Source organism: Rhinopithecus roxellana, chromosome 4 (assembly GCF_007565055.1).
Source record: "Rhinopithecus roxellana isolate Shanxi Qingling chromosome 4, ASM756505v1, whole genome shotgun sequence".
Taxonomy (NCBI): Eukaryota; Metazoa; Chordata; class Mammalia; order Primates; family Cercopithecidae; genus Rhinopithecus; species Rhinopithecus roxellana.
The window spans coordinates 31,075,151-31,216,440 of NC_044552.1; the positions used below are offsets into that span (position 1 = coordinate 31,075,151).

Genomic DNA, 141,290 nt, shown 5'->3' on the forward strand with positions numbered 1-141,290 from the left:
AGTGCAGTGGCCAGATCTCAGCTCACTGCAAGCTCCGCCTCCCGGGTTCACACCATTCTCCCGCCTCAGCCTCCTGAGTAGCTAGGACTACAGGCGCCCGCCACCTCGCCTGGCTAGTTTTTTGTATTTTTTAGTAGAGACGGGGTTTCACCGTGTTAGCCAGGATGGTCTCGATCTCCTGACCTTGTGATCCACCCGTCTCGGCCTCCCAAAGTGCTGGGATTACAGGCTTGAGCCACCGCGCCCGGCCCCCTAAGTATTTTCTAATTTCATTTATTTTTCTTCTTCGTCCATTAGTTGTTTAAGAGTCTGTTGTTTAATATCCACAAATTTGTGAAATTTCCAGTTTTACTTCTGTTATTGATTTCTGACTCCATCCCACTGTGACTGGAGAAGATACTTTGTGTGATCCCCATCTTTAAAATCTATTGGTACTTAATTTGTGGCCTAACATATGGTCTATCCTGGAGAATGTTTCATGTGCATTTGAGAAGAATGTGCATTATGTCATTGTTGAGTACAGTGTTCTGAACATGTCTGTTTGACCTGATTGGTTTATTATACTGTTTAATTCCTGCATTTTCTTACCTATCTTTCATCTGGTTGTTATATCCATCATTGCAAGTGGGGGTATTGAGACCTCCAACTATAGTTGTAAAACTGCCTATTTCTCCCTTCAATTCTGTCCGTTTTTGCATCATATATGTGTATATACATATATATTAATATATATACATATATTATATATATATATTTTTGGAGATGGAGTCTTGCTCTGTCACCCAGGCTGGAGTGCAGTGGTGCAATCTTGGTTCATTTGCAACCTCTGCCTTCTGGGTTCAATGGGTTCAAGTGATTCTCCTGCCTCAGCCTCCTGAGGAGCTGGGACTACAGGTGCATGCCACCACACCCAGCTATTGTATTTTTAGTGGACATGGGGTTTTGCCATGTTGGCCAGTCTGGTCTTGAACTCCTGACCTCAGGTGATCTGCCCACCTCGGCCTCCCAAAGTGCTGGGATTATAGGCGTGAGCCACTGTGCCTGGCCTGCATCATGTATTTTGATGACCTGTCATTAGGTATGTAAATGTTTACTATTCTTTTATCTTCTTGCTGTATTGAACCTTCAATATGTAATATCATTCTTTGTCTCTTACAACCCTTTTTGATTTAAAATCTATTTTGTCTGATATTAGTCTAGCCACTCTACTCTTTTTTGGTTACTATTTGCATGGAATATCTTTTTCCATCTTTTCACTTTCAATCTATTTGTGTTTTTGGATCTAAAATGGGTCGCTTGTAGACAGCATATAAAGGATCATGTGGTTTTTTTTTTTTTTTTTTTCATTCTGCCAATCTTCGTCTTTTTATTGGGAAATTTAATTTCTTTATACTTAAAGTAATTATTGATAAGGAGGGACTTCTGTCATTTTTTGTATGTTTTCATTTTTATTAAATTCAATTCAATTAATTAATTTTTTTTTGAGACAGAGTCTTGCTGTGTCACGCAGGCTGGAATGCAGTGGCATGCTCTGGGCTCGCTGCAACTTCCACCTCCTGGGTTCAAGCAGTCCTCCCACCTCAGCCTCCTGAGTAGCTGGGACCACAGGCACGTGCCACCATGCCTGGCTAATTTTTGTATTTTTAGTAGAGACAGAGTTTTACCATGTTGGCCAAACTGGTCTCAAACTCCTGATCTTAAGTGACCTACTCACTTCAGCCTCCCAAAATGTTGGGATTACAGGCATGAGCCACCATGCCCAGCCCATTATATGTTTTTATATGCCTTATAGCTTTTCTGTCCCTCATTCTTGCATTACTGTCCTTTTTTATGCTTTATGTATTTTGGGGTAGTAAAATGTTTAAATTCCTTTCTCATTTCTTTCTGTGTATATTCTCTTTTGTTTTTTGAGACGGAGTCTTGCTCTGTCGCCGGGGCTGGAGTGCAGTGGCCGGATCTCAGCTCACTGCAAGCTCCGCCTCCCGGGTTTACGCCATTCTCCCGCCTCAGCCTCCCAAGTAGCTGGGACTACAGGCGCCCGCCACCTCGCCCGGCTAGTTTTTTGTATTTTTTAGTAGAGACGGGGTTTCACAGTGTTAGCCAGGATTCTCCTGACCTCGTGATCCGCCCGTCTCGGCCTCCCAAAGTGCTGGGATTACAGGCTTGAGCCACCGCGCCCGGCATCTGTGTATATTCTCTAGCTGTTTTCTTTATGGTTACCATCAGGATTACATTTAATATGATAATCCTGTGTTAGTACTGTAATTTGAATTTACACCAGCGTAACTTCAATAACATACGAAAACTGCTTCATTACATGCAACACTGAATTCACCTCTTTTCATTGTAGATGTCACAAAATTACATATCTTTATACATTGTGTGTCCCTAAACATAAACTAATGAAGCAGCCTCGTAGTCTGGGGTAAATACCTGGGTAGGGTTCGTCGTCTCACGCTGAGAAGATTAACAACACTGTCACACACTCATGGAGTGGGTTAAGGAGTGTAAAGTTTAATAGGCAGAAGAAAGGAGAGAGGAGAGCAGGTCTGTCTTTTGTGAGAGAGAGGTGTGCAAAAGGTAAAAGGTGGCCTGCGGCAGACTACAGCAGATTTTATAGGCACGCTAGACGAGGCGGTGTCTGATTTACATAGGGCTCACAGATTGGTTCAACCGGTGTGACATTTACATAGCACATGGGGAAGGCTGGTTGCCCCACACTAATCTTATTATGTAAATGGACTTTCCACTTGGACAGTGCCATCTTGTCTGTTCCTTACTGTACACTGTCTGTTCTTACATTGCTGGCAAAGAGAAGAGAAGATGGACCCAACATTTTGATCATGCCTAGTCACAGGTAGCCTTTTTTTTATTGGCACAACTGCCAGCATTCACCTGTGCAAGCTTCTAGCTTGGTTGTCTATGTCTGCAGCTTGATTTTACAGGCTGCTCTTTGTTAGAAAAGAAAATGATTTGGAGGCTGCTTTTAATTAAAAGGAAAACCTTACTGAGGACTCCCTTACCCTCACTATCTGCCTAGGTACCTTTTTCTTACTTCCTGTATCACTAACATTTTAAAAAATGCATTAGTCTCCTAAATTATACAGAAAACAAAATATAGAGTTGCAAACCAAAGTTAAAATAATACTGGGTTTTAGGCTAATAACTGTTTTTTAATGTATTCATCTCTCACATCATATAAAAAATAAAAAGTGGATTACAAACCTTTGTTGCAATAATGCTAGCTTTTATAGTCATCCGTGTATTTGCCTGTATTATTATCTTTATTTTTTTCATATGGCTTCAAGTTATGGTCTGGTGTCCTTTCATTTCACCCTGCAGGACTTCCTGGAGCATTTCTTGAAGGGCAGATTCAGTGGTAACAAAAACTGTCTCAGCTTTTGTTTATCTGGGAATGTCTTAATTTTTCCCTCACTTTTTTTTTTTTTTTTTTGAGATGGAGTTTTGCTCTTGTTGCCCAGGCTGGAGTGCAGTGGTGCAATCTCAGCTCACTGCAACCTCTGCCTCCCAGGTTCAAGCAATTCTCCTGCCTCCCCTTCCAGAGTAGCTGGGATTACAGGCACCAACTGCCCAGCTAATTTTTGTATTTTTACTAGAGATGGGGTTTCACCATGTTGGCCAGGCTGGTCTTGAACTCCTGACTTCGCGATCTGCCCGCCTTGGCCTCCCAAAGTGCTGGGAAATTTTTCCCTCACTTTTGAGGGACAGTTTTTCTGGATATAGAATTCTTGATTTTTTTTTTTTCTTTTAGCAAGTTTTGCTCTGTCACCCAGGCTGGAGTGCAGTAGTGCGATCTCAGCCCACTGTAACCTCCACCTCCCGAGTTCAAGCAGTTCTTGTGCCTCAGCCTCCTGAGTAGCTGGGATTATAGGCGTGTGCCACCACACCTGGCTAATTTTTTTGTATTTTTAGTGGAGATGGGGTTGTACCATGTTGGCCAGGCTGTTCTTGAACTCCTGACTTCATGATCTGCCTTGGGCTCCCAAAGTGCTGGGATTACAGGTGTGAGCCACCACGTTTTAGCAATATATTCTTGAATATATTGGCGCACTGCTTTCTGGCCTCCAGAGTTTTTGATGAAAACTCTGCTGTTAATTTATTGGTGATCATTTGTATGTGAAGAGTTGCTTCTTTCTTGCTGCTTTCAAGATTCTCTCTGTCTTTCTAAACTTGATTGTAATGTGTCTCAATATGCATATCTTTGAGTTTATTTTATTTGGAGTTTGTTAAGCTTCTTGAATATATTCATCAAATTTGAATCTTTATATTCATCAATTTTGGGAAGTTTTCAGTCATTATTTCTTCAAACATTCTCTCTGCCCCTCTGACACTCCGCAATGCATATGTTGGTCTGCTCCATGGTGTCCCAGAGGCCCCTTAGACTCTGTTTGTTTTGTTGTCTTTTTTATTTTTGTTCCTTAGACTCAATGATTAACATTGTCCTATCTTCAGGTTCACTACTTCTTGCTTTTTTTTTTCTTTTTTCTTTTTTTTTTTTTTTTTGAGATGGAGTCTCGCTCCTTTGCCCAGGCTGGAGTGCAGTGTGGCACGATCTCAGCTCACCGCAACCTCCGCCTCCCGGGTTCAAGCAATTCTCCTGTCTCAGCCTCCCAACTAGCTGGGACTACAGGCACCTGCCACCATGCCCAGATAATTTTTTGTATTTTTAGTAGAACGGGAGTTTTACCTTGTTGGTGAGGTTGGTCTCGAACTCCTGACCTCAGGTGATCCACCTGCCTTGGCCTCCTAAAGTGCTGGGATTACAGGCATGAGCCACCACGCCCGGCCCACTACTTCTTTCTTCTACCTGCTCAAATCTGACTTTGAATCTTTCTAGTGAGTATATTTTATTTTGATTATTGTACTTTTCAGCTCCAGAAATTTTTCTTGTTTCTTTTTAGGGTTTCATTTCTTTGTTGATATTTCCAGTTTGTTTATACATTGTTGTCTTGACTTTCTCCGCATCTTCCTTTAGTTCTTTGAGCATCTTAAGACTTTTTTTTTAGTCTTTGTCTAGTAGATCTGCCATCAGGTCTTTTACAGGGACATTTTCTGTTGATTTATTTTTTCTTTTGAATGTGACACACTTTTTTGTTTTCTTTGTATGCCTTGTGAATTTTTGTTGAAAATTGGACATATGCATCTAATAAGATGGTAACTCTGGAAAGCCAGTTCCTCACCTTCCCCAGGACTTGCTGTTTTTTGTATTTGTTTTTATTTTTCAATTTTTATTTTTTGATTAGTGCAGGTTGTCTCTGTGCCAAGGATGAGCCTGAGGTATAGAGTTAAGGTCTCCTCAGGTCTTTTTTTTTTTTTTTTTTTTTTTTTTCCTGAGATGCAGTCTCATTCTGTTACCCAGGCTGGAGTGCAGTAGCACAGTCTTGGCTCACTGCAACCTCTGTCTCCCAGGTTCAAGCAATCCTCCCACCTCAGCCTTCCAAGTAGCTGGGATTACAAGCGCGCACCACCACACCTGGCCAATTTTCCTCAGATCTTTTTGGAAACTTTCCCTGGGCCAGCTCAGTCACTTTCTAATTTGCTCCATATATGTAGTCATTTTTTAATGTCTTAGTCTTTAATGTCTGGCTCCCAAAAGGAGAAAAAGCAAAAATGAAAGGGGGAAATAGAAGTCACCAGCCCTTTAAATCTCCAGAAGTCACTTCAGCCAGAGGGCAAGAGGCTTGCAACAAATAGGGAAAATTGCAACAACAATGGCTTTCCCTGCTTTGTTTATACCTCTGTGATAAGAAGCAGCAATGAGAGATCAGGGCATGGATCCCCCATAATAAGAGGACAAAGTCCTCTTTGCCTACCCTGGCTCCCACAAGTTGTTTGTAAGCTGCTCCAGGAACATGTGCACAGCTGTCTGCCATATGACTGAGTGGTGGTGGATGAGTGGCTGCTGCTGTGCTAAGAGCTGAAATGAACCAAAATTAACCACAATTTACCATCCTTGCCTTCCTCTGGATGTTGCAAGCCCTTATTAGACTCCGGAGTCCCATAATAGTTACATCAGACAGATTCTGCCAGCACAATGTTTGTCTAGGTGAGAAGCCATATTCCTGGTGCTTCCTACTCTGTCATCTTCCCAGAATCCTCTCCTCCCAATTTTGACAATTTTGCTGGTATTCTCTTTGTTTTTATGGAAGATTATATTTCAGAGGTCCTTACTTTGCCTTTCCAAAAAGGGCAACTCCAGAAGAACTTTTACAGTGTATTTAGAATTAATATTTTACCACTTTCAGTGGAATGTAGAAACCTTACTGCTTTATAGATCCCTTCACCCTCCCCCATTTATGTGGTAGTTATCATACCTGTTACATTTATACACACTGGCAACTTTATCAGACAATGTTATATGTTTTGCTTTCTTTTTTTTTGAGACGGAGTCTTGCTCTGTTGCCCAGGCTGGATGGAGTGCAGGGGCACGATCTCGGCTTACTAGAGGCTTCGCCTTCTGGTTTCACCCCATTCTCCTGCCTCAGCCTCCCAAGTAGTTGAGACTACAGGTGCTCGCCACCACGCCCAGCTAATTTTTTGTATTTTTAGTAGAGATGGGGTTTCACCATGTTAACCAGGATGGTCTCGATCTCCTGACCTTGAGATCTGCCCACCTCGGGCCCCCCAAAGTGCTGGGATTACAGGTGTGAGCCACCGTGCCCAGCCATGTTTTGCTTTTAATCATCAGGTATATTTGTGAGAACTTAAAAGGAGAAAAATAGCCTATTATATATCTACCTAGCTATTTATCATTTTTATTGCTTTTCCTTCATTCCTGACATTTCTAGTTTTACTCTGTTATCATTTCTTTTCAGCCTGAATAACTTCCTTTAGGCTTTATTTTACAAAGTGTGGCTGGTGATGAATTCTCTTAGTTTTTCTTCCTCTGAGAATCACTTTAGTTTGCTTTCATTCTTGAAGGATATTTCTACTGGATATAGAATTCCAGGTGGACTGTTCTTTTCTTTCTGGACTTGAAATTTTTTGTGTCACTACTTTTTTGGCCTCCATGCTTTCTGATGTAAGATCCATAGTCATTCTAATTGTTTTTCCCCTAAGTGGGATACATAGTTTTGTCAACTTAAATAACAGAGAGAGAGAGAGAGAGAGAGAGAGAGAGAGAGAGAGAGAAACTCTCTAAAAAAGAAGCTGATGTTTATTCAGGAATAAGCATTGCAACGGGAATGCAGATGCCACAGTAAATAACGTGTGTATTCAGACAGGTAAGGGAAGACCAAAAATTTTTGAGGAAAAATGAGGAGGATTACATAAATGTTTCAAGACAATGATCCCTCACTACAAGGATCCTTAATAACAAGAGTGGTGTCACTGCAAGTTTGGACAGGCAGTTGCTAGGAGATGTCCTTGCAGAAGTATGTTGTTGCTGTTGTTAGGTTGTGATGACTTTTGTGGAAGATTGTGATTTTTGCAGAGTCTTTTGTGATAGTTCTTGTTATCAAACATTTATGCACGAGAACCCTCCCTTCGTGGGCTTCCCTGGCTCTGTTTGTCAGAGTTTTGTTTTTCTGTTTTGTTTTGTTTTGTTTTTTTGAGATGGAGTCCCACTCCGTCACCCAGACTGGAGTGCAGTGGTGTGATCTCAGCCTACTCCAACCTCCACCTCTCGGATTCAAGTGATTCTCCTGCCTCAGCCTCCTGAGTAGCTGGGATTACAGATGTGCGCCACTGCACCTGGCTAATTTTTTGTATTTTTAGTAGAGATGGGGTTTCACCATGTTGGCCAGGCATGTCTTGAGCTCCCAACCTCAGGTAATCCACCTGCCTCAGCCTCCCAAAGTGCTGGGATTACAGGCGTGAGCCACTGCGCCCGGCCTGTCAGAGTTTTAAACATTAGTGACTCCATTTTGATTCTGACAACTTTCTCTGACTGTTTTTATTTGGCTTCAGTTTCCAGCAGTTTGGTTATGATGCATTTGGGAGTGGATTTCTTTGGGCATTTACTGTTTTGGAAATTCTGAGCTTTTTGAGTCTGAAAATTTATGCCTTTTGCCATTGTTTGGAAGTGTTTAACCATTATTTCTTTTTTTCTTTTTTCTTTTTTTTTTTTTTTTTGAGATAGAGTTTCACTCTTGTTGCCCAATGTGGAGTGCAATGGCGCCATCTCGGCTCACTGCAACCTCCGCCTCCCGGGTTCAAGTGATTCTCCTGCCTCAGCCTCCCAAGCAGTTGGGATTACAGGTGCATGCCCCCCACACCTGGCTAATTTTTCATATTTTTAGTAGAGACGGGGTTTCACCATGTTGGTCAGGCTGGTCTTGAACTCAGGTGATCTGCCCACCTTGGCCTCCCAAAGTGCTGGGGTTATAGGCATGAGTCACTGCACCCAGCCCCGTTATTTCTTCAAATATTTTTTAGCGCCAAATTTTTTTCTACCTCCTTTTCTTTGTAGCACTCTGATGACATAAGTATTGGATCATTTGGTATTGTTCCCTGGGTCCCTGAGGGTATATTCACTCTTTTGTTTTCAATTTGCTTTTCACATTTGATACTTTTCATTGATCTGTCTTCAAGTTAGTGACTCCCCCAACCCCCAGCATCATCATTCTGCTATTGAACCCATCTAGTGAAATTTTTGTTTTTGTTACTGTACTTTTTAATTCTAAAATTTCCATTTGGTTCTTTCTGCAGAGACTCACTATATTCTATTAATTTTTTAAGAGTCTTCACTCCTGTGTTTTAGGTTATGGTTATAATAGCTATTCTTTAAATTATGGTGAAAAAAACAACATAAAATTTACCATCTTAACCATTTTTAAGTGTTGTTGAAAGAAAAACTTTACATAAATAGAGTTTAGCAGAGATTATTTGAGAAAAGAAACAATTCATGAATTGAGAAGCATCCCAAAGCAGTAAAAGTTCAGAGAGCTTTACCTACCAATGGAGGCACACAGTACTCGTAGACAGAAAAAGGAAGTGACATATAAAAATAACCTGATTGTTACAGTTTGGCATTTGCCTTATTTGGATATATTTTGGCAGTTTGCATCCCCATGACTGACTGAAAGTTTACCTGCTATGATTAGCCTAGACTCAGCTACTTGTTACAAGAATATACTCTGGGGAGGCCAAGGCAGGCAGATCACGAGGTCAGGAGTTCGAGACCAGCCTGGTCAATATGGTGAAACCCCCGTCTCTACTAAAAATACATAAATTAGCTGGCCGTGGTGGCATGTGCCTGTAGTCCCAGCTACTCAGGAGGCTGAGGCAGGAGAATCACTTGAACCCAGGAGGTGGAGGTTGCAGTGAGCTGAGATTGTGCCACTGCACTCCGGCATGAACCACAGATCAAGACTCCGCCTCAAAAAAAAAAAAAAAGAATATACTCTCAAGTTAGGTTACAGTTTGTCTACATACTGTTAGATTACATTATGTATGGAGGCACATTTAAGCCAAATGTAATTTAACAGTGTACAGTTCAGCAGTGTTAACTATATTCACATTGTTGTGTAAAATATGTGCATTTTAGGTTGCCTTTTAGTACAAGCTGGGAGAAAATGAAGGGGAGAAAAATTGAGAAACTCGCTCTTGATTTGACAGTTCTTTGACTTTTCTGGTTTCCTTTCTCCATATTTCAGCCATTTACTTTATGCTTTACCATTTACTTTTCAGAATCCTCAGATAGTTGTTCCATGCATTCTAAGGTTTTAAATTACATTCAGTGGGAGAAATAGAATGAAATGTGCTGTTTCCATTTTGACAAGAATTGAAAATTTCTGTTTTTCTTTTTATTCTTGGGTATTTTATATATATACATATGCACATATATATGTGCATATATATATATTACAGATAAGTCATTTGTCAGATTTATGTATTGTGAATGTTTTCCTCTCATTCTGTGGTTTGATTATTCAATGTCTTAATGGTGTCTTTTGTTGAGTAGAAGCCTTTTATTTTGATGGACTCCATTTTATCATTATTCTTCTTTCTGATTAATGTTCCCTGGGTCTACCCGAAGTCTGCAAAAATATTTTCCTATGTTTTCTGTTATAAGTTTTATCATTTTAGATTTTATGTTTATCCTTTTATGTTTAGATTTTATGTTTATAATTTTATGCTTTATCATTTTAGATTTTATGTTTAGGTCTATGATCTATCTTAACTTAATTTGCATTTGGCATAAAGTAAGAATCAAAGTGGGCCTGGAGCAGTGGCTCATGCCTGTAATCCCAGCACTTTGGGAGGCTGAGGCAGGCGGATCACAAGGTCAGGAGATTGTGACCATCTTGGCTAACACGGTGAAACCCCATCTCTACTAAAAATACAAAAAAATTAGCTGGGCGTGGTGGCGGGCGCCTGTAGTCCCAGCTACTCCAGAGGCTGAGGCAAGAGAATGGTGTGAACCTGGGAGGCAGAGATTGCAGTGAGCCGAGATTGCGCCACTGCACTCCAGCCTGGGCGACAGAGCAAGACTCCGTCTCAAAAAAAAAAAAAAAAAAAAAGAATCAAAGTTCATGTTTCTCTATATATTTATCTGGTTTTTCCAGCACTATTCATTTGGTATACTCATATATATTAAAAAATAAAATTTAACTTTAACTTGACTATATTTTGAATGCATGCTCTCATTATTTAATGCTTTACATAAAAATTAAATCATTAAATTTGCTAAATATGTTAACTTTTTCAATATAACTCATTTCCTATACCTTATTTTATACCCTTCAAATTATTCTGAGAACAGGTCCATAAGCTCCACAAGATTACCAAAAGTGTTCATGTTGCAGAGCATGTTAAGAAGCCTTAGTGAGGTGGAAGGAAGTACACTAAGCTTTAGAACATAGAGAACTAGGTAAATACCTGTTTGCTGCTTCCTAGCTCTGTAACCTTGAACATATTACTCAACCTTCATTCATATTCCACACTTCCACAGATTCAGTAAATATCTATTGAGCACTGACCACCAGCCTCTTAAATCTTGTGAATTTAATACAGACAGACAATCTTTCCTGCACAGAGTTTGCAGCTGCGTCGGGGAGGCAGATGAGTCCGCAGGCCATTATACAACACTGTGGTAAGTGCTTTGATAGTGGAGGGACAGAATGCTTTAGGAGCTCACAGGTGGGGCTCCCAACCTAGACTTGTGACATCAGGAAATATTTCGAGATAAGGACACTAAAGTGAGTCCTGAGGGATAAATGGACATTAGCCCAGCAAAGAGGAGAAGCATGATCCAGGCAGGGGGCTGAACTCTTAAGAGACATGGCATGTTTTGTTCTGTTCTGTTCTGTTTTTGAGATGGAGCCTCGCCCTGTTGCCCAGGCTGGAGTGCAGTAGTGCAATCTCTGCTCACTGCAACCTCCGCTTCCCAGGTTCAAGCGAGTCTCCTGACTCAGCCTACTGAGTAACTGAGACTACAGGCGCGCACCACCACGCCCAGTTACTTTTTTTGTATCTTCAGTAGAGACGGGGTTTCATCATGTTGGCCGGGCTGGTTCTCGAACTCCTGACCTCAGGTGATTCGTCCGCCTCAGCCTCCCAGCGTGCTGGGATTACAGGCGTGAGCCACCGCGCCTGGCCGAGACATGGCATGTTTGATAAATTCAGGAGTCAGCATGGGGAGAACTAAGGGATAGCAGTACAAGGCATACCTGAAGAAGGCGTCATGCTGGAGGGTATCGGAGGCCATTTTAAAGACATTAGCTTTATTCTAAGAGCAATAGGACATCATTGATGGATTTTAATCATTGATGGGTTGTGACAGGATCAGGTTTAATTAATTTTAAATTCCCTTTTCATAGATGTTGAAAATTTAAAAAATCACTTTGGTTTTGTGAAGAACGCATTAGAGGGATCACAACTGGAGACAGTCACGGGGGTTTGGAGATTACTGGAGAAATTCTGCTGAGTCGGGGTGAGTGCATGAATTGTGGCAATGGGGATGGGGGTGAATGGATGGATTTGAAAGACAATTAGGAGGTAAACTCAATTAAGTGTATGAGAAGCTTTGGCGTATGAAGAAGAGGGAGACTCCTCAGATTTCTAGCTGGCTCAACAGGATGGATGGCAGCGCCCTTCCCCAGGAAAAAAGTGAGCTGATAGGAGAACATAAGGTGAAATTTGAATTCATGGGGTTTGAGGTGACTGAGTGAGGATGTCCAACAGACGTTTGGCCATAATGGCCTGAAAATCAGAAGAGAGGTTTGGGATGGAGAGCCATCTGTGTCCATATGGTAAGATGCTATGGGCGGCATTCCTTCTTTCCTCCCGTCCTTAGTTCAAAATCTGTTGAGATGTCCCATAGGCTGGATGTTGGGGATACAGCAGGGAATAAGAACACTGGGTTCTTGCCCTCAACCAGGTTACCATCTGCCTCTCGGAACTTGTTCTTAGTCTGTAAAATGAAGGTAATGATAAGATTAAGTAAGACGAGGTCGTGTGAGGGCACCTAGCACTTACAATTTTTGTATTGGTTTCTCTTCCTCAGAGCCGGAGGACGTGCTACTCACTGACTTTTGCTTTTGCAGCCTTTTCCCGGCGACTTTTCCGCGCAGGCGCCCCTGGACCTCCCAGGCTAAAGGGCGGAGCGGGCCAGAACCCCAGCGGCCTTTCCGGGGGCCAGGACCCGGCCGGGGGAGGAGCGGGGCGCGGCGCTGTCCGTGACGTCATCAGGCTGCGCTGCCCGCAGTACTGGACCCGAGCGCGACGGCGCGGCTGGCGGACCTGGGCTGGCTTGTGGGGAAACGAAACTGAGGGAGGAGGCGGCGGCTCTGGCAGCGGCGGCGACAGTGTCGGCCTGACCACCCCCCTCCGCTCCCCGGCAGCTCGCTCTTTCCCCTCAGCGTGAGTGCCGACGCGCGGCCCGGGGGGAGCGAGCGGGCGGGCGCGCGGGCTCAGCATCCTTCTCCCCTCCACCGCCGCCTGGGCCCCCCACCCGCGGTCGTGACTCTCCTCGCCTTCTGGCCCCTTATGTCTTCCCTCCTCCTCCCACCCCCAACGCCGGCTCCCTGGAGCCCGAGCTGCCGCTGACACACGTCTCCGCGCACACATTCACATGCTCACGTTATCTTCAAATGAAGGGACTGGCCGGGGGACATGGGAGCTTATCTCTCCTCTCTGTGATTAGGGGTGGCAGTGCCAAACCGAGGCCCAGGGAGAGAAGACTGCAGAGGGGATTTGAACCCCTTCTGTGCGGAAGCAGCAGGTAGAACCAGGCCACTTGCCTTCCGCTTAGAAGTTCCCTGCCAGATCATTCTTCTGGCTTGTGTGGGTCACTTGAGCTTGGCACTGGTTAGCTGTGTGGCCTTCCCCTCTGCGGCTGCAGTCTTTTCCAGTGGAAGATGATAGGGTTTGATGAGATGATTTGGAAGGCCCAAATCTAAGGTGATGTGATTTGAGGAGGAGCATCCGCCTCTCCTGCCTTTCACACAACTATGCAACACAATCCGCTTTGAGTTTGCTGTACTTCCAAGTCTCCCCCCCGAGTTACTTAAGAATTAAAAGCTTTTGGTGCTTGCAATGGCTAGAAGCAAGTTCTGTGATGAGCCTTCCTTTAGCTCACCCTGGGGGCCTTTTGCGGGTATTTAAGACTACCGGCTTAAAGTGAAATGTGGCTTAGCTTGGTCTCGCTTTCTGTTTGCTCAGTGTCTCCGGTTCTTCCCTGGGACACCCCCTGCCTGTGTCTAGTAAGAGGCTGCTTTCTCAGGAAGGTGGCGATTGTGCATTGGATTAATTGGCTCTTCCTTGAGATGGAGAGAACTGAAACATGTAATCCAGGGTTTTATGAGGTTGGGGGGATCAGTGACATTTTTGGGTTTCAATAGTTTCTTGCTGCACCTCGCCTTCCCTATGGATTGTTTCCCAGCTGGTTGCCCACCCTGTATCGAGTCCTCTTTTCTGAGTTCTCTACAGCCAATCATTTGTGTGTAAGCCACAGTGTATTCACTACTCTTGCTTGCTCTTTAACTTGATCATTGCTTAAGATTTCAGGGTTTCATAATCACTTCATTCCATCTCTTTTTTCTTGTGCTTACCTCTCATGTACCTAACCATGAGGATGGATGATTGATGGTGGCATGGTGCCTGTTTCCTTTCTTTCTTTCTTCTTTTTTTGAGACAGAGTCTTGCTCTGTCGCCCAGGCTGGAGTGCAGTGGCATGATCTCGGCTTGCTGCAACCTCCGCCTCAGCCATTCAAGCCGTTCTCCTGAGTAGCTGGGACTACAGGCATGTGCCACCACCTGGCTAATTTTTGTGTTTTTTTGGTAGAGATGGGATTTCACCATGTTGGCCAGGCTAGTCTTGAACTCCTTACCTCAGGTGATCAGCCCACCTCTTCTCCCAAAGTGCTGGGATTGTAGGGGTGAGCCACCACTCCCAACCGGTTTCCATCCTTTTTTGTGGAGGTGGATTTCTGTCCTTAAAATTGTTGTTTTTGTAACTCAGTTCTATGGGATAACTACCTCCAGTCCCAATAACTTTCCCACTCTTGTGTTTCCTCAGTCTTAAGCCATTCACTGCTTCCGTTCCTTACTCTGCTTAAAAACTTTCCCAATTCTTTGATGTTTTCAAATGTTATGAAGTAAACTAAAACGAGTATTTTTATGATATGTAATTTCTTAATTGTTCTGGTAAAATAATGCTGATGAAACAGTCATTCTGGGATGGTCCCTTCACCTTGGAAATATTGGTTAATATTTATTAGGTTTTATAGTTCATTTTCAGTGTACATTGTCATGCATGGCCAATATTGCATCAAAAGTATAGAATAACTACAAGTACCAAGCCTTTTCCCCCAGTGGCTTGTGGAGTTGATCCATGACTTTCTGTTATGTGACACCAGTGGCCCCAGAGCTGTCTCAGTCTGTGAGCACCACATTTTCCAGTAAAACAGCTATTATTGAAAACCAGCACCTGACCAGCATCCTTCCTAGACCTCATTCTGAGGAAGAGGCTATTCAAGTGCTGGCACTGGAAGATGTGTAGAGTTGCCAAATCTCATCCCATTGATGATTTACACTTTGGAATCCCTGCTCCGATCCCAGTGGCTCTGACCCAGGGGCAGCTGACTCTCTGGATTTATGGTTACAGTTAATGATGAAGAGGAGAACTGACCCAGAATGCACTGCCCCCATCAAGAAACAGAAAAAAAGAGTTGCAGAGCTTGCCCTGAGCCTCAGCTCCACTTCCGACGATGAACCTCCCTCCTCTGTCAGTCATGGAGCAAAAGGTACGTGTGCTTGTGTGGTCTGAGGCCACTGGCCATCTGGTTATTTGAACACACAGTGTCTGGTTGGAGCAGACTATAGTCCTTTGCCCCTTGGTCCCTTGAGGAAAATTAAGAATACTCTACAGAGAGATGTTGGCTATAGACTCTTTTCCCTTCCGCCATTCTCCTACTAAGAGTGGGGAAACTTGTTTTAAATAAAAAATGGTAATTTTTCCAGAAGTTGCTTTCTGTTGGTTGTCCTTCAGTAGGTGGCACTCTTGCTGCCTTAAACCAGTTAGAAGAAGTAGTGGTGAGCATTGAGTGCTCTGTGCCCTGAATAGCTGTTAATGATCCTGGGGCTCTTTTGTAAGGGAGGGCCTCTTGCTGCAGCCATCGAGCTAATTTTCACTTTTTTGCATGCATACTGTTTTCTCAATTCCTTCAGCAGTCGTGGTCAGAAACATCCAACTGTACTGGAGCATTGCTGTGTTCACTGTTTGCATTAAGCATCGAAGGATTTCACTAATCTGGTTGAAACTAGCATTTCGCTTTGCCTGCCTTTTAGGGTTCTTCACAGTTTCCATAGATGCTTTCTGAAAAATGATAAAATTTCTGGGAGCTTGCCTCAAATACCTCAAGGTAAATTTGCGTTTACCTTGACTTGCCAGCTGTATTAGTTTCCTAGGGTTGCTGTAACGAATTACTACAAACTGGGTGACCTAAAACAACAGACATTTATTCTCTCACAGTTCTGGAGGCTAATAGTCCAAAATCAAAGTATTGGTGGGGCCATGTTCCCTCAGAGGCTCTTGGGAAGACCTTCCTTACCACTTCTAGCTTCTGCTGGCTGCTGGCATTCCTTGGTGTTCCTTGGCTTGTGGTAGCATAACTCCAATCTCTGCCTCTATCTTTCCTCTGTGTGTGTCTGTATCCAAATTTCCCTCTTCTTATAAGGACATCAGTCATTGGATAGGGCCCACTGTAATCTAGTATTGCATTTGATGTAATCTGGAAAGATCCTATTTCTAAATTAGGTCACGTTTACAGGCTTTGGGGAGGATACCATATTCAACCCAGCACACCAGCAGGCTTGCATATTGGATCCTCTGTTGGATCACTGGGAAACTGGAATGAAATTTCGTAACAGATTGGTGACTGAAAAGGTGTGAAGCACCCTTCGAAGGTAGTAGGAAATACAGTTTATTCACAAGTGATAAGCTTATTGAAGGGCAGTTACTCATCAGCTGCTACTGAGAAGCTGGTCCAGAGAGAAGAAGCTTGACAGGTGGTACAGTGAGTGGAGCACTGGTGTGGCTGTAGTCCAGGCTGGATAAGAGACTCACTTGCAACTTTATGTGTGGAGGTATTCACACCTTTAAAGCAAGCTTGTCCAACCTGCGACCCGTGGGCTGATGTGGCCCCGAATGGCTTTGAATGGGACCCAACACAAATTTGTAAACTTTACATTATGATATTTTTTGGGGATTTTATTTATTTATTTATTTATTTATTTATTTTTAAGCTCATCAACTGCTGTTAGTGTATTTTATGTGTGGCCCAAGACAATTCTTCTTCCAGTGTGGCCCAGGGAAGCCAAAAGATTGGACGCGTCTGCTTTAAAGTCACCGTAGATTCCAGGGTAGGTAGGAATTGAAGTTCCTGAGTAGGAAGGCAAGAACTTATTGGACGCAATGGTTCTGGAGATTCTTGAGGAAAGGGAATTTTACCTCTCACCTGGAATTTGAGCAACTTGGTGAAGATAGAATCTCCTTGGATAGGGGTATTGGGAGAAATGGCCTGTAAGGGAAAAAGAGCATGTCTGGGGAACAAGTGATACCTGGTTCTAAGTGGATCTTGGGGGACATTTGCTCTCAAATAACATCTCTTTGAAGTAAGGAAAGGCCAACTCCCAGGTAAAAGAAGGTAAGTGTTTAAGGGTAAGGATCCTTCAAGGAAACCATTCTGATTTGAACTTCAAACTTTTGTGGCTGAATTGAGATGACTCTTCTTCCTTCTCTGGAAGTGGTACTATATGACTCAGTCAGGCTTGACTATTGCTGTTGTGTGTGTAGAATGGAAATCCAGGCTGGACATGATGGCGCATGCCTGTAATTCTAATACTTTCGGGGGTCGAGGTGGGTGGATTGCTTGAACCCAGGAGTTTGAGACCAGCCTGGGGAACATGGTGAAAACCCATCTCTACAAAAAATGCAGATATTAGCTGGGCATGGTGGCATGCGCCTGTAGAGCCAGCTACTCGGGAGGCTGAGGTGGAAGGGATACTTGAACCCAAGAGGTAGAGGTTGCACTGAGCCAAGATTGTGCCACTACACTCCAGCCTGGGCATCAGAGCAAGATCTTGTTTCAAAAAGAAAAAAAATGGAAATCCAGGGGTGTCCAGTTCCTTATATGTGCCACTTGGTCCTTTCATTTGCAGAAAATAAGATGGGAGGCAGAGGCAAACCAACATTTATAGATTTCCCTAGGTTAATTTATTTTAGGAAGGGGCAGCTCTGCATTGACACAGAAACTGAGGGCAGTATCTTTATCAGCAGAACTGCTCCCTGTGCCTTTTTTCCCACCATGCCTAGCCTGGAGCAAAAGCTCAGTAAATAGTTACTGAATAGAACTGATAAAAGGCAACAATACTATCTTTTCCAAGAAGCTTAACTTGCATCACAGTTTTCATTTTGCCAGTCTCCTCCAGTCTGCAGAAGATCATTTCATTAAGTACTTAGCATTTATATCATCTGTGTTCTGTATCAAATTCTCTTAGGTGTCCCCTGGACAGTATACCCTGGTGATTTGCTGTCTACATATCCCCTGAAATGTGTATGCAGCTTTCATATTCAAATCATTCTATTAAAGCAGGGGTGTTCCTATTTACTGCAGTCACTTCTACCTGAACATAATGTTCAAGTAGATGATTGAAAAATACTCTTTAGGGAGGACAATTAGAAAAACAAAATAGTAGTTACTATTTCTGTCTGTGTCTGCTAAATCAGTGTGATGACTCATTATTAGATCTATTTAGTTTAATCAGTGTGTTTATTTTACATTATTCACATGGCAGCTACATTGCCAGGTCAAAGACTGACATCTGGCCAGAGTAAAGAGGAAAAGGGATGTTGTTGTCAGGGCCACTGTTGCATCATGTGATCTTTTGAGTATTTTCAAAGGAGTTTGAAGGCATTTTCAAGTGTAAATACATTCTTGCACATTTGCTGTCAAATAACTTTTTGAAGGAAGGAGAGGCAGATGAGGTCATTTTGTTCTTTTTGGTGGTTTTTCACAGGGAAACTATGGTCTAGACCCTAAGAAAACTCCTTCTCTCCTTAGCTGTGCATCTGGTGTGGGCTCCTGGCCCTGCTGCAGTGAGTTCCTTTGGAAGTTGCCGGGCTCCTTCACCAGTATCACATTAAAGGCGCCTTCCTCTCCACGAGGTTTAATTCTTTCCTAAATAGGCTATTTGCCCTGAAACACCATCGCTTTCCTGTCAGCCCAGATTCATGACCTTAATCAAAAGCTTCCTTTATCGGTATCTGTTTAAATTGCTTTAACAAGTTACCATTTGTCTGGCATGAAGGAGAAATTGAGTCTTTAAGCAGGAATGAGTTTATTTCACAACGGTTGTTAAGCAGCATGTGATGTTTATTAAAATTCATAATTTATTTTTCTGTATCTGTGTGCTGCTCACCTTGGCCACTAGTGGTTGGAGCCGCCCCCTTTGTTGTCACTGTCATTTTTTAAACATAGTATATGTATTCTTTTTCTGTTTTTAGAGACAGGGTTTCACTATGTTGCCCACACTGACCATGAACTCTTGAGCTCAGGTGGTCTTCCTACCTCAGCCTCCCAAGTAGCTGGGACTACAGGCACATACCACTGTGCCCAGCTTGTCACTGCCATTTTTAATTTTGGCATGTTTGTCCCATTGCTGTATTGCCATGTGAAAAATTTTGCCAACAGCCAGGAGACCTCTGTTCCCTCTGTAAAGTTGAATCTTTCTTCCTTGTAATGACTTAATAGTGATTTCTATCAGGTGGAGAAGAAATCTTAAAACTCTAAATACTGTTTTGGGCTCTCTGGTAGGTTTTAGGAGGGGAGTTCCCCGGGAGGTAAATGGGAATGCTGTCCAGCTTTGGCAAATTCTTTTTTTTTTTTTTTTTTTGAGACGGAGTCTCGCTCTGTCGCCCAGGCTGGAGTGCAGTGGCCGGATCTCAGCTCACTGCAAGCTCCGCCTCCCGGGTTCACGCCATTCTCCTGCCTCAGCCTCCCAAGTAGCTGGGACTACAATCGCCTGCCACCAAGCTCGGCTAATTTTTGTATTTTTAGTAGAGACGGGGTTTCACCGTGTTAGCCAGGATGGTCTCGATCTCCTGACCTCGTGATCCGCCCGTCTCGGCCTCCCAAAGTGCTGGGATTACAGGCTTGAGCCACCGCGCCCGGCCGCTTTGGCAAATTCTTAATGAAACTAATGAGTTTAATAGACTGACCTTATTACTCCTATTAATTTATGACCTCATTGCAAAATTATCTGCTCATTGTTTGCTAAATTCTTTTTTTTTTTTTTTTTTTGAGACAGAGTCTAGCTCTGTCGCCCAGGCTGGAGTGCAGTGGCGCGATCTCGGCTCACTGCAAGCTCCGCCTCCCGGGTTTACGCCATTCTCCTGCCTCAGCCTCCCGAGTAGCTGGGACTACAGGCGCCCGCCTCGTCGCCCGGCTAGTTTTTTGTATTTTTTAGTAGAGACGGGGTTTCACCGTGTAGACCAGAATGGTCTCGATCTCCTGACCTCGTGATCCACCCGTCTCGGCCTCCCAAAGTGCTGGGATTACAGGCTTGAGCCACCGTGCCCGGCCCTTGCTAAATTCTTTATCAGTCTTGAGAAGCTAAGTCTCCTCTTTAGTTCCTGCTGCAGCAGTGACAGTTGTCTCCCTTTCATATGAAAAGAGTAGCCTCAAAGGCCCCTGAGTAAGAATGAGTAGTGGCTGTGGCAGTCTGTGGACATCAGGAATAATCTAGGGAACTTTGGCCTAAAGCATGTCAAGCTAAGAAGTGGCCTCCTATATCACGTGAATAAAATAAAAAAATAAGACTTATTTGCTTATCTAGCACACTTCTTGATCTTACAAGGAATTGCCTACTAGGGTGATATTTTACTCACATTAACCTCACTCTTAGAACCTGCAAACGACAATGTACATTAGGTAACACCTTGGGAGGAAGAGTAGGAGGGAAAAATCTTTGTGCCAAAGTCTGGTACTGGAATTTTACACCAGAGTCACCACTGATTTGCTTAGTGAGCCTTCCACTCAAATTTGGTTCTCCCTTTCGTTTTTGCCCAGAGATATGCTGAAGACAGAAGGAAACAAAAGATCTCCCTTTGAGATCTTAGGGTGGCAGGAACCCTGTGTGCCCAGGAATGTTATTTGCACTATTTCTGTGCTCATTGTTGGGGCCTCAGGCAAGTCTAACAGCGTGACAACTCTCTAGAGCTGGAGCAAGGCCACAGTCTCCTTTGAGGAGGATACCAGGTTTTCAGACTTTTTTTTTTTTTTTGAGATGGAGTCTCGCTCTGTTGCCCAGGCTGGAGTGCAGTGGCCGGATCTCAGCTCACTGCAAGCTCCGCCTCCCGGGTTTACGCCATTCTCTCGCCTCAGCCTCCCGAGTAGCTGGGACTACAGGCACCTCCCCCGGCTAATTTTTTGTATTTTTTTAGTAGAGACGGGGTTTCACCATGTTAGCTAGGACGGTCTCCATCTCCTGACCTCGTGATCCGCCCGTCTCGGCCTCCCAAAGTGCTGGGATTACAGGCTTGAGCCACCGCGCCCGGCAGACTTTTTCATAGGTAGACCTATGAATGTCCAGATTGCTGGTGAAAGGAATAGCAACTGATTTAGCATTGTAGCTTGTGATTAGTTAGGGCCCTGGATCCCTGGGTTGCCCAAGAGGAACTTTAGGGCTGTGCTTAGGGAGCTGCCCACATTCCTGGTACCACCTGTTTCTGTATTAAGCAGTACAGGTTGAAGGCATGAAAGCAACTGGTGAAGAGAATCTACACCTTTGGAAGTGCAGTTCTTTAGCATGTGGGCACTCTGTTGCAGAGTGCATCTCTCTCCTCTGCGTGGGAGAATAGACGAGAGGCCCTAGAACAGTCTTGAGCCATTTAGAAGGCCTTTCCACTCAGATTTGCTGCTCTTGGAAGATTTCTCTGGAAAGGAACCAACCTCTTCCCAAGGCTTGGAATGGTAATGTATTTATTTATAGCTTTCTTTTACCCTAAATTTTTTTCTTTTTTTTTTTTTTGAGACAGAGGTTAGCTCTTGTTGCCCAGGCTGGAGTGCAATGGCTCGGTCTCTGCTTACCACAATCTCCACCTCCTGTGTTCAAGTGAATCTCCTACCTCAGCCTCCCGAGTAGCTGGGATTACAGGCATGTGCCACCACGCCTGGCTAATTTTGTATTTTAAGTAGAGATGGGGTTTCTCTGTTTTGGTCAGGCTGGTCTTGAACTCCTGACCTCAGGTGACCCTCCCACCTTGGCCTCCCAAAGTGTTGGGATTACAGGCGTGAGCCACCGTGCCTGGCCCCTAATTTTCAAACTAATACATTCTTGTGTCTCACAAATGCAGAAAATGCAGGAAAATGCAAAACAAAAGAAATACGAGTTCACCTCTCGGTTTCCATGGTTACTCATTCTTAATGGTCTGGGTTTTCTGAGTGGCACACTCTGGCACTCTGTGGCGTTTGCCAGATTGGTTCATGTAAGCAAGTCAACTCGATTAAGAGAATTGGACAGCCACCTTAAAGGGAAGGGCAGAATTTTGTGCCTCTCATACAGGGACATTCTCAACCAAAATTTCTCCTTGCTAACTTATTAGGAGCCAGAATTTTGGTTTTAAGTTTATTATTTCACGCATGTTCACCTGTCTTTTCTTTCTTTTGTAAAATGTTGTATCCTTGAAAATGCATGTTTATCTTACCTATTAGATTTTAAGCTCTCTGAGGGTTGTTACTTTTGCACAGTACCCCATTATATGTAGCATGATCTTTTATAGAATAGGTGCTGAACCAGTATAGTAGTCTGATCTTTTAAACAGTATCAGTGTTCTGAACTATGACAGATGTCCTAATTCCCTACTGGTGGAGAAGCTAAATCATAACCCCAGGAGGGCTCCATTCTCTGTTAAGATACAGAGATCCCATTCTCATCCTTAAACTTTTAATACCTGAACAGCTTGCACTATTTGTAAGAGAAAATGTCTTAAGGAGTCATATACTCTGTAGGTCCTTAGGAAAGTGACACTTGGCTGGCACATCTTTACATTTACTACGGTAATCATTTAATTAATTTCTATTAAATGGAAAACCTCAGTCCAGGTGTTGGGTACAGACTGTGACACAGTTCCTGCCCTCCAGGAGTGACCCTGTCCAGTGGGGACAGCAGGTGGCAAACAATAACTGGCTCTAACGCAATATGATGAGTGCTGTGCCAATGGCACTGGTACTACTGGATGGAGCACAGTGGAGGGGATAATCAGTTAGGCCTAGAGTGCTGGGGAAAGCTTTGTTCTTCTTGAATGTCAACCCTTAACAGGTTTTGGTTCTGATAGGGAAATGGATGGATCAGTGAAGATTGGCTTCAGAATTATAATGTATTCTTCAAGTTAGAAATACCTGAATAGGGACCACCTCGGGTCTATTAAAAAATGTTTTACACACGGCCTTCTGTGACTGTCCCTCACTACTTCTCACAAGTAGCCAAGTTTTGAATCAACACCCTTTCTGAGTGGTGTCCCTTCTTCAAAGAAATTATGCCACATTGCTAAGTTGGTATTTTCATGTTTATTTTAAATTTTAATAGATAATGTGTTCACATGGTTCGTAAGTCAAAAAATATAAAAAGATAGCCAGTGTAAACTTTCGTGGTATAAAAATGTAAGTCAAGTTTCACTTTCGCTTTCACTAGTTCCAAGTAATTGTTTTGGTATTCTGCCTCCAAGTGCTAAACCCTGAATGTGTGAATAATCACTTTTATTGGTCTTCTTGTATATCGCTCCTTCCAAAAGTTCTTTTTGCAATTATAAGAAATAAAAATGTTAGCCTTATAATGGAATTGTTGAAAATGGAATCAGGCATCAATGTTTGGATACTGATGTTCAAATAATAACCACCAGCAGCAGAAATAACAATCATATCTTCAGTAAATACACTTTATATTTGACAATGTACTTTTTTTTTTTTTTTTTTTTTTTTTTGAGATGGAGTCTCACTGTTTTTGCCCAGACTGGAGTACAGTGGCACAATTTCGGCTCACTGCAGCCTCTGCCTCTTGGGTTCAAGCAATTCTCCTGCCTCAGCCTCCCAAGTAGCTTGGATTATAGGCACGCACTACCACACCCGGCTAATTTTTGTATTTTCAGTAGAGATAGGGTTTCACCATGTTAACCAGGCTGATCTTGAACTCTTGACCTCATGTCATCTGCCCACCTCAGCCTCCTGGAGTGCTGTGATTATGCGTGAGCCACCATGCCTAGCCAACAACGTGTTTGCAAATACATTATTTCATTTAATCTTTAAACAATCCTGTGAAGCAGGTATTACCATCCCAGTTTTGTAGTGGAGGAAATTGAAAGGGTGGGGAAGGAAAACTGTTATTTTTGAGCCCCCATTGTGTCAAGTCCATTAGGAACTTTCAGTAGTGACTTGCCCAAGATTACCTGGCTAGTAAGAGGTAGAGAATAGATTTGACCGTAGGTCATTTAATGAACTTTATGCGTGCGTTGTGTATACTGAACAGTAATTGAATAAATGAAACTTGGACTTCTGGAGGCTATTTTGTGCCATAAACCTACCTAAACATTTTCCTTTTTCTTTTTCAGCATCTACTACAAGCCTTAGTGGGTCTGATAGTGAGACCGAGGGGAAACAACACAGCTCTGACTCTTTTGATGATGCATTCAAAGCAGACTCCCTTGTGGAGGGAACTTCTTCTCGCTATTCCATGTATAATAGCGTCTCCCAGAAGCTTATGGTACGTCAGCAGTTGGTTTGGGTTTCTCAAGCCCCACCAGCAGAGTGAAAGAAGGGCAGTTTGTATTGGTATGAAAAGAAGAAAAATTTGGCCATAGGTTTTTCCTTTGCTTATCAGCTACTGAAATTTAGCAGAGTGTGACCCACTTCTTGATAGAAGTATCTGTCATGTTTGTATCATCTATGGGCAGTGATTGCTTAGGCCTGTTTCTGCTGTCCTGTCTGGACTGGATCACCTTTTCATATCCATAGTAATGAATTCTTGTTATTAGCATGTGAATATACTTCCCTAAACATGGATGTTTGTCAGTGGGTGAAGAAGCTTCATGCTGTGAATATTTGCTCTAGTGAGTGGTGTCAAAAGAAATGACTAAAATCCTGTTCACTCCCAGATGCCTAAAATAAATGGAAGTATTCCATTTATTCTTTTTCTGAAAGAAGGCCCAATTATTTTTCCCAGCTTTCATACCTAATTGATATATCACAAGGAGAATGTGACTAGGAAGACCTGCTCATATTCCTTAGTGTATGTGCAAACGTTAGAGAAATCCAAGTTTACCTTCTGTCTAGCTTTAGAAATATTATAATTGGGCCAGGCGCAGTGGCTCACGTCTATAATCCCAGCACTTTGGGAGGCTGAGGCAGGCGGATCAGGAGTTGAGGTCAGGAGTTCGAGACCAGCCTGGCCAACATGGTGAAACCCCGTCTCTACTAAAAATACAGAAAAATTAGCCAGGCATGGTGGCAGGTGCCTGTAATCCTAGCTCCTCAGGAGGCTGAGTCAGGAGAATCGCTTGAACCCGAAAGGTGGAGGTTGCAGTGAGCTGAGATCGCGCTGCTGCAGTCCAGCCTGATTAACAAAGTGAGACTCCGTCTCAAAAAAAAAAAAGAAAGAAATACTATAGTTGACCCCTCCATTTTCTCTTGGATTCATTTAAGAATGAGAATTGTCACTGCTAAAGCCATAGGTCAGGATTCTAGTTTGCAAGGCACAAGATTTGGGGAAGTTAAAGATGGAAAGGCTTGTGACTCAGTTAGCCTGTTTGACCTGAGAGAAATATTTGTGGCTACCATAGGAATTCCATTCAGCTCTTTAGCTGGTAATGCCCCTTTCAGAGGGAATACAGACCCTCCAGGGAAATTTAGATCTTGTTAGGATTGGAGTTTTTTTTTATTAGGCAGGAGTCTGTGGGGTTTGGGATTCAAGTCTCTAATCTTTGGGTATATACCTGGGCCCAGTAACTCTAAAGTTTAGTAAGAACTTATAGATAATTGTGGCATTTAAATAACTGTTTCTGTCCCAGGGTATTATAACACCTCCCATACCTCACTTTTATATAAGGCCAGTTTTTAATCTCTTAAGTGGGCTCCTGCAAAGCCAGTTATCCTTGCCTAGTAAGGCGGTTTGACTGGATAAGGGTAAGGTACAAGTTACTTGAAGTGGTTCCATTTTAAATTATGTTCTCTTTATCACCTCTACTCTAGATCTATTTCTCACTTAATCAGACAAATTAGCAGATGTCCAATAAGATTCATTAACTACTCTGGGTGCTTTTAATTATGGCTATGAGGTCCCTTCTCATTTATCCAGTTTCTGGTTGCCATAGACTTTAACCTCCAGAACAGCCAGCCACTGGGCCCACAGTTATACTGTAGTTATTTATTTATGCTTCTTTTCTTCATTAGGCTAAGACAAACTTTAGACCTTACTCATCTTTATTTCTTAGGATTTAGCACACTGTCTGGCATGTGATGGGGTTAAATAAATGTCTGTTGGGGCCGGGCACCGTGGCTCACTCCAGTAATCCCAGCACTTTGGGAGGCCGAGGCGGGTGGTTCACGAGGTCAGGAGATCGAGACCATCCTGGCTAACACAGTGAAACCCCGTCTCTACTGAAAATACAAAAAAACTAGTCGGGTGTGGTTGTGGGCGCCTGTAGTCCCAGCTACTCAGGAGGTTGAGGCAGGAGGATGGTGTGAACCCAGGAGGTGGAGCTTGCAGTGAGCCGAGATCACGCCAGTGCACTCCAGCCTGGGGGACAGAGCCAGACTCCGTCTCAAAAAAAAAAAAAAAAAAAAATGTCTGTTGGACTTAATTAATTGTGCCCCCTTACTTTTTCAGGCCAAGATGGGCTTCAGGGAAGGTGAAGGATTGGGTAAATACAGCCAGGGTCGGAAGGACATCGTTGAGGCTTCCAGTCAGAAAGGTCGAAGAGGCTTGGGTCTGACACTCCGGGGCTTTGACCAGGAACTGAACGTGGACTGGCGAGATGAGCCAGAGGTAAGTGTTAAAGGGAGGAGGAGATGGAAAAGCCACTTGTGTTTTTGGATGCATGGCTTTAAGAAGCCATATAAACAAACTAGAAATCTCCAGAGGCAGTACGAGCAAAGTGGAATTAGTTTTTTACATGGAAAGTACTGGGAATATCCAGAATGGAAAACAGAAGGCTGGGGGAGATATGGTGGGATGTGGATTTCCTGTTGCATTATAGGACTGTCTAAGACCAATGGGTAGAAGATGCTTGAAAGGCAGAGTTTGGCTCCATAAAAACTTTAGTTATAGCTCTCCACTAGTGGACTAGGATACCTTGTGAGGCAGTGTGCTCTCTCTGCTGAAAGTGTTCAAGCAGGCCGAGGGAGCACCTACTCTCTCACTGTGTGAGTGACCGGAGTAGGTGCCTTCTAAGAAGATCCTTGTACCTCCACAGGTTTATGCCATCCAGGTTCCAAATGGGTGCTTTTTTATGCCACATTGCTTTTCTACTGTGGGTGTAGTCTGTTTACTTGGGTACCAGTTTGTTTTCACCCTGAAGATCCAAAGAAACTCTCATTATCCCTTTTCATGGCACAGATAATGTGAGATTTTATTTTATTCATTTATTTATGTCCTGTCTTACTCCACAAAGGATCTGTAGTGGGTACAGTAAAAACACCTAAAAATAACATTGAGATATTACCATTACAGAGTTGAAACTAGAGAAAATGGAACTCAAACATCTAGCTTTCTGCATAGTTGCTGTAGTTCAGCTTCAAATGTGGCTCTGAACTCTGGAAAATTGATATTTTATTTGTCTCCCTAATGTTCCAGTTCAGGAAAGAAGTTACGTGAATCTGCACGTGATAAAAGCCTAATAAGTCTTCTGAGTAAGATTCTGACGAGTGAGGAGCTCTTGGGTTCTGGGGCCAGTCTCGCTGTTTGTTGACTTGTAGTTGTGGGCATTGAGACCAGTAGACTGGCAATGCGGAATAGTGTAGATACCTGCTGCTGGTTGCTGGTTGTGGGCTTTCATCTCAGAAGTACCTGGTGGTTTCTATGTCTTCATTCGTGTTAAAACAAGAATCACATCCTTTCAGTTGGGGCAGATGTTGAACTAACTTTGCTAAACTCAAAATCTGAAATCACCCTATAGGCCAGGCATGGTGGCTTACGCCTGTAATCCCAGCACTTTGGGAGGCCGAGGCGAGTGGATCACTTGAGGTCAGGAGTTCAATACCAGCCTGACCAACATGACGAAACCCCATCTCTGCTAAAAATACAAAAACTAGCTGGGCGTGGTGACTCACACCTGTAATCCCACCTACTTGGGAGGCTAAAGCAGGAGGATCATTTGAACCTGGGAAGCAGAGGTTGCAGTGAGCAGAGATTGCACCACTGCACTCTAGCCTTCCAGCCTGGGCAACAGGGCGAGACTTTGTCTTTAAAAAAAAAAAAAAAAGCCCCAAAGTAAGTAAAAGTTTGTAAGTAAAAGTTAGGTCAAGTGGGGCTGGGTACGGTGGCTCACGCCTGTAATCCCAGCACTTTGGGAGGCCGAGGCTAGCGGATCTCAAGGTCGGGAGATCAAGACCATCCTGGGTAACACGGTGAAACCCCGTCTCTACTAAAAATACAAAAAATTAGCTGGGCATGGTGGCGGGCACCTGTAGTCCCAGCTACTCCGGAGGCTGAGGCAGGAGAATGGTGTGAACCCAGGAGGCGGGGCTTGCAGTGAGCCGAGATTACGCCACTGCACTCCAGCCTGGCGACAGAGCAAGATTCCATCTAAAAAAAAAAAAAAAAAAAAAGAGAGAGATCAAGTGTCAGTTGGCAGCCACTTCTTTACAACAGGTGAGTCTGGGTGTCCAGGGTGGATATCCAATCCTGCAGTTACCACAGGATATGTGCTCAGTGGCTACTGCAGCCTAGGAATGTAGAGGACAGGGTATGACCCTCTGCACAAAGTCCACTCTGTAGGTAGTTATAATAGTCAGACTTCCATTGGGACATTGATTGAGTCTGCTTTTTCTTTCCAAGTTTATGAGCTTCTTGTTCTCTAGAGTTTATAATTTATAACCAACTCTGTCACCTTTATGCTTAAATGTGATAGATTTGACCAGGAGAAGAAGCCATGATTCACTGCCAGATTCATGGACAAAAGGCTTCAGTAATTTTTCTTTTCAACTTTTTCTCTGTTGATGCTGGTTGGCTTGCCCTCAAGACCTTGCATTGTGATACCATTTTATGCCTTTCAGAGCATGTAATATTACTTTTAATCACATTGCTTCAATTTGCAATGGTGAATCTCTTCTCCACACTTGCTCGGGAGCTAATATGTGAAGCTGCCATGCAGGTTAGCCATCTGTTTAGGTTTTATATTTCATGTTTCTCTATCGTGGTGGCACTTAGCACTGCCTGCACAGTAGAATCATCTGGGGACTTCTGAAAATTTATCCCCAGGCCTCACCTCAGACCAGCAGAATCTTATACTCTGGAGGTGGGTCTCAGGCATCAGTACTTTTTTTTAGTTTTTATTTTATTTGAGACAAGGTCTTGCACTGTTGCCCAGGCTGGAATGCAGTGGCATAAACACAGTTAACTGCAACTTCGAAATCCTGGGCCCAAGATATCCTCCCACCTCAGCCTTCTGAGTATCTGCAACTACAGGCCTGTGCCACCATGCCTGGCTAATTTTTTAGACTTTTTTTGGTAGAGACAGGGTCTTGCTGTGTTGCCCAGACTGGTCTTAAACTCCTGGCCTCAAGCAGTCCTTCTACCTTGGCCTCCCAAAGCGTTGGAATTACAGGCCTGAGCTACTGTGCCCAGCCCCAGGCATCAGTACTATTTATTTTATTTTATTTTATTTATTTTATTTTATTATTTTGTTTTGTTTTGTTACGTTACGTTACGTTACGTTACGTTACGTTACGTTACGTTATTTTCGAGACAGAGTCTCGTTCTGTCATCCAGGCTGGAGTGCGGTGGTGCAATCTTGGCTCACTGCAACCTCCACGTTCCGGATTCAAGGGATTCTCCTACCTCAGCCTCCCAAGTAGCTGGGATTACAGATGTGCACCAGCACGCCCAGCTAATTTTTGTATTTTTAGTAGAGACGGGGTTTCACTGTGTTGGCCAGGCTTGTCTTGAACTCCTGACCTCAAGTGATCTGCCCACCTCAGCCTCCCAAAGTGCTGGGATTACAGGCATGAGAGCCACCACACCCAGCTGCATCAGTACTCTTTAGAAGCACTGCAGATGATCCTAATGCACTGTTTTGGCCTGATAGGAAAGTAATTGAAAAATTAAGAGGAAGCAGCCATTAGAGATGTCAGTTTTTGTTCTGTCTTAGAATGAATGGGCTAGGAATCCTATTTACCAGTTTCTGGATTGTTTTGTGAATAACACTTTGAAAGGAATCAGGAGATGAGACTCATTGCCATTAAGTCTGATATACTTATCTTGTCATAGACCTACATCATACGTGATAACTGCCTGTTTACTTCTCTGTGTCTTCACTGCTCTGATTGCAAACCCCTTTTGCCAAGTACCATGTCCTATTTAACTCTGCATTCTGAGTGCTTAACACATAGTAGGTATTCATTAAATAATGGGGGCACAAATGAAAGAAGCCTTAGGTTTGAGAGATTTGTAAGGATTCTAAGCAGAATTGGAGCTGGCCTTTAGAAGTTAAACTTTAGAATTGTGGCTCTCACTTCTCATGTCTGACCACTGCATTTGGCTGCAGCAACCTGCACCCTTTTCGGTCTGTCTCAGTCCCTTTTGATTGTTTTGGGGAAGTCCTGATGAGTTGGGGTTTAGCTTTGAGGGTCTGTCATACCTGTCTTACTAGCCTCTCTTTTGTTTGCAGCCCAGTGCCTGTGAGCAGGTGTCATGGTTTCCAGAATGTACTACTGAAATTCCTGACACTCAGGAAATGAGCGATTGGATGGTCGTGGGAAAGGTAGGCTTTCAGGAAGACGTACCCTGACTTTTTGGCACTCTCTTGACTTCACTTGCTCGAGTCTGGTATGTACATATACTTGCAGTTTAAGAAAAATGTGAATCTGACCATTCACGTTGGTAGGAATAAAGCTGTGTCAGGAGGGAGTGTCATGAGCTTTGCAAGTATGCCCCTTGGAGATATGGCAGGGCTTTTTCTTTTCTCCGAGTCATTTAAATTGTAAGGCAGACAAAATGTGTAACCTCTATCTTCTTCGTGGATGCCTTTTGAAGTGGCTTACCATACATATCTGTGTATATTCTGATCACTGCTAGATGAAAGGACATTGTCCTCAGAAAGTAATGAGGGAATTGTTACAGAGGGAATTTGTTTAATCTTCTTCTGGAAAATTGTGAGAATAAAGTAGATGGCCACCAAATCAATAGGTCTAGAGGGCAGTTCTCAAAGTATATGTGCTCCCGGGGATCTCTAAGACCCTTTCAGGGAGTCCACAAGGGCAAAACTGTTTTCATAATGATATTGAAAAGTTATTTGCACTTTTCACCCTCATTCTGTCACAAGTATCCAGTGGAATTTTCCAGAGGCTATGATGTGATATTACAACAGATTGAATGAAAAAGCAGAAAGGAAACGCTGTCCTTGTTAAGCCAGATGCTGAAGAAATTTGCAAAAATGGAAAACAGTACCACTGTCCTCACTAATTTTTTTCTTTTTTGAAATATGGTTATTTTTCTGAAAATATATTTCTGAAAAGCATTTATGTTAACAGTCTTTTCAACTGAATTGAAAAATATTTTTAAAATCTCAGTTTTAATTTCAAATATAATTATTTGAATTCTAGATAATAGATTATCTGTCTATTATCTATCCCGCATAAACAAAAATTCTTCAGGATCCTCAATAATTTTTAAGAGTGTAAAACCTGAGACCAAAGAGATTGAGTTTCACTGGTTTAGAGGTGGCTTCACTCATATGGGGGTTGCACTTGATATCCCTGTGAGACCCCTTAATGTCCCTGTTTTCTGAAATGCTACCAGGTCAGTGCCTAGTATCATGCATTTGTACTCATCACAGAGTGAGAGGCTTCCTGGTGGAAGGACAAGCTTTTGTCATTTGAGGCATTCCCCATCCTTCTGCCTCCATGCTCCAGGGTTAGATAGCTTGAATATCTCCTTCCTGTTTGGTGTTCCCAGCCTCAGCATTCATGAGTCTTGTGTCCATATGGTGCTCTACTCAGAGCTCCCGGGGTGGGGGTGAGGGGGTGCTTCATCTCATAGCCATCTGGAGAATAGCCAGAGGGGTTTAGGATTTTCTCTTTCCCACCCTTCAGGGATTAATGTTTCTTGGCAGAGAACCAAGTCCCTTCTTGCTCTACTTACTTGGAACCCTAATTTCTTCTTTCATCCCTGACAATTGGAGTCATATGTGGTCATTACTTACTGCTTTTTTCTCCCTGTAGAGAAAGATGATTATTGAAGATGAAACAGAGTTTTGTGGGGAAGAGCTGCTTCATAGTGTGTTGCAGTGTAAGGTAAGGCCTTGTGGCTAGAACCAGATATGAAAACCTTGTGGGAGGTGATTTGCTGGACTTTTCCATTTCTCCTTTGAGTTGGTTGTGGGAAGGCTAAAGTTAAGATTTTTACTGGAGATCAGATGCATAGCTTGATTCATATCTGCAAATTATCCTTTTCCTGGGTGACTGTTCTGCCCTGTGGGTGTTGTGCTGTCCCTGTGGTCAGCAGCCAAGAATGGATCCGCCTAACCTCAGTGGGTCTTTTCATTGTAATCCTGGGAGGGCCTGGTGTAGCAAAAGGTTTGGAGTCATTCTTCAGCATCAGATAGACCGGGATTCAAATCCAAGATCTGCAACTTTTTGCTGTGTGAACTTGGCCCAGTTGCTTTATCTTCTCTGAGTTTGAGTTTCCTCATCTATAAAATGAGGAGAAAATACTCATTTATTGGGGTTGTTGTGAGAACTAAATGAAATAGTGGGTGTGAAGTACCTGGGTAAATGTTAGCCTCCCCTTGATACTTTTTGGCCTAATTGAGAATCACATTATCTGTGGGCAGAATGAGTCAGGGGAACTCTGAGGAGGAAATGGGTTGGTGAAGAAGGCAGGCCTCAGACTAGCCTCACAGATTTTATTTTTTGGCAGTCATAGGGTTGGGAATATCCATAAGGTGACTGGAACTCAGGTAATGTGAGGATTTCTTTAGAGAGGAAATTGGTCAGGGAAGTTTGAGAGAAGGGATCGCTACTGTGTGGTAGATGCCATCAGAAAATGTTGGTCTTGTTTGTTTGTTTCTCCTCTCTCTAAGTGAGCTCTAGTCAGGTAAGCCTTCATACCAGAACTTTGATCCCTTGGAGAGTAGCTGCTGGTATGGAATGGAGAAACAGATTTACTATGAGGATTAGCAATTCCCAGAGGTGGCTCTGTGTGTAGCAGCGGGTGCTGTTTTTTAACCATTTGCCATGTGCCAGGCACCTGCTTACATTGTTTTGTTTTTGTTTTTGTTTTTGTTTTTGTTTTTGTTTTTTGTTGTTTTTTTTCACCAATTTACCAGCAAGGTAGTTGAGCAAGTGATTAAGCAACCTGTCTGGGGTCACACAGTGAGACATTTCAGAGCTGAGATGCCACAGGAACCTTGTTCCTTGGAGGGCTGTGAGTTGGGCACTGCATGCTCTTAAGATCCCTTTCCTATCCTGGAGCTCACCTTGAGGTTCTGATTCTCTGGGCAGAGCGTGTTTGATGTCCTGGATGGGGAAGAGATGCGGCGAGCTCGGACTCGGGCCAATCCCTACGAGATGATCCGAGGAGTCTTCTTTCTAAACAGGTTTGCTGACATTTCCCTCCCCTCCCCTGGTGCTCCCTGCTCTACCTTTTCAGTTGAGCCTAGTACATCCAGTACTTTTCTGTCTTGCTTTATTGCAGGGCAGCAATGAAGATGGCTAACATGGATTTTGTGTTTGATCGCATGTTCACAAATCCGCGGGACTCTTATGGGGTGAGAACAAGATTCTGCTTCTGAATTCATGGTGCTAAGTGGGTTTAAGCTTCAGTGGCTCAGCCATTGCCATTTGTTCAATGCTAGGAGAGTATTCTGACTGTGTGATGGAGATATTTTCCTTTGAGCTCCTCAGATAGGGTCCCACAGTGCTTCTGTGGTCCCAGGAGTGAAGCAGTTGTCTCCAGGGCTTCAGTCCTGGAATCCGAGCCCCTAACCCTACAGAAGGTAGAGTGAAAAGGTGAATATTGTTTTTATATAGCAAGCTATTTTCCAGATTGAAACTTGGTGACATCACCTGATTTGGGTGCTGTTTCTGGTATGAGAGGGGGTACTGGGAAATATGGTTTGAGTGTTGGATGAAATGTGGGCATTTTAGTGGGCCTTTTCACTGATCTATTTAAAATCAGTGTTGTATCTGAAAATCTAGCCTCTGTTGTTGGAATGTGGTGAGGAGGGACATAGCATTTATGAAGCAGGAGGGATTACTTAAGTTTATACCTTCTTTGGGCCTCAGCTGCCTCGTTCTGAAATGAGCTGTACTGACCTGCCAGAGGGCTGGGGTAGAACCAAAAGGCTCTTAAGAGTTGTCCCAGCACTGAGACTGTAATTTTAGACTGAGCCACTTTCCTTCTCGGCCTCTTTGAACAAGCTTTGTGTGGGATCGTAATTAAAAGGCCTTGGCCCTTTCAAGAAATGGTAAAGCAAAATGATTTTCTACTCTGCTGCATCTCATTTCTCTGAACATAGACTCTCCATAGTGATAGAGAAAGAAAAAAAGGAAATTTCATTCTAGAATACCCTTCAGGGTTTCAAAGCATTTTTACCTGGTCCTAGAAAGTTACTTTTCTTTGACCGTGACAGGGCCAGGAGCCAGCTATCCCAAAACCTGTTTCTGCTTCACTCACCATCATTCCACTAGACCCCCTGATTATCCACTGGCTAAAGAAACTTATTTTCCAAGTTCTTTAATGTTTCAGCTCCACCTACGTAACTGCTTCCTCCTTGCTGGCAAAACTGGCATGTAGCCCCTCCAGCCACTACTCATTTTTCGCTCCCAGGTCTCCCTCCTCGTTCCCCAGTACCAGCAGGCAGCACAAAAGGGCTCTTGGAATTAGCATCTTGAGAAAATTAGGTTGATATGATGTTGATTTAATTTTCTGAGCTCCAAATGATTTCCTTTAAACCCCTGCCTGGCAGAGGAGCTCTGTCAAGCTGATGGGAAGTCACAGTGTCTTTTTTGGCTTTTGAATATAAATGCCTCCAGCAGCTGGTATCTGGTTATTGCCTTTTGCTGTCATGAAAATGAAGTAGGCATCAGGATTGTACCATTCAGGTCGAGGGTAGAGACGTCAGTTACATAGGAAAAGGCAGCCGTGTTCGTAATGCTTCAGGCAGCTTCTTGACCTGAATTGATTGTTAGTGGCCACGGAGAACTGCCCTTTCAGAGATGTTTCTCTACGTTCCACTATAAAAAAAGTGATTTCTCATGAGCCCCTAGTGTTTTATTCTCTCTTTTCATTTCCGTTTTCCCCTGAGGACCAGAGATACAGCCAAGCCCAACAGGTTTGGTGTGGTTTTCAGGCAAGCAGAGACACTAGAACAGTCCCCAGCAGAAGAGGGAGTGGCTGAAGGCCCAGGCACACACCCACATTTGGTAGGGTCACAGTGGCTCTTGGATCAGGCAAATTGTAGACTAAGAGCAGGAGAATTTGAAGCTTGGAATGTGGAGAGGTTAGGAGGTGATAACAGGTGATGGAGAGAGCAGACTCTGAAGTTGTTTTTTTTTTTCTTTTTTTTTTTTTTGAGACGGAGTTTTGCTGTTGTTACCCAGGCTGGACTGCAATGGTGCGATCTCAGCTCACTGCAACCTCTGGCCTCCTGGGTTCAAGGGATTCTCCTGCCTCAGCCTCCCAAGTAGCTGGGATTACAGGCATGCGCCACCACGTCCGGCTAATTTTGTATTTTTAGTGGAGACAGCGTTTTTCCATTTTGGTCAGGCTGGCCTTAAACTCCCAACCTCAGGTGATCCGCCTGCCTTGACCTCCCAGTGTTGGGATTACAGGCGTGAACTCCCACGCCTAGCCAACTGTGAAGTTTTTAAGTAGGTCTGTGGTGCTGCAGGTTATGGTAAAGGAGAAAGGGGGTGAGGGGCAGAAAATAAAGAAGCTGTAAGCAAGAACTGAAGAGACAAAGGAAGGAGGGAAATTTAGATCCTTGGAGTATATGGAAGCATATTATAAACTGTTACATTATATCAAGGGTTTGTGTGCCTGGGGATGTTGTTGAGACAAGAATACATTGTATGTGAAGCACTGCAGAAGACAAAGGAATGTAGACATCATTTGTCTAATTTCCATTGAGTGTACTCGGAGTGCTGCTGTACTCACCACTGGAAAGAGAAAAATGTGGAAAGGGATGAGAGTTTTGACTCTGAGGAAGTTGATCTGATTGAGTACAATATCATCTTGCATTAATTTGTTTAATACTTCACAGTTTGTAAAGCTTTTCAATATAGGATACTTTATTTAGTCCTACGACAGCCTGGAGAAATACCTGCATCAGTCCCAATTTATAACTGAGCAAGCTCAAGCTTAATGACTTATATTGTGTACTTGTCCTTGACTGCACAGGCAGTAAGTAGCAGGGCTGAGAACCCCAGCTGTCCTTCCTGTGAAAAGACTTCCTGGCCATGACCTATAACGACCATACGTCTTGAAATCACAGAATGAGGTCATATTCATGCCCCCTTTTCAGGGGTGAGGTGCTCGCATCGATCATTCTGCATCCTTCTCCCAGTCTTCCTTTGGACCAGTGGTTCACTCAGAGGGCACGGCCGGTGGCAAGGAACCTTGTTTTCCCTCTTTGCAGTATGTGTAGGGCTTAAACTTGTGACCCCTGCCTCATTACCACCACGCTGACTCGAAGATGCTACATAGTGTTCTTGGTGAATACCATTAGGTCTTTTTTGTGTGCAAATGAATATAATCCAAAAGATGAATAATTGATGGCTCAGGAACCAAGAATGCTGGGGTGGCTTAGTAGGGAAGTGGAGAAAGAATGATTAAGACCCAGCATGCCTGGAGTGGGCTTATCGCAGGATGATGACATTTATTTTTAGCTAAAGTCCCTACTTTCTCCAGAGACTTTTTCACTATTTTGATAAAGCTAGATAGCTATCATCAGAAGAAAGGCCCATCTCACCAAGAAGTGATTGGGTTGTAAACGTTAGTATTTCTATTTCTTTCTTGGGACTATTTCCCCTAAAGCTTTCTAATCGTTATCTAGCAGCTGCAGAACTTCAGACCAGTACTCAGCCATGCCGAACCTGTAGAGAGGGAAGACTGAGGTCCCTGAACCTCTTCTGGCTGAGTGTTCATCATGGTCTGAGGCAAACTCTAGTCTTTTGCAGTTACCCACTTGTATAACTCAACCTTTTGTTGTCACCAGTGCAAATGGTTCATCCTCTCTGCTGTGGAGGGTGGGTAGAATTTCACTGTCTAGGGCTCAGGTGTGGGTAAGAGCATACCTAGCATTTGCGTAAAAGAGAAGTATAAACATACAATATGGGCCAGTACTGGGTTCAGCATAAATGTGAGGTTAAGAGATAAAGCTAGGCTGGGCATGGTGACTTCCACTTGTAATTCCAACACTGTGGGAGGCTGAAGTGGGAGGATTGCTTGAGTCCAGGAGTTTGAGGCCAGCCTGGGCAATAAACCAAGATCCTGTCTCTAAAAAAAAAAAAAAAAAAAAAAAATGTGCTGAACGTGGTAATGTGTGCCTGCCGGTTCCAGCTACTCAGGAGGCTGAAGAAAGAAGATTGCCTGAGCTCAGGAGTTCAAGGTTTCAGTGAGTTATTACTGCACCATTGCACCCCAGCATGGGCTGAGTGAGACCTCATTGCTACAAAAAAAAAAAAAAAAAAAAAAAAAATGCTGGGGAGAGAGAGCGAAAGCTATTCAAGGGGCCACAAATGTAATTATGCCAAAATTCAAATGATTGTTAGTCAGTCCTGAATTTGCTGGGTGCTCTGATGGTTGCCTGGAAGCTGCTGTTGCTGCACACCAGTATTTCCTTCCCTCTCTGTCTTGTCAGCTTCTGACTGTGCCCTGCCCCAGCCCCACACCCAGCACTGGGCAGGAGAAGAAGAAAGGGAGTGCAAAAAAGGAGAAAGACCAAATGCAATGTGGTGTCCAGGATTGGATCCCAAACAGAAAAAGAACATTAGTGAAATCTAAATGAAGTCTGGAGTTTAGTTAATAGTAAGGTACCAATGTTCTTAGTTTTGCTAAACATACCATGGTGTAAGGTGTTAACAAAACTGGAAACTGGCTGAGGGGTACAGGAACTCTGTACTATCTTGGCACCTTTTCTGTAAATCTAAAATTATTCCAAAATAAAAAGTTATTTGGGATTTTTTTAAAAGGTGGTTGGGAGAGCCAAGGAGGAAGGGGAGAAGGGAAGACAGAGGCTATGATGGGAAAAGGGAGGTTCCTGTGGCTGGGAGAGGGTGATGTTAGAGCCCCTCAGGCTTTGGTTGGACAGGAAGACGTGAGTCTAGTGGTTAGGCCAACTGGACCCTAATTTAGCTTTGTTGCAGACTGGCTGTGAACAGATTACTTTGTGACTTTGTATCTTGGTGCCTCTTTTTCCTTATCTGTAATGTGGGGCATATTCTGTTCAGTAGGACTCTTGAAAGGCAGTATATGGTGAGGAAAACACTCTGAGAAATAAAAAATGTACAGTCAGATACCCATAAAGATTTTTGTTGTTGTTGAGACAACCCTGGCGACAGGGTCTCGCTCTGTCGCCCAGGCTCAAGTGCAGTGACACGATCTCAGCTCACTGCAACCTGTGCCTCTCAGGTTCAAGCAATTCTCATGCCTCAGCCTCCCGAGTAGCTGGGTTTACAGGTGTGCGCCACCACGCCTGGCTAATGTTTAGTATTTTTAGTAGAGACAGGGTTTTACCATGTTGACCAGGCTGGTGTCAAACCCCTGACCTCAGACTATCCGCCTCTCTGGCCTCCCAAAGTGCTGGGATTACAGGCGTGAGCCACCACGCCCGGCTCCATGAAGATGTTTTTATGAGGAGTCTGAGCTAGGCCTGGTGATGTGATAGGTGTTGTGGGTATTTTGAGAGTGGATGAGGCAACACTAAAGGGTGTTGATCACCAGAAGATACATTTCCTGGGTGCTGTGGCCCTGGTGGGAGCTCTGGATTGTACTTGCCGAAAGGCTTATTTTACTCTCCCTGCATTCTCCTTCCTGTTCCCCATTGAGCTGTCTTGTTTTCCTTCCTCTCCTGTCCTTCATTTCCCTTTGCAGAAGCCACTGGTGAAGGACCGGGAAGCTGAGCTTCTTTACTTTGCCGACGTCTGTGCAGGCCCAGGTGGCTTCTCAGAGTATGTGCTGTGGAGGAAGAAGTGGCATGCAAAGGGCTTTGGAATGACTTTGAAGGGCCCTAATGACTTCAAGCTGGAGGACTTCTACTCTGCTTCCAGTGAACTCTTCGAACCCTATTATGGTAGGGACACTGAGGAGGGTACTAGGAGATATGAGGGACAGCCCCTCTATGGGGACTTCAGGTCAGAAGCAGTTGTTATCCACATACCATGTTTTCTTTCCTGTCTCTTACCCTGGGCTTCACAGTTCTTGTCAGAATCTTGGTTTCCTCTGGACTATACCTTTTTACCCTGGGCGTGTAGAATACGGGTCAAACACTTCCCTCAGCAGATTCTCATCAAGGCTCTATTAATTCCTCCTTTCAGGAGCACTCTGCTTTTGTGGTGGCAGGAGATAGTGAAGCTGCCTGATCTCTGGCTGAGAACTGGCAGGGTTATTAACAACTACAAACCCATGCCCATCTCTAGTCCTCTGTGCCAGGTGTGGAATGCACTGAGTTGCAGAAAGCTCGGCAACCCACAGCAGTCCCTCTGCTCTATGTTGATTGTAATTTGGCAGCAAATCCTAAGTCCTTTCTAAACAGTCCTTATTAAAAAATTGATGCCTAGATGTTGGTGCCTTAAACACAATTTGGGTCTTGAAGAGAAAGTTCCAAGAGTTGATGATTTTTGGCTGGTCAACTCCTTTGGGACTGTGTTTCATTATAACAGGGTACTATTCTTCCTCCTGGTCCATCACTGTAAGGGAGCCTTGCAGGATGGGCCCTAGTTCTCGAGACACCTGATGCCTGTGTTCTCTGTCCCAGAGCACTCGTGTCCCAGCTCCTGACATGTATAGGGCAGATGAACTCACTATGACTCTTGTATTCTGACAGGTGAGGGTGGGATTGATGGAGATGGAGATATCACCCGCCCAGAGAACATCTCTGCTTTTCGGAATTTTGTCCTGGATAACACAGATCGCAAGGGTGTCCACTTTCTGATGGCTGATGGGGTAGGTTACCTTTTTTCCATAGACTGATGCATTAAGGATTTGTTATTTTAGAGGTTTGAGAATTGTTTGTTTTGTCTGGTTCTTTAGCTGCCCCCAAAGGTGGTATTTCACAATTCAGATTGTAGGGGATGCATTTTTATTCTTTCTGTACATTTTTTAAATGATACTTTCGTAGAGACTGATGTTGTGGATACCTTTGCCTGGAGTAGGGTGATCTTGGTGTTGCTCCTGGTGGAGGCTATCTATACATGGTCACCTGTAAGCCTCTCATAGGCTGACAGATGGCCACCTAACCAAAGACGACAGCACGGGAATCCATGGGAGGCTCTTGTCAGGGCTGGGCTAAAGTGAAAGTTCAAGAGGCCTTGTCTACAGGCAGCTGCTTGAGGCACAGAGGGAAGCCCATTGCAGCTTTGTTCAGCAGAAGCTCTCACCCATTAATCTGACAATGCAGGCATTCCTTTCTGGAGTGAGCCACCACTTACTCTAGAGGAAGGACAGACAATGTGGCAGCTGCTTCAGGGTCATATAGCTAGAGTTGAGAAAAGCCTCTGGGGCTCTTAGGGTGGCCTCTCAAGCAGTAGCTATGTGGCTACTGAAGGAAGGTGGGCAGGATGTCAGCGTGATATCCAAAGATGCCCAGGCTCACTGAAGCACTGTGCACAGCAGGGAACGACAGATGACAGGCTTGGGGCTGGCTGTGAGGGAGGGGCTGCTCTAGCTGAGCAGATGTGGGAGTCTGATAGCGCTTATGAGGCAGCTGTTGCAGTGTGGCAGCTATAGAGTTGCGAACTCAAGGGCTTTCTGCTTCAGCACTTCAGCAGTGTAGAGGGGTGACCTAGGCTTTTTTTTTTTTTTTTAATTGACTCCATAATTAGACATGCATTTTGAGAAGCATCTTTAAGTCTGGAAGACACTGCTAAACATTTTTTATTCTGAGTCCTTTAGCTATCACTTTTGTAGAACTGAGTCAGGGAGACCTGGCCTGGTTGGGGCCTGTTTAATAGAGATCAGCGTCCTTTTTATTTTTATATTTTATTGTAAAAAACACAAATTTGATCATCTTAATCATTTTTAAGTGTTAACAGCAGTGTTAAGTCTATTCACAGTGTTGTGCAACAGATTTTCAGAAGTTTTCATTTTGCAAAACAGAAACTATACCCATTTAACAACACTCTGCCACCCGATGTCCCCTGGCCTCCTTTACTTTTATGTAAGCCTGACTCTCTGTCTCCTGCTGGGATCTCACAAGGAGGGAGACCACTCTAGAAATAGCATTACACATTCTTTCGGTAAATACCCTGGCCAGAGAGTCTGCCAGCTGGAGAGAAGAGGCACTGTGGTCTTAGGATGGGAAAGGGGGTATTATAAGTAAAACCTGAGTCAACAGAGAAAGATTACTATAACTAGGAAGGTTAACTTTTCTCCTGTCACCAGAATGGGAAGCCGAAGCAAGTTTTCTCACTGCACTCACTCCCTGGTCTTGTTAGGACTCACCAGAGCATTCTGTTTCTTATGTTGTAGTTGACCTCTGACTAGCCAATACTTTGACTCTGTTCTGCCTTACTCTTCCCGGGATTCCCGTGAGTTAAAACACTTTCTAGACCATCTCCTTGGAAAAGTAGGCTTGGTTCCATCCCCTGGGAATGATAGAGCAGGAAAGTGGAGCTGGTCCAGTGGTAGGTCTGAGTCCTGTGCTTACTCCATCTAACAAGCCCAGTGACCTTCTAAAATAACTCAACACTAAGCTGCTTCTTCATCAGTCAGATGGTGATCAATGAAAATACTTCAAGAACTCTTGATGAAGATAAGGTAGTGATGTTATTCTCAGTCCCTCTCCTTTCTCTTTCCAACCCCATTCCTTGTGCTCTCATTTCAGGGTTTCTCGGTGGAGGGGCAGGAGAACCTGCAGGAGATCCTCAGCAAGCAGCTGCTTCTGTGTCAGTTCCTCATGGCGCTGTCCATTGTCCGGACAGGTGACACTTCCTCAGCTGTCTCCTCACCCCAGGACCCACTAGAGGCCCTATTGGACAAGAGCATGTATAAGGGGTTGGAGGGGAAGTTAAAAAATCTGCTTGTGTTAGCTGACAGGTAGCTAAATGAGTAATTTAGGGAGAAAGAACCCTCAAAGTCCCCTCCAAAACTGGTTCTCCCCCTTAAATTGTCTCTGACTTTTAACGGACCCAGGTGCTGGTTCCTTGACTTTGTCATATTTACTCCCAAGACTACTTCACCCATCTCTTGGAATAGACCCATTGGCTGCTTTTGGTGTTTTCTCTCTAATCTAGGAGGCCACTTCATCTGTAAAACCTTTGACCTGTTCACACCGTTTAGTGTGGGGCTTGTCTACCTGCTGTACTGCTGCTTTGAACGAGTTTGTCTCTTCAAGCCTATTACCAGCCGTCCTGCCAACTCAGAGAGGTGAAGCCTTTCTCTCTGTATTAGCCAGATTCGTTGGCTAAATGTGAGAACAGCAAATCATGGTGCATCTCTCTGGCATGACCTCTTAAGCTACATTTAAAACCTTGACTTTAAAGAAGTGATGAGAGCCAACAGGATTCAGGATTCCTGGATCTTTTGGTCTTGTGATGTGCCAGTTCAGCTTCTGCCTCCTTCTCCTAAGCCTTATTCTCCATGCTTATGTGAGGGACTCTCAGCTTGGTCCAGGAGAAGGTGACCAATAGCAGGGACACTTCGGGGGGCATGGGCTGGGAAGGGGCAAGGAGCTGCTATCCAGAGGCACTGCTGGGGTCCTAGTGTGACACTGCCCACACACAAGGTGAGAGAAAACGCAACTAATCAGAATTGCCAGGTGGCTTGTTACAAACACATATTTCTGGACCTTCTCCTGGGAGAGTTTGATTCATTAGGTCTGTAATTTGACAGACTCCCCAGGTGATTGTGACGCAGCCCGTCTGTCACAGGGAAGTTAGGAACTACTGCCATAGAGAGTAGAAATAGAGCTTAACAGGGAAGGATTTGAGGGGAACTTTAGCGCGCAAAGGGTCTGTGTTGTTCTTTGTGCATAGGCCTAAGGTTGAATAGGGAAGTTGTGAAGCTTTGTGATTCCACAAGGGGTTGGGGGAAAGGAATGTATGGGGAGGAAGCCCTTGCTCGGTGGAGTGACAGAGTATCTCCTGCCAGGTATGTGGTGTGCAAGGGCCTGAAGGTGGGCATAGATGACGTTCGGGATTACCTCTTCGCAGTGAATATTAAACTCAATCAGCTGCGGAACACTGATTCCGACGTCAACTTGGTGGTCCCCCTGGAGGTGATCAAGGGAGACCATGAATTTACTGACTACATGATACGGTCCAATGAGAGGTAAGCCAACGGGCTGGTTTTTGCTGGTACCACTGAGGTCCTAAGGAAGACCAGAGAGTGAAAGACTGAATGGTTGGCTCTTGGTATCACTTTGTCAATCCTGACAAATTGGCAACTGAGTATGGTCTGCTGGTTCCAGGGCTGCCTGGGACTTTGGTTAGTTACCCTCAGGGACCCCCATCCTGCTGCCAGGCCCTATCCCAAGGGTGGCAGGTAGGTGCCTGGCTAGTATAGGCCTGCCCACAGGTGCCTGTGTATACGCAGGAGCCTGTGTATAGCTGACAGAGAGCAGCCTGTGTCCCTGGAGGCAGGAGTAATTTCCCTTTAATTGCTGCTGTTTGTAGAAGGCCATCATGCTTATTGCCTAGAGAAGTCCCTGTTTGGAGGCAGGAGATGGATGGAAAGCATGTGTATAACATGCTTTGGAAGTGCCCAAACTTTTGCCAGCTCATGAGTTTCCCAGCTGGTGATCCAAATGCTGTTTTCTGTATCTTCTTTGTTTTCCCCACTCCCTGTTAGTGGTAATAATTTGAAGTTGTGATATTTGGCTTAGTTTTCTCAGTGGGCAGGCCTTAGAAAAAAGTGCTTGGAGATAGGTTGGTGGGTTGTATAGTAGCAGTTCATCAACAGAAAGTGCTCTCTTAGGGGGCCAAACAGGTGTTGGAAAGGCCTTAGTTAAGGGTCCAACCTTAAGTCCCCCAGAGAAGTTTGAAGATATAGGTGGCCCTGGAGAATCACAGAAGGGGAGGAAGTCTTTGTCCTATTCTCTTCTATTTTTCCAGTATCGCCTTGTGTTTTGACTTTCCACAGTACTACCATATAAGCTCCCTCATTTTGATAGCAATGGTAGGCACCAAAGTGGAGCAGACAGTAAACTTCAGCATGTTATAGATGAGGAAGCAAACAGGCCCAGGGATCAGACTGGCTAGGGCTTTATAACACTTCTGGGTTATGGAACATGTCTTTTGGCTGAACAAGTGTGCGTAGAAGCATGGCAGAACTGGACTTCTTTTCAATGGTTCCAATAGCACAGAGTATTTAAGCAACTCTATAACCATCCACTTTTCTTTTTCTAAAAAAGTGGAAGTATAATTCTGTAAGTGAAATGTAAATCTTAAGTGTATACTTTAATCAGTTTTGACAAATGCATATAGCCTTGTAGCCTACCATCCCTATTAAGATAAAAAACGTGACTGGGCGTAGTGGCTCATGCCTGTAATCCCAGCACTTTGGGAGGCCGAGGCGGGCAGATCACGAGGTCAGGAGATCGAGACCATCCTGGCTAACATGGTGAAACTTTGTCTCTACTACAAATACAAAAAATAAGCCGGGCGTGGTGGCAGGTGCCTGTAGTCCCAGCTACTTGGGAGGCTGAGGCAGGAGAATGGCGTGAACCCAGGAGGCGGAGCTTGCAGTGAGCCGAGATTGTGCCACTGCACTCCAGCCTGGGCAACAGAGAAAAAAAAAAAAAAAGATAAAAAACGTTTCCATCACCTAAGGAAATTTCCTTGTGCCGCTACTCAGGCAACCCCAAAGTAACCCCTCTTCTGATTTTTATCACCACCGGTTAGTTTTGCTTGTTCTAGAACTTTGTATTTTGTGTCTGGGATTTTTTCCTCATCATGTTTTTGAGATTCATTCATATTGTGTTAGTTGGTTTGGTTTTCTTGCTGACTAGTATTCCATTCCATTGTATAGGGATTCTTTTGTCAATGGCCACTTGACAGTTTGGGGCTGTTACAAATAAAGCTGATAAAAACATTCTTATACAAAGCTTGGGTGGACAAATGTTGTAATTTCCCTTGGGTAAATACCTGAGTGGGAAATTCTGGATCATAGAGGAGATGTATGTTTATTTTAAAATACCACATAGTTTTCTAAAACACTGTGTGTGTGTATCATATATATATATACACACACACACACAATAAAACAATGTATATGTATATAGTATATATATAATATGTATATTATGGCTGGGCGCCGTGGCTCATGCCTGTAATCCCAGCACTTTGGGAGGCCGAGGTGGGTGGATCACCTGAGGTCGGGAGTTCGAGACTAGCCTGGCCAATATGGTGAAACCCTATCTCTACTAAAAATATAAAATTAGCTGGGCGTGGTGGCACATGCCTGTAATCCCAGCTACTGGGGAGGCTGAGGCAGGAGAATCGCTTGAACCTGGGAGGTGGAGGTTGCAGTGAACTGAGATCGCGCCATTGCACTCCAGCCTGGGCAATGAGCAAGACTCTGTCTCAAAAAAAAAATTGTATATTATATATAAAAACAATAAAACAATTTATATACATTGTTTTATTCTCCTTCCAGCAAAATATGAAGTTCTGATTACATCTTTGTCAGCACTTGGTATTATCAGTCTTTTATTTTAATCATTTGGTGGGGTATAGCGTTATATCATTGTGGTTTCAATATGTATTTCTGTGACAACTGATTATATTGAACCCCTTTGTGTGTGCTTATTGGCTACTTGTATATCTTCTTTTATGAAGTGTTTCTTCAAGTCTTTTGAACATTTAAAAAAATTGATTTGCCTTTTTATCAAGTTGCAGGAATTATTTTACATTCTGGATACAAGTCCTGTGAGTAGCTGGGATTACAGGCACCTGCCACCATGCCCAGCTAATTTTTGTGTTTTTAGTAGAGACAGGTTACAACATGTTGGCCAGGCTGGTCTTGAACTGACCTCAGGTGATCCGCCCACCTAGGCCTCCCAAAGTGCTGGGATTTCAGGCACGAGCCACCATGTCTGGCTGACCTTTGGCTATTTTTAATTGTTTTTTTTTTTTGTTGTTGTTGTTGAATTGTAGGAGTTCTTTAAATATTCTGGATATTAATCACTTGTCAGATATGTGATTTGAAAATATCTGCGATTCTGTAGGGGTTTTTTTTCCCACTGCATTGATTGGGTCCTTTGATGCACTTAAGTTTAAAATTTTGATGTAATCCAATTTACCTATTTTTTTCTTTTATTCCTTGTGCTTTTGGTGTTATATGCAGGAAATCATTGTTAAATTCAATGTCATTAATCTTTCCTCTATGTTTTTAAAGAGTTTTACAGTTTCTTTTTTTTTTTTTCTTTTTTTTTTGAGACGGAGTCTTGCTCTGTTGCCAGGCTGGAATACAGTGGTGCAATCTCAGCTCACTGCAATCTGTGCCTCCCAGGTTCAAGCAATTCTCCGGTCTCAACCTCCCGAGTAGCTGGGATTACAGGTGTGTGCCACCATGCTCAGCTAATTTTTGTATTTTTAGTAGAGACAGAGTTTCACCATGTTGGCCAGGATGGTCTCCATCTCTTGGCCAGGATGGTCTCGATCTTTTGACCTCGTGATCCTCCCGCCTCGGCCTCCCAAAGTGCTGGAATTACAGGCATGAGCCACTGCGCCTGGCCAAGTTTTACAGTTTTATGTGTTACATTTAGATCTTTGATTCATTTTAAGTTAATTTTTGTGTATAGTATTAGGTGAGAGTCAGTTTGCATGTGAATATCTAGTTTTCCCAGCACCATTAGTTGAAAACACTGCCCTTTCCCCATTGATTGGTCTTGGCATCTATCATTTGATCATATATATAAGAGTTTATTTCTGGGCTATCTCTTCCGTTGGTTTATGTGTCTGTCTCTATGCCAGTAGTAGACAGTTTTTATTACTGTAGCTTTGTAGGAAGTTTTAATATCAGGAAGTGTGAGTTCTCTAACTTTGCTCATCATTTTCAAGATTATTCTGGCTATTTGGTGTCCCTTGAGATTCCTTATAAATTTTAGGATGGGCTTTTCTATTTCTGCACATATATATGTGTATATATATAATTTTTTTAATGTTATGAATTTCCCTTCAAGGATCCTTTAGGGCCAGGCACGGTGACTCACACCTGTAATCCCAGCACTTTGGGAGACCAAGGCAGTTGATTACTTATGCTCAGGAGTTTGAAACCAGCCTGGGCAACATGGTTGAAGCCCTATCTCTACAAAACGTATAAAAATTAGCTGGGCATGGTGGCTTATACCTGTGGTACCAGCTACTCAGGAGGCTGAGGCAAGAGGATTGCTTGAGCCGAGAAGGTGGAGGTTGCAGTGAGCCAAGATTGCACCACTGCCCTCCAGCCCGGATGACAGAATGAGACCCTGTCTCAAAAAAAAAAAAAGGATGCTTTAGCCGAATCTCCTACATTTTGATATGTGTCTTTTAATTATCCTATGGCTCATATATTTTAAATTTTTTCCTTATGATTTGTTCTTTGATTCATAGATTATGTGTATGTCGTATTTAATGTTCAGATAATTTAGGATTTTTAAGATACCTGTTAGATTTAGTCACACCATTCTCAGAGAATGTATTCTGTATGATTTTGATCCTTTGAAACTTAATGAGGCTTATTTTATGGCCCATCATATGCTCTATCTTGGTGTTGCTTGGTATAATGTTCTATAAATGTTAATTTGGTCAAGTTAGTTCATAGTGTTTTTCAGATCTTCTAAATCTTCACTGATATTTTGAGTACTTATTCTGTCAGTTGCTAAGAGGGTTGTTAAAGTCTTTATGATTATTGAGCTGTCTGTGTCTCCCATTAGTTTTGTCAGTTCTTCAGTTATTTGGGATCTTTGTTATTAGGCACATGCACGTTTAAAAAAGACAGTTTTGTTTTCTTGATGAATTGACCTTTTGTCGTTATGAAATACCCTATTTCCAGTAATACTCCTTGTCTGAAAGTCTGCTTTATCTGACATTAATATAGCCACTTAAGCTTTCTTTAGCTTAGTGTTTGTGTGGTCTTTTTTTGTCCTTCTACCTTTGTCTTTATGATTAAATGTGTTTCTTATAGACAACATGTGGGTAAGTCTTACCTTTTTGTCCAGTCTGACCTGTATAGAAGTCTCAGCATTTTAATTGGGGTGATTGGTACATTTACATTGAGTGTAATTATTAATGTTTGGCTCTAAATCCTCTGTCTTGGTTGATTTCTGTTTATCCTGTCTGTTCTTTGTTCTTCTCTTCCTTTCTTCCCTCCATTTTTGGTGGGACTAATTCAGTATTTTTTAATAACTAATTCAGTATTTTTTAATAACTAATTCAGTATTTTTTAAATAATTCAGTATTTTTTAGTATTCTTTTTATCTCCTTGGGGTTTTTTACATGACTTTATTTTGTTTTGTTTTAGTTGTTGCTCTAGAGATTACAATATGCACCTTTAATTAATCAGTCTGCCTTCCAAAACTATTTCGTTGCTTTATGAACAGTGTAAGAACCTTACAACACGACATATGCTATTCTTTTGTCTTTGTGTTTTTGTTTTTATATAAACCCTAGTTTATATAATTACTATTTTTACTTTAAACTGCTTATAGTCTTTTAAAGATGCACACGCATGCACATATATATCTAATTTTTTTTAAAAAGGTGTTTGGTATTTACTGACATACTTACCCTTTCTGGTGTTCTTCATTCCTTCCTGTAGAACCAGATTTCCATTTGGAATCATTTCGCTTCAGCCTAAAGAATTTCTTTTAGCCTATCTTTGTAGTACAAGTCTGCTGGAGACTAATTCCCTGCTTTTGTGTATTTAAAAATATATTTAGGCCAGGTGTGGTGGCTCATGCCTATAATCCCAGGACTTTGGGAGGCTTAGGCAGGTGGATCACCTGAGGTCAGGAGTTCGAGACCAGCCTGACCAACATGGTGAAACCTCGTCTCTACAAAAGTACAAAAATTAGCCCGGCATGATGGCGGGTACCTGTAATCCCAGCTACTCGGGAGGCTGAGGCAGAAGAAGCACTTGAACCTGGGAGGCGGAGGTTGCATTGAGCTGGGATTGTGCCATTGCACTCTAGCCTAGGTGAGAGAGCAAGACTTCATCTTAAATAAATAAATAAATAAAAATAATGTATTTAGACCAGGCATGGTGGCTCATGCCTGTAATTCCAGCACTTTGGGAGGCCGAGGCAGGTGGATCACTTCAGGCCAGGAGCTTGAGACTGGCCTGCCCAACATGGTGAAACTGTCTGGCAAGAGAATTGCTTGAACCCAGGGGGCGGAGGTTGCAGTGAGCCAAGATCGTGCCACTGCACTCCAGCCTGGGTGATAGAGTGAGACTCTGTCTCAAAAAAAAAAAAGGCCGGGCGCGGTGGCTCAAGCCTGTAATCCCAGCACTTTGGGAGGCCGATACGGGTGGATCACAAGGTCAGGAGATCGAGACCATCCTGGCTAACATGGTGAAACCCCATCTCTACTAAAAAAAAAAATACAAAAAACTAGCCAGGCGAGGTGGCGGGCGCCTGTAGTCCCAGCTACTCGGGAGGCTGAGGCAGGAGAATGGTGTGAACCTGGGAGGCGGAGCTTGCAGTGAGCTGAGATCTGGCCACTGCACTCCAGCCTGGGCGACAGAGCAAGACTCTGTCTCAAAAAAAAAAATATATATATATATGTATGTATGTATGTATGTATATTTCCCTTTCATTTTTGAAGGATATTTTCACTGGGTATAGAATTTGAGGTTGATGTTTTTTGCACTTTAAAGATATGATTCCATGGTTCTCTGCCTCCCTTGTTTCTGATGAAAAGTCAGCCATTATTCCTGTTGTTTTCCTGTATGTCATGTGTCTTTTTCCCTTCCGGCTGCTTTTAATATTTTATCTGTTATTTTTAGTATATCAACCTTGATACATTTATATGTAGTTTTCTTTGTATTTATTCTGCTTGGGGTTCACTGACCTTGGATCTGTGGATTGATTTCATTCAACACTTCAGGAAATTTCTTGGCCATTAGTTTGTCAATATGTTGTTTTATTGGTGTTTTTTTTTTGTTTTTGTTTTTTTTTGAGATGGAGTCTCACTCTGTTGCCCAGGCTGGAGTGCAGTGGTGCAATCTCAGCTCACTGCAGCCTCCTCCTCTGGGGTTCAAGTGATTCACCTGCTTCAGCCTCCCGAGTAGTTGGGATTACAGGCGCCCACCACCATGCCTGGCTAGTTTTTGTGTTTTTAGTAGAGACAGAATTTCACCATGTTGGTCAGGCTGGTCTCAAACTCCTGACCTCAGATGATCCGCCAGCCTTAGCCTCCCAGAGTGCTGGGATTACAGGCGTGAGCCACCACACCCAGCCTAATATATTGTTTTATTCTTTCCTCTGCTTCTGGAACTCCAATTATGTTTATGTTAAGCAGTTTGCTATTGTCCCCAATACCTAGATGATCCGTTTTTGGTTTTTTTTTCACTTTTTTTCCTCTTTTATGTTTCAGTTTGGGTTTCTATTGACATGTCTGTCCTCAAGTTCACTGGTTCTTTCCTCTACTATGTTCAGTCTGCCAATCCCAGCAAAATAATTTCTCATCTCGAACATATTTTCATTTCTAGAATTTCTATTTGCCTTTAAAAAATAGTTTCTATATCTCTGCTGAAAATCTTCACCTTTTTATATATGTCATTCACCCTTTCCAGTAGATCTTTTAACATGTTTATTACAGTTATCTTAAAGGCCCCATCTGAGAATTCCAACATTTGGGCCATCTCTGGGTCTTATTCTGTTGGCTTGTTTTCCCTCTTGCCAATGGGTAGCATTTTCTTGCTTCATCATATGCCTCATAATTTTTTATTAAATGCCAGGCATTGTATGTAAAGAACAGTGAAGACTAAAGTAGAAAGGGTAGCTGTTACTATACATGGGTCGAGTAAGCTTAGTCTATAGTTGAACCGAGTCTGGGCTTTGAATGAGCTCACCTCTACTCTCAGATGATTTAAGGGTGGGATTAGAAGCTTCCTTTTAGTAGGACTTGGGATCTAAGAACTGAGTGACTTGGTTTTCCTGTTCTACCCTCATCCTTCAGTAAGCCCCACATAACTGCACTGTGGGGTGGGGTGTGGGTTTCTTTCTCAACTCTCCAGCTCCTTCACCAAACGTAGATGGCCACTGCTCCAGTTTAACCTCTCTGTCCTGATGTCAGTTACCTGTCTTTTTTGGTAATCATGAGATCAAACAATTTTTTTTTTCTTCTAGCCACTGTGGTCTGCAGATCAAAGCTCTGGCAAAAATCCATGCCTTTGTTCAAGACACGTGAGTGTTGCCCACTTTTCAGAAACCACCTATTTCAAGGGAAGATCTTGCTTTGCTCCTCCCCCCAAGCTGGTTGTTTTTTTCATTTCAAGAAACATTTTAAAACACCTACTCTTATCTCATACTCTGCTGTGGTCTCTGAAGGATGCCAGAGAAGCATATGACGTGAACCTTGTCCCCAAATACTTTACACTGTCTTTGGGCAGATAATAGTAACCCAGGAAACGGATACAGGAAAGTTTATTAACAGTGCATCAGAGGGTTATACAGTGGCATAGCACAAGTAGAATACATAATGTTCAGGGGACACAGAGTAAAGAGTGATCAAGAGAGGAGAGGTAGGACTGATCAGAGAAACCTCTGGTAGGGGGTGAACATAAGCTAATTCAGCCTTGTGGGGCATGGTGACATCTGCTGAGACAGGTTTAGTATGGCCTGTGTCAGCAGAAGAGGAGCTAGAACATGTTGATGGGTGATTGAAAAGGGGTGTCAGAGAGGACCCTGGCATCCAGGTGGTCTGGAGGGCACTTTCTCCTTTCCCACTGTGGTGAGAAGGGCAGGTAATCCCATTTCATGTATGTTTGAGCTCATCTTCAAAAGGAGAGCCTTGCATGTGTTGTAATCACGCTGGGCCAGTGGCAGCATAGTGTCTGTGTGTACACTCACATGTTCATTCATTCAGGCCTCCTCTCTATGGGATGTGAGGGGTGCACTGGGGGCACTCCTGTGTCTCGTAGAGATTTTAATCACTGACTGGCTTCATACTCCCAGGACACTGAGTGAGCCTCGACAGGCAGAGATCCGGAAGGAGTGCCTCCGACTCTGGGGGGTGAGTGTCTCCCCCAGCCCATTGCTGCTTCAGGGCAGGGAAGCCGTAGAGAAGAATGGGGTTAATTCCCAATCCTGTCACCTTAGGGTCTCTCTGCATCCAAAAATATATGCTACCCTCACAGCATCCCAGAGGTTGACTTTTCGGCATTGCTGGTAGTTACCTCCTTGGCCCTTTCACTGCAGGTTTGACCCTGCAGCTGGGTCAGAAAGGACTAAGGGGTGGGGTGTGGGGAGGTGGACTGGCATCAGTTTTGCAACTGGTGGCCCCATGTAGCAGCACTGACCACAGAGAGCCCCAGAGAAAGGGAAGTAGCCTTTGGGGTGCATTGCCACAGGGTCTGAAAGGGAGCAGTGAGTGAATTATCCACCTCCATCCCTGTCAGCCTAGCCTCCTTTGTTGTGTGCCATTCCTCCTCCCCAGTCTGACCCTATCCTCCACCTGCGTACACTCATACACGGCCTCGGTCAAACGGGCATTTGAAAGTCAAGGCTCTTTGCTGTCTTATTTCAGATCCCAGACCAGGCTCGTGTGGCTCCTTCTTCCTCTGACCCCAAATCAAAGTTCTTTGAGCTAATCCAGGTAAGACTGGTATCTGTGGTGGAAATAAAAAGTTAGAGATCCGTCTCTAGATGTGGATAGTATCACTGAGGCCCCAAATGCATGGCCTCCAGAGGGTTTGTGCAGATGCCCCTCATGGATTCTAAGGGGCAGAGCTAAGGCTGCCACAGTGGGAAACCTTTGGTATAGGGTGTTGAATTCCCCAAGAGCAGTCAGGCCAACGGAAGATTCTCATCTTCAGTGCCTGTGCTCAGCATTCCTGCCACCCAAAGGGTGGTTCTGGCTCTGTCACCCTGGCAAGTTCAGGGTCCTGTGGGATTTGCCTACAAAAGAGACACAGAGTATAGGATGATCTTAGACAAGGGAGCTGGGCATAGGGTGAAGGGAGCTGCCAGGGAAGCCCACAGCAGGGTTGGCCTAAACCCCAGCTTCTTTGTCTTATTTCTGGTGACCTGGTCCTCAGAGTTCTTTTGCCCTGTTTCTTCCTACCACTCAACCTCCAGCTTTTACTTGGGTCTCATTTAAATCTGGCCCAGATCATGGGCAATTGTGCTGGTTTTGTGGGGGTCAGGGAGTAGAGACTGAGGTTCAAGATGCCCTCCAAAGAATTGTATGTGTACAATTTTCTAAATGGGGTAAAGAGATCACTAAACTGTTCTCACACCAACTGCTGGAGAATCCTTGCTTTTACTTTTATCGAAGGGGCAGCTTTTATATTCTGGTGACATTTTCTTATAGGTCTGGTAAATTGATCTGTACTTGGGGACTCAGTGTTCTTTACTTTTCCAGCCTCTCCTAATAGGTCCTACAGGAACATTCCAAGTAGATGGAAATAGATCCCATTTAGTGCACAGTTAGGTAGAGAAGGGGGTGCAGGTGAGCGTATTTCAGAGAGCCAATGCTTCCTGTCCCTTGCCTTGTCGAGCCTGCCCCCAGCCCATATAGGCACCCATACTGTCCCTTCCCCCAACCTGACAGTGTTTTCTCTGACTCGTGGCTGCAGGGCACTGAGATTGACATCTTCAGCTACAAGCCCACACTGCTCACCTCTAAAACCCTGGAGAAGATCCGCCCTGTGTTTGACTACCGCTGCATGGTGTCTGGCAGTGAGCAGAAGTTCCTCATCGGCCTGGGGGTAAGTCTGCACCTGGCTTCCTGCCCTGCTTGGGATGGTGGATTTGCCCTTTGTGGGAATCTGGACTGCTGCCTGCCACACTTGGTACATGTTCTCTTGGCACTAAGTAGCTGTTGCTTTAACTCTAGTGAAGGTATTTCTTGAAACTTTATTTCCTTTCTTCCTCTGAGTTTGCCAAGTGTCATTCATTCATTCTTTCATTTGTTGCTTCAACTCTGTGCATTGCTAAAGGGAACACTGCCACTTTTCTTGTGATATAGAGCTTCCCAGGCTAGCAGCGTGGTCAGCAGGCTAATCTGGCTTGAGCCCATGCAGCCATTCCTTTGCAACACCACCACCACCCCATGCCATCCCCCGTCTTGCAAAGATACTCCCTGTCCTTACCCTGGGCCCCCTGGAGTCTAAAATGAGGTGAGGGAGAGCCTTGGCAAGCTCTTTATCTTACTTAACTGGGTAAAGTCATTGCTTTTTCTTTCAACTCTTGACTTGTGTTTCTATATAATTTGATCCTGTCTTCCTCAGTTACATCTTTTGTGTCCTCTCACACTGTCTTTTTCTCATTTTACTTACTCTCTCCTTCTCTGCTCTCTGGACTCTTCACCAAACCCACCTTAGACATACACGAAATTGGATCTTTTTTTGAGGGCCACTAATTATGGACTTAGGTCTTTTGAGTGGTGCCCTGCGCCTGTTCCAAGGCTGAGCCAGATCTCTGCTTCTCTTCTGCAGAGGCACTGGAGAACACTACTATCATTATCACTAAAGTATAATGGATTTAATTTCTCATAGACATTTTCTTCTGACATTTCCCAGTCCTATCAGTTTGCAGCTGCCAACTAAAAGCTCTTTTGAGAAGTAAGCCTTTTATCCTTCGATGTCCATGCCTTCCTTACCCGACTGTTTCTCTCTGCCTATAGAAATCCCAGATCTACACGTGGGATGGCCGCCAGTCAGACCGCTGGATCAAGCTAGACCTGAAGACAGAGCTGCCTCGGGACACTCTGCTATCTGTGGAAATTGTGCATGAGCTGAAAGGGGAGGTCAGAGATGGTTCTGCTCAAGTGTTGGCCTTGCAGCTAGGGGACTAGGGAGCTGCTGAACCTGGCCTTTTGCACTGAGTTAACTTGGTTACATTGTGTGGTGGCTGACAGGGCCGAAGGCTGGGCTAAGGGTTTATAATGACTCTTCTCCCGGAGCCGTTGCTCTAAGCCACAGTGGTTCAGGTAAGGAGGAGCACAGTCTCTGTGCGTCAGAGGAGACCTTGATTGTCTCTGTGCACTGAGGGCCCTACTGAGTCTACTGGGTATTTTTTAGCAGCTGATTTAGCTTTTGACCAGAGATCCCTTGGGAAAGAAGAGACTTGTTATTTCTCAGGAGCCATGAGTATGAAATCTGTATGGTAACATTAAGAACAGTCAGTAGGAACAGTTTGCAAGGGGTGTAAGCCAGATCCTGGCTGGAGTGCCATGGCAGCAACCTCACTGGGTTTGAGGTTCAAGGGGCCTCATCACCAATGCCTTGGATCTTACCCTGCTCAGAAGCCCAGGCCAGTCGTTCTGAGAAGCAGCTGGGAGGGAGACAAGAGAAATATCCCGCTAATATTTAGAGCCCTACCTTTCCCCTGGCTATAGGCGGAATGGAGCCAGCATGCCATGTTGGGGGTTAGTGGGGCCTGAAGGCTGACGCCTGGCAGATTGGGCAGTGTACTTACTTATCCTTCTAGGGGAAGGCCCAGCGGAAGATCAGTGCCATCCACATCCTCGATGTCCTTGTGCTGAATGGCACCGATGTTCGGGAGCAGCACTTTAACCAGCGGTCTGACCTGGGCCCCAGGGTAGGGAGGGTGGGGGTAGGCCAGGGCAGCTTGGGAGGACAGCAGCCTCCTGAGGTGTGGCCCCTCACCCAGGGCTTCTCTGCTTGTCCACATCCTGAGTTTCCCTCTCCCACCCACTGGGTGGTCCCAAAGTCAGGGTGATAATTGGTGTTGCCACTTCAGAGTTGGCTAGGGCTTGGGCCCTGGTTATCAGAGATACCAGCACACTCCATTTTGCCACAGCTGCTCAGGTTGAGGTATTTAAGGTTGAGCAAGAGGGTGACCTTGTGGAAAGAGGGGTACTCCTTGGAAGAAATATCCTGTGCTTGAGTGGTCCCATTTAAGTTGCTTCATCTGAGTGGGTGCACTGTGGTGTCCATGCTTTGGGGTGACAGGGCAGACACAATAAAGATGATACTTGAAGTTCTAGTGGAGGTGACTGAGCACAGCTGAAGGCACACTTCAGGAAAACCAACCGACATAGTGAAATTAGAGGTCAGAATCCACAGGGGTGGGGCATGAATAAAGACGTCGGTGGAGAAGGGCAGGGCGGGCATCCTGGGGGACGTGGGTGCTGCCTCTTGGAGCAGTCTTGCCGCAGATTCAGAAGGTTCTCTGACTGGAGCTGTGAAAATGCCCTGGGGGTAGGGGTGCTGGTGGAGGCATCCTTGGCTTGCCTCTGAGAGAGACTGTTTGGATTGTAGAATTCAGCTTGCCGAGAAATTTGTGAAAGCCGTTTCCAAGCCCAGTCGGCCTGACATGAATCCCATCAGGTGAGCGTGTGGTCCCTCCCCTCCATGCTTCTTTCTGGCCAGTACCTGCTGCTCCCGTCCAGTGAGGGATGGGAGGGCTCAGTGGAGGGCACTAGGCGAGTTGGTGTTAGAGACAAGACCATTCTTGCTGAGAAGTTTGTTTGAGGGTGCTAGGTAGGTGACTTGCCCCAGAGCATCTCCCCATCCTGCCTGGCAGTGGGTGAACTTCATTCTGAGGGGTTAAGGCATCCTTGTTGTTAAGATGCATGTGCTTCTGAAAGTGCCAACCCACCTCATGAATCACCCGTTCCCACTTGAGCATTGTTAGCACATCACCTGGCCTTTTTATTTTTTTTTTTCAGGTAAGAAATGGGTGCTGAGGGAATGGGAATTTTGAACATGAAAAATAGAAGAATGGTTTGAGGGAATGGGACCCCCAGTGCTGAGGGAGAAGGCCAGGGGTGTTGTAATGTTAGATAGTGGGAAAGTTCCAGGACCCTGAGAGGGAAAGGAGGAAGAGAACAGAGTCAGGAGGAGACAGATGGAGGACACACTTTTCCAGGGTAGGCTGAGGTCTGAGGTTATTGTCAAAGGGTACTGTTTAGCCCTGCTCTTGGGGGCTTCATGTGGCTGGAGACTGAGGTATCTAGTTACACTTTATCTACATTGTTTTTGTTCTTTTTAATATAAATTTACTTAGTTAAAATTAAATTCAGTATTGAGAATGCACTTTATAGGTGGCATGCGAAAGTCTCAAAGGAATTTCTGTCTGCACTTTAAAATGTCCTGTCTGCTAGGTCCTGAAAGACAGCTCCCAGGGGGAACCTTGCTTTCATTGCTTGTGGTTTGGTTGCTGGATTTCTGGGAACCTTCCCCACTAGCAGTTCCAAAGACATGTTCAGGGCCCCCAAGAGCTGAGCGTGGGCATCAAACAGGAGCCCTGCATCCTTGTTAGGGTTTCCCCACCCACTGTGGATAATAGGACTATTAGGACTGTTTAGCAGTAACGTGTTATGGAAGGCCTAAAATCCACATGGACAGACCTGGGCAAGAGCCTACTCCTTGGTTTTCTCCCCTCTGGTGATGGTGAAGATGGCTTGGGGGTGAGAATGCTGACAGAGACATCTTTGTCTGCCAGACTTTTCTTCCTCTTTCTCCCTCCTGTCTTCCAGCATCTGTAGTTTCACTCCCAAGTTGCCCTGACACAGGCCTGAGGAGCTGCTTGGCAGCTCTGAAACCCAGGGCTTGTCTGTGTAGAACAGCCACAGGGCAGGCTCGGTGTCCTTGCTGCCAGTGGGCTGGGTGGTTTCAGGGAGGGCCTGGGGCAGAAGCCAAGGTCAGGTGCAGTCTCCTGCCTCCCAGCTGCCTCCTGGACGAGAATGTCCCCCAGGAAGCCTTTGTCTCTGTCCCTCTACCCGCAGGGTGAAGGAGGTGTACAGACTGGAAGAGATGGAGAAGATTTTTGTCAGGTGAGTGACTTGACCGGTGAAACTCAGATTCAAGAGGAGGTGGGGGTGCAGCCGTGTCCTGGAGTCATCCTCTGTTTCGTAGAGACTGGTCAGGGGTGGGGTGGTGCGCTGGCTCCAGTGGTCCCCTCACCTCACCTGCCTCTCTGCAGCACCGCTGCAGTCAAGAGCCCCCCGGCTGAGAGCTGCTTCAGCATCCTATCAGGAGGGAGCCGGGTGGGCTGTGTCAGGCAGAAATACGGGCTCATTGATGCTGTCACAGTTACGATGGGCCCTGCAAGGGGCAGAGCAGCAAGCTGCTTGAAATACCATAAATCCCAGCTCCCGATGCTGAGAGAAATTAAGCCTGGAGGGGTAGAAGGGGCATAAATGCGTCCTCATGTTCTTAGTGGTGTGCGGGTGCTCACAGATCTCAGTCTCCTGGGTGTGCTTATGTGGAGGTTACATTAACGCTTTAGTGGCTGCATTGCCATGGGCACCCATGGTATCAGATCTCACCCTTACTGGTGTTACCCTGAAATCCTCCAAGCAGCAGTGACACAGCAGGGTCATTTGTTACTCCCCTGCCTCCACTGCCTGAGTAGGAATTCAGGACCTGAATTCTAAACTCAGCATGGCCACCCACTCACTCGGCTCTGTGCCTTAGTTTCGTCTTAAGGCAAACCAGGATCAGATACTACAGTTGGGGTGATTTTATTAGTCAGAGACTAATTTTATCAGCCAGGGCCTTTTCTCTCGCTCATGTACATACCTTCTTGGGGAAGTCAGGTTGGAGATGAAGATCATCAAGGGCTCCAGTGGCACCCCAAAGCTCAGCTACACAGGGCGTGATGACCGGCACTTTGTACCCATGGGCCTCTACATCGTCAGGACAGTGAATGGTGGGTGAGGAGGGACTGTTCCCGCCATCCCCTCCCCTCTCCCCTCTCCCCACCAGGTGATGGGCCCAGACCCTACCCGAGCCAGAGCGAAGGGCTCCCAACTAAGGTGGGTAGCAGCTAGGCTGGCGTTTCTCTGAGGTGTATGTTAGGGGACAGTGTTCCCTGAGCCTCTTCTGTTCTTCCATGGGCCCTGGGAGTTGGTTAGGGAATAGAGAGAGGAGCTCAACTTGTACACAAGCACGTGTTGTTCTCATGGCAGGAAAGGGGCCTTCTCAGTAGACAGCGCAGATCCAGAAAGTCAAGCTTGGCTTCTTCCATTTTGCATCCCCCTTTCTTCAGAGCCCTCTGGCTAACAGAGTCCTATATCTGTCAGAGTCCTAGAGATGTTACCCTGATGGCAGGTTGGCAAGACTGGGGTGGGGTCGTTGAGAAGTCACGGCTTAGTCATTCTCCTGGAGCCCCTTTGGGCTGGTGATGAAGGCTGCTGCCTCACGGGCTGTTCCCTACTTGCTTTTGGGGAGAGGCAGGAATAGGACCACCAGGAGTGGAGGAAGGCACGCACCTGTCCTCCACAAGTGCTTTGTGTCCCCTTCTGGGCTTCATCCCCTCTTCCTCCTGTCAGAGCCCTGGACTATGGGATTCAGCAAAAGCTTCAAGAAGAAATTCTTCTACAACAAGAAAACCAAGGACTCTACTTTTGACCTCCCCGCAGACTCCATTGCCCCATTTCAGTAAGTAGCTCTCCTCCAAGCCTGCCCTCCTTAGCAGCCTCAAGTACTCCTGCAGGATGTCAGCCAGCTGTCCTGGGGCACACCCTGGTTCCTGAGACTGTTGCCCATGTAGGGGTTCCCCTGAGCACAGGCCTGAGAACACCTTTGTGGGGATGGCAGCCCCCTGCAGGTGTGGCTGGGCCTAGGTAGAGCTGGTGAGGGAAGCATGATGCCTGGACCTGCCATAATGGTTACGGACCTGGCTGTGAAGGCCCATCTGGGCAGCGTATCCACCCCATGGAGCAGCCACATTTCGGTGACATTCCAACACTGGCCTGATGGTGGGAACATGCTGAGGGCCCACAGCCCTGCCCCTTGGCACTCAAGGTCCCAGCTGTCCCTCTTTAGGACCCGGTGTCCATTAGACTGTTGGTCATAGGCTTCCCCAGCAGCCCTAATGTGCCTGTAATTAGCCACTGACATTTTCTGTCACCACACTACTAATACTGTTCTATTAGAGAAGCACAGACAGATAAGCCAGGAATATCAGTCATTGTAGGAATCCAGTTGGATGCAATTAGCAGCAACAGCTGTTTGTTGGGAAAAGTTGGTGCTGGGAGTCAGGGCAGAGCTAGGGCCTACTGGGTACCCTTTGCCTGCCAGGGGGAAGACCCTCAACTAAAGTCATTGACAGATCCCTGCGCCCGACACCCTTAAGAACACTTGACCCGATGCCATCTGGGTGCAGTCTCCTAACCTCTTTCCCCTCCCTCTCCTCCCAGCATCTGCTACTATGGCCGGCTCTTCTGGGAGTGGGGGGATGGCATTCGTGTGCATGACTCCCAGAAGCCCCAGGACCAGGACAAGCTGTCCAAGGAGGATGTCCTCTCCTTCATCCAGATGCACAGGGCCTAAGAGCCTCAGGATGCGCCACCCCTGCAGAATGCCCTGTTATTCCTGAGACGGGGCCACTTGGGGCCCATAGTGCTGGCTTCTTCCCCCTCTGGAAGGGACTGGGGAGCACTGTACCTGGCATGAGGAGTGGGTGGCCTCCTCCCCATCCCCCTGAAGAGCTCAGGCAGGGCCCTGCAGAGAACACTCCCACGTTCCTTCTGGGACACCTGCCTGGGAACTTCCACCTGCCAGGACTCAGCCTGAAGGAAGCTGCTCCTGAGGCAGGTATGAGGTCAGTGCCTAGGGCACGTGGGGCCGATGGAGGACGTGTCAGAGTGGCAGAGCTGTGGGCTCTGCTGTTCTCTCCTGCATCCTGTAGACTCACTTTTCTGAGTTCCATGCACTGCCCTGAGGGTAGCCATGCCCTTGCTTTGCCCAACTTTTTATTGGGCCATCCCTGAGTGGGTGGAGACCTGCTGTCGTGAGCTGGCCAGGAGAACCTGCTATAAAAAATCACGGTTTTGTTTCTTTGAACTTACTGTTTTGAGGCCAAGTTGGAGACTGATTTTCTTGTCTCCTTCCCCCATTCATCCTGGCCTTGCCTGAAGTTCTTCCTAGCTCAGAGGTCTGACAGTCCAGCAGGGTGGGAAGGAGGGAGTGTGGGCCATCCGTCCCCTGATACCACATTGAGATCCTGGGAGCCCTCTCTTTCGTACTGAGTATGGAGTTGTAGAGCCATCCTAGGTCCCATCCCCTCTTGGTCCAAACACTGGGCAGCGCTAGATGGCAGGAAGCAGCCTCCAAGACCTCTCTTTCTCTCCCCCACAGCAGCAGTGGCCCCACCAGTAACCAAGGGTACCTCCAGGGGTTTGGGTAGCGCTGCCCTCTGGCAGTCATGCACCACTGTCTGCCATAGCCGCTCTAGGGTCTTGACAGAATTCTGAGCTGGAAGTGCAGCTCCCTTGCTACCCCTTCCCTTCCTTTTTCTTCCCTGATAGGAGGTACAATCTGCTTTTGTTTGTCATTATGTGGTCACTCCCATTTCCTTTATCTTGTCCGACAACGCTGAGAGGAGGGGGAGCTGGGCCATAGCTTGGGGTGGGGGAGGGCACCTGTGGTTGTTTTTAATGGGAAATACCTCTCAGAGATGTTCATGCAGGCTCCCTAGGGCCCCATCCCAGTGCCAGGCTGGTTTCCATGGAGATAGGGCACTGAGGCTCCCGTGAGGTTGGAATCGACTTCACCATGGGGGTCCTTCAGCCAGCATCCAGCTCCCCACCCCCAGGCTGGCAGCAGCACAGCTGAGATGCTATATTTCCACCCAATTCTGGGTATATCAGTGTGTCTTGCAGAATCTTGGATCATTAAAGATAAACATATTTTTAATGCCTGTGTGGCTCTGTGTTGGGGCTGCTGCTGTTTGTCCTCAGTGCTTTGTGGTCTGAGACTGGCTTGGATGAAACAGCTTGGGTCAGAAGTGAAGGGGAGGCAGCGCTACTCAAAGCAGAAGAGAGACAAGAGGGTTTGTTTAATCGGAGCCTGTCCAAGCTCTTGGGCCCCTGCAGGGCTCCCAGGGCTGCTGCTTGCTGCTCAAGAGGGGGCCCAAAGAAGAGTTGGGGGAAATTACGCAGCTCCTGTTAGAAGCAGGGACTGCAGAATGAATGAACCCACAGCCCCGGGAGGGCAGAGAGGCACCTTCCCCCCTTACATAAATCACACATCTCACTCCATGGTGGCACTGTGACAATCCAAGATCAGTCTGTGTGACTAAAATAACAGAGGCGTCAGACCAATTAGTGTCACTAGACTTGGGGGAAAGAGGGAGGGAGAGATGGTTTCACTGACCCTAGCCTGCCTTCCCTCCAAGGATAGCTGGTTCTGCCTGCAGGGGGCTGTGCCTGGGGGCGGGGGATGCAGATGCTGCAGGCACCTCCTTTCTCTGTTCCCAGCTGATTTCTCCACCAGTTAGTCATCGCCCTGGTGCTGGTTCCTCCCAAAGTCCTCCTTCACTTTGCTAGACTTCCTCACTTTAGCCCCAAGAGTCCTTCGTGGATGACCTTAGCTCCCTGGGCAACTCTGTCCCTTGTTTTTCCTACTTAATTGGTTTCATCTCAGCTATCCACGCCCTTCCTCTGTTCTGCCTTGCTGCAGCCTCCTACCTGCTCCCCTCCTTATTCCTAAGGTAGGAGTTAGAGTTGGGGGGTGGAAGGGTAAAAGGGGATATCTGAGTTTGCTGCTCCTGCCACAGCTCCTCCTCTGATCAGCCCCACCCCTCCTTCTCACTACAAACCCTACCTGATTTACTGGCCACTGTCACCGTAAGTCTGTCTGATCATTACCATGACTCTTGCTGCCCGCTCGCAGCCTCTCCAGCCTTGCCTGCCTGTCGAAGATGGATTAACTCCGCACTCCCCCAGGATTGCCACATGACCACTTCAAGTCCCCAAGCCACCCTTCACTGCACAGACTGCACTTTTTCTCCCATAATTACAAGCAATGGCACTGGCTGGATGGCATGACAGTGTGTAGTGGGGGGATGGACAGGTGGCACAATGTCTGCTGCTCAGCCCCAGCAGTGCCCGAGCCCTGGAAGTAACTCCCACTATTAGGCTTGGGGAAGTGCTTCCCACTGTCTCCTTACTTCCCACTCGAGCTAGGGGCCTTCTCCTCTATTCTGAATTGTAAGCCAGAGCTTTCCCTTGAACATCTCTTCTTCCTTGATTCTTGAGTGCGGCCCCTGCTGCTGCCCCTTCCTGCCCCCGGCCCCCACCCTCTGCTAGTCAGACCATGACATGTACTCAGCAGATGGGAATAGCTTTGTGTTCTTTATTGCTTCTCCCTTGGGCTAAGGGAGGGGCCAGCACCATGTCCTTCTGGAGACCTGGAACCCCCCAGCAGGCCAGGGAGGCAAGGCCTGGGCCGCCAGGAAGCCATGCTTGAACACTAGGTTGGGAGGGGAACACCCCAGCACCTTGGTCCTGTTGAGGCTTGAAGTGCCTGCTTGGTCCTGATCAAGGGGCCAAGTGGAAGCCTGTGCTGGTTGTGGGGAAGTGCCAGGCTCACATAGTCCAGTAGGCATAGACGAGGGTCAGGAGGATGAAGATGGCCACAGAGAGCAGCATGTTCTTCCGGTTCTCTTGCCGAAGAAACTTCAGTTCCTTCTCTGGGAGGAAAGAGGGTGATAGGGATGGGACAGGCAGTTTAGGCCCATCTATTGTTCTGCTCTGCCTCTCCAGTGAGTGGGTACACACTGCTGAGGGCAGAGATGCACCCAGCCACCTCCTTACCCATAAAAATGTCCGTGCCCTTCTTAATCTGTCCAAATCCTGACACCCTTTTGGCTACAGACCCAGCCTAATAAAGTCCCAATGCCGCTCAACTATTGCTCCTTAAATGTGGTTGAGGTCAAGGATGAGGTGGGTGAGGAGTCACCAAAAATGCCACACCTGAAAGCCCGGCTAGGAGGTGGCGTGACATCACCAGGTGAGTCCACTAGCCTGTCATGGGGTTGGCTGTGTGGTGCTCAGCCTTTCAGGTATCTCATCCACCTCAGAAACTGAGGGCACCTGGGGCCTTGTTGGGCCCGACAGTGGAGGAGGTGCCAGGTGGGGCCACTTGTTTCCTGAGTCCCTGCCCTCTGCCGGGTGCCTGGTTGAGCAGAATCTAGGGATGCTAAGATGCAGTTTTTGTCCGTGAGGCAGCTGGTCTTGACTCGAGAGGAAATCAGTCCTGCTGCTCTGTGGCCACACTTATGTATATAAGTATCCCCTCCAGGTGACACGCAGGTAGAGGGTACTCTCTGAGGGCTAAATTGAGTGGTGGTGTGGTTTTGTGTGAAAACCGCTGAACTTGAAGGGAAACAGATGTCCCATCCCTGTCTGTGCTGGGCAGTGGGAGGAGACACCTGCAAAGCTACTCTGGGCAGGCCAGACTGAGTCCAGGGCCCAGGCTGCACCGGGCCAGACATGCTGAACTCCAGGCAGGGCAGGTACGTGTGGACTGTGCCTACGGCATTCATCAGACCAGCAGGCTCCCTGCCATTAGCGCCTTCCTGGGGCTGATGCTTGGCCAGGCCTGGTCCCCCAGGGGAGAATAGAACAGACAAGTCTGAGGAGCACCTGTAGACCGTGGTCCTTCCCAGCCTTCAGCAGGGAGCCCACCAGCCTGCCAGCCACCCTCTAGTGCCCCGCCACGCCTGGCCTCTACCTGCCTCTGCCCCCAGCGCCCAGAAGGTGGCGGCATCGCTCCACCCACAGGAGCCCTTGCCGTACCCAAATGGGAGGTTCGGCTTCCTTTACCCCTCACTTCCACTGCACGGTTTTCCTGGGAGGGTGTGGTGGGCTGGGCTGGGCTGGGGTGAGAGCAGACTTCCGATGTCTGGGTCAATGAGTGTCTTCTAGACCTGGCCACGGCCACATCCCTTCATCCCAAAGAGCAGACAGACCCACAGGCCGTCTCATCCTCCCTTAGAACAAAGCAACAACCCTGCTCTCTCGCAGGCTGCTGGGCCTAGCAGGGGTGTCTGCAGCCTCTGGGGGCTGGCTCCCTCCCAAAGAACCCCCTTGCTCCCTGCTGCCTTGTCAGGCCCCTTGGGCTTCTGACCCTTTTTGGCTCTGGGGACTGGAGGCTGGGGCTGGTAACTGAAAGGAACTTTCTTACCGTAGTTGGAGGCTTTGCTCATTAGGCTGTTTTTCTCCTTCTCCAGGGACCTCCTGTGAGGGGGAAGGAGTTTCATGGCCCAAATCCTTTTCCTTTTTCCCACTTGAGGGGCAGCTGGCATGCCAGGTTGGCAGGGCTTGGGTCTTGTTTGGGGGAGGGGGGTACATTGAAGCTAAGATGTCAGGGATCTAAACCCTCTGCCTCAGGTCTACTTTGGGGGACCCAGGATAGATACAAGGGGTGGGGGCCCGATGGGGAAGGGTGGGGTAGCTGGGCAGGAGCATTACCTGGCCTCTGGGCTCAGCTCCTGGCTGTGGAGCCTGGAGTTCACGGCCTCCAGGTCTTTCCGACACTGGGACAGCTTCTCCTCTAGCCCATCAATCTGAAACAAAGGCCACAGAGAGGTGCGCTGCTGAGGCTTCTAGCTCTCAAAACACTGGGACCGGGAAGCAGGGCCTCCGGGAGTCTTCTTGGACAGGTGTTGCCTCCATTCATTTTCACAGGGGCAGGGCACCCAGGCCTATCTTCCCTGGAGTATCTTTGTTTTGCTGTCCTTTGCTTCCACGTAGTTCAGCTCTGAGCTGCATAGGACAGTGGCCTGAGCCACGCTGGAAACAGCAGTGGGTGTTGCCCAGGGTCTCACAGCTGGCCCAGCCCTCTGGGCCAAGCACAGGTTGGGGGCGGAGAGAAGCAGCCCCTTGATCTGTTGTCTCCCCAGCATGATGCCCCAGTTGGGCCCGCAACAGAAGCAACCAGAACCCTGAACACGGCACGCACCTTCCCCACAGGTGTATCCTAAAGTGGCGGAGACGCTGTGAAGAAACTCTGGCTTCCAAACACTCCACACATGTGGGGCCAGGTGATTAGACATCTAGGGGCAATGCAAAGGTGTTTTTCTCATTGACATATTTCATCTTAATAACTTAGTAGTTCAAGTTGTAAAAATAAACATTTTTCTGTGAGAATCAAGAAAAATTACTGAGAAAAATCCTCAAAAACACCTTTCTTCCTTTCTGACTTGGTTCTTAAGCAAAAACTTTACCTACCATCAAGGTAGCAAAATAGTTAAGGTATCTGTTTTTTCCATTTGTTTGATTAGAGTTTCAGAGAAGTGTTCTTGGGGAAATATTTGAGTTGTGGAGAAATGTTTAATAACATACTGGACTGGGTTGTCCAAACCTGGGTCCTGGCACCATGCATTTGGCATTGAAAGTCCATCTTCCTGTGTCTGACTCAGTCTCCAGGTGTTTAGCTGGCCACCTCTCTGGCTGGCGCGAGCCTGGGTGTCAGTGGGTGGAAGGGTTCGGGGGGCTCTGTGACCCTCCCAGCAGCTGACTGAATAGTGCTTCGGAGCCCCATAATGCTCCATTTCCCATCTCTGACTTCACTCATTCTCATCACTTCCCTAGGAGACATGGCAAATAAGACCTCTATTTCATGAATGGAAGAATGGGGGTCCCCCAAATGGAATGACTTTCTGAGGAGTCAGGGTGGGACACTCCTCTCCTTATCAGTCTCAGCCAGTTCTCTGCCCCATTTGCTTCTGGAGTTAGCCCCTGCAGGGTTAGTAATAAATGACTGCAGGTAAGATCCCTGCCTCCCAGGATGGCTGGTCAGAGGGTGGCAGGCATTCTGGGGCTGGGTGTCAGGGGAGTCACATTCCAAGTCTCTGGACCTCTGCCTCTCTCTCTGGCCAACACCCATCTCAGCCACTTCCATGTCAGCCACTTTTCCTTCTTCCCGAGGAAGGCCTGGCAATGACACACCATCCACTCCCTGCCCTGCAGCGCCACCACTGCCACCCCCAGCCCCATAGGCAGGGCCCTATGAGAGAGAGAGCAACTGCAGAGCCTTGAGTTAATTGCCTGGTTAATTGTGTCATTTATCTGCTAATGGGCACCCCAAAGGAGGGCAGTCCTGGGAAACAGACCCAGCCAGGAGATGGGACTGTCCCTGGGGAGGCCAAAGGCCTACCTGGAACCTGCGCAGCAGGGAAATGAACACTGGGAAGCCAGGCTCAGGGAAGAGTGGCAGCCCCATGCCAGTGTCTCAGGCCACCATGCGGCCTCCCCTTTACAGCAGTACCCCCAGCACACAGCCCAGCCCCACAATACCCTGAGACTCAGTTTCCTATGGTGTAGAAACCACAATCAGGGAACCAGATTCTACTGGAGCACAAATAAAGCTTGATTCTTGATGCCCTACCTCCTCCACCAGGCTTCCCTGCTGCCCTTGGCTGTGGCAGGGGAGGGAGTGCATTCCACCCTCCTCCTTCTGGCAGATTAACCAGTCCTTCCTTCATGAGGCTGAGTGCATTCTTTGTTGCCCTCCTGTTTGTGTCCAAACCCTATCTTCCCAAACTCTAAGGGTCTCTAGATGGTGCCAACTGGCAGCCCGTAGGTCAGGTCTAGCCCACAGATTGGCCCATTCCACTTATATATGTGACCTGCCTGGTCCTGGCAGAGGCCTGAGTCTAAAGCTTCTGTCCTAGAAGTAACAGTGACCATCTGTCTCCTCTTTGTGCCCACCACAAGGCCTAGCCTGCTGCAGTCTTTGTATTTTTAGCCACAATGAGTGGAGTTGAGCTTGGGTGGAACTGAGGGGCTAGGACAGACGGTTTAGGTCTCATGTAGCAAGAGTCTGAAACCCTCCCTCCTCATGTCCACAGAAGCTAGAAAAAGCTAGGAGAAGGAGAAACAACTAGACATGCACATAAATTATGCACTCTGCAGATTGCCCAGTGCAAGTCTTAGTTCTAGGTGAGATTTCTCCTTACAGCCTTTGAGCCAGGCCTTGGTTTGCATGTCATTCTGGGGAGGGAGCAGGTTGGGGACTTCCATCCCTCATCACCTCTGGAAGGCTACCAAGTGCCCAAACAAGTGGTAATTGCCCCCAGAGCAAGGCCAGGAACTCATGCTAAGCAAAATCTTAAAATTGAGGTTGGCAAACCACAAGTGGCCAAGCCAATCTGCTATCATGCTCTGGGCAGAGCCTGCAGAGCTGGCAGTCGGGGGCCTTTATCTGAACAAGCCCAATTTATCTGCAGTTCCACTGAATATTCCACTTTCATTTGCCACTTTTTAATGAGGCTTAAACGGTCGAACACAAATCAAGGTTTTAGGGACTCAAGTTCTAACCTCCCTCTATGAATATTTATGTCCTGCTGACAGCTCTCTCTGATTCCCTTCTAAATAGCAAGTTCCCCTTCTTTATAACCCAGCTGCTTGATGTGGGCTGAGTGAGGGGAGGCTAAAACTGTCAAGAGGCTCTTCAGAGGCCACAAACCCATCCTCAGAAGGTGACCCTGCTGGGTCCCCAGCACTGGGCCTGGTTCAGGAAGCTGACAATCAAACACCCTGCAGCATTTGCTGAAGCAGGAGCCAGCTGTCAACATGGGTGGAGGGACACCGGGGGACCTGGCTGCAGAGGCAGGGAGGGAAGGGAGGTCCAGATGCCTCTTTTAGTTGTGGCTAGGGTCAGGAGTGGTGGCTACAGAGCAGAGCTGACACAGCAGGTGGGCCTGAAAGGTGGGAGAGGACCCAGAAAGGGGGTCTTAAAGGAAGTCCCGACTTGGATTTTCAGCCAACTCTCAACTGCATGCACACGGATTATGCACTTTGCAGACGACCTGAGGCAAATATGCAGTCTTTGCTCATATTTGAGGGAGTTAGCTCTCTCCCTGCCACTACCAGGCTGAAGGCAACAAAGGACAAGACAGCCACAACCAGGAGAGAAGACGTGGGGATTAGGACCAGATAAGGAGACAAATGTCGAGAAGATTCTAGAAGTGCCAGAACTGGGCAAGCAGTTGGGAGTTCAAGTGCCCAGAAGCCTGGAATGGTGGTTTCGGGTGAGCAAGTGGTAAGGAGCATGGGCTATAATCAGTGCCCTTGGCTCTGTCACACTTGTGGTATGACCGGGCGAGTCCCTTAGTTCTGTGCTCAGTTGACTCGTGTAAAACAAAGATAACCACGTTTCATATTTCAAAGAGTTATGTGAGGATGACATGGAGCCATACAGGTAAGATGCCCAGAACATGCTTTACACGGTCAGAGTTCAGTAAGTTTTTGCCATCTTTATTATCAGAGAGTGGTTTGCACTGGATCTCTGAAGAAAAAAAGAAAACCTAATTAGTCCATGGCAAGAGTAAGAGAAGGTGATAGAAGCAGGGGTGTGGCTGGGCACAGTGGCTCACGCCTGTAATCCCAGCACTTTGGGAAGCCAAGGTGGGTGGATCATGAGGTCAGATCGAGACCATCCTGGCCAGCATGGTGAAACTCTGTCTCTACTAAAAATACAAAAATTAGCCAGGCGTGGTGGTGCATGCCTGTAGTCCCAGCAACTCAGAAGGCTGAGGCAGAAGAATTGCTTGAACCCAGGAGGTGGAGGCTTGCAGTGAGCTAAGATCGCACCACTGCACTCCAGCCTGGGTGACAGAGCAAGACTCTGTCTCAAAACAAAAAACAGCAGCAGGGGTATGAGGTGGAGAGGAATCTCCATGGGTTGCTGACTGGCAGTGCAGGGGGGAGAGGAGGGCCCCTCTAGCTTGGATGTGGCCATTCCCAGTCCATGAAAGGGTTCAGCAGGGAGGGCCCCCAAGGCAGATGTCAGAACAGCAACAGGCCATAAGCCACCTCGCTTCGCTTGCTCTAAACATGGCATGGTGGGAACCTTGCGATCCTGCCCGGGGAGAAAGCTAGGGTGGGCCTCTGGAGCCAGGGCCAGGTTGCAGACATGGCGCCTGGTAGAATCCTAGCGTGAGAGGCGTGGAGCCATGTCCAAGGTGGAACAGCCTCAGGGCAGTCTGGGCATTAGTGGGCATCTGAGAAAATGTGGAACAGCAGGTGAGGCCCAGAGCCAGAGCTCACCCACACCATGGTTCTAGGCAGCTTGAAGAGGCCCCATGGAAGGGATCCAACCAAGCCCAATAGGAAGGGTAAGTTATATTCTGAAGGCCATGGGGGCTCCCAGGACTCCCACCCGACAGGCTGCATAGTAGGGCCACCTGGCAGGAAGAGGCATGGCTGGCTCAGGTGCCAGGACTTGCCTGGAGCTATCAGGGGGCAGCATTTCTGGCTGTGACTGTGACCAGCAAAGTGGAGACAGCCAAGACAGAGACCTAGACGGCACTCAGGCACAGTGTAGGGGCAGAGAGCAGGTGCCCCCTGCTGTACAATAACATTAAGAAGCACCCATGCATTATATTTGTACTCAGAAAACCAAGGTCAATTTTTACACGGGGGAAAAGAGCACTGTGTCCCAGTCACTGAGATGAGTCAGCAGGGGGTGCAGGGCTGCGATCTGCAGGGGCTCTGGGGACCCCAGGAGGTAAGAGAGGCGGTGGTATGAACCCACTGTAAGCCAGCACACTGTTCTTCCTGGCATCTGGCCCAGCCTGAGCCCTTGGAGGCGCTGTGTGAAGACCTGTGTGAAGCCTTGTGCAAGTGGTCCAGGGGGCCAAGGAACAGGTTGACGAGTGTGAAGGGTGTCCTGGGGGAAAGTCTGTTCTTCACCCAGAGACCAGCAGTGGCTAAAAACTGCCTGGGGTGATGGCTGGGGGGTCTGCCTAGGCAGGGGAGACACAGAGCACGAAGGAAGAGGGGAGGAGGAAGGAAAAAGAGGCATATGAGGCAGGGAATGGCGAAGGAGCCTCCCTCAGGTAGAAAGGTGGGAAACGCCCCAGGGGAAGCCTTGGGGACTGGGACCTAGCAAGTCTTTTCTTTAAACAGAAAAGCCCCGTAGTGATGCTGCCTAAGTCAGTATGAGAACTGCTGCTTCTCAGTATCAGAGCCTGGGGCAGGGAATTGAGGCCTGCTGGGTGGAGGGGAGGAGTGAGCTCAGCGAGGAGACCCATGAGACCAAAGGCCCTCCACAGAGGGGGTGCTCTGTGCAGAAGAATGAGAAGATGTAAAGTCAGCCCGGCAGTCAAGGCCGCAGAGACTGTGTTGTAGGCCTGAGGGGTGCTGGGGACAAGGCCCTAGCCAAGTAGGGCCGTCAGTCCTGCTGGCAAGTGCCAAGAGCAGAAATGGCTTCTTCATGCCCAGCAGCAGGGGAAGGGACTCTTCCTGCAAGCACCCGGGCCTGGAGTTCAGCAGCCCCCAGGCAGATAAGCAAACTCCCCTCTGCTGCCTGACTTGGGGAATATCACCTTATTCTAGGAGCTTTAAGGAAGTCTCCCTGGGGTCCTATATGCCATAAAACCACTGTGTTAAGAGAAACTGTAAAATTCGTCTGAAATCCCCGTGAGGCATCTTTTCAGGAGTGTAGGCCCTCTCAGAATCAGCCCCACAGAGGCTTCCTGGGGGCAGGGAACTTCCTGCCAGCTCATGCACAGATAACCGCCCAGCATCCTGGCCAGGTCACCTAAGGGGGTGCCAGCTCCAGGGCTGGCTGCTGTTGGGGGCCTCATATGCTTTTCTTCTGCCAACAAGCATGAGACAGTTCAAGCCACTGGCTACCGTTCACTCCATTCTCCTACTGAATGGTGCTCCCACAGAGCATCTAGATGGCCGGGGAGGTGGCTCTCTGCCTACTCCCTAATGAGCCACTGTCTAGGGCCAGACCTTTTTCTGGGAAAGGGCAGAAGGCACCCCCAGGGCCTGGCACTGGGCCACACAGGCCACTCTGCTTTCTGGTTTAGGAAGTTGTTTGCTGTCTCTCCGGCCTTACTCTTAGGAGCTTCTGGCCAGTGAGTGACAGGTTTCCCATAGGGTCAGGCAGTGGCCATGGGGCATACCTTGCACCTGGCTGGCCAGGTCCTTACTGGGCACTGAGACCTTCCAATAAAGAGCGTGGTGCCACGGTAGCTGAGCCAAGCTCAAGTCACGGAGTCTCCAGTGTCTGCATGACAGCATGAGTGTAAGCAGCCTCTGGAAACCAAAAGTCCAGACAAAATGGAACCACAACAGTGACAGCAGCAGCAACACTTCTGTAGTCTGTGCTGTGTGCCAGGCACTGACCTACACGCTTTACACCGATTAACTCACGTAATGCTTGCAAGAACCCTGTGAGGTGGGCGGCATTAGCATCCACATTTGACAGATGAGGGAACTCAGACATGGGTAACTGTCCAGGGTCACACAGGCATTAAGTCTAGGAGCTAGGTGGCCAGGTCTGTGCCCTTAACCACCATGCCACATGGAGAAGGCAGCGCTCACCAGCTCTGAGGGACCCCTAGCTCCTGGACACAACCTCCACACCTTACCCCCCCGGAGCTGGGCAGATTGTGGGCAGCTTCCTGTGTCTGCAACCACTGTGCAAGGGCCCATCTGCATCTTAACAGAGGTGCAAGCTCCCATGCAGAGGTCTTCAGCACCTTGCCCAAGGTCGTGTAACTGGGAAGGGGCAGAATTGAAGCCTGAATCTGGGTTTTTCTGCTTCAGGGCTTATGCTCTTTCCACCACTTCAAGCTCTTTCTCCAAAATCCCTCATGAAACCATTCATGACAAAGAAGGATTCTGCAGAACAGTCATTCCACATCCCAGCTGAAGCCCATCTAAGCTCGCTGATCTGGCTTCAGCAGATTCTCTACTCGGAATAATCTTGTACAAGGCTGTGCTCAGTTTCTGTCTACATAACGGATACTCTGTGAGGGAAAGCCCTGATTGAAATGTGTTTGCTGAGACAGAGGAGACAGGAGCCCAGCGTCTGCCCTTACACTGAGCCAACTCAATAATCTTCACAAACATCCCAGGCATCCTGCCCCAGATCACCTAGACTGTCAAAGCACCCTCCAAGATTCACTCAAAACAGATCCAGTTTGGAGAAGGAAAAAGGTGGGCTACTTGGGCCTGATAAACCCTTCTTTCCCCAGCAGTACTGAAGCCTTCCCTTTCACTTCCCTTTCACTTCCCTTTCACTGAAGCCAGGAGAGTGGTGTCAGCTGTTTCATCTCCAGCCCCAGCAGCCTGGGAACTGGATTTTTGAAAATCCACTCATTTTCACACGTCAGGAGACCCCAGGACATTTATTACAATGGGTAAAGCAGCCAAGTGCCTGCCCAGATGGTCTCTGGCAAGAGTGCAGGGGCTTTCCATCTGGGGCCTTCAGGCTCCACAGCAAGTCACACGGGGGTCTTGGGCCTCAATCTTCCAGGTGACCAGCCTCAAACCCCAAAGGGCCCATTATTCCCACATCGTTTAAGGGATGTTTTTCTGTGGAGGCAGCTCACAGAGCTCTGTGGGGGCAGAAAACAAACCTCCGCCCATGGCTCCCCACATCAACAGGCTCTGTGAGGATTTCTCTCGCAGAGCGTGCAGCTGAAGACGGCTGACCTTCCCAGTTTTTAATCAATGAACAATTTTCAGGAAGAGCAGGGAGAGCCTAGGGGCTTGTCACTTGCCTGGACACGCACCCCCATGCCAGGTCGGAAAGGCGAGGGGGCCGCTGCAGCCCAGGCGAGCCCCGACGCCTTCCGGTGCGGAGACGGAGGCCGAGCCAGCCCTACAAGTCAGTCAGTCCGCGCCCGAAGACCCCTGCTGTCCCTGGGCCGGAGGGTGGTGTGGGGTTTGTTTTCTCTTCTTTCCCCCCGATATCTATTTTTTGATAAATTAGCAAAAGCTTCTTCATCGCTGAAAGGCTCAAAGCACTTTTCAAGAACTGGCATCCACCCCGAGCCTTATGAATTCATTAATTAAGATGCTGGCAGACAGCCACTCCACACACGCCGCCATCCAGCCACGCTAGGTAATGAGGTTTTAGTCTCCTGACCCCCGTCAAGTGGCGCAGAGCCAGACGCAGGCTGCCGCAAGAAATCACCTGTCCAATGGCGACCTGTCGCTCCCGCCTGGCAGCAGGTGAGGCTCATTTAATGGTCAGCGGCCCCTGAACAGTCCTCTGCGTGCCGCGAGCCTTTCTCCCAGCCCCTGGCTTGGGGCTCTGGGCTCCCAGCAAGGTGGCGTCTAACCACCTGCTCTACTGTGGCCTCCTCACCTCTGGCCACCCAGTCACTCAGTTGGGCCCAGACGTCAGGGTGGAAGGTTCAATGCTTCCTCCTGCCACTCGAGCCACTTCAGCAAATATTTATTGACAGTCCACTCACCTGCTCCTAACCCTTGTCTCAGGAAACTGGGAGGTTCCCCTGAGCCCTGTGCACAGCCTGCTCCAAAGCAGTGCTCCACACTTGGTGCTTCTGCCCGCCCTGCCCCACAGAGGCTACTGCCGTGGCTGGCACCATACAAATAACCACAAGTGTCAAGCCTTCCGGTGCTCTTCCTGGCCTAGGCCATTCTCTCCCCTCAGCCTACCACTTCTCCCACATGGTCAGTGATCCTGCCCTATTTTTTTTTTTTTTTTTTTTTGAGACGGAGTTTCGCTCTTGTTGCGCAGGCTAGAGTGCAATGGCGTGATCTTGGCTCACTGCAACGTCCACCTCCCAGGTTCAAACCATTCGCCTGCCTCAGCCTCCCGAGTAGCCAGGATTACAGGCATGTGCCCCCATGCCCGGCTAATTTTGTATTTTTAGTAGAGACAGGGTTTCTCTATGTTGGTCAGGTTGGTCTCGAACTCCCGACCTCAGGTGATCCGCCCGCCATGGACTCCCAAAGTGCTGGGATTACAGGCGTGAGCCACTGCGCCCAGCCGATCCTGCCCTCTTTTTCTGGTAAGGATTCCAGTGAATTTTCAATGACTCGCATTAGCTTTTATTCCTTACAGCAGATACTGTCAACTGGCCAACACAACACCAACTCCCCACCCCAGCTCCTTTGCCCACCTCTACTCCAGGAGGTGGAAAAGCTCAGCAGACGCTCTCCCAGCCTCACTGCAGCTAGGCTTACTCATGACCCAGTCCTGGTCAATGAGACGGTCCAGAAGTCAGCTAGGAGATTCCCGGGGAAGCTTATGCTTTGTTGATAAAAGGGACGGTGTTGTTCCTTCCTCCTCCTTCCTGACTTAAAGTTTAACATTATGACTGGAGCTGTGGCCGCTATCTAGTGACCATGAGGAAACAGCTAATAGAATGCAGAAATATCAGCCCTGTCATAGGTGAACTTTTGAACCAATGCCAGTAGCCACCTTTCTACAAATTTCTTTTTTTTTTTTTTTTTTTGAGATGGGGTCTCTGTTGCCCAGGCTAGAGTGCAGTGGCATGATCTTGGCTCACTGCAACCTCCGCCTCCTGGGTTCAAGCAATTCTCCTGCCTCAGCCTCCTTAGTAGCTGGGATTACAGGTGTGTACCACCACTCCCAGCTAATTTTTGTATTTTTAGTAGAAAGCGTGTTTCACCATTTTGGTCAGGTTGGTCTCAGACTCCTGATCTCAAATGATCCACCCACTTCGGCCTTCCAAAGTGCTGGGATTACAGGCGTGAGCCAATGTGCCTGGCCCCTACAAATTTCTATAGGGGGAAAAGTCTACTCCCATTTGCTTAAATCATTGAGGTCAGTTTTCTTTAACTTGTAGCCAAAAGCTTTCCAAATTGATAGACTTTCTGTACTAGGGGTCAGATCCAACCAAGTTATCTGCTTTAAGATATTGGCTAAGACACCACACATCTGTTAACTCAAGACCAAACATCTAAAGACACCAGTTTGAACAGCCCAGCTACAAAAGAAAAGTGCTATGACCAAGGAACAGCTCATTACTATCAGAGATCTGAAAACACAAACAGGTTTCACATCAGTCAAAATTCTCCTCTCAGTTTAGACTGGAATTCAACATTTCCTTCCTCCCACACAACATTAAAATCAGTACTGGGTGGGTGATTTCTCATTTGACCTCTAATTTTCTTTTCTTATTAAGAATAAATTATCAGAAGCTAAAACACAGTTTTTTCCAACTCTGAGATCTCATATGGTGGCAAATGAATTGGATAAAAGGAACCACTCTGAGGAGGCTAGAGGGTGCCCTGGTCGTCCTAAGAGGTGACTGCTTATACAGCTGGCCTGAGCTAGCCCTACGGGTGAGTGCTGCCTGCTTGGTAATTGCTTCATTACAAGTGGAGACTGTTTGCAGGTGCTGAGATCACTCACTTGTGGGGGTTTTATTGCACTCGTCAGATTAACAAACATTTTTGATTAAATCACCACTTCATTGGCTCTGAGCACAAGACTTTTAATAAGAGGACAATATCTACTGCTACTAAGCATCAGTGCACATTCAATACTTAGACCCGCTGGGGGCAACTGAGAAGCAAGGTGGGGAGACAGCCAGCCAGATGTCAGGCTTTTGCCAAGGCACACGGTTACAGATGTCAAATCTTCGAATATCCAAGCAAAAAGTAAACTTAGGGACCAAGATAGCAAATATAAATATCTACAGTGGTATGGAGAGGGTAAAAAAATGGAATCTGCCCCAGTATAAGGCACTTGGAGAATACATGCCCCACCAAGTTTAAAAACTTAAAAATCCAGCTGGGTGTGGTGGCTCACGCCTGTAATCCCAGCACTTTGGGAGGCTAAGGCAGGCGGATCACTTGAGGTCATGAGTTCGAGACCAGCCTGGCCAATATGGTAAAACTCCATCTCTACTAAAAATACAAAACTTAGCTGGGCGTCGTGGTGCACGCCTGTAGTCTCAGCTTCTCGGGAGGCTAAGGCACGAGAATCACTTGAACCCGGGAGGCGGAGGCTGCAGTGAGCTAAGATCACGCTACTGCACTCCAGCCTGGGTGACAGAGCAAGACCCTGTCTCAAAAAAATAAATAAAAACTTAAAAATCTGTGTCAGCCAAACAGAAGACATCTGTGATCTGCATTTGGGCCACAGTCAAGGAGTTTGTAACCCCTGGTGAAATTCAAGTCCTTCATGTTATAGACAAGGGAACAAATAAATGCCCAAGAACGAGTTTGACTCAGCCATGATGGAAGGATGCAAAAGAAATACAAAGGCTGGAGCTCCCGTGTATTGATCACCAATCCCGTGCCAGGCACGTGCTGGGCACTTAACACAATGTCTCGTTTAATCTTCACAACCACACTGTGAGGTGAGGTGCCATCTGCAGCGAGATTACAGGCTGTCTGTGAAAACACACTGGTCTCTTCTTCCATAGTAAGCAAACAGTAGCTGGCTATGTGGCCTCCTGACTGGTGAACGCGTTTCCCTGGTCCCCGTGCAGTCAGGTGGGGTCTTAGTTCTTTCCAATGGAAAGTGGGCAGTTTGGGCCCAGGACAGTGGGTATGCTTCCTCCATTCTCCTCTTTCTCTGCCAGTGGACACATCAGTGGGGTACGCCCTGGTTCCACTGATAAGGTGACAAGATCCTGAGATATGGTGGAGCCACAGAGGAAGGGAATCTGGCAGAACCACCACAGACCTGGTACTCTAGACCAGGAGTTGGCAACTAAGCCCTGTGGCCAAATGGTCTAATGCCTGTTCTTGCAGATAAAGCTTTAGTGGAACACTGACACACCCACTCATTTACATATTGCTTCATTTACATACTCTTAGCCTGAATACAGTTGGTTCTTGTTATTCCTGGTAGCTATGTCCTATAAAGTTGCCTCCAATATTGAATTAGCAAATACTGAACCAGGCTGGGTTCCTGCAAGCCTACGGACACATTTTTGCCACCTTGTTTTATGTGTGATTCTGTTTAAAGTGACCTTATTCAATATATATTGTTGATTCATTAACACTGGACTCACAACCAACATGAGTTATATCATGCCTGAACAGTTTATCTAAGAAACCTGTTTTCTTCTGCCACACATCACAGCCTTCTTGGACTTAGGAACACCAGACAGCACTTCAGCCCTATGCTTGAGGCGGGGGGGGGGCTCGGGGGTCGGGGGTTGGGGGTCCGGGGTCGGGGGGGTGGGCAGGGCACTTTAAACCGTGAAATCAGGTGGTGGCTCACACCTGTAATCCCAGCACTTTGGGAGGCTGAGGTGGGCGGATCACCTAAGGTCAGAAGTTCGAGACCAGCATGGCCGACATGGCAAGACCCTGTCTTTACCAAAACTACAAAAATTAACTGGATGTGGTGGTGGGCTAATCCCAGCTACTAGGGAGGCTGCAGCAGGGGAAGGGGGGAACACCTGAACAGGAGGTGGAGGTTGCAGTGAGCCAAGAGTGCACCGCTACACTCTAGCCTGGGCGAGAGCGAGATTCCGTCTCAAAAGCAAAACACAGCAAAATCACCAATAAAAAACACGAGAATGAAAAAAAAAAACAAAAAACAGGGCACTAAATAGAACACAATAAGGGCCCTTGTTTACAGCAGGACAGCTGAAACAAGGCAGGGCATCACCTGTTCGACTTTAGCTGAGAACATGGACCTCGAGCGACTCCAATTTTTTCCCACTACTCTGCATTTGCCACAAAAGCACTGAGAGTACTGATTTTGGGGTTACAAATGCATTTTAGCTATTAGGGAAATTCACAAATGTGGAATCTGTGATTAATGAGGATCAACTGTAGTTGCAACCAAGACCATTTGGCTCTTTAGAAGAGACCATGTCTCTTCTAAAATAGTTACTATCTGACCATGTGCAGACATCTGCTGCCCCTTGCTCTAGCCTGTTAGAAAAAAACTCACTTTCTTGTTCTTGAAACCACTGAGTTTTGGAGTTTCTCTGTTACTGCAGCTTATTGTACCCTAATACAGGTTATAAAGTCTATGTTCTTCCCACCATGCAGTGCCATCTCATTTCAGCATTCATAAACCATCCTCTTCACATTTCCATCAACCTTTTTCCTACCAAGTATAGGCCAATATTTCTCAAGGGGTGCTACTAAAACTACCTGCATCACCACAGGGTGTGCGTGGCTTGTAAAAAAAAAAAAAAAAAAATGCAGATTCTGGCCGGGTATGGTGGCTCATGCCTATAATCCCAGTACTTTGGGAGGCTAAGGCGGGCAGATCACTTGAGGTCAGGTGTTCAAGACCAGCCTGGCCAACATCGTGAAACCCCATCTCTACAAAAATACGAAAATTAGCCAGGCATGGTGGCACGTGCCTGTAATCCCAGCTACTCGGGAGGCTGAGGCACAATAATCACTTGAACCCAGAAGGCAGAGGTTACAGTGAGCCAAGATGATGCCACTGCACTACAGCCTGGGCAACAGAGCGAGACTCTGTCTTAAAAAAAAAGCAGATTCCTTGTTAAGAATGCACATCGGCCGGGCGCGGTGGCTCAAGCCTGTAATCCCAGCACTTTGGGAGGCCGAGACGGGCGGATCACGAGGTCAGGAGATCGAGACCATCCTGGCTAACATGGTGAAACCCCGTCTCTACTAAAAATACAAAAAACTAGCCGGGCGACGTGGCGGGCGCCTGTAGTCCCAGCTACTGGGGAGGCTGAGGCAGGAGAATGGAGTAAACCCAGGAGGCGGAGCTTGCAGTGAGCTGAGATTCGGCCACTGCACTCCAGCCTGGGCGACAGAGCGAGACTCTGTCTCAAAAAAAAAAAAAAAAAAAAAAAAAAAAGAATGCACATCAAAGTCCTACTGAATACTCAGGGTGCGGGAAGAGTTCAGCTCTCCACTTTTAACAAGCGCTGTGACTCTATGCATGCTAAAGTTTGAGAATCACTGAACTTACTAGTAAGCCTGAAGAAGACTATGACCCGGTACCTCTCCTGCAACCTCCAGGAGGATGCCCTAAGGGAAGGGAAACAGGGGAAGCAAGATGAATTTCCAGGAAGACCACCTGTGCTTGATTCCCAGGCTCCAGCACTTCCACCATCACAGCCTGGGTTCCACCTGAAACCTCAATTTCCTCATCTGTACAAACCTCACAGGCTTGCAGTGAGGATTAACTGATAATGCAATGAAAGTAGCACATAGTGGCTGCTCAGTATGCATGTTTTCTTTCCCTTCTATATGCAGCAAATTATTTTTAAGCCATTCAGTCACATCACCAATTCCAGAATTTGTCAGATAGGCCTCTGAGCCCAAGCTAAGCCATCATATCCGCTGTGACCTGCACGAATATATCCAGATGGCCTGAAACAACTGAAGATCCACAAAAGAAGTGAAAATAGCCTTAACTGATGACTTTCCACCATTGTGATTTATTTCTGCCCCACCCTAACTGATCAATGTACTTTGTAATCTCCCCCACCCTTAAGAAGGTTCTTTGTAATTCTCCCCACCTTTGAGAATGTACTTTGTGAGATCCACCCCCTGCCCCCAAAACATTGCTCTTAACTCCACCGCCTATCCCAGAACCTATAGGAACTAATGATAATCCACCACACTTTGCTGACTCTTTTTTCGGACTCAGCCCGCCTGCACCCAGGTGAAATAAACAGCCATGTTGCTCACACAAAGCCTGTTTGGTGGTCTCTTCACATGGACGCGTGAGACCGAATTATCTTTACATATTCCCAAAGTAATTTTGAAGGTACAAGCTTCCATACTCTGGAGGAAAAATTTCCCCTTTTAGAGGATACTTAAACCATTAGTAATATACACCAGAATGGGCTCCCTCATCTTTGCGTCCTAGCCCTTTGGGAGTTCCCCTCATCTACAGGTCTCTATTTCTCTGGGGTCTCCCTCACCTCTGTACCCATCCCTTTTGTTCTGTGTCCCCCGCTTTGAGTTCCCTCACTTCTATGCCAGGCCGTCTTTGGGGCTCCCCTTCACTTCCATGTCTCTTCCTCTCTGGAGATGCCCTCTAGTCTGGTTCGCCCATCCGGTACCCTCTCCTGCTAACTTGCCTCCGGGAACCCCGTGGGCCTTCTCACCCCTCCCGTCCCTCTCCCCAAGCCGCGTCGCCCTCTCTACCTCCGCTTGGCTCCTCCTCCCACCTACAGCCCAGCCCATCCCTTATCCCGCGGCCAGGAGAAGGCAACTAACAAGGTGGCCCAAACCCCACTTTTCCCCTCACCTCTAGAGCGACGCCCAGATTCTCCCGCTTCTTTTTAGTCATGTTAGTTGCCCGGATCCCCAAGTCATCACTGGACGCGCCCACCAAGTCGCTATGCGCATGCTCAAGCCTTCATGCTTCTCCCTCATTGGCCACCGAGGCAGCGGGAGGTGGGGCTGCTGACGTCGCCATCTTGTTGAGGGGCGCGGCCGGCTTGGTGCGGACATGTTTATGAGGGGCAACCTCTAGCTTGAGGTCTCAGCCTAGGTGGGTGGAGGAAGGAAAAGTCGGTACAGGGTGGCACAATGGACAGTCCGGGAGTGGACCTGCCCCTTTCTTCCCCAGTTTTAAGCCACTTTGCATCACTTAGATCCTTTTTTAACTAAAAAGGATCTCTTTTTAGTTTCTCTTTCAGTGTGTTTTGTGTTTCAGCAAAAACTCTGTCCCTGTTTAGGCCACGCCCCTGATTCAAATTCTGTCCATCCTTCAAGGCCGGTGCAGGAGCCATGAGCTCCTCGCCAGTGGAATCTGATAATGACCTTCTGTTGTTATTTCTCCTTTGTGTCTTGACTTCTTTTCTTTTTTTTTTTTTTTTTTTGAGACGGAGTCTTGCTCTGTCGCCCGGGCGGGAGTGCAGTGGCCGGATCTCAGCTCACTGCAAGCTCTGCCTCCTGGGTTTACGCCATTCTCCTGCCTCAGCCTCCCGAGTAGCTGGGACTACAGGCGCCCACCACCTTGCCCGGCTAGATTTTTGTATTTTTTAGTAGAGACGGGGTTTCACTGTGTTAGCCAGGATGGTCTCGATCTCCTGACCTCGTGATCCGCCCGTCTCGGCCTCCCAAAGTGCTGGGATTACAGGCTTGAGCCACCGCGCCCGGCCTTCTTTTTGTTTTGTTTTGTTTTATTGTAAGAACAGCCTACAAACATCACAGAAAACATGTAACTGAGAAGCAGCATCCTTTATTCTACCAACCTTATAGGTTACTCTTTGCTTCTGTTTATTCCTCCCAGGCTTGGCCTCACACACAATATTTTATATTGTTGTAATCCTACTATACTGTACAAAATAGACCTATGGCCTTTGAAATGTTTTGACTGTGACCCCATGATAAAAAATATATTTTATACCATGGCCCAATAATCCATGAAACCAAAACCAAAGTTTCACAGTAAGTACTTTTACCGCCTGTGATGCACTCTGTTATTTTCTATTCTTGCCTATTTAATTAAAAAAACAAGGCCAGGCATGGTGGCTCAGGCCTGTAATCCTGTGTCCAGAGTTGGTTCCTTCTTGTGGGTTCTTGGTTTTGCTGACTTCACAGTGAGTGTTATAGTTCTTAAAGGTAGCACGGACCCAAAGAGTGAGCAGCAGCAAGATTTATTGTGAAGAGCCAAAGAACAAAGCTCCCACAATCATGGAAGGGGACCTGAGTGGGTTGCCACTGCTACTGGGAGGTGGCCAGCTTTTATTCCCTTATTTGTCCCCACTTACAGAGTGCTAATTGGTCCGTTGTGCAGAGTGCTGATTGGTCCATTTTACAGAGTGGTGATTGGTGTGTTTACAATCCTTTAGACACAGAGTGCTGATGGGTGTATTTTTACAGAGTGCTGATTGATGCATTTACAATCCGTTAGCTAGACACAGAGTGCTGATTGGTGTGTTTACAATCCTTTAGCTAGACACAGAGCACTTATTGGTGCGTTTTTACAGAGTGCTGGTTGGTGCATTTACAATCCCTTAGCTAGACACAGAGTGCTGATTGGTGTATTATAATCCTTTAGCTAGACATAGCACTGATTGGTGCATTTTTACAGAATGCTGACTGGTGCATTTACAAGCCTTTAGCTAGACATAGAGCACTGATTGGTCTATTTTTACAGAGTGCTGATTGGTGCATTTACAATCCTTTAGCTAGACACAGAATGCTGATTGGTGCGTTTACAATCCTCTAGCTAGACAGAAAAGTTCTCCAAGTTCCCATTTGACCCAGGAAGTCCAGCTGGCTTCACCTCTCAATCCCAGCACTTTGGGTCAGGAGTTTGAGAGCAGCCTGGCCAATGTGCCGAAAGCCCGTCTCTACTAAAAATACAAAAATTAGCTGGGTGTGCCAGTGGGCACCTGAAATTCCAACTACTCGGGAGGCTGAGGCAGGAGAATCGCTTGAAACTGGAAGGCGGAGGTTGCAGTAAGCCGAGATCATGCCACCGCACTCCAGCCTGGGAGAAAGAGAGAAACTCCATCTCAAAAAATAAAAATAAAAACAAGTTGGTGGCAGGAAACCTCTTAGGTTTATTGCATGACCCCTTAATGGAGGGTGAATTGCAATTTGAAAAACACTGCCAAAGATGTTTTTCTGTGTCTATGAAATTATCATTTGCGGTGGCCTCATGTGCCACCAAGTGAGTCTCTCCCATTGTTGCATTGGACATCATTTTATTGACAGTAACTCCAAATATTGTGAAAGCGAACATTTTTGTGCACACAGCTCTGTCCTCTGGATTCTTTCCTTAAGATAAATTCACAGAAGTAGAATTACTAGGTCAAAGAGTATGAGACCAGAATCAAAGCTCCTTATTTCCTGACCAGTTATCTCTGTTGGTGCCTGTGTTTGTGTGTGTGAATAATAACCCCAACTCAGTGTTTAGGGGAAAAAAATGTTTTCAGATCTGTGTTCTTTTCCTGATAGAGGCATTGAGTGATGGAGCTGGAAGGGGCCTGAGATACCATCTCGCCTGGCTGTCTGACTGAGGCCCACAGAGAGAGAGTGTAGTAAATTCTATCTGAACAGGAAGCAGGCTGTTGAACAGTTGCTTAGTGCAGTTCTCAGCTTAACACCCAGCACAGGAAAAACTGATTCAAGAACATTGTCCATCAACTGTCAATCAACATTTATTGTCAGAACTCTCTTCACAGCATTGGTTCCAATCCCAGAAAAACCAGACTCTGTGCTTCCCAATTATCACAGGCACCGGCCCAGGGGAGATGAGAAGAGGAAGAAAAACACTGTGTTCTTTGAGAAGTGGCTCCTTCTGCATTTGTTTGGCACCAAGAAAAAGCCACAGAGATCTGGGTGCGCCTCATGTCGGTCCCTTGTCCATGAAATGATGGGCAATCTGTTGTCTGTCTTTCTGAAGAGCCTCATGTTTTCCCAACCAAACCTTGTCTCACAGGTCTGATAATGGGAAGAAATGCTTGAAGTGGGGTTGGAATGACAGTCCATGTGGGTTTTAGTGAAAGGGGAGGCTTTTAGAGGGAGATCAACCTGGATGTCAGTCCCAGCTCTGCCTCTTAGCAGCCTGTGATGTGAGGCAAGATACTTCAGCCCCCTAAGCCTCAGCTTCCACATCTATAAAGAAGCACATCATACCAAACTCATAGGGTGTTTGCGAGAAGTACGAAGTGCCGGGTGCTGTGGCTTGTGAGTGCCCAGGAGAGCCTCAGCAGGACTGATGAGGCTGCTGCCAGCTTGTCGTTATAGGGTTTTGCTTAGCAATTGTTGCCATGGGTATTTTTTGTTATTATTTTGTTTTCAGTTTCTGTCAGCTTTGACACTATTGTATCTGTTATCATAAATTTGGGGCAAATACTTGGGTGGTTTCCTGCTATCAAGGGTGCATAGTTCACTGCAAAAGGCAGCCCCTAGCAAACACAAGCGTCTCTCTGTAAACAGGAGATGCCCTCTCCACCTGTCTACGTGTCCTTCCTGCTGAGACCATCAATGACGGGTTTCCTCTGCCCCAGACATCGCAGACAATAGTGACCTGTGTGGTGTCAGGGAGGATGCAAGCGCTCCAGGTACCCCACTGAGGTCCTTTCATCCCCCTGGCACATACAAAGACCCAGCTTGGATTCCCATGGAGGCTGTTTGCTGAGCCTTAGAGCGGCTTGACTTGCCTCCGTGTTGGAAATTCTGCCCGTGAGCAGATGGATTACTGTGGGCCAGCTGTCTGTCTGTCTTTATTACCCCAGGGAGCTGTGGTTCTGAACCTCCTATTTGGGGGTTTTAGAACCAAGTGTTTCAGGGAAGTAGAACATTGCATTGACAGACAGGAGAACTGGAGTCGTTCCTGGCTAGCCCAGGTTCTCACTGCATGACCTTGGGCAAGTCAATCCTCCTCTTTAGCTCTCAATTTTGTCTGCTCAATGGGTACAGTGGGGAGAACGAGACAGTCGCCCTAGGCTCCTGTTTTTCATGACCTTGTTATTTGTAAGGTATGCAGACATAAAGCTTCCTCGTTATCTGTAAGGGAGACAAATAAAGTAAGAACTAACGATTACCTCAAGATCTCTTTAATCTAGTTAGAGCGACAGACTGACAACATGAAATAGTGCATGCCAGACATCATATAATTAAATGCCAGCTGTCTGGTACTCGCTATTGTTGCATTCGGAGTACAGAAAAAAGAGAATGGGATGGGTATTTGGGGGTGGCTTTGTGGAGGCTATGGGTCCAGGAGGACAGGTGAGATAGCGTCAGGCAAAGATGCAGGAGAGGGCATCCCAGGGGGGAACCCACAGGGCTTCCTGTGCCAAGAAGGGGCGCCCTTTCCGACTTTGCACGAAAGCAGTTTTATACGCTAGCCACATCCCTGGCTTATTCGTCCTAGAGACCCTGGGAGATCATTTCCTCTATCCCATGCCTCCTGGGCTTGCCTGAGCTGTGGGACCCAGTTTTGGGTCCCCATCACTGCCCGAAGGGAACCTTTTCAGAACAAGAATGAGGGAGAGTGGCATCGCTCACTGTCAGAAGCATTTCAGGCAGGAAATGAAGAATTTTGTAGGTGGTTAAAAATACTGTGAAAGCTGATTTATGTTTGCATTTTGTTCCAGGACAGCACATTATAGCCCAAGTTCTGAGGCAAAGGCAGCAGTGCCTTTATGGCCTGCTTGGAACAGTTTTATGTCTTAGTGAGTTTTATACATTTCGGCTAAGCCAAGATGCTAGAACTTTTTTGTCCACATACTTCACTGGGGAATACTCACGTACCACTCCTTGCACCCAGCCTCATGTTACCCTGCAAAAAGAAAGAAAAGGAAGGAAGGAAGGGAGGGAGGGAGGGAGTGGGGGGGAAGGAATGTGCTTGCTATTTAGTTGGTATCCAGTTTTCAGTTAACATAAATCAAATTGTAGACAGTGAATCCACATGAAACAGAGTTAGACATCCAGTGACATGAAAACCAAAGGATCTCTAAATATTGTTGAATATGCAGACCACTCCACCCTGCAGCATCTTTTTTTTTTTTTTTTTTTTCGCTTCACTGTGTCACCCAGGCTGGAGTGCATTGGTGCAATCTCAGCTTACTGCAACCTCCGCCTCCTGGGTTCAAGTGATTCTCCTGCTTCAGCCTCTCAAGTAGCTTGGTATTACAGGCACCCACCACCATGCCTGGCTAATTTTTGTATTTTTAGTAGAGACAGGGTTTCACCATTGTGGCCAGGCTGGTCTTGAACTCCAGACCTCAGGTGATCCGCCTGCCTCAGTCTCCCAAAGTGCTGGGATTACAGGCATGAGCCACCGCGCCCGGCCCACCCTGCAGCATCCTCTTGATGAGAAGAAATTTCTACCAGACATTGGTGCTGAGCTAAGCTCTGTGGCCTTTCCTGGCATACTGATAATTCTCTTATCCTGTGACTACTCTATTTTTTGTAGCTGATCATGTTTCCCACTTTGTTCATGAGGAAGCTCAGAACCAAACTTGTTCAGGGACTTTGAGCATAAGTTTCCAGGTACAAGAATTTTCCCTAGCTTTATTTGATTTTTCTATCCGTGTTTTCCCTCTGCTCTATCCCCTTACTATTTTTATCCCACTATATTGTGTGCATTTTGGTAAGCTATCTCAAATCCTTTTTTGAAACACAAAGGAGTGTAAATAAACCAATAAATAGATCCTGTGTTTGTAAATATGGCACTTTGTTCGTTCTACAGCAGTGTTTGCGTCCATTAACTCTGTAGGTCCTCACATACCTCTGCGAGGAAAGTAAGGCAGGCTCCATTGCCCCAATTTTCCAGACATGAAAGTTGAGGTACATCCGTGAATGAACTAGTTGGCGGAAGAGGACACTCACCCCCTCTTTCTATATAAAAGACCATATAAGTCTCTCTGAAGTAAACAAGAATATGAAACTAACAGCCTATTAGGTGACTTCTTAGTAGATATAGATTGAGGAAGGAGAAAGCCAAGGTTGCTGTTGCCAGTTGGAAAGGATACAAATTGGGGTGACCCAGGCTTCAGAGAGTCCCCCAGATTTCACATTGGTGTGGCCATCTCTCCCTCTCACCCTATCTTCTTATAACAGACCCACTCCCACTATTCACATGGGTGGCAGTATGATCTAAGCTGGGGAGCCAATCATAGAACCACATGTCACTAGCCATAGTGATTGGTTCAGAAGGGAGGACTCATGATCTGAGCTGGGCCAATAAGAATCCTTCCCTGAGATTTGTTTCACCTATAGCTGGGCAAGGAAATCCCACCTTAGCTTTGGTTGCAGAGCAGCTGACATGTGATGCTGGAACTGCTGGCAGCAGAGTTCTCTTCCAGAGAAGAAGCTCATGGAGTATGAAAGGGCAGGCAGCCAGCACAGGGCAGCCACAGTGAGAGACAATGAGGAAGATTGCCCTGGGGGTGCTTGTTTGAAACTTGAATTCCAGGTGCCCTAGCCTCACTTTTGCCCCTTGGAGAGTGGAGGCCAACACATTCCCTTTTTTGAACGAGCTAATTTGAGCTGAGTTACTTCATTTACAGCCCACAGATTTTTTGATTCATGTAGTTTTTAGACTGAAGGAATAAACCCAGAAGTTTGCTTCTCTGGTATCCAAGTTTTGGTTTCCTAGCTCTGTGGGTCTCAACGTTCAGCTTATCTGAGAGGTCTTAGGCCCTGGGAAGTATTGTGTCTGTCTACAACTGGACCACAAACAAAGGTACTAGAGCCTAGTGGTTCAGAGCACGGCATCTGACTCTGTTGTTCATCAACTGTGTGACCTTGGGCAAGTTATTTAACCTCTGAGCCTCAGTTTCTTCATTTGTGAAACAGAGATCATAGTAGCAGCTACCTCATAAGGCTCTTGTGAGGATTGTACATAATAATCCTTTTCAGCACCATGATGCTATGCCTGGCATCTAGTTAGCACACCACAAATATAGTTCAATTATTATGGATAATTTTATACACAATATCCCTCAAACAGTTCTATGAATAAGGCAGAACAAAGATTCTCATATCTGTCTGGGCAGCGAAGACTGTGATGCTCAGAGGGCTGTGACCCACTAGGTCACATAATAAGTGGAAGAGTCTGGATTCTGGACACCGGAATCAAATCCGGAGTCCCCCCACTTTGGACTATGCTTCTCAAATGGCATTGTGTTGGCAACTGTCAGGTGGCCAATTTAATAGCTTGTAAAGGGCACTGTCCCTCTAGGGACAGTGTTTATTAGAGAAGCCAAATTCTGGCCAGAATGCTGCTTGGTGGGGACAGAGGATTGGCCCTGGAAAGATGCCCAGAGAAAAGACTGCTTAAGCTGAAGTCCCCAGGCATCCCTAGCCAGTTTCAGCACACCCTCCTTCTCCCCTGCTTCTCCCTCACTGCAAGCTCCTTGTACCCACATGCTTTACTTATGAAAATTCTAAAAGACAGATGGTCAGAACCAGAAGCCGATATAGAGATCATTGTAGTCTATTTAACATTTATTAAACAGGCATAGTAGATGTAATGATGAACCAGACACAGATCAAATCTCTCACTTACAGATGAGAACCATGAGTCCGGGAAGGAAGATATCTTCCCTAGGATCTACTGATAGTAACTGCATTAGGCACCTTCTAGAGAATATCTGCCTAGCTCACAATAGGCCCCCTTTCCTGAGGTTTGTGTGATCCCACCTGCCCGGTCACAGCTGATTGGATCAGAGGAACACACCTGACTGAAGCCGGGCCAATCAGATTTTAAATCCCGGGAATCTGACCCTAGGACGAGATGCAGATCATAGTTAGCCCAGGGAGGAAGGGGCAGAATGACAGTATGGTTATATCAATGGTCCAGTTCTTGGTTGCAACCCTTGATTATCCTACGAGCACCACCCATTCCTTACAGCACATCTCTCCTCTTCATTTTGGGGATTTTGAAGTTATTAAAGTTATTGATTTCTTTTCCTTACAACCAAAACAATCTAAATTAAGATTGTGGCCAAGCTTGGATTAAAACCCGCCTCCCGGCTCCAAGACCCATGTTTTTCCATCATGCTGACTGGCAGCAAAGATGTCTACCCATGGATTTTTCAAAATTCTGCTCTTTAAATGTGACCTTGGACACACCAAACAAACTCATGCCATCCAAAGGTTGGAGGTAGGTGGGGGTGGGGGTGGGGGTAGGTGGTGGTGGGGTAGGTAGTGGGGGAGTGAGGTAGGTGGTAGGTGGTGTAGGTGGTGATGGGGGGTGGGGGTAGGTGGTGGTGGTGGTGGTGGGGGTAGGTGGTGTTGGGAGTAGGTGGTGGGGGAGTGAGGTAGGTGGTGGTGGGGGTAGGTGGTGGTGGTGGTGGTGGGGGTAGGTGGTGTTGGGAGTAGGTGGTGGGGGAGTGAGGTAGGTGGTGGTGGGGGTAGGTGGTGGTGGGGTAGGTGGTGGGGTTGGGGGTGGGGGTTGTAGGTGGTGAGTGGGGGTGCGTTGGGGTGGGGTGGTGGTGGTGGGGGTAGGGTCGTTGGGGGTGGTGGTGGGCGGTGGTGTGGTGGTGTGGTGGTGGGGTGGTGGTGGTGTGGGGTGGTGTGGTGGGTGGGGGTAGGTGGTGTGGTTGGGTTGTGGTCGGTGTGTGCTTGGTGGTGGTGGTGTAGGTGGTGGTGGGTGGGTGTGGCTGTGGGGGTAGGTGGTTGTGGGTGGGGGGTGGTGGTGGGGGTGTAGGTGGGGGTGTGTGTGGTGGTGGTGGTCGGGTGTGGTTGTGGTCGGTGGTGGTGGGTAGGTGGTGGGTGTGGTGTGGGGTAGGTGGTGGTGGGGTTGGAGTAGTTGGTGGTGGGGCATGGGGGTAGGTGGTGGGGGGGTGGGGGTAGTTCTGGCAGGTGTCAAGTTGTTTGATCTCTAAAGCAATTACCTTGGAGTGAGGGAGTGACAGTGGCTACAGTGAGGCCTTCACCAGCTGTGCACCCAGGGCAAGTTACTTTTCTCAGTTTCCTCCTCTGATATTTATCTCGTACATGTAAAGTGCTTAGAGCAGTGTGCAGCAATGCAAGCTATTTATTATGCGACTAACCTGCTTTTTAAAGATGGCATTTGCCCACAAAACCTTCCTAGACCCTTAGGGTTTAGCTTTCACTCACATCTCTCTAGCTACTGCAATTTCTCTGAGATCCAGCCTGGAATGATTGCATTTTTAGCATAAAAACAAGTCACATTCAAAGCCCAAGTGTGATAACCACATGAAAAGCAATCAGTCTCTGTCCTTTGACACACCTTGATATGAGGGCTGTACCTCTGATGAGGTAGTTGTCTCAGTTATACATTCCCTAGGACAGGAGCTGACCAGCTTGATTGAAGTGTCTCATGAAACTTTCATTCAACAATTATTTGCTAAGTGCCTGGGTTGGGGGACAGGGTCTGTCTGTATGGTGACAGATTAATAGATAAATACAATACCAGGACTGTGAAAGAGGTAAGTGTAAGGAGCTATGGATGCAATGAGTATATGGACCCAGTTCAGATGGGGGCATTAGGGAAGGAGGCCCAGAGGAAGAGAAAGATGAGTAAGAGTTAGATGGGCAATGGAATTTTACAGCCACAGATCAGCAGACACCTGACAAAACCAAGTGTTGACATGAATGTAGAACCAAGACAACTCTGACATTGCTGGCAGAGTGTAAATGGGTACAAAACTCTGGAAAGCAAATCAGCATTAACTAGCAAAGTTGAAGATGCATTTGTGCACCAGTTGAGGTATATGAGCGTGAATTTTGTTGCAACAGCAAAAAATAAAAAATGTAAATGTCCATTGTATTCATTAGCTACTGCTGCAATAAAGCTGTGTAACAAACAATCCTAAGAATATCATTGGCTTATAAGGACAAACATTTATTTCTTGCACACAGGAGTGCAGGTGAGCTGGGGTGAACTCACGTTCACACTGGCTACAAGTAGCTCTCATTTGGGGACTCAGGCTGAAAAGACAACAGCTTACTGGGAAAATGCTCTTCTATGGCAAATGGCAGGACCGCAAGAGGCCAAACTAAACCACAAAAGCACATGAAAAACCTCCATTTGCGGCCGGGTGCATTGGCTCATGCCTGTAATCCCAGCACTTTGGGAGGCTAAAGCAGGCAGATCACGAGGTCAGGAGTTCAAGACCAGCCTGGCCAACACAGTGAAACTCCATCTCTACTAAAAATACAAAAATTAGCCAGATGTGGTGGCATACCTCTGTAGTCCCAGCTACTCAGGAGTCTGAGGCAGGAGAATTGTGTGAACCCAGGAGGCAAAGGTTGCAGTGAGCCAAGACCACACCATTGCACTCCAGCCTGGATGACAGAGTGAGACTCCATCTCAAAACAACAAGAACAACAACAAAAAACCTCCTTTTGCATCACCTTTTGCATCTTCCCTAAGATCTACTGATAGTAACTGCATTAGGCACCTTCTAGAGAATATCTGCCTAGCTCACAATAGGCCCCCTTTCCTGAGGTTTGTGTGATCCCACCTGCCCGCTCAAAACAACAAGAACAACAACAAAAAACCTCCTTTTGCATCTTTAGCATTTGCTTGGTTAAATTCCATTAGGCCAAAGCCCAAGTCAATGGGATGGGGATATATTCTCCATCTACTCTGTACATCAAAGGGTGTGAATGTATAGTCCTATACAGTCCTGGAGTAAAGAATTGGGAGGCCGGGCGCGGTGGCTCAAGCCTGTAATCCCAGCACTTTGGGAGGCCGAGACGGGCGGATCACGAGGTCAGGAGATCGAGACCATCCTGGCTAACATGGTGAAACCCCGTCTCTACTAAAAATACAAAAACTAGCCGGGCGAGGTGGCGGGCGCCTGTAGTCCCAGCTACTCGGGAGGCTGAGGCAGGAGAATCGCGTGAACCCGGGAGGCGGAGCTTGCAGTGAGCTGAGATCTGGCCACTGCACTCCAGTCCGGGCGACAGAGCGAGACTCCGCCTCAAAAAAAAAAAAAAAAAAAGAATTGGGAGTGATAATTCAACCAGACCATGAATAGAAGAATGGATCAATAAACTGTGGTATAGTCATACAATGAAGTATTATACAGCAATGAAAACAAATGGCCTAGATCAGTAAACTATGGCCCATGGGCCAAATCCAGCTTGCTGCCTATTTTTGTAAACAGGGTTGTATTGGAACATGGCCACATTCATTCATTTACATATTGTCTGTATCTGCTTTCACACTATAATGACAGAGTTGAGCAGCTGCAACAGACTGTTGGGCCCACAAAGCTTAAAATATGAACAATCTGTCCCTTTCCAGAAAACTTTACCGAGCTCTGATCTAGATCTACACATATCAACATGGATAAATCTCAGCAACATAATGTTACATGAAAGGGCAAGTTGCAGAGGAATGTAAACCAGAGGCTCCCATTCACTTAAAGTTTGAAAATATTCAAAATATTCAAAACAGGGCTACATACTGCTCGTCTTAGTCCCTTTGTGCTGCGATAACAGAATACCACAGACTGGGGAATTTAAGAAAAGAAATTTATTGGCTTGCAGTTCTGGAGGCTGGGAAATCCAATAAGAAGATGCCAGCAGATTTGGTGATTCTGATTTCAAGATGGGGCCTTGAATGCTGTGACCTCCAGAGGGGAGGAAGGCTTAGTCTTTGCATGGTGAAAAGTGGAAGGGCAAACGAGAGCCAGAGGGGGTTGAATGTGCCCTTTTATAATGGCATGAACCCACACATGAAGGTGGAGCCCTCATGGCCCAATCACCCCTTAAAGATCCCACCTCCTAATATCGTTACAATGGTAATTAATTTTTCAACGTGAGTTTTGGAGGGAACAAATCTTCAAACCACAGCACATCTAACTTTCAAACCTGTGCTATACTAATGGTAAATATAAAAAGCAAGATAGTGACAGCCCCAGTCACTGGAGAGACAGATGTGCTTAGGACGGGTGCCAGGGGGCCTCTATTGCGTGGGTAATGTTTTCTTCCTTAAGCTGGGTGGAGGTGGTAGTGCATGGGGATTAATTTTACTGTTATTTATGCCTTTTATGTAGGTCCTAAATATTTACAATATTAATAGAAAAAAAAGTGAGAAGAGGTAGGAGAACACAGAGGCGGGGGAAGGGTGTTCCAGGCCCAGGCTCCAGGTTGCAAGGGTGGAGGCATGAGAAAGACGAGGCATGGCATGCACGGGGAGGAGGGAATGGAGAGAGGAGACTGGGAGGACAGCTGGGTTTCTGGGCCATTCCCAGGAGTCTGATTCTATACCAAGGCCAAGGCGAGCCCCTGGGCAGCTCTGAGCTTTTGCGCCACTGTGATCAGATTTGTGTTTGAGAACAGTCAGCCTGCTCGCAATAGGGAGGGTGGTGGAGAGCAGGGCTGCAACACGACCCCAGAGGGAACACCTCCTTAGCATTTGTCCCTGAGGTGCTTCACTCTCTCACCCTACTCCTGGCCCTGGCATGCCTTCTCTCCTGAAGCCTACATGGCTCCCTCCGTCCCCTCTTTCCAGTCTTCACTCAAAAGTTGTCTTCTTCACGAGGCCCTCCCTGGCTACTGTCTTTAAATTGAACCCCCTCTGAATTTCCCCTATTCCCCTTGCTTTTTCTCCATAGCATTTCCTGTATATTTTGCTTATTTGTTTTGCTTATTGTCTTCCTCTACTAGAATGTAGCTCCATCTCCTCACTGATGGATCCCCAGGGCCGAGCGTAGTGGAGGATAATAGGAAATGTTCACTAAATATTTGCTGAATGAATGCATTTATAGGAACTCCAAGACTGACAGGAAGCTGTCACTTTCTCTTGCTGATTTCAGCCACCTGGAGGATGAAAGCAGCTGTTTGGCCTGATTCAGGGATGGGGCTTGGCTCAGAGGAGGTGAAAGAAAGTCAGCAGGACGCGCAAGGGCTTTGAGAGGCTTCTCTGGGGTGAGGTCTCCACGTCTTTGGTTATCAAGACACATGGTGTGGTGTGGAAGAGCACGGACCCCAGGACCTGTATGCAGCCCTTCCCGGCCAGCTCTCGCTGGTGGAGAGAGGGCTGCCCCCTGCCCACCTCCCTCCTCAGTGATGTTTCTGCTCCCAGCACCTGCCTTTACCTGGGTGACTCCTGTCATGGAATTCTGACCTCTCCAAGTCCTGCTTAGCTAAACTCCCTGCCTCCTCCGACCAATTTCCCCCTTTTTGGGATTCCTATACACTGAAACCTGTACTGTTCCACTCAGCCCAACGATGAATGCAGCCTCGTAGAGTTCTCACATTGTTTTTTGCGTGTGTTTTGTCTGCAGCCCCACTTGCGGCCTGCAAGAGCAGACCCCCATCTCCTGCGCGCCAAGAAGCCCACAGGGCAAGGGCCCCCACTGATGCTCGGTAAACCCTCATGGGGAGAAGGAAAGGTGCTGTCATTTCCATCAGACATGTGTAGCGACTAGCGTTTCTTTTGGGCTTCCCATCAAGTGGCACTTGCCTGCCCCCCAACCCCCGCATTTCTTCTGATGGGAAACACACACCGTCACCTGTGCTGTCACATTCCACCCTCCAAGAACCCCAGTAAGTGGGTGCTTTATTGCCGCTTTCCAGATGAGCGCACTGCCACCCCGAGAAAGGCAGGAGCCTGCCTAGAGCAGCACAGTCAGTCAGATGCACAGTGGGTCAGAGCCGGCTCTGAGTTCCTTGGGGCTGAGGGAGAGAGAGCTCCCTTGTCCCCTTCTCTGCCAGCTGCATCTTCCCAACTAGTTCAGAGCCTTCAACACCAGAAGCCTGCGCTCTGGAGGGGAAGTCAGAGCCTGAGCTGAGCTGTGGATATGGCAGTGAACAAAGGCTGGGGGCTCTTCCTAAATGTCTTGCTGGAGGCACCAGCGTTTGTATCAGCAGCCTCCTGTCTCCTTGCCTCCTGTCCTTGAGCTGAGTAAGGAATCAGAGAGCTCTCCTTCCACCTCCTGCCTGCATCCCCTCCACGAGGGCACCTGCTCAGGCCTGGCTTTAGCCAGATCACTGCACGGCTGCTTGACACGGCTCTGCCTATGGGGAAAGTTCAGGCTTCTTCATCTGATATTCCAAGCACGCCTTGATCCGCCCAAGCTCACTCCTCCAGCCTCCGCCGCCCGCCTTTCCTCACCGCTTGGTCCCTCTGCTCTCATTCCTGTAGGGAAGTTGTGTGGAGGTGGGATATGGTTACCCGTGAGCGCCTGAGGGGTAAGGAGCAGCCCTATGGGTAGGGGCCAGGCCTCTGTGGAAGAGAGGTCATTTGCAGTGCATCCAGGAAACCTTCCCTTTGTCCCTTCTGACACATAATCCCCTTTCCACACCCGGCTTCCCCTCCTTCTTGGCCTGGAATGCTGACTTCTCTGCATCCAAGGGCTCCCTTGCCCTCTGGCTTGCAGCTGGGTTTGGAGGAAGGGAGGAGAGTGAGGACAGGGAATTTATTACCCCAGGTCCCTCCTGCAAGGTCACCACAGGGTGGCCGTGTCCCTCTGACCCCGTTTGCAGCTGCTATCAGGCAGCTACTCTCAGAGGGGGCTCCCCACTCTTGCTAGCTCTAGGGGCTCCCCATGTTGGTTTCCCTAAACCCTGCCTCCATCTTTGTAGAGGTCCTTTATTCAAGTCTCCTCACGTTGCGCAGGGTGAGGCTGCGATCACGGTGCTACCAGCACCCTGCACGAATCCAGTGCTGGCCCCTTGAGGGAGAGCCGAATCCCCAGACAGGAAACAGGGACTGAGACAGCAGGCTCTGTAGGCAGGAGGGCACAGCCACAACTTCCTGGGCATTGTTCTCCTGGAATATAGGCACCCCTTGGCGAGGTACAGGCAGGAGCTCAGTAAACTCCACTGACTATCTTAGTGCTTGCTGCTTCCAACATGGAGCTGAGCGCAAACGCGGAAAGTGGCTCCTTCCACTCCTCCCCTGGGAAGGAGAAGCCGCCCTGAACCACCAATGGAGACCATCCAGCGCACTAACAGTCATCTCCAAACACTTGGCTCACACACCCCTGTGGGTAGAATATTTTTGAGGATGTGCCGCATATCAGGTCAGGGTTGCAGCAGGAGACAGATGCCACTTTTCAATTAGGGTAATATGAGCAGATTTCTTCACAAAGGACTCTTTATAAAGGTGCGAGTGCAGGGAAGCCAGGAGGGACAGTGCAGTAAGCAGGGGCTGGCTGCGCCGCAGGGTTGTGACCGCCATGCCACGAGGGGAGGGGGTGCTGAGCCAAATTTGGAAGGAGACAATCAACTTGTAAGCAGCTTCCAGGAAAGAGTTGCCTGCGGTGCCCTGCGGGGATGGAGCGGTGGAATCAATTCCCCAACTGCACTTTGCCAGTGTCCTCTGATCTCCCCAAGCCTCCCCTTAGCCAAATCCTACCTGACACCTGAGGGCAGGGAGCCCGGTGATGGAGACCATGCAGGGCAGCCTCAGAGCAGGGAGGTGGAGGAGGTGAGGAACCCAGGGGTAAGCAGGAGATACTCAGCGTGTATCCCTAGCAAATGTACACTTATTTATTAGTAAATTCGAAATGTGCAATTGTGCTAATATGTGCATTATAGAGTATACAGAAAAAGGGGAGTTGAAAAGCATGTGGTCAAATAGCTAGAAGTGGAAGTTCTATTCCATTTCCTCTGCCCCCAATAGATTCTTTCACGCCCCGTGGGGGTGTGTTTTTCCTGCTTTGAGGAACACCGAGTTCAAAGGCCAGTGCCCTGAAGGAACACTCTGGGGTGACGCGAACATTAAATTGATCTTCACGGTGATTGTCTGAGTGTATACACATGTAAAAAGTGCATGTGCCTGTGTCACGCTGCACACCGATCTGGGTCAGCGGGTTCCCTGTTCTTCCAGTGTTCATCCGGGAGGTGGGGCTGCCTGTAGCTCCAGGGCTACCTCCCTCACTGTCTTTTCTTCTCACTCCTCTTAGCCCATCCGTACAAGGCTGACGTGCTCCAGCCCAGAATGCCTGCCTCCCTGGGGAGGTCCAGCCACCTTATTCGCTGAGAGTAATCATGAGTCACATGTGTATAGCTCTTCCTATGTATTGGGAGTAGCTCTAAGCACTGAATATGCATTCACTCATTTAATCCCCACAACAGCCCTGTGAACACTGGTACTGTCTTTACTTTCATTTTACAAACAAGGACACTGAAGCACAGAGAGGTCAAGTGACTTACCCAAAGCCACACAGCATGTAGAGTAGAGCCAGGACTTGCTCCAGGGCCTGCGCTCCAATCCACGTTGTGCAGCTTCTCATCTTCCTCAGGGCCAGAAAGAAAGTTACACTCAGGGCCCGTTCCCTTGAAGCCGATCTCTCTTTTCTCTGTCATTTTTCCCAAATTCCAGTTATTTTCCTCTCACATGGCAATTGGTGTGGGCCAGGGCTATCTTGGCAGCACTGTGGTAATGAATGAGCAGTGCCCTAGGACAGGCAGCCTGAGAGGCAGAGTCAGGGCCTGGGGCTTTGCCTTTCTCCCGGTCAGCCTGGAGGTGGGAGAGGTTTCTGTTTGCCCAGACAACCCCCAGCAGGCTGGCTTCCTTCTCGCCCTCCCTCCCCACCACCTGCAATGAGTTGCTGCTGCCCCAGCCCGTGAGATGCTCCCCGGCCTTCCAGGCCCAGTGAAACCACACCCCGCCTTGTGAATCTGAGAGCCCTGATTCCTTCACTGCAACTCCGGGAAGGCAGGAACCATATCTGTCTTCCTCACTGTCACCACCCGACACCTTCCTCAAAGGTGCTTTGGGACACAGCAGGTACCAATAACTGCTAGACTCTGCAAAGGAATGTTAGAATGTTCTCAAAGGTCTTGACAATGTTCTGTGGGCCTGGTGGGTCACCAGAGTTTTCCAGCAGGTGAGTTTCATGGCCAGGATTCTCCAAGTGTCCTGAGGTGTTTGGGGCTGGCTGGTATCTTCCATCTTCCCTTCTTTTTTTTTTTTTTTTTTTTTTTTGAGATAGAGTCTCACTCTGTTGCCCAGGCTAGAGTGCCATGGCATGATCTCAGCTCACTGCAAACTCTGCCTCCCAGTTTCAAGCGATTCTCCTGCCTCAGCCTCCCCAGTAGCTGGGACTATAGTGTGCACCAAAAAGCCCGGCTAATTTTTGTATTTTTAGTAGAGACGAGGTTTTGCCATGTTGACCAGATTGGTCTCGAACTCCTGGGCTTAAGTGATCCGCCTGCCTCGGCTTCCCACAGTGCTGGGATTACAGGCATGAGCCACCGCGCCTGGCAGCATCCTCCCTTCTTTCTGAAGTGTTTGCTGAGAGCTCTGGCAGCCTGATGAGCCCCTCCCCAAGGGCTGCAAAAGACAAGGTGGACCCCGCTCATCAGCAGCACGAGGTGTGGGACGCAGCAGGGCGAACGCTTGCGAGGCCTGCTTCCCCAGCTGCTGGGCACCATTCGTGCCCACCCGGTGGGGCAGAGCCTGCGGGGCATGGGCCTCGCAACAGCCTCGCGTCAGAAGGCCCTGAGCAGACTGATCTCTGTCGCCTCACAAGGCAGGTCACTTCCCTCCTGAGCTTCCAAGCCTTTACTGGAGCTGTTTTCTTGTCCCTTAAGTCTGTTGGTATTGAAGTCTGGGCGGCCTGACAGCCCTGGCAGGCAGCCCAGAGGCCAGCGCCCCAGGCAGACACTCTCTCTGCCTTATTTATGCAGCTTCGCGGCCGCTGTGATTGGGTGGCATTTGTGAGCACAAAAGAGAAGACTCGGGCATTCAGAAGGCCCTTTCAGCAAAGGGCGCCACAGGCCTGCTGGCTGGAAATTCTCCTGAGGTCGGTTGGAGTCTATTTGCAGGCGTGCAGGCGTTTCTGTTTGCTTCCTGACCCTGGCCTCCTGGGCACTGCAGGGGGCAGGCCTCTGCATGTGGGGACAGGAGGGGGTTGGCACAGAGGTTTCTGCCAGGGCCTCTCTGCCTGGAGGACGTGGCCTTGTGGTCTTCCCCAGGCCCATGTGCCCTGCTTGCTTGCTCTCTCACCAACAAGGTGATGAGATGGCATCCACAGGGATCAGTCCTGTACTGCCTGGCCTCCCTCTCCCTGCCTCTGCAGCCCACCGAGAAATGAACAGAAGCTGCTGCGGTGTGGCTGGGAGTCAGCTAGGAAGGGCCAATCAGCTTAATTGGTGCCCCACGTGACTGGGGCTCCTTGGTCACATCACCATCTGTGGTACCTAGATCAAAGGTCCAGCCAGGGGTGCACCAAGTCCTCCTCTTGGCAGGAAGCAACAGACTAGAGCAAGTGAGGGAGAGTGGAAGCTGGCGGGGAGTTTTCCCAGACAACAGCCTGTCCCGTGCTGCTCCCTGCCGGCCCCAAATCAGGAGTCCCCCCCACCTCACGCCCCACTGTGTTCCTAGTCCTGAGAGCGATGGGTTGGGGAATGGAGGCTCTGAAAATTCCACCCAGGTATGGTGCCCGGTTCCAGCATGCCCTGTGGCCGTCTGTTGTTGATTTTAAATCTGTTCGCCCAGGAGTCCCAGTTCAGCTCAGCAGACAGCAGTATTTGCTTATTAATTTGTTTATTGATTTACTGGGCTGTACTTGGGGCTTCTCCTGGGAAGGACTCCAGACGCGCGTGTGCCGCTCAGCATGCAGCCATCCATCAGACTCAAGTTTGGGCTTAAGATGCCACAAGGCCTGGAGTGGGCAGGCCCGGAGCCAGCGCAAAGCTCCCGCAGGATGGACTGGACTATGGGGCACTGGAGGACTGAGGACAGTCGGGGAGACGGGAGGCCACCTGCAGCAGCTACAGGACGCAGGCACGCTGTACTCTGTGGGAATGGTGCCCCTGGAGCTGTGCAGCTGGGCACTCCTGGTTTGGGCCTCTCCCTACAGAGCAAGGGAAACACATGTCTTCTCAGAAAGGCCCTTCTCTGTCTCAGATCGTATTTAAGAGGCCTCCTTCCAGAGGCAGGGGATGGAGGAGAAAACCAGTCCAAGGTCTTTGGTGCCCCAGAGGCTCAGATTCATGTCTTTGGATGGGTTTTCCAACGTGCCAGGATTAAGTAAGGCGAGGGGTGTTTCTAGCAACGATTCTCTCAGCTCTTGCATAATAAACTACATTTTTAAAAAAAAACCTCTGAGGACACGTCTGTGGCTTTGTCGCCTTTTTGAGGCATATGCTGACTACAGATTGTGGCAGCAGGATGGAGGGGAGGGGAGGAGAAGCGGGAGGAGGCCACAGTGTCTGAACAGAATTCTGTCACGGATGTAGAAAGAGCCTTCCTGAGGACTTGTAAGAGTGAGGTGGCTGTGATTGTGGACTTGGCATCAGGCAGACCTGGGGTGAATCCTGGCTCCCTCATTTATGAGCTGGGCAACCTTAGGCAAGTTATTCACCCTCTCTGTGCTTCATCTCATCCATAAAGTGAGAGTCAGCTTGTCAGCCTCACAGGACTGATGTGAGGGTTATAAACAAGACAATGTCAGAAACACATTAGTATATAATTAGTTGCTACCTCCTTAGCACATATGTAAGATGGGAGACAGGATGCTTCCTGATGGAACTCTCACCCCTGAAATGAAAAGAGGGCTGTGTCTGAGTAAACCCGAGAGTTCCCTTTTGAGATCTGCCTTTCTCTTTGGCTGCTCTGGACTTCCGTGGGCCTTCCTGTTGCTGTTACGTTTCCCTTTCCCTCCACGTCCAATATCAAAACCTCCTAATGTGTCTATAAGCCAGCATGGACGAACAGGAAGCCTCGGAGGATGCTGGGTGTGGACACAGGTGCTCAGGTCAGGAGAGGGAAGGGGCGGTGGGTACCCTCAAACCCTGCTGCCTTGTGAGAGTGGAGCATGTGGGTTGAGGAGTCCCACTGCCCAGGCTCCACTCCCAGCCCTGTTGGGCACTGCTGTGCATCCTTGAGCAAGCGGCCTGATCTCCCTGTGCCTGGTTTCTGCATCTGTACAAGGAGACTATGATAGTACTGCACTTAGCTTGGAGGGTTGTGAGGGTAAGCGAGCTAATGCATGTTATACACTTAAAATACGAAGCATCCGGTACATAGTTCCAAGTCCTCCCCAACATCTGCCGTCACTCCTACCCCCTCCCTGAGCACACCACACTTAAGCCATGTCCAGTCGTGGCCTCTTTGCCTTTGCATTTGCTGTTCCTTAGCCAGGACTGTTCTTCCTCTCAACCTGTCTAAGTCTTTCTCATCATTCAGAGCCTTGTTCCATTCACTTCGGAAAAATCTTTCTCAGTCCCTTGGGATAAAATTTACCCCTCTCTCTCTCTCTCTCTCTCTCTCTCTTTCTCTCTCTTGCTCACTCCTGAACTCCCCAACTCTCTGCATGTATCTATCTCAGTTATATCACTTTCTTCCCTCTTCCTCCACCTCCCACCAAAGGCCTCCCCATTCTTCGGGACTTGACATAGATGTCACTCCGTCCAGGAAGTCTTCCTAGATCCCCTCCCACCCCTGCATTTCCTCCCACAATACTCTGTGTCTATACACCTTCACCACACTCTGAGGGATGGGTTGGTCTGTTTCTTTGTGTGCCTCCCCCCGCTGATTGTGAGCTTCTAGTGAGGCATCCGTATCAGTTAGCCTTAGCATGGGCTGTAGGTCATGACTAGTACAACCCCAAATATTGGCCCATGCAATTTAGCAGTGTTATTTCTTCTTCTCTTGAAAGTCTGCAGTATGGGGCTGGTTGGTGGCTCTGTTTGATATGGTCCTCTGAGGCCCAGGCTCCTATTATCTTGTTGTGCTGTGGGGGGTGACTTCCGTCTCCTCACAGTCCAATGCGGCTGCTTCAGTTCCAGCCATTTCATCTACTTTTCAGTCACCTGGGGGAAGAGTGAGTGCCAGCCATCCCTTAAGGAGTTTCAGAAGCTATCACTTGACACTTCGCACTGTATTGGTCTGAATTTAGTGAGAGAACTATGTCTAGCTGCAAGAGAGGCTGAGAAATCTGGTCTTTATTCTGTATGGCTCTGTGCCTGGCCGAGAATTCCAGGACTATGGAAGAAGGGGAGAGTGGAATGGGGACAACCAGCAGTCTCTGCCATAGGGCCCCTGCCTCATTCATCCCTATGCTGTGCCCCAGCCACACCACAGCACATTGCCTGGCACATAGTAAACATTCCACGTTTGCAGAAAGAAAGGCCTGTATTGACAGTTACAGCACGTGCGTTTGCCTCCTTGACTGGAGTACATGTGTGGCGGCCGCTGATTGATCCATGTGTTCCCCTCCCCAGTTCACTCATTCAACAAACATTTGTGCTTCCTGTGCCCTGGATGTTGTTCTAGATACAGGGATGAAGTCATGAATAAAAGAGGTAGAAGTCTGTACCCTCTGGGGCTCACATCCCAGTGGCTTCTATAGTGATAGCAAGCAATGTTTGGCCAGGTGAGGTGGCTCACGCCTGTAATCCCAGCACTTTGGGAGGCCGAGGCAGGCGGATCACCAGAGGTCAGGAGTTCAAGACCAGGCTGGCCAACGTGGTGAAACCCTGTCTCTACTAAAAATACAAAAATTAGCTGGGTGTGGTGGTGGGCACTTGTAATCCCAGCTACTCAGGAGGCTGAGGCAGGAGAATCACTTGAACCCGGGAGGTGGAGGTTGCAGTGAGTCGAGATGGTGCCATTGCACTCCAGCCTAGGCAACAGAGTGAGACTCGGTCTCAAAAAAAAAAAAAGAAGGCAAGCACTGTTCGCAGTACTTTCTTTCTTTCTTCATTAAAAAAGAAAGAAAGAAAAAAAGAAAAGAAACAGGGTCTTTCTCTGTTGCCCAGGCTGGAGTGCAGTGGTGCAATCATAGCTCACTGCCACCTTAACCTTCAGGGCTCAAGCGATCCTCCTGCCTCAAGATGTCCACCACCACGCCCGGCTAAGTTTTTGATTTTTTTTTTTGAGATGGAGTCTCGCTCTGTCGCCCAGGCTGGAGTGCAATGGCGTGATCTCGGCTCACTGTAAGCTTCGCCTCCTGGGTTCATGCCATTCTTCTGCCTCAGCCTCCCACGTAGCTGGGACTACAGGCGCCCGCCACCACGCCCGGATAATTTTTTGTATTTTTAGTAGAGACAGGGTTTCACCGTGTTAGCCAGGATGGTCTCGATCTCTCAATCTCGTGATCCACCTTCCTTGGCCTCCCAAAGTGCTGGGATTACAGGTGTGAGCCACCGCGCCCGATCTAAATTGTTTCTGAGGACTAACTCGTGCAAGTTGGGTCCCTACATTAGTCACCTCTGTCTTACAGGTGAGGAAACTGAGGTACAGAAAGGTCAAATGACTCACTACGGTCGCACGGCTTATGTGAGGCAGAGTTGGGTTTTGACCTGGATGGTCTGCTGGAGAGCCCACTATTGCCTCTAGCGCCCTTGCACTCCAGTGCCCTCGCTGCACGCCATGCCCTGTGCCCTGCTTTCCTCAGTTAATGGAGCCACAGATATTTCCCGTAGTTTCTGTCATCACCATCTGTGGTGGCTCCAGGGGGAAGGGCGGAGCGGAGCAGCTGTGGTCTGCAGTAAATGGGGGGAAAGGAGGGGCTTGTGGTTCCTGTGTGGGGTCAAGAAGGATTTGTGGGCACTTGCCCGGGTGGGGCCTGTGGTGAATGGAGCCAGGGCCCTCCTGGCCTGGCTGACATGTTCTCTGTGCCCCTCTTTGATTCTCCCCGGGGTCTGCCTGCCTTCTCAGGCCCTCTCTGAAGTCCAAAGGGAGGCTTCAGGACCTTGAGCCTTGCCCATCTCCCTTGTCTTGTCCTGTGACTGACTTCCAGACCTCAGAGGCATCTTTGCAGCCAGGGGAGGCATGAGGGTCCCCTACCCACAGCCTGTGGAACACATCTGTTTTCCCAAACCTTTTCTTGGCCCCAGGGAAAGGGAGAAAAAAGAGAAGGGGGAGAAAGAGAGCTCTGGGGAAAGGAAAGCCCACCAAAAATGAGATGCTGGGGCTCACGTCTCTGCTACCTCCCCACGCCTCACCTTTCCCCAGCGGCCTGCTGTTGTCCTTCAAGGGAGGGGGCTGCCCCGCACACCTGCTCCATTACTGGGAACATTACATTGCACAGGGGAGGAACCTGGGGCTTGAGGAGGGCGGGTCCCTGGCTCCGCTGGTTAGTCAGTGGAAGGGTAGAGATTAAAATTCTGCCCCTGGTGTGGTGGGTGGGGAGGGAGCAGAACACGGCTGCCCATTTTGCAGACGGGCACATCGAGGGCTAGACATTTAGTTAAGTGGCCCTGCCCATAAGCCACAGGTTGCACAATGAGTCAGGAATGGAACTTGGGTGTGGGGGGACTCTCAGTCCAGGGTTGACCTTTCTGATTTTACCTCTGGCCCCACAAATTTGGTTTCTGAGACCCTAAGGATCTTAAAGCACCTAGGTAAACCTGTGGACATCAGTAAGTGCTTGGGGCCAGGCTGGTTCCTGGCAAGCATCGTGTGAAATGCTGTGGAGGATAAAAAAGAAAGGGCTGGGTGCAGTGCCTCACGCCTGTAATCCCAGCACTTTGGGAGGCTGAGGCTGGCGGATTACAAGGTCAGGAGTTCGAGACTAGCCTGGCCAACATGGTGAAACCCTGTCTCTACTAAAAATACAAAAATTAGCCAGGCATGGTGGCAGGCACCTGTAATCCCAGCTACTCGGGAGGCTGAGGCAGAATAATTGCTTGAACCTGGAAGGAAGAAGTTGTAGTGAGCCGAGATTGCACCACTGTACTCCAGCTTGGGTGACAGAGCAAGACTCTGTCTTGGAAAAAAAAAAAAAAAAAAAAAAGACCCAGATGTGATTCTCATTGGTGGTGGTGATGGTGCGTTTCCAAACAGGTTGATGAGATGAGTACTTGGAAATAGGAAACTCTGCGAACACTGACTATTTCAATATGTGGTAATGCTCCTGAGTGCCTTGAAAGCTGGAATGGATCGCAGCACTTAAGAAAGCTTCCTGGGGCTGGGCGTGGTGGCTCAAGTCTGTAATCCCAGCACTTTGGGAGGCCGAGACAGGTGGATCACGAGGTCAGGAAATCGAGACCATCCTGGCTAACAAGGTGAAACCCCGTCTCTACTAAAAAATACAAAAAAACTAGCCAGGCGAGGTGGCGGGCGCCTGTAGTCCTAGCTACTGGGGAGGCTGAGGCAGGAGAATGGCGTGAACCCGGGAGGTGGAGCTTGCAGTGAGCCAAGATCTGGCCACTGCACTCCAGCCTGGGCGACAGAGCGAGACTCCGTCTCAAAAAAAAAAAAAAAAAAAAAAAAAAGAAAGCTTCCTGGAGGAGGAGGATTTGAGCTGGACCTTAAGAAATGCTAGGAACTAAACTCATACTGGAAGGATGGAGATGGGGCAGGAGCGTGGGAATGGCAGCTTGAGTCAAGGCACAGAGGTTGGTCTGAGGTGGTGTGTGCCAAGTACAATGCAAAGCTTGGCGTAACAGGGTGGCTTTGCTGGAGAGGAGTGGACAACGACGCTGGAGAGGAAATGAGGGGTCAGATGGTGGAGGAGTTTGGTAGAACAGCAGAGGCATTTAGACTTACTTCTGTAGTCCAGGGAAGACTGATATTCAGTGTGGGTGGCTGCAATCTCCCCTCCTTCATTCATGGCAGACATGAATCACTGATCACCGCAGTCTCCCTGCTGAACCCACACAAGGCCTCAGAGATCTGTTCCATCCAGAACTCCAGGCAGTCCCCATCTGTGGTCTGCCATTGAGAGGGAGTGTCAGTGTTGTGGGTAATTGGGAGCCAGTGCATGTTCTTGAGCAGCAGAATGGGTGTCAGAACAGTTTTGTGTTTCTGGATCCTGGGTGAACTGCTTGTCATGATCCCATCAACCTTGACTCAATTGCAGTGGGGGATGGGCCCTCTGAAGACCCCAGGGCAGTGGGGTCTCTGCCTTCACCCTGTAAACTCACCTAGTCCAGACCTGTTCCCCTGGGGAGATGGCCCAGCTTTCTCATCGCAGAAACCAGGCAGAGGCTGGGGGTGGTGGCTCAAGCCTGTACTCCCAGCCCTTTGGGAGGCCAAGGTCAGGAGTTTGAGACCAGCCTGTCCAACAAAGCAAAACCCTGTCTCTATTAAAAATACAAAAATTGGCTGGGCGTGACTGTGTGTGCCTGTAATTCCAGCTACTCAGGAGGCTGAGGCAGGAGAACCACCTGAACCCAGGAGGTGGAGGTTGCAGTGAGCCGAGATCATGCCACTGCCTCCTAGCCTGGGCAACACAGTGAGACTCCACCTCAACAACAACAAAAAAAAAAAAAAGAGAGAGAGAGAAACTGGGCAGAGACAGAAGTGGTCACGCCACTCAGGCAAGATTAAATTCTGAATGAGAACCTGGTTGGCTGCCTTCCTGCTGAGGGGAAGAGGAGGCCAGGGTTGGGTGGGCACCGCCACCGATCCAGATTCTAATTTAGTGAGTTTAAATGCACCTTTAAGGTGCATAGAGGCCCAAAGAAAACTCATCTGTCATGGTTTTCAGGGTGAGAAAAATCCATCTAACCACCACCGATATGTATCTGAGTGTGTGTGTGTATATACACACATATATATATATATAATTTTTTGTTTTTTTTGTTTTTGTTTTTTTTTTTTTGAGACGGAGTCTCGCTCTGTCACCCGGGCTGGAGTGCAGTGGCCGGATCTCAGCTCACTGCAAGCTCCGCCTCCCGAGTTTACGCCATTCTCCTGCCTCAGCCTCCCGAGTAGTTGGGACTACAGGCGCCCACCACCTCGCCCGGCTAGTTTTTTTTTGTATTTTTTTAGTAGAGACGGGGTTTCACCATGTTAGCCAGGATGGTCTCGATCTCCTGACCTCGTGATCCGCCCGTCTCGGCCTCCCAAAGTGCTGGGATTACAGGCTTGAGCCACCGCGCCCGGCCAATTTTTTTAATGTATACTTTTTTCTTTCCCCAAAGTAAGTATCAATTCTCAGTGACTGTGAACAGGTCATATGAACACTCTCAGGCATCCCACCCTCTGATTTCTACCATGCAGATAGGACTCTGAAATGACATTCCATTATGGTTTGGGGCTTGTTAGTCATTGCTGATGTGCGCGTGTGTGTATATGTGTGTGTGTGTGTGTTCTTGTGTGTGTGTTGGAATGGGTCAGTCAGAGGCACAGGTACTGGAAAGGTGGAAATGAAAATGAAGTCTTTCCACCTTCTGGGAGCTGCTGTGGACACCGAGTGGATGTGTGCATCAGTTGTGGGTCTTGGCGGCTGACCAGGGGAGAGGGAGCTTCGACTTGCCTGGAGTGGGGAGCTGCAGGGCCCCCGCTTTGCAGGCCCCTGGACCCCACCCCCCTGCAGACTGCAACTTTGTCCCCACCTGGGGAGGCTTGTTGATAACCAGCTCTCTGGTGAGCGGCTGAGAGATATGTTTATTTCCTTTTAATATTGCTCAGGGTTCAATTTACCCAGTGGCATGCGAATAAATAAATAAGAAAACCAAACCTTTGACAGGGGAAATATGGAGTTTTCCTCCTATATTTCTGAGTAATATCTCAAAACTTTTGTGACTCATGAGGGCCTGCAGTGTTTGGCTAAGGAAAAGAAAAAAAAAACATGGAAAAGGAAAACATCTCATTTCCTATATTTGTCAACAGTTTTATAGCAAGTGGAGAATATTCCATATAATGTGGCCCCATGCACCATCTGTGCCGACACCAGGTTCCCCGAGGTCTGTGGCTGTGTCTGAACTCAGGGAAGTATAACCTGTATAATTGTATCTCTGTAAAGGGGGCTGTTTTCTACTGCCCAGAACCCATTACCCACCAAATCTCCTGACACTAATCTCCTAGGCCTCGAAGATCTGGGCGTGGGGGTGGGGAGTTATTGCACAAACATCGTTCAAATGCTCTGGCTCAGAACACAGCAGCAGTTAAGAAAAGAAAAAAAAGGCAAATGAAGGAGAAGCTGTTACAGGCAAATGGGGCAGTAGGAGGCAAGAGCAGTGAGGTGAGGATGACGACTATGCATTTGTCATCTGTGTACCTGTAAGACTTTGCTGAGACCCTACTCTGTGCAAGGCATTGGGCAAGGCATGAGGACAGAAGAGCAGATAGCAGTAACAACAGCCACAATGCCATCATGGTAATAGTAATAATGAAGTGGCCACCTCCTAGGTACTTACTAGGAGCTGGGCGCTGTGTTAGGCTGAGTGGCTCAGAGTTGAGCAGCTGAGCTTCTTGTTCTCAGGGAGTTTACAATCTGGTGGAGGAGTAAGGATTGGGCTCAACTGCCCACTGAAAAATACAAGGAGAGTTTTGGTCTTGAAGATTAGTTGAGACAACCTCAAATTAGGGAATTTTTAGAAATTTTGAAATTCAGATTCTGATGAATGCTTGCAATTTCAACACTGTCTTTCTAAAGGACTAAGGGCCAAAGTGACCAGGAACACTGATAATTTAGGCTTTCACAGGATAATCTGCCAAATTTATCACAGATGGGATGGGCAAAGGAGTAAGGAGAGGTGGGGGCTGGGGAAATATGACTGGGTAAAAAGGGGACATTCAGAGCTCAGAGAAAGATGGGGACAGGGAGAGGAGAAGGGGAGGAGGAGACATCTGACCACGTAGCTGTGAAATGAATCAGGCCTGTGGCATGCAGATGACAGAGGTGGGAGAGGTGGGGGGGTCCCCCAGCCCAGGGCACAGTTTTGGGAAAGGAACAGATGGGGGCAGTTGGCTGGCCAGGAGGTGGGTGCAGGGTTAACTGAGGTCTTCTGCATCCTGAAAGGAATCAGTGAAGGTGGCTGAGAGTGAAATTGCTCCTTTGGTTGTAGGACAGAGTTTGAGGATGTGCTTCCCAGGGAGGGAGCAAGGAGAGGCAGGGGTTTCTGGTTTCTGAGAGGAAACCAAGCGGTGGGTGGTGGGTGGAGGGAGATGGCGGGGAAATGCTGTCCTCAGCAGGCTCCCTGTCTCAGGCCTGAGTGGTGGATGACAAGGAAGAGCCAGTTGGGGAGCTGTCCACACCTCGGGTGCTGAGATAAATTCCTGGAAATAGCTCTTTCTGGTCCATAGAAGTTGAGATCCTCCTACACAGTGGTTTTCAAAGTGTAGTCCCTGGGCCAGTAGTATCAGAACCAGCTAGAAACTTGCTAAAAATGCAAATTATCAGGCCCACCCCAGGTTTACTGAATCAGAATCTGTGTAGCGGTTGGAGGGAGGTTGTGCACAACAATCTTTTGTTTGTTTGTTTTTTGTTTTTTTGAGACAGAGTTTCACTCTGTCACAGGCTGGAGTACAGTGACATGATCTCTGCTCACTGCAACCTCTGTCTCCCAGGTTCAAGCAATTCTCCTGTCTCAGCCTCCCAAGTAGCTGGGACTACAGGTGTGCACCACCACACCCAGCTAATTTTTGTGTTTTTAGTAGAGACGGGGTTTCACCATATTGGTCAGACTGTTCTCAAGCTCCTGACCTCAGATGATCTGCCTGACTTGGCCTCCCAAAGTGCTGGGATTACAGGGGTGAGCCACCGCGCCCGGCCAGCAATCTGTTTTTAACAAACCCTTCAGGGGATTCTGATACCACTCACTTTGGAGAACCATGGTTCTCAATAGCTCTTCCTGTCCCCAGTCCCAGGGCCCCAGTCCTTTCCTCCACAGTGCACACCCTGCACAAAGCTCTGCTATGCACTCAACCCCTGCTTCTGAAAGCACCAGAAGATCATTTTCTCATCCATGCTGAGCTCCACGAGGGAGGGCAATATCCTACTCAATTCTTAACTGCAAGTGCCTGGCACAGACACTAGCACACAGTAGGTATGCAGGAAATCTTGTTAATAAGCAGGTAGAAGGATGGATGGATGAATGCTAGAGCAGCAGCCAACATGATCTTTTAAAAACATAAATGAAATCTGGTCACTTTCTGGCTTAAAACTCTCCAAAGGCTCCCAGCACCTTTAGAATGAAATCCAGCTCCTTATTATGGCTGATAGCCCTTGGCCTGGACCTTGTGGCTTCGTCACTCTAATTTATCCTGCTGTCCCCATCAACTGCTGTTCTTTGTCTCCCAAATACCCCTAAGCTCATTCCTGCCTCAAGCCTTTGCACACTGTATCCTCTTCCTGGAGTGCTCTTTACTCATATTGTCACACAGTGGGCTTTTCTCCCTTTTCTCAGGGCTTGACACCTCCTCAGAGAGGCCTTCCCTGACTACCCACCTAAAGCATCACTTCCCACCCTGTTCTATTGCCCCGTTGGTTGGGTCAGTTGTTTTCCTCTTCATGGCATGAGTACAGGTGCCAAAAGTGTACTGGGAGGGATGTCCCCCATTTCCGTATGTCCCTCCCAGTATCCCTCCATAGAAAAGAAAAATAACCCTTCCTATACATAATTGACATTGCCTCAATTTTTTTTTTTTTTTTTTTTTTTTTTGAGACGGAGTCTCGCTATGTCACCCAGGCTGGAGTGCAGTGGCCGGATCTCAGCTCACTGCAAGCTCCGCCTCCCGGGTTCACGCCATTCTCCTGCCTCAGCCTCCCAGGTAGCTGGGACTACAGGCGCCGCCACCTCGCCCGGCTAGTTTTTTGTAGTTTTTAGTAGGGACGGGGTTTCACCGTGTTAGCCAGGATGGTCTCGATCTCCTGACCTCGCGATCCGCCCGTCTCGGTCTCCCAAAGTGCTAGGATTACAGGCTTGAGCCACCGCGCCCGGCCGCCTCAATTTTTGAAAACCTTCCTGTATTTGGATTTTAAGTAAAATCAATGTGTATACTTAGCAGACTCAGCTTTAAGATGAGCTCCCTTCTAATCATCTTGTTGCCTCCAAGTCCCTTTGGATAGGACTACTGGAACACTCATGGACCGAGCCCCCTTAATCCTACCATGGTGGGAGTTATGGACCTGAGGTGAGAGATATTGGCCACTTGGAGAGGAAACCAGTTATGGGCCAAGACTAACACATTCAGAGAAATGAGGGAAGGATGTGTGCTTTGAGACTGGAGTGCAAGGTGCGTTCTGGCTAACCAGAGAACGCATTTACAATGCACTGGGAAGATTTTGAAGGGATGAAGACAACTAAGATAACCATAATAGTAGTTATCCTGTATCGTGCTTGACTCCATGCCAAGCACTGTTCTAAAAGCTTTGCTCATATTCATTTAATCTTATATGAACCCTCTGAGATGGGTGCTATTTTCACTCTTATTTTAAAGGCATGGAAACTGAGGCACAGAGAGGTGAAGTAACCTCTGCAAAGTTCCCCACTAGTAAGAGGTTGAGGCAGGATTCAAACCCAGGAAATCTGGTTTGAGTCTTCCCCATCACCTTCTACGGCTTCTCCAGTAAAGACATTAGCAGTACTCTAAGGTCTTTCCAGTTTCCCAAGCCTGTCCCCATACTCCAGCCGGCTCTGAATGCCTCTGAGGTGGCCAGGGCAGGCGTTTCATCTCCGTTTCCTTTTTTGTTTGTTTGTTTGTTTTTTGTTGTTTTGAGATGGAGTCTCGCTCTGTTGCCCAGGCTGGAGTGCAGTGGCTGTGATATTGGCTCACGGCAACCTCCGCCTCCTGGGTTCAAGTGATCTTCTGCCTCAGCCTCCCAAGTAACTGGGATTACAGGTGCCTGCCACCAGGCCTGGCTAATTTTTGTATTTTTAGTAGAGATGGGGTTTCACCCTCTTGGCCAGGTTGGTCTTGAACTCCTGACCTTGTGATCCACCCACCTCAGCCTCCCAAAGTGCCAGGATTACAGGCGTGAGCCAGCGTGCCTGGCTCATCTCCATTTTCTAGGTGAGGGTGCTGAAGCTGGTTAAGCAAACCATCTGAGGCTCCACAAAGAGGAAGAGGCAGAGTAGGGCTCAAAGCCCTGCCACCAAGCCCGCCTGCCTGTAGGAAAGCCTTAGGGGTCCCCGTGCCCCAACCACAGACTGCACGCCCTGGCCGCAGGCAAATAGAGGACATTTGGGGAATGACAGTGAAAAGCTGACAGGCAGGCAGTGTCCTGCTGCTCTCCCCCAGCCCACTCTCTCCCAGCCATAAGATATATATAGTGCCAAAGGAGAAACGACATGAATCCGGTGTTTGTCTGTAGCCTCTTCTGCAGATCCATCACAGAGCAGCGCTCGGTGCAAGATTTTGCAAACAGCTTGAGATTACTGAATTAATTAGAATAAAATTAATCAAAACACCCACCACAAAGGAACCTGAGCGTGTGGAGTGTGACTTGGGTGAGGGAGGAGGCGCAGCAGAGAGGGCACAGCAGGCTGGACTGGCTTCCTGCCTGGAGTCTGCTGGGGCAGGCCAAGAGCCCGAGGAGTGGGACCCAGATTCCTGTCTGCGCTCCCACATGTCCCCCACCCCCATGTCTGCACACTGAGTCTCTGTCCAGGCAGCACATTCTGTGGAGACTGAGCTTGGATCCTGGTGGGTGTTGGGCTGAGCCTTTAAGGAGGTGATGAATGGGAGGGGGGTCACCTGGCAGACAGTGCAATGGATTAGAGATCAGAAGACCCAGAACTCTGAGCATCATTATCCAGTTTTCCAGGATGGATGGTTTTGACTTTACTACCTGCTTGTCCTTGTAAGTTGTACAAAACAGACCAGAAGTTAAGAGCATGAATCCTGGGTTAGCCTGCCTGGGTTCAAAGCTTGGCTCCACCACCTGCGAGTTATATAACCTCAAGCACCAACTAGCTGTGTACTCTCTTCAAGTCTTAGTTTCCTCATTTGTCAAATGCAGGTGCTAATAGTGCCTCCCTTATAAAAACTGGTATACAACAGTTGCTATAAAAGGTGCAAGCTGTTTTCATCACATCTAACCGGTCAAGGGGCCCTGTCCGTCTTCCTTTCCCTTGTTCTCACATTTCCCTTTCCTTCTCGCTGCCACTGTCTCCGTCAGGCCTTCATCACTCCATTCCTTCATCCCATAAACATTTAGGAAGCTCCCATGATGTGCCTCACACTAGACCAGAGCTTGGGGATGAAAAGCTAAAACCCAGCCCCTGCCTTCGGGGGGATCAGGGTTCAGGGGATGCTCCACAGAGAGCTTCGAGCTGCAGTTCTTGGGGCACACAAGTCTGGGAAGGCCATTCCAAGCAGGGGGAATGGCATGTGCAAAGCACTGCCACCAGAGTGAGTGTCCTAAAGCACGAATTTGATCAAGTCATGTAAGTTATGTCCTGGTTCAAGAACCTGGTTCTAGAGCCCTGTTAACTCACTGTACTCAATATCGCAGTCAACATGAAGCCCTTTGCTTGGGTTTCAGGCCTCCCAAAATCTGCCTTCCAACACCCTCCTTCAGCTGGGGGACTTAGTGCCAATCTTCTTTTCTGTAAAGGGATAGAGCTATCATGGAACTTAAATGATTATGTGTATCCAGCAGGTGCTTGGTAAGTGAGCCCTCCTCCCACACGAAGGCTGCTTGGTCTGTTTCACTTTGTTTCAAGTTGTGCAGGAGGCAGCCCCACGCAGAGTTCAGAGTGCTGGTCCTGGAGGGGTGGGACCCAGATTCCCGGCAGAACGATTTCTCGTCCTGGCTTTGCCTCCAATGCAGGACTCCTGTGCCTTTTCCAAGGGGATCCTCCCTTTATTTCTGCATCTGCAAAATGAAATGCAGAATTTCTCAATAGGGGGCACTATGGACATGTCGGGGAAAGGAATATCCCAGGCAGGGTACAACAATTTAGCATCCCAGCAGCCCCACCTCTCCCAAACATCGAGGCAACCACCCCTCGTATTTCCAGTCCCACCCTCCCTGCCCCTTTCATGATCCGTTCCAGCTCTTACCTTCTAGCAATCGCTGACTCCTCGATTCTCTGATGCTTCCAGGGGACTCTGCTTTGTGCAACCCCCAACCCTCAAACTAGAGGAGTTTGAGGCACACATAAGGCAGGAAGCAGGAAGCCAGTGATAGACTCCTGGTGGGAGCAGGGAGAGCCCAGGCTCACTTTTGGTTCTGCCACTTACCACTGGCTGAGTGATGCTAGGAAAGCTACACAATCTCTCTGAGCTCCAATACTAGACTCACTTGGAAAATGAGCGGTGATGGTAAAAGTACCTACCTCATAGTGCTATTATGAAGGTTAAATAAGATAATAAATGTAAAGCACAGACCCTAGCATGTAATGAAATAATAAAAGGTTTATTGGGTCTTCTTGGGCAAAACTGAACTCTCAATTTTCTCATCAAATAAGGATAATAGCGCCGCCCCCCAGGAATGTAGTGAGACCAAAGTCGATAATGCACACCCATGCCTGGCATGCAGCTGGGCCTCAGCGCAGCACATAACCGGTGGGAGTGTAAATGGCTCAGCACCTTTGGAGGTCCGTTCGTCACATCTTTTAAAATTACAAATGTGCATTCCTCTTGTCCCAGTAATTCTATCTCTAGATATTTTTCATACAGTTATATTTCCAAGTGTGTAAAATAACTTATGTACAACATTTATGTTAGTAAGTGATTGGAAATAACTCAAATTTCCATTCACTGAGAACTAGTTAAATAAATTATGGGACATAAATACACTGGAATACTATATAGCTTTAAAAAGGAATTAGGAAGTTCTTTCTATACGCACACAGAAAGATCTCCAAGACATTTTGTTCTAGAGAAAAAGAAGAATGTTCTGGAAGGACTGCATTTATATGCTTGTCTGTGCATAGACTATTTCTGGAAGGACTCATAGCAGATCAGTGACAGTGGCTATTGTCTTCAGAGAGGAAAACTGGGGCACAGGAAAAGAGGAAGGCTTTTGTGGATTTGGAACCATGTACCTATAAAAGCTATTGATATGTATAAAGCCAGAAACTAATAAGGCCAGGTCTGAAGTAAGCTCTCTACGCTGAGGAGATGATGTGAGGCTTGGCTCCCCAAGTCTCAGGCATATGGCCTGTTGCTCTTGCCATCAGCACACACTTGCAGGGGCTGAGACGGGGGCTCAGCTGGGGACCAGGAAGTGCTGCACCGCCTTGGGGCAGGCAGCAGCTCGGTCCAACCCTGGCACTTTGGGAGGTCACTTTCCTTCAAGGGTTTCCACATGTTTGCATGTAAACTGGGGCTGTGGTACAACTGCCTGATTGCTCTGTCTGGGACTGTGCCACCCAAGGGTTCTATGAGTGTGACTGGAAAGGGAGAAAATATCACAGATGGCCCTAGCCCTGTGCCTCTGCTCTCTGCCTGGAGCAAAGGAGCTGCTGCTGTACCTCTGAAGGAATGAGGTTTCCATCTCTGAAGCAAGGTCTAGCCCCTCAGAAGGAAAAGAGGGAGATAGATGGAGATGTACAGTCTGTGGAGTCAGACAGACATGGCTTCAAATCCCATCTGGGCCGCTCACCTGCCATGTGGTCTGGGACAAGGCATTTAGCCTCTATTGGCCTCAGTTTCCACATCTGTAACATGGGCACAATCACACTCACTTCTCAGGTGCTTGTGAAGAGCGAAGGTAGGCTAGGCGCAGTGGCTCATCCCTGTAATCTCAGCACTTTGGAGGCCGAGGTAGGAGGATTACTTGAGGCCAGGAGTTTGAGACCAACCTGGGCAACATAGCAACACCCCACCTCTACCAAAAATTTAAAAATTAGCCAAACGTGGTGGCTCATGTCTTTAGTTCTAGCTACTTGAGAGGCTGAGGTGGAAGGATCTCTTGAGTCCAGGAATTGAAGGCTGTGGTGAACTATGATTGCATCACTGCACTCCAGCGTGGGTGACAAAGTGAGATAATGTCTCAAAAAAAAAAAAAAAAAAAAAAGAAAAGAAAAGAAAAGAAAAAAAGAGGCTGGGCGCGGTGGCTCAAGCCTGTAATCCCAGCACTTTGGGAGGCCGAGACGGGCGGATCACAAGGTCAGGAGATCGAGACCATCCTGGCTAACACGGTGAAACCCCGTCTCTACTAAAAAATACAAAAACTAGCCGGGCGAGGTGGCAGGCGCCTGTAGTCCCAGCTACTCGGGAGGCTGAGGCAGGAGAATGGCATAAACCTGGGAGGCGGAGCTTGCAGTGAGCTGAGATCAGGCCACTGCACTCCAGCCCGGGCGACAGAGCGAGACTCCGCCTCAAAAAAAAAAAAAAAAGAAAAGAAAAAAAGAACGAAGGTACATTTGTAAAGTGCATTAGCACAGAGTAATAACTGAGGGAAGGATTTGGATGCAAGTAGTTTATTGGAGAGTGATCCTGGGGAGCACTGGGTAGGGAAGCCGGGGCAGGAAGGAAGACAGTAAAAGGTGTGGGAATGAGCAGTTAGCCTCCTGGGCACAGGGCTCAATCCTGCTGCACCTCTGTGAGGCTGTGCAGAACAAGCCTCAGAGCTGTCTCAGAGGGACCGCTGGGGTATTTATATGCCAACTCCCTACAGTTATCAGGTTGAGGGCTACTCTGAGTCATTTAAACTCCTTGTACTTCCAGCCTGCCTGGAGCTCAGGGCAAGGACACTGGAGTGACAGGGTAGGAGTGTGGGAATCAAAGAAACCTATCAGGCAGGGCAGAGAACCACAGGTGCTTGGAGTTCAAGAGCCAGGCATGGGACCAGTGAGTGCCAGGGGTATAAAGACAGAGCACCAATGTCCCTGCCACAAGTGCTTTGGCATGTGCCAGGCACTGTTTTAAGCACTTTTAAAATGTTAACTCACTTAATTCTTCCTACAACACAATGAGGTGGATGAAGACAGAGGCATAGGAAAGTGAAGAAACTTGCCCAAGTTTACCCACCTAGAAGGAGAAGTCAGGATTTTAACCAAGGAAGTCTGGTTTATTGGGTCTAAAGGGTCTTAGAGACCATGTAGGTCAATATCTTCATTTCATGGTGAGGAAATCAAAGACCAGAGAGGGCAAGCAATTTATCTAAAGTCACACAGCTAGCTAGCGACAGGACTAGGACTTGAACTTAGATCTCTGTTCCTTCCTTGACATGCCCCCTGCTTAGCCTTAGCCTTTTCTCCTCTGGGTTGCCAGACTCAGGTGGGGCTGGGGTGTGGGAGGTGGCTTTCTGCAGAGCACTGGGTGCTGCAGTGCGGAAGCCAGGAGGCCATTAATCGGCCGGGAAGGCGGGCATAGTACAATCAGATTATGATCTTTAAGATGCATGCTTTGAATCTCAAAATCAGCCAAGGAATCAGGCCCCAAAGGAGGTGTGTGTCGCCTGTCCCTGCTTTTTAACCCCAGGCTGGCATCAAAGAGGAAAAGATGAGCCTGGCTCACTAGGGTGTGAAATTTCCTTTTTGTCTCCTGGGGTGGGGAGGGAGAGATGAGAAATTGCGCCGCATCCCATGTGTAATTATAGGCTCTACAATTTCTTGAGGATTATGTTGCTCAAAGAGACTCAGTGGGCTCTGGGTGGTATCTCCGGGCCCCGGTGGACATGCCTCTCAGTAGACTAAGGGAGACTAAGAGCAGGGTGTGTGTATGTGTGTGTGTGTGTGTGTGCACGCGCGCATGTGTGTGGACGAATGCAAGGAGAAAGCACAACTGACAAAATGTAAATTAACTCTTGCAGCTTCATATTTTTCAGAAAAGTCAGAGCAGGGGCTGGCTGTCTTCGCCCAGAGACAACCTTCTAGAATCTTTGCCCTTGAGTTACCCAGAGGTGTCCTTGCCAGGCTCTTAGCAGGTTGCTGCGGACATGTCTGGCAAGACAAAGGTGACCAGCTTGTTCCTGTTTTCTCGGGATTGCCCAGTTTTAGCAATGAAAGTCCCATGTCACAGGAAACTTCTCAGTCCTGGACAAATCAAGATGGTAGGTCACCCTAGGCATGAACCTTCAGTCCCTACCCTGGCCAACCCTGGACCAAGAGAAGCCAGCTGTGTCAGAAGACTGGGCTGGCGGTGGCTGGATAAGGTCACAGGCAAGTGCAGGCCATCCAGCCAGGTTCCAAATCCGTCTCTAATTATCGTCTTGGGATCCCCTGCCTTTATCTGACTGCTCCCTCAAGTAAGGTCGCACCCCAGTCAGGGGCCCTTCCTGCTCTGGGAAGGGGGGGTTCATGATTCCCTCATGGGTCTGGTGGGTCTGGCTGGCAGAGCTGTGTGCCTGGGGTGAGGAGAGGGCAGGACCAGGGCTGAGGCCAAGCTATAAGTGCTATGCAACTTGGGAAAGTCCTTTTCCTTCTCTGGGCCTCAGTTTCATAAGAAGGGGTTGCACTGAGAGATTGCTGTTTTTTTGTGGGGGGGGAGGGGAAAGATTTATGTTTAAATTATGAAAGTAATACAATTGTTAAAAAAATTTAACAGTACATAATGTAAGATGAGAGGTTAAAGCCCCTTTCTGCTTCTCCTTATCCCGTGGGACAACCATTGCTAACAGTTTCTTTTTATCTTTCCAGACATTTTCTATGCATATGCAAGCATGTAAGTATATATAGCCTTTATTTAAAATGTAACACAAATGAGACTGTACTTTACATGCTATTCTGCAACTTGCTTTTTCCGTTTAACAATATATCCTGGACATCTTTCCATGTCCCCATACACATAAATCTCCCTCATTCTTGCTGCAGAATGTTCTGCGGGAAGGATGCACTCTGGCTTGTTTAACCAGAACTGCTGGTTTCCAAGGTCCCTACTAGCTCAGAGCCCACCACCTAGGAAAAAGGAAAAGCTGGAGGTGGGTGTGGAAGAGGGCTGGGGAATATCAGCAGATTCTCAGACTAGGAAGCCTGGGTATCTGCCCCAGCTCTTCAATGAGGGACGTAAAATGATTTAGAGATGGGTGAGGAGGAACCAGTAACTCCTGGATCTGGGGAATTAGGCATGGGGTGGGGGCGGGGGCTTCTAAAGATACTCAGAACACCCTGCCTGGCACCGGGGTGGGGACGCAGACACAAGGCTCTCTGCTGATGCAATGTGATGGGGCTGCCGCCCCTACTAAGTTTTTCCATTTCTTTGTCTTTCCTGAGACAGACTCATGATTATTGCCTTCTAGGTCACCAGGAGCAGAGCACAGAGAGACAACACAGCTTTTGCGCTTCCAGCTGGCTCCCATCAAGAAGTTAGAAGGGAGCCTGCAAACACGTTTCCTGCTATCATCTCTCCACCTCAGAATGACTTTCCCTAGCAGAACTGGGGGAGGGGAGACGAGCAGCAGGCCCCCAGGAGGCCCTGGGCAGGAATATTAATACCCCAACTTCCCAGCACAACAGGAGGGAGGAGGAGCGGCCATGGCGCAGTCAGGTCCTGGGGGCCCTGGAAGGTGGTTGCTGAGCAGCTCGTGGGAGGCACGGATCCTCCAGCTCACGGCGGCAGGGGCCGCCCAAGTCCTAATGAAAACATCTAGCTCTTGGCAGGGCGCAGCCGACACATCGCCCGGCCTTCTCGGCCACCTGGGAGAGGATGGGCGCCGCACGCGGATACCCAACCTGCAGGGCTGTGCGCTCAGTGACATCGCTTTTCTCCCGGCAGGTGCATCCATCTCGCTGGGTCTGGATAGATAATACAATCTCTCTGCCCACACCCCATTTGCTGGGAGACAGCCTGGGCTTCTCCATTTTTTATGGGCTCACTTAGCTTGGAGGAAATCCAGAGGTCAAAGCCGGCGCAGACGCCCGAGTCACCTCGCCCGTCCGGGCGCGCAGCCCTTCCGAAACGGGCTCACCCACGGGGCCCTAAATTACGGCGATTACACTGCAATTCGCAGCGCGATATTACTTTGATACACTACCTGCTGCAGCCTGGCCCAGGAGGCGTGCATTATTTACCAGGGAGGCTGTCCATGCTGCGTACCAGAGCCAACAGCGCTCCGCGGGGTCCCTCCTGTCCCTACAGACCCGCCTTCGCCCGCGGTGCGGGGTCTGGAGGCGCAGGGGCGGGGGGGGGGGGGGTCAATGGAGCAGCCCTGCTCTCTCGGAGTGACCCTTTCCTGACCGCAATATAGCCCGGAGAGGACTCAGTGGCGGAAGCGGCAGCTGGCGATGAGGTTGGGGGTTGGTAGGTGGGAACAAGTGCTGAGCCCGCAGCTCCTCCTGGCTCTTAAGGACACCCAGACCCTCCTTAGCCGGCCTATAAGGGCCTTTGTTGGGCGCGCGCTGGGAACCACACAGAGGGCCTGCCCAGGGGTGCAAGACTGGTCCCCGGCCACTGGCCAACTGTTAATACGGCTAGCAGCCGGCTAACCCCACCGGCAGGCTCGAGGATTTAGCCTGTGGCGGCTGGTGGCGGAGATGGAGGGAACTCAGGCTACCCTCTCTTCCTCCGGCCCTGGAAGCTGAGTCCGCTTCAGCTGAGGCCTGATTTCGCCCTAGCTGGGGGCTGGGGCCGGAGCTGGGCCCGGCTTCTCTCCGGCTTCCCCATTATGGCTTGGCATCAGCATCTAGATTGCAGGTTACTTCTGCTTTTATCCAAAGCGGTCCTTAAGGGAGATGGATTTCTGATTGAAATCCCGTCAATTGGCGCTGTGGCTCAGAGGGCCCAGCGTGAGCACACTTGTAGGGAAATTGCCCTGGGTCTGAGAGGAGGGGCAGGGGTGGGGGAGGGGACAGGACCCTCAGGCCCTGTTCTGGAGCCTGTGAAGGCGCTGCTGCGAGGACTTTAGCTGATGTGCTCAGGTCGGTATCAGCGGGAGTCCTGGAGGGAAATCCGCTGTCCTTCTCCAGCTCCCTGGGATTGATAGAACCAGAAACCTCAGGCAAGGGATTCCCAGAGGTCACTGCCTCCAGTCTCCAGCCTCAGACAGTGTCTGGGTAGTGGAGGAGGGGCCGAGTCTGTGGGACCGAGGTGTCTGCTTTGGGTGAAGGAGGGTGGACTTCAGGGGTCTGGGTTCAGATGTGGATTAGTTCCAGAACTAGTTCCTGGTCCTCGCAGGTGGGGAGAGGTCATGGTCTCTGCTGAACACATCTGGCTGTGTTCAGTCCTGAACTGCCCTGGTCTCCTCAGCAGTGTGCATAGAGGTCTGGCCTCCAAGTGTCTTGTTAACAGCCCATCAGGAACTGGAGGAGCTGGCCTGGCCTTCAAGGTGTGGAGGGGCTCATGGAAGGAAGCAGATGGGCACAGGGAGGAGAAGAATGACAAATCCATGCTTCCGCAGTTCTCAGGAGAGAATATGGTAGTGGGAAGGAAGCGTGGGGACCATGCATCCCAGGAATGCTTCTGGTATCCCAGGAATGTCAAGCGCTCATTCTGCCAGCTCTTCCTGGGCCAGCAAAGAACATATATATCATTTCTCCATCCACTTTGGGACCTGCCTGAGATGAGCATATGTTTTAAAAGGAATCCCAATTGCTATAGGAGCAGATGGTGCCACAGGGGCAGGCAAGGGCAGGAGAAAGAATACTGGCTGGCAGTAGGGTAGGAGTCCTGGGCTCTGCCTCGCCCCTTCCTCTTACCAGCCGTGTGAGCTGTGTGGCTGTGGGCAAGTCACTCCCTGGCTCTGCGCTGTCCCATTTTCCTTGTGAAGAATGAGTGGGTCCCCTGTAGCACAGCAGGATGAGCTGAGGCCTCCCTCCCCTGCAGTGGAGAGGACAGAACACTCTCTCCTTTGGCAGGAAAGGCTGATTTTCCTACTTATTAGCCTGTTCAACTGGCAGACACGGGGACTGTCCTCTAGGCCATGGGGTGGGGAAGAGGAGGACAGATCCCCACACCAGCCACCGCTGTGTCCATCCTCTGTCTGTGGCTGTTTGCCTGATTGATTTGTTTGGTGGCCTCCCTGGCTGGGATTGGGTTCCTGTGTCCTCCTGCACATTTGCCTCTGGTCCCTCTCTGTGTGGTTAGGAGGGCAAGCTCTAGGTGTAGGGGCCGAAGAGACCGGAACATCTATCCATCATGGACTGACTCTTGGGCTTGGTAAGGATCTTAACAGCTGCCTGGTCCGACCACCACCTTGTGCTCCAGACTCCCTCCCAAGAAGCACCCACCCCCCCGCAGTGGGAGGCTCACTGCCTCTTCTTGAGCCACGCCCAGAAAGTTCACCCTTTTCTGGATCCCAAGTCGAGTCCCTTGTGTCATCTCTCATTCATCCTAGCTCTTCTTGTTGGCCTAGGTGTGAACTCCATGCCTACAGGACCACCCTTCAGATGTTTCAGGGCAGTGATCTTGTCCACCTCCCACTCCACCTTCTTGGGGCAAAACCTGCCTAGTATCCTCCCTGCTGCTTCCCAGTCCCCTCACGCTCTGGCTCTGACAAGAACTGATTGAGCTTCCAGTCAGATGTCAGAGGCCTTGGTCTCCAGGGAGCTTCTAGTCTGGGAGATAGTCTTCCTAGGACCTAAAGAACGAATAACAAAATCACGCAGGCATTTGGGACTGTTGGATTTCCAACTGGTGTGGCTGCTGGTCTGGAAACCTCCTCAGAGGTGAGTGGGTTCAGTCGTCTTCCAGGGAGAGAAGTCTTCCTGTTCTCTCTGAAACAGCTATGCTCCCCCTCCTCAGAGACTGTGGGACTACTGGGTGCCCTGATGGGGCTGGTGTCTGCTCCGGAGAGAAGTGGAAGAGAATACTCTCCAGTTCTTCCCACCTCCATCCCCATCCATCCTGGTGTGGGCACCCACAGGCGTGGGTACCACAAAAACCTGAGGTCCAGGGGGAAGCCTTCCACAGTAGGGAAGCCACCTCAGCATCTTCGGTCCCCAGGGCACCTACTTTTTCTGCTGACTTCCAGAAGGTGTTCCCAGAGGGGCTGGTCTATGCTGCAAGAGTGGGCCTGCCACATCTAGGCTTCCACCCCGCCCCCAGCTCTTAATTTATTATTAACTCTGGAACTGACTTTGAAATTATAGAAGGCCATGTTGTTTCTTTCCTCTGCATCTCTTATGGTCCCCAAGGGGAGGTGAGCTGAGAGTGCCAGATACACAAATATGCAGCAAAAACCCTATGGATTTTTGGTTCTAGCAAAGGGAAGGAAATTAGCTGTAATAAGCCGTTGTCACCTCACTGGAAAGCCTCCAGCACAGACCCTCAGAGAGGCTCCTGGTCCCCCTTCTTCTGCTCTCCCCACTTCCCAGCTGCACGGCTGCAGATCTCTGTCTTCAGGTTCCCCTGCAGGGCAGCTGCCTCCTCCCCACCCAGTCCTGTGACCTCACTGATGGAGATGATCAATATCCTGGGCCTGTGAGGAGGAGGAGGCTGCAGACACACAGAGAAGCGGTCCCTGGCCTTTCCCCGAGCCATTAGCTTGAATGGTGGTAGGAGAGGCAGGTGGGAGTCAATTTCCATTCTCCTAGAATTATTGGAAGGCAGAGCATTATTTGGAAGTTTCTGAAAGGTGTGAGGTATTCATTGGCCCTCACACAAAAGGATCAGTAGGCGTCTGGTCTTTCCTTTTTCCTCTCCTGAGGAGAGCCAAGGGCTAAAACTCTTAAGTGACTACCCCACAGCAGCAGCTGCACTTAGGCAGAAAATAGCCCTGGGCTGTGACTGGAGCCCTGGAAGGAACTGGTTCTAGCCCTTTGCGGGCTAACTTGGCCCATCCTGATCTGGCATTGGGCTTCTCTCTGGCTTCTAATGCAAAGAACATAACTCAATCAAATGGTAGACGTGACGTTAGGCATTCATTGAATTGAGTGGTTAGATTTCCCCATAATTTGCTGGGTGACCTCTGGTGAGTCACCTAACCTCTCTGGGCTTCACATACTTTATATGTAAAATGACAGCAGGGGTGAGATGAGTGCACCATTTCTGAGACCCAGGAGTAACCATGCTGGGACACATGTTTTATAACCATGGCCCAAACGCTCTTTCCATCATGTCCACCAGCCAAAATGTTGGGCCATCTTCTGTAGCCTCACTTGCCGATAATGCTATTACATGGAAGGTTTTACAGCCAACAGGACAGTCATGCACTTTCACTACTAATAATTATCTTTGTGATTTAGAATTTTAGCAATAAGATGGATTCTTACCATATTGCTCTGTATTAGTCTGTTCTCATATTGCTCTAGAGAACTACCTGACACTAGGTAGTTAATAAAGAAAATAGGTTTCATTGACTCACAGTTCTGCAGGCTGAAGCATGGCTGGGAGGCCTCAGGAAGGTGAAGAGGAAGCAAGCACTCCTTCACATGGTGGCAGGAGAGAAAGGGCAAAGGGGGAAGTGCCACACACTTTTAAACAACCAGATCTCATAAGACAGCAGCACTAGGGGGATGGTGCCAAATCACTAGAAACCACCCCATGATCCAATCACCTCCCACCGGGCCCCACCTCCAACACTCAGGATCACATTTCAACGTGAGATTTGGGTGGGGACACACAGCCAAACCATACCATACTGTATATTTTTACTTTTTAAAAAATTTCCTAAGATTTTTCCCTTGGAGAGACAATAGGCTGTAAGAGTGAAGAGTGTGAGCCCAGGAGCCTGTCTGCCTGGATGTGAATCCTGGCTCTGCCACCTGCCAGCTTTGTTAACTTGAGGGTGTCCCTTCACTTCTCTGCGCCTCTGTGTCCTCATTTTAAAGTGGGACAAATGGCCAGGAGTAGCGGCTCACGCCTGTAATCCCAGCACTTTGGGAGACTGAGACAGGTGGATCACCTGAAGTCAGGAATTTGAGATCAGCTTGGGCAACATAGTGAAACTCTGTCTCTACTAAAAATACTGTAGTCCCAGCTACGTCGGGAGGCTGAGGCAGGAGAATTGCTTAAGCCCAGGAAGTGGAGGTTGCAAGGAGCTGAGATTGCGCCACTGCACTCCAGCCTGGGTGACAGACTCCATCTCAAAAAAAAAAAAAAAAAAAAAAAAAAAAGAAGTGGGGAAAATAATACAACACAAGGTTGCTGTGGTCTGAAGGGCTTAAAACAGTGCCTGGTGCATAGTTAGTGCAAACTTATTAAGTGTTGGGTGTTATTACTGTGTATGATAATAACAGAATGCCTTTGAACGCTTCTCAGGAGAAGTGGCTTTTTTATTTTACCATGTTGTCTCCTGCATCTTTGCTAGAGTGATCAATTACAGACATATACTTTCTGAAATTCTGAGGGCACCCAATGGGATGCTTTAAGGTATACTTCCAGCCAGACTGTTGGGGTCAGTGTGTGTGTGTGTGTGTGTGTGTGTGTGTGTGTGTGTGTGTGTTTCTGGCTAATAGTATACACTGGTTAACTGAGAATAGCCCATTCCTTTTAGTTTCATTCTCCTATAGCTGAACATTTGTTTGAAATGCACAAATCCTGTCTCTTGCCTTAGCGGGATTATTAATATTCCTTTCTGAGGAGGCCATGAGGTATTATCAGCAGGAGCTGTGGGTAGGCTGTCAGAAGGGCGAGTCAGTTCTGCCTCTTCCCCTGGCTTCCACATCTGTAAAAGGAGGGCAACAACACCGAGAGGGCGTGGGGCTTTTCCATTCTCACGAGGAGATCTCAGGTGAGGTGACAGCTCCAAGATAACTTTTAAAACTGTAACACGCCGGTCACCCAAAATGGCATATCCTCCTCAGCACAAAGCCTCTGCACCTTGGGAACCCTTTTTCAGGACAAGATGTCACCTTATCCAAGGCCCCTGCAGGGGAGGCCCAGGAGATAAAGGGATTAGGATATTGTTTTGTTCCTTGCATTCTTTTCTGATCTTGTTTTATAAATCCACTTAATGGATAGTTCCAAGAACCCAGACTTCAGAGGTCGGGGGTGCCTGTGTGTAGTGTGGCTTCCGCATGGGCCCGACTTTCACCAGTGCCCTTGTAACAAGCATCTCCGTTCCCAGAGCTCATGTCTGCACAACACCACACACTTTGCAGATGTAGACGTTCATTCATTTGATGAACATTTATGGAGAAACTGCCAAATGCTGTTCTAGGCGCTGGGGAGACAGCCATGAGTAACACAATGTCCCTGCCCTCATGGAGCCCATGGTGAGAGGGAGAGAGACTGATAACAAATAGGAAGATATATCAAAAGGATTTTTTTCATGATGATGAGTGCCTTGAAAAAAAGAAACTGGGGGAGTGTGATAGAAAGTGACTTGAAGGGCAAGCATCCTTCCTTGGGTGTGGTCAGGACAGGACAGATTCTGCTGAACGGGCCACTTTATGTTAACACAGATAATCCCAAGTCCTTTCTCTTTAATGGAAGTACTACTGCTACCGTGCATACGGGAAATGACAGTAATTAACAGTTACTGACTGTTTGCTGATGCCACACCTGTTCTGGAAGGTTAGAAGAATCGAATCCCCACCAGGTGCAGTGCCTCATGCCTGGAGTCCCAGGACTTTGGGAGACTGAGGTAGGAAGATCTCTTGAGGCCAGGAGTTTGAGACCACCTGGGCAACTTAGGGAGACCCCATGTCTAAAAATGAACTTTAAAAAATTTAGTCAGAAGTGGTGGTGGTGCGTACCTGTAGTCCCAGCTACTTGGGAAGCTGAGGTGGGAGGATCCCCTGAGCCCAAGAGTTTGAGGCTGCAGTGAGCCATGATCGCACCACTGCACTCCAGCCTGGGTGACAGGGAAAGATTCTGCCTCAAAATAAACCACAAAAAAGGAATCAAATGCCCCCGACAACCCAGGTGGAGCGTATCATTATAATCCCCACTTTACCAGTGAGGAAACTGAGGCACAGAGAGGTTAAGCAACACTGCACAGCTAATAATGAATGAAATTGGAATTGGAGGGTCCTGCCCAGTTTGAGAATATTGGTGCTTTGGGGTCTATCGCATGAGTGTTTAACTGCTACTTGAATAGTTATGCTCCATTAAGTATTCTCCATTCAATTTGACCCATTTTCAAAATGAATTTGGTAATTTGTAAGTTTTATCTCATTTGAGTGGAGAGGGCTTCCTTTGGGAGTTGGGAGGCGGGTGGTTCAGGAAGTTTGTAGCTTCCAGGATGGTAAAGGTAGAGAAATCTTGAAGTCGTGAAGAGGAGAGCTGCAAAGGCTCTATTTGGGCCTGGTCACTTCCTGTGTAGATTGAAAAAGAGGGCCCAGAGAGGGACTAGAGTAGCCCAAAGTCACACGCCACACACACTGTGGCCCCCTTCCCTCCAGCCTTCTGCACATTTTGAAAAGCGTGTCAGATTCTATTAAGAGTAACCAAGCACAGTGCTCCAACACAGTTTCGGTCTATTTATCCAGGGACACCACAGCTTTGGAGGCAACGAACATGCCCATTTGTTACTATTTGCAAAGATGGTGTACACCAAACGTGGGCTTTCTGTAAACAAATTAAAAAGTAATAAAGTGGCCCCATCTGCATACTAGAGCAATGTGCTTCCATTTTAATGAAGCTTGCTATTGAAAAGCCATTTGACGGCTTGTCAAAAGCGTGAACGCCTGTGGCTGAACGTGGAAGTGTGCTGTGGTGCAAAGACATAGTCTTTTCTTCCTCCAGTGTGCACGGGGCACCTGCTGCGAGGGCCTGGTCCCACCCTTAGGCCGTCCGCTAGGCCAGCGAGACCCCGTGTGTACATACAATACAGTTAAATATCAAGTTAAATATCAAGGTCAGACATCACAAGAGGGTTCACGGGCCAAATGAACAGTAATAATAGCAATACTATTTAATCAGCGCTGGCCGATGTCAGTGCTGGAGACCTTCCGTTTGCTCCTCCAAATCCCCTCTCCACCCTCTTCTGCCCTGCACTGTGCCCCAGGAGGCTGACTCTGTGGATCGCATCTTGGGACCTTCTCTGGGTGGTGTTACCCAATGGTTGGAGACTGGAGGGAGGAAGGTGAGTGAGGTTGGGGTAGGTATTTTGGGATGGCAGTGGCTGCCTCCTCAATGTCCACGGTACCTGTCATGGCCCCTCTCCTATAGCATAGCTTTTTTTTTTTTTTTTTTTTTTGAGACCGAGTCTCACTGTTTCGCCCAGGCTGAAGTGCAATGGCAGGATCTCAACTCACGGTAAACTCCAGCTCCCAGGCTCAAGTGATTCTCCCACCTCAGCCTCCAGAGTAGCTGGGATTACAGGCACCTGCCACCATGCTCAGCTGACTTTTGTATTTTCAGTAGTGACAGGGTTTCACCAGCTTGGCCAGGCTGGTCTTGAACTCCTGACCTCAAGTGATCCACCCACCTCAGCCTCCCAAAGTGCTGGGATTACAGGCGTGAGCCACTGCGCCTGGCCTACAGCATAGTTTTGTCTCTGGGTGCCTTTGACCGCTCCCTCCTGTTTCCTCTCTAGGTCTGTGGATGGCCAGCTCCCTAGCGCAGTCGGCCCAGGCGTTCTGCATTGTTCCTTGTTGCTTTCCTCAACCCAGCCCACACCTGTGCAAACAACCCCTCTGGTAAACTCCTGAACAGTTCGAATGACCCATCTGTTTCCTGCCAGGACCCAGGTTAACACAGACTGCCTGAGCTAAGCCTTCACAGAAGCGTTCTCCAGCGTCAAAACAACTATCCGAGGGAGGGGCTGGTATCAGCCCCAGTGGTGGATAGGAAACTGAGGTTTGACTTACCCAAGGTCGAGGAAGTGGCAGAATTTGAACCCAGCTCTGTCTGGCAACAGAGATTAACAGAGTTAATCACTGGCTTGCCTGCTGGACAGGAAGAGTGACTCCAGTCCTGGGAACCTTCAGGCAGCTCCAGGAAGGGGATGGCCCATCTGTTAGGCAATCATTGATTAACAAACATTTATTGAGTACCTATTATGAGCCAGGCACGGTGCTAGACACTAGGATTTAGAGATTAAAGGGAGCTCCCCTTCCTCTGGAGGAGCCCACAGCTTAGACTTGCAGCTTTGCTAGCATGCGTGTTAGCATGACCTGAGGAATGAAAAGGAATCAATGTCCTGCTGCCTCACCACCAGCCAATTAAACCAGGGTCTCTGGTGGTGGAGCCTGATCATTCCTGAATGAGTGACAAGGCTGAGGGCTGGAGTGGAGGCCAGGCTTCAGTGCAATGAGGGGACACAGAGGTTGAGACAATGTGTGGCTGGGCCGACTGGGGAACACGGGCTGGCCCTGGGGGATTTGGGAAGACAGAGGCTGGCAGAGGTGAGTGGTCTAGGCTAGGGGAGGAACTGGCCTGTGAGTTTGCAATTATTTATTCAACAGACACGAAGTGGGCAGCCCCTGAAGCTCAATAAATCCCTGTGTTTTCTGTGTGGAGACGGTCTTTCAGACCCCCAAACCACAGGAGGCTTCCTTCCTAAGAAGGCTGGGCACTGGGGAGCCATCCACACTCCTTCCTGTCCCCTGAAACTGGTGCAAGCTTGAGAAAGCTGTTGGCTGTGGCCAAGGCCAGGACCAGGGAAGAGAGTATGTCCGCAACATAACCTCCATCAGCCCCCACCACCAAGCGTGGACTCCATGGCCCTTACCAGGTCTTTCCAGTTTCTACCAGGCCCTTTAATGCTCTATTCTGTGGCCCACCTATTGGCAAGAAGAAAGGAATTTTTGAGTATATGGAACATCCTTTCCCTCCCTAGAACACCCAAGAGGTCAGTCTTGTTCCAGGAGATAAATGAGGTGACTCCCAGGGAGGAGACTCAGCCCTGTCCTCAGGGACCCCCGGTCTGAGGGGAGACACAGTCCCGTCCTCAGGGAGCCCCAGTCTGAGGGGACACAGCCCTGACTCAGGGAGCCCCAGTCTGAGGGGACACAGCCCTGACTCAGGGAGCCCCAGTCTGAGGGGGACACAGCCCTGACTCAGGGAGCCCCAGTCTGAGGGGGACACAGCCCTGACTCAGGGAGCCCCAGTCTGAGGGGACACAGCCCTGACTCAGGGAGCCCCAGTCTGAGGGGACACAGCCCTGCCTTCTACAGCAATGGCCACCCTGTCCCAGTGGAGTCGTAGGCCAGCCTATCTAGAAGGCTGGAGGCCCTAAAAGAATGGTTGGTGGCCTGAGGCCTGCCCAGGGAGCAGGGTGAAGCCTGACAACGGTTCTCTCCATGTCTGTCTCTTCCTCAGGAGTGGGGCAGAAAGGGAAGAAAGAATGAAAGGAGGAATAGCGGGAGCCAGGCAGAACAGCCTCAGTGCAAACTTTCTTTTCCTTCCCCCCAGAGGACAGTCCTGACTTCGGCTGTTCCTCTGGGTACCCTCAGCCCTTCCCCCCACCACCCATGGCTCTTCTTCCCTCATGACCAGTTAGTTACATACCAGGTCCCTCCTCCCTTGGCTGAGGCCTGGAGGCCTTGAGTCAATCTCTTTCCCTGACACCCTGACCCCTCCCCCACACCCACCACGTTGCAGGGGTTCCAGCAGCTGAGAACGATCACTGAGCCGGTAGCCTGTGCCTGGGGCTGCTGGAAACCTTTGTCCGGAGGATTGTTTAATCCTAACAATAACACTAGGAAGTGGCTGCTATATATATTTTTTAACAATTAGTTATCAATTTATTACAATAGTTGACCTAAGCATCTGCAATGGTGACTTCAGCCTTCACTCCTGGGCACATTACTAATGGAAGTAACGAGCTGATAACCTCGGAAGATGGTGCAAGTCAATGAGTCACTTATGGGTTCTTATCTGGAATACATCCTGCATCTTAGAACCTTCACCACAAGTTTTTGTTGTTTTTTTTTTGTTTTGAGACAAGGTCTTGCTCTGTCGCCCAGACTGGAGTGCAGTGGCACAATCTTGGCTCACTACAACCTCTGCTTCCTGGGTTCAAGCGATTCTCCCACCTCAGCCTCCTGAGTAGCTGGGACTACAGATGTGTGCCACCACGCCTAGTTAATTTTTGTATTTTTTTGTAGAGACGGGGTTTCACCATGTTGGCCAGGCTGGTCTTGAGCTCCTGGGCTCAAGTGATCCACCCGCCTCGGCCTCCAAAGTGCTAGGATTACAGGTGTGAGTCACTGCGCCCAGCCCACCACAAGTTTTTCTTAGGGTGATTCTCAAAGTCCTGAGAGGCATCAGAACTGGTCCTGTCACTCTCGAGAGTCCTTTCCTTGGTGCCTCTGCTCAAGTCAGCACACACCTCCAGGGATTTTTCCTTGTGGCTGGTTAGGGTGATTCTAATTCCATGATTTGTCACCTCTGGCTCCATGAGTGTTTCTCTGGTGTCCTTAAAAGCCACAGCTGGGCCAGGCGCAGTGGCTCTCGGCTGTAATCCCAGCACTTTGGGAGGCTGAGGTGGGTGGATCACTTGAGGTCAGGAGTTCAAGACCAGACTGGCCAACATGGCGAAATCCCGTCTCTACTAAAAATACAAAAATTAGCCTGGCATGTTGTCAGGCGCCTGTAACCCCAACTACTTGGAAGGCTGAGGCAGGTGAATCACTTGAAACTGGGAGGTAGAGGTTGCAGTGAGCCGAGATTACGCCATTGCACTTCAGCCTGGGCGACAGAGCAAGACTCCGTCTCAAAAACAACAACAAAAAACAAAAAACAAAACAAAACAAAACAACAACACAGCTGCAGTGCAGCTTCCTGACCAATTTGCTTCTTGGTGAGTGAACAGCGGTGACTCGCAGCGGGAACTGGCGGACCAGAGCTCTGTAACACCCATAACCGCATCATCCTGAAAAAGAGGCTTCTATTATTATCTTCATCGTATAGCTGAGGACAGAGGCACAGGGAGGCTAAGCGACTTGCCCAAGGTTGCAGAGCTGGTATGCTCTGGAGGTTGAACCCAGGCAGCCTGGGCAGAGCACCTGCTCACTGTCCTGCCTCTCCTTGGAAGTTTGCCAGTTGGATGAGGTGCTGAGGGGAGGCCAAAGCTTGGAGGGATGGAGTTGACAGAAGCAGGAAGGAAGGAACTCGAGCTGGAACTTGTTCCCAGGAGTGCTCGCATATTCTTCTGCTGGGAGACTGAGGGGTTGGGGGTTGAGGCCGCTCTGGCCCAGTATGGACAAGGAGCAGCACGGGTTGTAAATTAACCGCCCTCTGAGGCTGGCAGGTCCATCCAGCCTTGTACAGATGGCAGCCCACGATCAGGGCAGAAGAATCTAGCTCGGCTGCATCTGGAGCCAGGGTTAGCCTCCCTTCCGTCCCTCTCCTGGAGGGGAAGATGAATCATACTGGCTTCAAGTTGCCACAGGATGGGCCAAGAGGAATGGACCAATCCTCCTCAGACAGCTCTCTGGCCATGCACCTAGCCCCTACCCCACAGCTGAGTCTGTAGGTGACTAAACTGCCGCCCACCCAGATGCTACCTCTAGATGCTAATTTTCATGTATTAGTTCATTTAATCCTCACAACAGCCCCATGTGGTGGGAACTGTTGTTATCCTGGTTCTACTACAGGTTCAGAGAGGTTGAATCACTTGTCCAAGTTCACACAGCTCCAGCTAACTCTGGAACCAGTGTTCCTGACCACTAGGCACTTGCCTCTGCATTCCGCAGCCTTGTCGAGCCAGTTCACGCAGCTGGGGTTGGACTTCAGGTTTTTCTCTGAGTCTCCTGGCCCACGTGGGAACAGAGCTCTGAGAGTGGGGTCCTGGACCTTTGTGTCCAGCTCTGCACCCTGCTCCCCATCTTGCTCCCCTCAGCAATTGGTTGTGGTGTGTCCTCAAATGTCTGCACCTGGGTCTGCAGGTGCCTGAAACAGCCTGGCATGGTGGTTCAGAGCTTGGGCACTGGAGTGCCCATATACCAGCCCTGCTGTGTGGTCCTGGGCAAGTTACCTAACCTCTCTGGGTTTCAGTTTCCATTCCTGCCAGGTGGGGATAATAATCTCTGATGGGGCGGCCCAGGCGTCTGAATTTTTACATCAGCACCCTAGGTGGATCTGATATCCATGAAAGTCTGAAACCTCTAGGGAGGGGAGGGTCCTATAATCATCTGGATGCTGGTCAGCCGGGACCAGATCTACTAACCCTAAGATTCTCTGATCTCTCACCCTCTATCCTCAGCAGGACACTAGGGAACCCCCCTCTCCCCACTGCAGTACTGGCCTGTGAGTTGAACTTTCCACAATTGCCCAAATCTCTCTTATATGACAAGGAGCCCCCAGGCATTCTGGTCACAGCATCCAGTCTCTTTCCTTAGGAAGCAGGTACAATCCGTCTAACAGGCTTGCAGGAGGATGAGTGTGCATAGGTGTGCATGTGCATCTCTGTGTGTGGCGGTCTGTTTCTGCATGTGTATCTCCGTGTTTCTGTACTTGTGAGTGTCCCTGTATCTCTGCACATGCCCTCTCAGCAACAGCGTCTGGTGATGAAGCAGTTGGGGCTGGTGCTTCTGCCGGGAGTGGCGGCAGCTCCCTCTCACAGCTCAGAGCCCTCTTGGCCCCTTGGCTCCCCACATCCCAGGGGCCTCCACATCTGGTTTCTGGCTTCTGAGCCCTCCTAAACTGAGGCTGCTTTCCGTTCATTATTTCCTGCCTGAGTCCTGGAGCAGCATCTTTAACTATTCACTGCACAGAGCGCAAGCTGAGGCCGCAGAGCTGGGAGCCGCAAAGGCCACTCAAGCAGGCTGAGGTCCTGCAACAGAGTGGAAGGACCACAGAGTCCACGTTTGGGACCTGCCTCCTGTCTGGTACAAGCTGTGTGACTTTGGGGCCCTCCTTGAGCTTCAGTGTCATCATCTTTAAAATGGGGACATTAATAACTATGTCATGGGTTGTTATGAGGAAATGAGAGTTCAGAGCCCATGGTCTCATCGGGGACATCAAATCATCAGATTATAACTCAACGTGCGGTGAGGGCCGAACTGTTCATAATAATCGTAAGCGACTTTTCCTGAGGGTTTCCTCAGCGTCACACACTGGGCTAAGCACATCACAAGCCCTCACTTGATCCCCACATCGACTCCATGAATTGGCCTCTGTTATTTCTCTGTTTTCCAGATGATGCCGCTGAGACCCCAATGTGTGAGATGACTTGCCCAAGGTCCAACAGCCAGTAATTTCAATGCAGGCAGTCAAGCCAAGCATTGAGGGAGACGGAGGAAGCGGGGAGCGACTGTGCCTGGATGGGTGAGGGTGGAGGATTGCACAGGTCAGGGGGCTTGTTCTGGCTCCCGCCAGGGTAGTCAGTTGAGAGCAAAGGTCCAGAGACTGTGGGGTGAGGGTGGCCTCGCAACCCAGTGGGGTGAGCTGTGGCTCCTCATCAGGAGGGGCTGGCTGTGGTCCTGAGCATCCCTCGTTGTTGAAGGTAATAAACCTGCCTCTTTATCCCCCTCCGAAGAGGCCGTTTTGTTACTCTTCGTTTCTCCCAGCACCATAGCGCCAATAAGCCCCATCTTTATGGCCAACAGCAGACACATTGAGCTGGTTAGGGACGCTCCCTCGCCCGGTGTTTGCCCAGCATCTAAGAGGAGGCCTGGGCCCTATTTCCTCACTCCTCTGTAGCAGAGCTGAGCGCCTTCTTTCTTTTTTAATAGTTCCACTCCAGGAGCCGAGTCCCCTAATCTTTTTTCCAATCTTTGGTTACAACACTTGATTAATCCACAGCCATGCAGTGTGTGTGAAAGGTCTCCTGGTTCCTGGGAGTGCTGGCTGTGTTGACATCATCCTAGAAGTCACTGACCGGATTGGGGATGGGGCTGATGCTCACTGAGTGCCTGGCACACTATGTGCTGGGCCCTGGGCTACACAACGGACATGAACACTTCCCAGAGTCAACCCTACAAGATGCATGACCTTGGGCAAGTTACTTGACTTCTGTGGGCCTCAGTTGCCTTATCAGTAAATTGGGGGTAATAATAGGACTCACTTCCCCGGAATAAATGACTTTCTCCAAGTAAAGCAACTTAGAGTAGTGGTATCTCCACAGACCAAGCCCTATAGAGGTGATGGGGATAAGGCTTGGGGGCTAGGGATCCTGCCCAGGTTTTAGCTGGGATTTAAATCCAGGCCTCTCTGGCTCCTAAACTTATCCTTATTTCACTACATTCTGTTGCCATCCAATCCAAGCTCTTCCTTCTATGGGAAAGGCAAAACCCAACTTGGAGGGGTGCAAAGCAAAGGCAAAACCCAGCCTGGAGCCACTTCCCCAAGAGCACACAGCAGCAAGCTAGGAGGCCATGTGGGACAGTGCCCTGCATGAGGAACAGCCACTTCCCCTCTCTGGGTCTCAGTTTCCTCACCTGTAAAATGGGTGAAGGGGTTGGTTGGACTTGAAGGGCCCTAAGGCACTGCTGGTTCCATATTTGAGTGGTAGAGCCTGAACTTGAATAACAGAGATTTGTCATGGTAGAAGGGACCATAAAGCTCAGCCCTGTTGAAACTGCTGGTCCCAGAGCTCTGCACACTCCACAGACCCATTGTATTTGGCTTGCAGAGCGTTTTTAGAATTTACATTTGAATTTGTTTAGACAGGCTGCTGTCTCCGGGCTCCACAGCTGGCTCCGCTCCCTAAAGCCTCACACCAGGTCTCCTTATACCCTTCGCACCCTTATCTCCTTGGTCCCTGATCTGCTTCAAACTCCTCATTGCTCAGAAAATAATAATTGATATTGTTAATGAGCTCTTTCTATAGGTCAGACGCTGTTCTAAGCCCATTCATAGGATCTAACTCATCTAACTCTCATAGCATGCCTCTATGCAGGTACCGTTACGAGCCCATTTTACAGATGAGGAACACAAGGCTCAGGGCAGTTACGTAATTTGCCTAACACCCTTGGGCAGGACCAAGGCCAAAGAAGGAGCATAATTTACCAAATTGGCAAAATAGATGATCCGGATTCACTGTGCAGTGCTCTGTACATGAAACAGCCTCAGCCAGGGCAGGCATTTTTAGGGGGCTGCCTCTGGCCCTGCCCTTTGGGGTATGGTAGAAAGAAGGAGAAGAAGAGGTGTGTCCCCCAGCTCCACACTCTTTCCACCAGACAATGACCACCCTCTACCCCGCCCAGTCTCTCTGGGGGTCCTATAGCCTAGCGGCTGCAGAGGATCAAAGCAGCCAGTTAAAAGCGAAAACCCGCAGCATTTTCTTCACAATTCCCTCTGCCTCTTGAGGAAGAAGGCACAAGTGTTCGCAGGAGCTTTCAAGTTCTTGGGAACAGAAATGAGATGCTCTCATGGCTCTTCTCTGCGTTTGAGGCCCTCGGTGCAAAGTGTTATTATTAGCATTGCCTTCACTATCTTCCAAACAGCCTTCCCCTGGAAGAAGTAATTAAATGCATTATTCTATGCAAAATAAAAGCACATATCCACATTTGCAGCCTCTGACACTATCCCACTCATTTTGTGATTTTTACAGTTGGGAAGCTTTTTGTTGCATCCCATCCAAAGAGGGCAATTCGCCCTGGCACAGGGCCCATGGAGGGTAGAGGGCAGGCCCTGGTGAGAGCCTAGCAGTTGGATGAGGTGGTTTGTTTGTGAATTTTGAGGCTGGAAACTGGGGCCATGTGAGAAATGGAAGCACTGAAGTATCTGAGCCAGGCAGGGCTGAGCCAAATCCCTTCAGACCAGACGGAGAATGAGGTTTGGAGGGGTTGGCCACCAGCCCCAGGTGACCCAGCCTTGGGGGATGCCCTGCCTCCTCTGAGCTAGGCAATTCCTAGCAAGAAGACTCCTGTCTGAATCTTGCCTACTGGAGCCGGAGACTGAGCTTTCTTTCTTTCTTCCTTCTTCCTTTCTTCCTTCCTTTCCTTCCTTCCCTCCCTCCCTCCCTCCTTCCTTCTTTCCTTCCCTCCTCCTTCTCCCCTTCCTTCCTTCCTTCCTTCCTTCCTTCCTTCCTTCCTTCCTTCCTTCCTTCCTTCTTCTTCCTTTCTTTCTTTCTTTCTTTTCTTTTTTTTTTTTGAGACAGAGTTTCCCTCTCGTTGCCCAGACTGGAGTGCAATGGCATGATCTCGGCTCACTGCAACCTCCACCTCCCAGGTTCAAGTGATTCTCCTGCCTCAGCCTCCCGAGTAGCTGGGACTACAGGTGCCCGCCACCACGCCTGGCTAATTTTTGTATTTTTAGTAGAGAAGGGGTTTCTCCATGTTGGTCAGGGTGTTCTCGAACTCCTGACTTCAGGTGATCCTCCTGCCTCGGCCTCCCGAAGTGCTGGGATTACAGGTGTGAGCCACCATGCCCGGCCTGAGCTCCTTTCTTAATTCCTCTCTCTCCTTTAGCCTCCATAGCAAATCTGTTTCCTGGTGTTGCTTGTTTGATTTACTCAACAGTTTCAAATGCATCTGCTTTTCTCCCTGGAGGCCAGGGCCTTAGTGTGGTTCCACTGTAACAGGAGAGCAATGGCTAAGGGCACAGGACTGTGGGGTAGGAGCCGGGGTCTGAATCTTGGCTTTACTGTGACTTGAGCTGTAACCTTGGAGTAGGGTTGCTCGATTCAGGAAGTCAAAAATACAGGCTGCCCATTTGAATTGAATATGCAATGTTTGGGATATATTTATGCTTTAAAAAATTCCTTGCTTATCTGAAATTCAAATGTAACTGCTCATTCTGTATTTTATCTGGCAACCCTACCTTGGACAAATTCTTTAACTTCTCAGTTCCCATGTCTATAAAATAGGGATAATAATGGCACCTACTTCAAAGGTGGTTCTGAGGGTTAAATGAGTTAAAAATACAAAATGCTTAGAACAGGACGATAATGACCATCTCACTTAATTAGTGTATTAAGAAGTGCTTCATATACTGAAAAATGCCTTGCAAATGCTGTTGATGTGTTATTTTTGCTGTATCTTCCCTCTCCCCTGACTTCATCAGAGGCAGCAAACCGGCAAAACGCAGGTGAGGGAGAAAGAGGTTAGACCTAAGAGGAATTTCCTGGCAGGAAGAATCAGTCACATCCCTCCTGCACAGGAGCCCCAAAACTTGAAGATGCTGCAGCTGGTGACATGTGGGCTGGGGAGATGGGTGGTAGGGCTGTAGCATGCAGACAGTGACAAGCTCTCTAGGACAATGAGAATGAATGAACCGTGACTCCCCCAGCCACAGAGATGAGTCACACAAACACTGCCAGGCTGGCTGAAAGAAACCAGATACGAAAGAATGCATGACATGGGACTCTTTTTTTTTTTTTGAAACGGAGTCTCGCTCTGTCTCCCAAGCTGGAGTGCAATGGCACAATCTCGGCTCACTGCAACCTCCGCCTCCTGGGTTCAAGTGATTGTCCTGCCTCGGCCTCCCAAGTAGCTGGGATTACAGGTACGCACCACCAAGCCTGGCTCATTTTTGTAATTTTAGTAGAGATGGGGTTTCACCATGTCGGTGAGGCTGGTCTCAAGCTCCTGACTTTGTGATCTACCCCCTTGGCCCCCTAAAGTGTTGGGATTACAGGTGTGAGCCACTGCACCTGGCAGGACTCTATTTATATAAAGTTCAGAAGCAGGGAAAACTGAACCACATTGTTGAGGGAACACACAAACAGAGAAAGGTAGGAAGCGACTGCCTGGGACCCCTGGGGAAGAGAAGGTCAATGGGAAGGGATCCACAAGCTGCTGGGTGCTGGCGAGGTTCTGGTCCATGACTGAGGTGGTGGCTACCCTGCTTTGAAAGAATTTGTTAATGGAACATTTGTTTCATGCCCTTTTCTGGACATGAGATTTGTTCCACAATGCTAAAAGGTTATGGGAGAGGGAAGAGGGTCACGCTTGGGAAGCACCTGAAGCTCACCTTCTTCCTGGAAGGCGCCTGAAGTTCTACCTTCTTCTGGAGAAGGGCCTCCAGGGAAGAGGTGGAAGCTGACCTTTCCGTGCCCCCAAAGTTAGAAAGTAAAGCTAGAAAGCAGGGCAGCCTGCGTGTTGCCGGCCTGAGTCAGACTCATTAAGATTCCTTCTCAATCTGCCCTGGGGTCCACAGGGCAAAGAGAAACCTGTGAACCGTGCAGGCAACTGGGGTGAGAAAGATTGGCAGGGAGCAGGGAGAGAGGTGGAGGTGAGGAGGAAGACAGGTGGGGTTGGGGGGAGACAGAGTGGGGAAGAGAGATGGGGAGAGAGGCTGAGGACCCTAGGCCAGCACGCCAGGTCTGAATTCTTTAGCCAATCCATTCTAATGACAGCTCTTCAGTGTGCTCCTCCCTGCCTCCCCCAGGAGCGGGGATAATTACTGAAGATAATGATCACTTAGGGGGCAGGGGGCACTTTTCATTAACCCGAGACCTGGAATCCAACTGCCCTTCCCAAGGAGGAGTCTGCTCCTCACCCCATCCTGCAGGGCCCACTCCTGCCAGCCCCTACCTTGAGTCGTGCCACTGGCAAGTCCCTGTGCCTGTCTTCACCTTAATTCCTGGGTGAGTGACATTTAAGGGCGAGCTCTTCATTGGGCCATAACAATTTACAAGCCAGGCAGTGGTGGGTTGTTCTGAGGTCCGCGGGGAGCGGCGGCCCTTTATCATCTGCCGGGGTGAGGGGCCAAGTGATGCATGGCTCCTCATTAAAGCCTCGCCGACAACACCAGGGAAGTAAAACATTTTAGCAACCCGTTCACTTTTCATTTCCCAAGCCACCCTCCGCGTCAGGAAAGTCACTCCTGACTTAGGGCAGCTGGGAAGCACAGAGGCCTTTAAATGTCTTATTTATATCTTCCCGTCCCTCCCTCGGGGTGCCGTCTAAGGCAGGAAGCCAGCAGGGCTTCATGCTGCCATCCCAGTCCCCGAGCTGCTCCCCATTTCAGCCCTGAGAACAGGCACCCCAGAACATCTCTTGCTGGGGTTTACAAAGTGGTTTCATTCACCCATCGCATCTTCACTGAGCCCCTCAGCTGCTCAAGGTCTGTCAGTAGTAAGTGCAGAGGCTGGATTTGAACTTGGGTATCTGGGGCACATTTAAAGCCAGACCTTCCCACAAAGAGGTGAGACCAAGCAGGGGTAGCTCAGGGGAGGTGACCTAGGGTTGACCCTGAAGCCGGCAGAGGTGTGGAACAGGGATACCCAGCGGGCCTCCCTGGAAGACAACTCATTTTTGCAGGAGCAGGCAGGGTGGGTGGGGAGACGGAGTGACCTTTCTTTCTCATCTCAAGCTTCGCTACTGTGAGGTTCTGAGATTTTCTCTTTCCATTTGTGCCTCTCTCTGGCTTGTCCTCTCTCCCTTGTCTTTTCTTTTTCCCCCTCACGACTCCCCTACTTCCTCCTTTTTGTCTGTCTCCATCTCTCGGGCATTTTCTAGAGAAACAACCTGGTGAGCTGGGAAGAGGAAGTGACGTGGCCTTGGCCTGCGAGCACCCGGCTTCACAGCCAGCTTTGCCGCTTCCGGCTGAGTCTGGACATCTCTGAGCTTCTTCCATTTCTCATGTGCAAAATGGGTCTCGGCCTGGCGTGGTGGCTCACGCCTGTAATCTCAGCACTCTCAAATGAGTGTGAGACCCTGGAAAGTCCTGGAAATCTCCTCATCTCCTCTTGAGAACTTTTAACATCAAGAAAAGCCCTGGCCGGGCATGGTGGCTCACACCTGTAATCCCAGCACTTTGGGAGGCCGAGGCGGGTGGATCACGAGGTCAAGAGATCGTGACCATCCTGGCCAACATGGTGAACCCCCGTCTCTACTAACAATACAAAAATTAGCTGGGTGTGGTGACAGGCACCTGTAATCCCAGCTACTCGGGAGGCTGAGGCAGGAGAATCACTTGAACCCGGGAGGCAGAGGTTGCAGTAAACTGAGATTGCGCCACTGCACTCCAGCCTGGGCGACAAGAAGGAAACTCTGTCCCCAAAAAACATAAAAAATAAAATGGGTCTAGCTGTCTTTCATTTTCAACAGTGGCTGCAAAGATGAGGAGCCCAGCCCAGAAGAGGTATCCAGTGGATGCTGGTACCGGAGGCAGACCTGGCCCACAGTCCATTACAAATCTAGGCTCCCTCTTCCTTGGTGTGGAGTGTCTGGTTGAGAAGTAGCTGCCCAGCCGGGAACCCCATTTTTCAGACCCCTTTGTATATAGGTGGGGCTGAATTTCTAGTTCTTCCCCATGGACTGTGTGCAGGGCGTGGTGTGCTGCTTTCAGATGGAAGGATCAAGAATTGGTCTTTCCCTGCCTGGCGGCTGCACAAGAAAAAATCGGAGTTCTTCGAGGGGGCAGAGCCAGAAGAGGGAGGGAGCAGGGGGAGGCCGCCCTGACAGCACAGCTGGCGCTGGGCTGTGACTGAATAGGAAACGAACTTTCACAGGCTGAGCCACTGACATGGGGCTAACCCGTTACAGCAGTGGCGTTACCGCTTCTTTTTTCCATCCCTCCCTGGCAACTGTCTTGATCCCTGTCCAGCTGTCCAGGCCTCATGATCTGGTGGGAGTGCCTTCCATTCCCTCTGACCTAGGCCCTTGCCCTGACTCAGGCCTGGCTACCCTGGTGTCCACGGTGGGCCAGATGTGGCCATCTTGGCCATCAGACTCAGGGTGGACTGGGACCTTCTGCCCAGGTGCCAAGTGCAGTCCCCACCTCAGTGGATGCTGACAGGTTGGTCTGGTGGCCCAGGAGGTCTCAGTTAGTCATACGGTCCTCTGCGGATTGGTGTATGGGGACCCAAGCCACACTGCACTTTGGAAATCCTGCTCTCCCGCAGGAGCGCCCAGGGAAAGAGAAGCCACCATCCATCAGTGCAGTTAGCCTTGGCCCCACATCCTCTCTGGCCCTGGCTTACATCTTCTGGGGGCTTTGTGGGCCTCCTTGTGCAGCCTCCCCATGGTGCTGGGCTGGGGCCTCCTGCATTTCCATGGTTTTTATGATCCTGTCTTCTCCCAAGGCCTCCCTTAACCTCTGCCTTGCTTCCCCTGACCTTTCCCCACCTGTCCTGACTTCTCACCTCTGTTCCCTGCCACCTGCTCCAGGTCTTCCCGAGCAGATGCTATGGTGCAGATGCCTAGGTCTTCCTCGGAATAGAAGCACAGCCAGAGACTCAAAGAGGTCACCTCCAGGGGTGAGCTTTCTCTTTGCCTCTGTCTTAGCAGAGCATGAAGTCCCTAGAGGGAGACAATGGCAAATTG

The 141,290-nt window shown here is 48.3% G+C and overlaps 3 protein-coding genes across 5 annotated transcripts; 1 reads left to right on the top strand and 2 right to left on the bottom strand.

Annotated features, from left to right (window-relative positions):
- Positions 1–11,691: 11,691 nt before the first annotated feature.
- Positions 11,692–13,032, bottom strand: LOC115897016 (wiskott-Aldrich syndrome protein). The gene is made up of 2 exons (XM_030929581.1): positions 12,496–13,032; positions 11,692–12,376 (listed from the first exon to the last, which is right to left on the bottom strand). The coding sequence occupies exons 1-2, from the start codon at positions 13,030–13,032 to the stop codon at positions 12,224–12,226; spliced, it is 690 nt and encodes a 229-aa protein (XP_030785441.1). The 3' UTR covers positions 11,692–12,223.
- On the top strand, positions 12,664–61,650 carry CMTR1 (cap methyltransferase 1). 3 transcript variants are annotated; one of them, XR_004056790.1, is made up of 24 exons: positions 12,664–12,825; positions 15,071–15,209; positions 24,071–24,222; positions 26,344–26,502; positions 30,344–30,436; positions 31,896–31,967; positions 33,177–33,271; positions 33,370–33,442; positions 38,770–38,968; positions 39,722–39,840; positions 41,720–41,816; positions 42,129–42,261; positions 42,985–43,164; positions 51,167–51,223; positions 51,995–52,052; positions 52,566–52,634; positions 53,617–53,748; positions 54,666–54,788; positions 55,472–55,582; positions 56,266–56,334; positions 57,735–57,782; positions 58,548–58,660; positions 59,283–59,391; positions 60,153–61,650. XR_004056790.1 is itself a non-coding variant. In XM_010389714.2 (24 exons), the coding sequence occupies exons 2-24, from the start codon at positions 15,074–15,076 to the stop codon at positions 60,283–60,285; spliced, it is 2,511 nt and encodes an 836-aa protein (XP_010388016.1). In that variant the 5' UTR covers positions 12,664–12,825; positions 15,071–15,073; the 3' UTR covers positions 60,286–61,650. The 3 variants fall into 3 exon arrangements, 1 of the variants encoding a protein (XP_010388016.1); XM_010389714.2 differs by having other exon boundaries at positions 55,472–55,563; XR_004056789.1 differs by lacking the exons at positions 57,735–57,782; positions 58,548–58,660; positions 59,283–59,391; positions 60,153–61,650 and having other exon boundaries at positions 55,472–56,056; positions 56,266–56,331.
- A 1,424-nt stretch (positions 61,651–63,074) lies between these two features.
- On the bottom strand, positions 63,075–80,789 carry CCDC167 (coiled-coil domain containing 167). Its single transcript, XM_010389715.2, has 4 exons — positions 80,695–80,789; positions 65,211–65,305; positions 64,924–64,976; positions 63,075–63,427 (listed from the first exon to the last, which is right to left on the bottom strand). Exons 1-4 carry the CDS (start codon positions 80,734–80,736, stop codon positions 63,324–63,326), a joined length of 294 nt encoding a protein of 97 aa, XP_010388017.1. The 5' UTR covers positions 80,737–80,789; the 3' UTR covers positions 63,075–63,323.
- Positions 80,790–141,290: the final 60,501 nt, after the last annotated feature.

Coding starts and splice junctions, on each gene's coding strand:
- CCDC167 (XM_010389715.2), bottom strand. CDS start 80,736: ATGACTAAAAAGAAGCGGGAGAATCTGGGCGTCGCTCTAGAG. Junction 65,306..80,694: donor ATCTGGGCGTCGCTCTAGAG/GTGAGGGGAAAA, acceptor CCTTTGTTTCAG/ATTGATGGGCTAGAGGAGAA. Junction 64,977..65,210: donor GAGCTGAGCCCAGAGGCCAG/GTAATGCTCCTG, acceptor TCCCCCTCACAG/GAGGTCCCTGGAGAAGGAGA.
- CMTR1 (XM_010389714.2), top strand. CDS start 15,074: ATGATGAAGAGGAGAACTGACCCAGAATGCACTGCCCCCATCAAGAAA. Junction 43,165..51,166: donor ATGATACGGTCCAATGAGAG/GTAAGCCAACGG, acceptor TTTTTCTTCTAG/CCACTGTGGTCTGCAGATCA. Junction 59,392..60,152: donor GACTCCATTGCCCCATTTCA/GTAAGTAGCTCT, acceptor CTCTCCTCCCAG/CATCTGCTACTATGGCCGGC.
- LOC115897016 (XM_030929581.1), bottom strand. CDS start 13,032: ATGTGTGCGCGGAGACGTGTGTCAGCGGCAGCTCGGGCTCCAGGGAGC. Junction 12,377..12,495: donor AAAAGGCTGCAAAAGCAAAA/GTCAGTGAGTAG, acceptor TTCATTTTACAG/ACTAAGAACAAGTTCCGAGA.